General features: G+C 49.4%; 5 protein-coding genes across 10 annotated transcripts; 4 read left to right on the forward strand and 1 right to left on the reverse strand.

Annotated features, from left to right (window-relative positions):
• The first annotated feature begins 29,398 nt into the window (after positions 1 to 29,398).
• Positions 29,399 to 54,076, forward strand: Eif4b (eukaryotic translation initiation factor 4B). Of its 2 annotated transcripts, none has more exons than XM_036207902.1 (15): positions 29,399 to 29,482; positions 37,516 to 37,653; positions 39,528 to 39,736; positions 40,013 to 40,129; positions 41,262 to 41,316; positions 41,983 to 42,117; positions 44,621 to 44,758; positions 44,853 to 45,026; positions 47,546 to 47,774; positions 49,064 to 49,176; positions 50,186 to 50,399; positions 50,895 to 50,950; positions 51,446 to 51,551; positions 51,751 to 51,823; positions 52,194 to 54,076. In XM_036207902.1, exons 1-15 carry the CDS (start codon positions 29,470 to 29,472, stop codon positions 52,272 to 52,274), a joined length of 1,851 nt encoding a protein of 616 aa, XP_036063795.1. In that variant the 5' UTR covers positions 29,399 to 29,469; the 3' UTR covers positions 52,275 to 54,076. The 2 variants fall into 2 exon arrangements, with proteins under 2 accessions (XP_036063795.1, XP_036063796.1); XM_036207903.1 differs by having other exon boundaries at positions 29,404 to 29,482; positions 49,064 to 49,161.
• A 3,273-nt stretch (positions 54,077 to 57,349) lies between these two features.
• On the forward strand, positions 57,350 to 73,181 carry Tns2 (tensin 2). 4 transcript variants are annotated; one of them, XM_036207899.1, is made up of 29 exons: positions 57,350 to 57,495; positions 61,366 to 61,474; positions 61,865 to 61,902; positions 63,034 to 63,072; positions 63,380 to 63,418; positions 63,554 to 63,603; positions 63,799 to 63,970; positions 64,245 to 64,295; positions 64,557 to 64,679; positions 64,770 to 64,834; positions 65,618 to 65,701; positions 66,074 to 66,186; positions 66,275 to 66,335; positions 66,510 to 66,585; positions 66,834 to 66,963; positions 67,052 to 67,117; positions 67,197 to 67,310; positions 67,413 to 68,624; positions 68,747 to 68,894; positions 68,984 to 69,537; positions 69,639 to 69,728; positions 69,986 to 70,111; positions 70,312 to 70,404; positions 70,521 to 70,598; positions 70,723 to 70,800; positions 71,206 to 71,374; positions 72,308 to 72,376; positions 72,495 to 72,524; positions 72,621 to 73,181. In XM_036207899.1, exons 1-29 carry the CDS (start codon positions 57,421 to 57,423, stop codon positions 72,757 to 72,759), a joined length of 4,191 nt encoding a protein of 1,396 aa, XP_036063792.1. In that variant the 5' UTR covers positions 57,350 to 57,420; the 3' UTR covers positions 72,760 to 73,181. The 4 variants fall into 4 exon arrangements, with proteins under 4 accessions (XP_036063792.1, XP_036063793.1, XP_036063791.1 ...); XM_036207900.1 differs by lacking the exon at positions 57,350 to 57,495 and adding an exon at positions 58,611 to 59,149; XM_036207898.1 differs by lacking the exon at positions 57,350 to 57,495 and adding an exon at positions 59,218 to 60,044.
• A 162-nt stretch (positions 73,182 to 73,343) lies between these two features.
• Positions 73,344 to 91,220, reverse strand: Spryd3 (SPRY domain containing 3). Its single transcript, XM_036207904.1, has 11 exons — positions 91,104 to 91,220; positions 88,232 to 88,378; positions 86,869 to 86,944; positions 85,455 to 85,579; positions 85,076 to 85,211; positions 84,246 to 84,431; positions 76,033 to 76,182; positions 75,632 to 75,689; positions 75,044 to 75,163; positions 74,792 to 74,961; positions 73,344 to 74,531 (listed from the first exon to the last, which is right to left on the reverse strand). The coding sequence occupies exons 1-11, from the start codon at positions 91,124 to 91,126 to the stop codon at positions 74,397 to 74,399; spliced, it is 1,326 nt and encodes a 441-aa protein (XP_036063797.1). The 5' UTR covers positions 91,127 to 91,220; the 3' UTR covers positions 73,344 to 74,396.
• Positions 91,221 to 100,451: 9,231 nt separating this feature from the next.
• On the forward strand, positions 100,452 to 104,812 carry Igfbp6 (insulin like growth factor binding protein 6). Of its 2 annotated transcripts, none has more exons than XM_036208601.1 (4): positions 100,452 to 101,032; positions 103,478 to 103,578; positions 103,752 to 103,874; positions 104,496 to 104,812. In XM_036208601.1, exons 1-4 carry the CDS (start codon positions 100,717 to 100,719, stop codon positions 104,616 to 104,618), a joined length of 663 nt encoding a protein of 220 aa, XP_036064494.1. In that variant the 5' UTR covers positions 100,452 to 100,716; the 3' UTR covers positions 104,619 to 104,812. The 2 variants fall into 2 exon arrangements, with proteins under 2 accessions (XP_036064494.1, XP_036064493.1); XM_036208600.1 differs by having other exon boundaries at positions 100,455 to 101,032; positions 103,478 to 103,617.
• Positions 104,813 to 105,981: 1,169 nt separating this feature from the next.
• Positions 105,982 to 118,801, forward strand: Soat2 (sterol O-acyltransferase 2). Its single transcript, XM_036209071.1, has 15 exons — positions 105,982 to 106,057; positions 106,484 to 106,539; positions 108,107 to 108,243; positions 108,487 to 108,546; positions 108,833 to 108,940; positions 112,529 to 112,805; positions 113,397 to 113,468; positions 113,868 to 113,971; positions 114,380 to 114,425; positions 114,536 to 114,665; positions 116,533 to 116,630; positions 117,018 to 117,116; positions 117,874 to 118,009; positions 118,422 to 118,567; positions 118,751 to 118,801. Exons 1-15 carry the CDS (start codon positions 105,982 to 105,984, stop codon positions 118,799 to 118,801), a joined length of 1,596 nt encoding a protein of 531 aa, XP_036064964.1.
• The last annotated feature ends 3,095 nt before the right edge of the window (positions 118,802 to 121,896 follow it).

Consider the following 121,896-nt stretch of genomic DNA (forward strand, 5'->3'; position numbering starts at 1 on the left):
CTCCAGTTCCAGGGGATCTGGACTATGTATACACTACATGCACACACTACATAGGCAAAACACCATCCACATACAATAAAAATAAATAATTTTAAAATATCCAATCTCTTTAAAAATTCAAAATCTCTTGTAAAAGTTCAAAGTCTTTCAGATGTAGGATTCTATAAAAATAAAAATCAAGTTAAATACTTTCTTCAAGAGGGAAGAACCAGGGCACAGTTACAAAGCAAAACCAAACTCTAACAGCGTTAATAACTCAATGTCCAATTGTCTGGGATCCACTAGTGATGTTCTGGGCTCCTCCAAGGGGCTTGGGTCACTTCTCCAGCTCTGCCCTCTGCAGCACACACAGCTTGTCTTCTAGGCTCCGGCAGACTCCATGGCTGCTGCTGTTTTTGGTGGTCATCCCACGGTACCAGGGTCTCCAAATTGCTGGGTCTTCTGCTGTAATGAGGCTGCACTTTCTCCAATCACCTCTCCTGGGCTCTCTTCTGGGACTCCGGCCCTGCCACACAGTGCCAAACCTCAGCTGCTCTCCATGACTCCTCCATGCCTTCAAAACCAGCACTACCAAGTTCAGCTACCAGCACAAGTTACAACCTCAGCCACTTCTGGAACAGAGCTTCTGTGTGCTGACCCTGAGGAAACACTTCCCAGAAGACTTCACCGCAGTGATTCCGGTCTCTTCTTAATCACCACTCATTTCTTAGCTCCAGCTAACCTGCATCCATTGTCCCAGTAACACAAAGGTTTCACTTCAATGGTGCTGGTCCCTTATTAAACATGACTGACTACTCTTCAGCCCCAGCAGACCAGAACGACAGAATCTTATAGCAAACAGCCCTAATAGAGTCTTTAGACCTGCCTCGGAAGCTTCACAAGCCTGGCCCGGTTGTCTGCACTGCTTATCTTCCAGGCTCCTACAGAAGAGGCCCCCTGAGCTCGCAATCGTCAATGGCTTTTCTAGCTCCAAGTTCCAAAGTCACAGACAGTCAGACCTGTCACAGCAATATCCTACTACGCTGGTCCCAATTTGTCCTAGTTAGGGTTTCTATTGCTGCGATGAAACACCATGACCAAAATCAACTTGGGGAGGAAAGGGTTTATTTCACTCACAGTTCCATGTAACAGTTCATCACCAGAAGCAGTCAGGGCAGGAACTCACACAGGGCAGGAACCTGGAAGCAGGAGCTAATGCAGAGGCCATGGAGGATGCCACTTATTGGCTTGCTGTGGATATCGCTCTGTGTAAATAAAGTTCTGATTGGCCAGTGGCCAGGCAGGAAGTATAGGTGGGACAAGAGAGAAGAGAATTCTGGGAAGTAGAAGACTGGAGAGAGACACCGCCAGCCGCTGCCAAGAGAAGCAACATGTAAAGACACTGGTAAGCCACAAGCCATGTGGCAAAGTATAGACTAACAAAAATGGGTTAATTTAAGATAGAAGAAGTAGATAACAAGCAGCCTGCCACAGCCATACAGTTTCTAAACAATGTAAGTTTCTGTGTGCTTTCTTGGTTGGGTCTGAGCAATTGTGGGACTGGCGGGTAAGAGAGATTTGTCCTGACTGGGCCAGGCAGGAAAACTCCAACTACATTGGCTTGTTCCCCATGGCTTGCTTAGGCTGCTTTCTTATAGAACCCAGGACTACCAGCCCAGGGATGGCACCACACACAATGACCGGGCCCTCCCCCACTGATCACTAATTAAGAAAATGCCTTACAGCCCAATCTTATTGAGGCATTACTAGCCAGTACAAAAATATTCCCAGAGAATATAGAAATGACAAATAAATGTATAAGAAGATGCTTAGCATCATCAGTCACTAGGGAAATGTGTAATAAACTCACGAAGAGGTATCAGCATATGCCTATGAAAATGGTTATAATAGAAAACAGTGAAGGTCTAGAGATGGCTCATCAAGTTAAGAGCACTTGCTCCTGACACCCACATGGCAACTCATAGCCATCTGCAACTCCAGTTCCAGGGGATCCAATGTCCTCGTCTGGCCTCTGAGAACGTTGTACACACATGTAAAACACACATACATATAAAATAAAAATTAAGCCGGGCGGTGGTGGCACACACCTTTAATCCCAGCACTCGGGAGGCAGAGCCAGGCGGATCTCTGAGTTCGAGGCCAGCCTGGGCTACCAAGTGAGTTCCAGGAAAGGCGCAAAGCTACACAGAGAAACCCTGTCTTGAAAAACAAAACAAAACAAAAATAATAAAAATAAAAATAAAATAAAATAATTTTTTTAAAAAAATCACAGGTCAGAATGTAAAGTGTCACAGTCACCGTGGAAAATGGTTTGGCAGTTTCTTTAAAACCAAATATACAACACAACAATTGTGCTTCTGGGCATTTATCCTAGAAAAATAAAAACTTATACACACACACACACACACCACCTCTACAAGAATAGCAGCTTTATTCTAACTAAGTGAAAACCGGAACTAATCCAGATGTCCTTCACCGGATGAATGGTGAATGGTTAAACACTCTGGGGCCCAACCATCCCGTGGAGTACTCAACAGTGAGAAGAAGTGAACCGCTGGCATGCGCAAGAGCCTGGGAAAATCTCCAGAGAATTAGCTGATCGAGAAAAGCCAACCTCTACAGTCTGCATGCTGCATAATTCTGTTTAGGTAACATTCCCCAAACGGAAACAGCCTTGTGAATGTCAGGAGGCAGGGTCAGAGAAAGGTGCGGGCCATTATACAGGCGACAGTGAGGTCCTTGTGGCGGGTAATGGGAATGTTTGGGTCTTTTGTTGTTTTTGAGACAGGATCTCACTATGTAGCGTTGGAACTGCATGTGTAAACCAGGCTGGCCTTGAACTCATAGAGATCTACCTGCCTCTGCCTCCCAAGTGCTAAGATTATAGGCGTGTGCCACCACACCTGGCCTGAATATTAAGATCTTTATCCATGTCAATATCTTGTGATTTTTGTACTATAATTTTCCAGGATGTTAGCATCAGGTCTAGCATTCCAAAGATGGGGGCAGGAGGATTAGGAGTTCAAGGCCAGTCTAAGCCTCTGAAGGGAATTCAGGCACATCTTTTGGCTAAATCAAATCCTATTTACAAAAATACATACATAAAATTGGGGGAAGGGTACATGGATCTCTGTTTTACCTCTTACAACTGCATTTCTCTCTTTACAATAAAATTAAAATTTTAATTTTGAAAATACATTATCAAGGCTGGAGAGATGCCAAGTTAAGAGTACTTGCTGCTCTTCCAGAGGATCTGAGTTGGATTCCCAGCACCTGCTTCAGGTGGCTCACAACTGCCTGTAACTCCAGCTCCAGAGGATCCAAGATCCCCTTTTGGCTTCCATGGGGGAGGAGAGAGAGAGAGAGAGAGAGAGAGAGAATAAAATGTAATTTAAATTTTTAATAAAATTCAAATTAAAAAATGAAAGTGTATAAATATTTTGTGTTCATCCCATACCCCCAGCTTCTGGGACTCGAACTCACAGACCTTGCCCAACTAAAACAGAATTTGTTTTTGAGACAGGATTATCTTTTTGCCTAGGCTGGCCTTGAACTGGTTTCTAAAGCCACGATGACCCAGAACCTATCTCCAGGCTCCACGTGCTTAAGGGGCGGCTGGGATTTTCAGTCGTGTGCCACGAGATCGGTTTCTTTTTTTTTTTTTTAATATCCCTTACATGAGCCCACACTTCAAAAAATGTTTATTCCTTTTGAGAATCATGGAAAAAGAGTTCCCACGATCTTTTCATAGGAGATTGGATTGGGGTCGTGTGGGTGCAGGGTGTCGCCACGAACGTTCCCCGACGAGTCTGGAAACCAGGAGATCCTTCCAGCTAGGGGCTGCGGGGAAGCGAAGAAAGGAGAACTTGTATTCGGAGTCCCGGTAGGCTCCAGGGACCCGGAACCTCGGGTTGCTGAGCTGCGGCCGCCTTGGGACCGGAGGATGGAGCGTCCGGGCGCCACCTGCTGACTCAGCGCACGCGCGCAGGAGGCGCGCAGCAGCGGGTCCACCGTGCACTCGGTTGCCAGGGTCCGAGGACGCGGCGAGGAGAAAGGGGGCCACCGGCAGGGACGCGGCTTCCCCACGCGGTTCGCTGGGGCAGCGAGTCGGGTGGCGCCGAGCCCGGGCTGCTCCGTAAGCGGGTGCGGCCTCGCGGCCCGGCTGCCTCGCTCCAGTAGAGTCAGCTTGGGCTCAGCGCCCTCTCCTATCCTGTTTTAATCTTGGAAATGGCTCTAAGGAAGGGTCCCACGAGGACACACGTCGCTTTCTCTTCTAGTCCCCTTCCCCCAACCCAGCCCAGCCAAGGTTGAGGTTCCATCTGGTCAGGCCATGGTGACAACGAATTTCTTGTTTGCGTCATTCTCAGACGTGAGTCCATTTAGCGCAGATCTGCCACCTAGTAAACTGCCAAGACTATGTCCCAGATTAACGGATGCATGGTTCAAGTTTGGCCTCTCCACGTCTATACCCTCTTTGTGGCCCTTCCTGACATTCGTCCTCAATATGAGGTTCAGTAGGCAGCCCCTGTTGAACACTGCAGTTACCATAAAACGACCCCTCCTACTGGGCCGCAGTAGGTCTCCAACTAGATTCCTACTAGAACGGAGCAGAGTTCTCTCCCCCATAGATTTCCTTTAGGAGGGATTTCAAAGTCATGCCTAACCCGTGTGGAGGAAGCCCCAAGCATGTCCCAGGATTTAGCTCCACTTCTGGCATGGACTGCACCTGTGTGGGGACAAGTTCCTTGCAGGCCTGCGTGAGCCAGAAGAGCACGCTCTGCCCTGGAGCAGAGGGATTAGAACTATAGAACTTTCAGGTCTTGGGAGGACTGTTCCTACTGGGTAAACCACTGGGAGACAGAACCCATTACCAGGCCCTAGGCCTAAAGCACAGAACTTCTGGGCCAACAGAGCCAGGGTCAGAGGGACCCCTGCCAAACTGACAACCTTCCCCCATGGCCCACTTTCTGAAGACCTGAAGATCTCCCAGGCCCTTCCCACAGGTCTGTGGCTGAAGCCTGCTCTGTATTCCCTGTTAGAGATAATGATTTACACTCACGGCCATACTGAAGGGCTAGGGAGCCCAGGTAGGCGAGAAAGGGGGAAGGGGGAGATACAGAAACCACCAGGTACAGAGAGTAACCCCTGTGGTACACCCCCAGGTCGCACCCCCACCCCTCTAGCTCCCTTTCCCCACATCCTACACTTTCTTCCCCACCTACTCCTCCTGAATGCTACCCTCCTCCCCCAGGAAGCATTCTCTGTCCAGCCCCGCTTACATGTTTCTAAAACAATGTTGCATTTTGTTTTTTTCTTGATCTTCCTGCCTGCACACGCGGCGCGCGCACACACACAGACACACACAGACATACACACACACACACACACACACACACACACACACACACACACTTTAGTTTTTTTTTAGATTTAGAGCCTTTCCTGGAACTCACTCTGTAGACCAGGCTGGCCTCGAACTCACAGAGATCCGCCTGCCTCTGTCTCCCAAGTGCTGGGATTAAGGGCATGTGCTGCAGATGATGCAGCCAACCACCACCTCGTCACCACTGCCTGGCTCCTTTATCTTTTTTTTAGGCAGAATTTTTTTCAAACTGATGAGCATACCAGGAAAGTAGGCAGTATAAATGTGTTTTTCTGGACCTGCAAGATGGCTCAGTAGGGAAAGATACAGGCCCGGTAATATGTTTTCCAGGGCCTGGGGAGAAAGCTCAGCTGCTACACAGGCCTGACGTCCTGAGTTTGAGCCCAGAACCCAGGTAAAAAGCCAGCCATGGTAGCACTCACCTGTAATTCCAGGATTGTGGACAGAGACAAGTAAATCTCTAGGGCTGCCCGGCCAGCGGGCCTAGTCATTCAGTCATCCAGGCCAATGAGAGACCCTGTCTCAAAAATGACAAAATGACTCTGTGAGTTCGAGGCCAGACTGGGCTACAGAGTGAGTTCCAGGACTCCAAAGCTACACAGAGAAACCCTGTCTCAAAAACAAACAAACAAACAAAAGACAGAATGAATGGGGCTGGAAAGTCGGCTCTGTGGTTTAGACCACTTGTTGCTCTTGCAGAGAATCCAGGCTTTAGTTCCGGCACCCACGTGGGGGTTTACAAGCATCCATAACTCCAGTTCCAGGGGATCTGATGCCCTCACATACATACACGCACACAAAACATCCATACACACAAAACATCCATACACACAAAATAAACTAAGCAAAGAAAAGAAAGGGGTGGTGGCTCCTGGGGAATAAAATTTGAGATTGACCTCTGGCCTCCATACAAACATGAAAAAATGAATAAAAATTATGTTTTTGGTAAAAATGTATATAATAAAGTAAGATATACCAGAATACATCCTGTGTGACAAAATGAATATTGTTTTTCATAAAACAATAACAATATTCATATATGTATTTTTATGTGTATACATACATATATATTTTTATGTTTTTATACATATATTTTATGTGTATATACATACATTTATGTGTATTATATGTACATATGCTTGCGTATTTTATTTTACTTTATGAGTGTGAGTGTTTGCCTGCATGTATGTCTGTGTACCACATGAGTGTCTGGCTCCTGACATGAGTCAGAAGAGAATGTCAGTTCCCCCGAAACTGGAGTTACAGATAGTTGTAAACCACTGTGTGGGTGCTGGGAACCAAATCCAAGTCCTCTACAAAAACAAGTGCTCTTAACCATGGAGCCATCTCACCAGCCCCATATATGTGTATTTTATTTTTGTTTTGTTTTGTTTTTTGAGACAGGGTTTCTCTGTGTAGTCCTGGCTGTCCTGGAACTCGCTCTGTAGACCATGCTGGCTTTGAACCTTTAGAATCCTCAGTGAAGGGTAAAAGTGTAGCTCAGTGGCCAACTTGTGTTCAAGGCCCTGGGCTCCACCCCTGGCAGGTTAGTGGTGTGGAGCAGCAATCTATAGTACTCCAGTGTGCTAGGTCTGTTCTGGAGGGCACTCGACCCATCTGCCAAACCTGTTCTTCCTCTTCCTCATGTCCCTGGCTGCAGCGCCTCCCTGGAACGGTCTGTAATAATGGACTTTGTGCTGTTTAACAGTCCCTAACCATATTTGGTCTACAATGAGGCGTAGGAACGAGGAGAAGATTTTAGAATGACTTTTATTCTAAATCTTGAAACGCATGTCAGCAGTAGCTAGGAGCTAATAGTCACTATGAAGGAATTCAGTGCAGCCCCAGGCTGTAAGCTCCCATGAGCAGAGATGAGCTTGCTCAGTATCACATCCTGGACTTAACTTCGTTCCATACTGAGTTAAGTCACCAATAAGCAGTAAGTTTTTAGCACTTTAGTTTTGAGTGGTTTTAGCTTTTTGGTTGGTTTGTGTTTTGACTTTTTTGAGACAGTGTCTCCCTGTGTAAACCAGCCTTGAACTTGGGATGGTCCTCCTGTCCTACAGCTCCTCCGTTGCTAGGATTACAAGTGTCTCATTACACACCCTCCTTGATATGATTTCATTTTAAAAGAAAAAGAAAAAGGAAAAAAAATTGCCCTGGCTTGTAGTGTCTGCCAGTTCTATGGTACGAATATTCCCACTGTGGCCGATTCAATTTAATTCACTTGCTTTAATTACTGCACATTTCTGAATCTGACCGTCTTCTCCTGCCAACTTTGCACATGCGATTAAATGAATGAATGAGGAGCGAGGCAGATTGCCTGCTAGGCTGGGGCTCTGCCACCAAACATCCAAGGAGGCAGAACAAGATCAGAGGCTTGTTTAGGATGTTCATTGGGTATGGTGGTACATGCCTGCCACGCCAGCATGCAGGAGGCAGAGGCAGGAAGCCTCACCTATGAGTTTGCAATCAGCCTGGTATATACTGCAAGCTCCAGTCTGGCCAAGGCTATATAGTGAGACCCACCCCTATCCCCAAAACAAGAAAAAGAAAATAAACAATATTTAAACATCATAGGCAACTTTCTAATTTTGGTTTGTTGTTGTTGTTTGTGTTTTAAGTTTGAAAGGAAGACTTTTTTTTTACTACTTTTTAAATTTTTTATTTATTTCAAGTTCAATTTGATCCCAACCTGATCTGTGAGTTCCAGGACAGCCCAGGATACATAGCGACTGTCTCAAAACCACAAATTTTGTGTGCTTGTTTGCATGGAGTAAAAGCCAACCACAGCATGTGGGAGTTGGTTCTTTCCTTTTTCTTGCTTCCTTTCCCTTTGGTTTTGAAGACAGGCTTTCTCAGTGCAACAGCCCTGGCTGTCCTGGAACTCACTCTGTAGACCAGGCTGGCCTCAAACTCACAGAGTTTGCCACCACCGCCCGGCTTGGTTCTTTTCTTCCACCACACAGGTTCCAGAGATTGAGCTCAGGTGGGCAGGCTTGGCAGCAGGTGCCTTTACCATTGGAGGTATCTCCTCTATCTTGGCTTTTTCATTTTACTTTGTTTTGTTTATATGTGTGTGTGTGGGGGGGGGTGCTTTGCTTTCATGTATGCCTGTGATCCACGTGTGTGAAGTGCCCACGGAAGGTAGAAGATGTCATCGGATCACCTGGGACTGGAGTAACAGTCAGCTATGAGCCGCCATGTGGGAATAAAACCTGGGTCCCCTGGAAGGACAGCTAACATTCTCAGCCACTGAGCCATCTCTCCAGCCCTTTGTTTGGGTTTTCCGAGACAAGGTTTCTCTATGTCACCCTGGCTGTCCTGGAACTCATTCTGTAGACCAACTTGGCCTCAAATTCAGAGATCCATCTGCCTCTGCCTCCTGAGTGCTGGAACTAACAGTGTTTGCCATGATGTCTGGCTTGCTTTGTTTTGTTCTCTGAGATAGAACCTCACTATGTAGACCAGACGGGCTTTGAACTTTGACCAGTCTAACTGTCTCTGCCTTCTGAGTAGTACAGCTACGAGCGTGCTCCAAATGCCCACCCAGCTGCTTCCCACATCCGTAGCTCCTCTTTGTCCCAACAAGCAGAACCTAGCAAGAGAACGGTTGAGTTTCCTCAAGCTGTAACACCCTCCATCTATATACCCCAGCTTGTAGAAACCCCAAAAGCCTGAGAGCAGGCCTCAGCCTCTGTCATCACAGCCAGAGAAAAGATCCACATGCTATGGAAGCTGCTGAATGAGCATCAAAGCCTACACGGGTGTGTTGGGCACAGTGACTCATGCCTGTAATCCAAGCACTTAGGAGAGAGGGTGGTTTCTAGGTATGAATATCACTTGGTGTCTCTCAGTCATCCAAACAGCCTCTTAGTTGCTACAACTATAAATTTTACAGTCTTTTATTGGCTCAGTACAAATATTTATAGGCTCCAGGCACCACTTAACATCTCCTCTTTGCCCCTGGGGTCACTCCCACCTTCTCTACATGTTCAAGGAAGGAAAAGCTGGTGGTGCCTAGTAGAGGAACAGCTTGGCCCCAAGCTCAGTCTCTGGGTTTCAGCCCTTATTCAGAACACCGAGCCCTCAACCAAAAATTCAAGCGACAAGGTTGGGGATTTAGCTCAGTGGTAGAGTGCTTGCCTAGCAAGCGCAAGGCCCTGGGTTCGATCCTCAGCTCAAAAAAATAAAAAATAAAAATAAAAAAATAAAAAAAAATTCAAGCGACAAAACACAAGGCCAAGATATAACAAAGGCTGCGGGTTTAGCTCACAGCCAAGAGACAGCCCAGCCGCAAAGGCTGCTGGGAGATGTTCCCGGGGGAAGATGGTGATCATGATTCGTGGTAGAAGTAGAACCTGAGACTTGTTCAAGGACAGAGGTGCACACTCCAGGTGAGAAGAGGGAGCAGAACTCTTGAGATGCCTCTGCTTGTCTTGCACATCACAGGAACTCAATAAACACAAGCTTTCCCGAGCTGTGTGACTGGGGTCCCAGAAACTAAATCCTTGCTCTTGGCTGCAGCAGTAGCAAGAGATCATGGGCAGGCAAATGCCAAGGCCCTGGCAGTACATCACCGGGGAGATAACCTTGGCTGGCAGGAGCAGCCAGTCATACAGCTGAGCCAAGACCCTAACAAAGGGGTCTTGTCCCTGCCCCCGTTATCAGGCAGTGCTAGCCTTCCAGCGGCCCAGGCCTGGGCCTGGACAAGGGACAGCACCTAACTGAAGACCGTGGCTCTGCCTAGGTGAGCTCTCAGAACCCTGACGCCCGTGGAGCACTATCTTTAGACCCAATCATAGGGCACTCTTGAGGGCTTTGAAACTTGTCTTTTGGTTGGTCAATCCAACTCTGATCAAACTGAAGCCTTCCTGATTTTTTTCTGGAGCCAACTCTCACATGCCCCATTTCTGGGCATTTTTCACCCCACTCCAGGTTTTCCTAGCAAGTTCTCCAGCCATTCAAGTCCCTTCTAAGGAATATCAAACCGTGTTTAAACAGCATAATAAACTTAGTGATGGAGCTCAGAGCTCCTGCCTAGCATGCAGGAGGTTCTAGGTTCATTCTCCAGCACAACATGGAAGACATCACACTATTATCCAAGCTCTTTTTGGAAGATTTATTCTAGTTTTTAATTACTTGTGTAAGTGTGTGCCTTGTGTGTGTGAATTTGAACATGACTGGAGGTGCCCATGGAGACCATAAGGGGGGGTTGGGCCCCCTGGAGTGGAGTTATAGTAGTTCTAAGGTGGGTGGGTGCTAGGACTCAATTCTGGTCCCCTGCAAGAACGGGAAGATTTCTTAACTGAGAGCCATCTCTCCAGCCCCTATTCAATCTCTTAAGCAAACATTCTAGTTTCCAGAAAGCTCTTGGTAACTCACATGTAAAAGTTGTCTAGTGACTGTAGTTTATGCACATCCTGTGTATTGCAAACATTCCTGTGTCTAATCACAGAAATATTAAATGTAGTTAATTTTTGTGATTCTGAGTGTCACCTCAAAACTCCCTGTGGTTTTTCATTATAAAATGTTTTCTAAACCACATTTCCTTTCTAACATCAAGATAATTATGACTCCATGGGTTCCAGCGTTCCATTAAGGGATGGTGGACGTGTAACCGAGATCCAGGCTTAAGTTTAGAGCCTGGAACCTTACATGCCTTCTGGGCCTGGAGATGCTTTGGAGCTGATGAGGAGAAGGATGACGACAGAGGGAGAGGAAGGGTCAGGGACGTGGACAGCACAGGTCAGGGGCCATTGGCCAGCTGACACACAGGTACAGAATTGCCAGTGTCTGCGTGTTCTCCCCAGCATGCCCAGGAGCAGACCCTTACTCGTCAGCCACGGCCTGCCTATCTCTTGCTGTAGCTGTACCCGGAGCTCCGCACGCCTCCGGAGCCTCCTAGCCTAGCCTTTGAAGGACACCCCCTGCCCTCAGCATTGGTGCAGACGAAGGAACTACACATGGTACACACTTCAGGAACTCCACTTTCATTATTCCTTCACCCAGGAAGTAATTCTTGGCCATGTTGTAAGGCCCATGGGTGAGACAACACCCTGTGGGTGGTAGGCAACGTGAACGTCAGTCTCTGGGAAAGACTCAAAGAGGATAGCAGAGTGTGCACAGAGAACACACGTAACTCGGACTGAGAAGACTAGAGCAGTGTTTCTGAAGAGAGGTTAACCTGGAGGAAAACAGTCTGGGCAAAAGTAAGTGCCCTGGGCACAGCTGGAGGACTGGGTCCGAGTCAAGGGCACTTATTAGACAAGTAGGACAAGATGTTTCTCTCTCTCTCTCTCTCTCTCTCTCTCTCTCTCTCTCTCTCTCTCTCACACACACACACACACACACACACACACACACACACACACACACACACACCCCTCTTCTCTTTCGGATCCCTAACACATGCTCCCTTCCCTTTCCTATCATCAAAGCCCTATGGAGGAGGTACAACCTCTTAAGAGTGTAAAACTTGGCTTTGCAAACACCAGGCAGACTTGCCCACAGAAAACACCAAGAGACTGCAGTCCAGCTCTTCTCTGTCACCAGAGTCAAAGGGTTGTGCCCAGCATTGCAGAGATGGAGGGTCATTGGGAGAAGGGAGGGGAAGATGGTTTCCTGGAGGTGGTGGGCAACATGCTGATTGGTAAGAACAGCAGAGGGTGGGGACAAGGGACAAGGCCAGGTGCCCTGAGGGTCTCAGAGTCATCTGGCTGGGTCCAGGAAAAACTTCCTCTCTAGTCCTAAAGTGGAGCCATTTTTGGAGGGGGGCCGATGTTATGGAGTGGAGATGGTTTAAAAATATACAGTTTCCTCTTCCCACATGTAGAAGCATGACACACACACACAGTGATAATACGCAGGCATCTGGGCTGGCTCAGTGGATCAAAGCGCTTGCCACCAAGGCTGGTGACCTGAGTTCAGTCCCTGGGACCCACATGGTGGGAGGTAAGAGCTGACTTCTGCCATGTTTCCTCTCACTTCCACACGCACGCCCGAACTGGCCCTCCCACCCCCATCAAATGAATAATAATGTGAAAATTTTTTCAAGAAAAAGTAAACTTGTGGTTCAGGAGCCACAGACAGGTCAAATGACCAGCCCTGATACTGCATGATCTGCGGGTAAGTGTATTTATGGCTTCCTTGTCCTGTGTGTGCCTCACATCATACCCAGGTGAGCCAGCCTCAGAGTTGGCATCCCTCATTGCTCCAGTCCCATCCAACAGAAGAATTTGGGCATGTGGGGGTGTGAAGAGACGTTGCAATTAAAAGTCCTACCGCCTGCCCTGAGACAGAGGGTAGATGAGAACTCTGGAGTTGAGATTCCTGTATTTACACTCAATTTTATCTCTGTTCCTAAAACAATGGCTAAAACTGCCCGGTTGCAGCTTCTGGATCAATGTATCTCTCTCAAACAGTCACAGAAATGGCCATGAGAGTACACTGCAGCCATTCATGTCCCTGTCACCAAGATCCTTTGCACCCTTAAATCCTCTTCCTGCGGTCAGTTCCGTGTGAGCCTGCGCTCCTAGGTGCCTCTCCCCAGAACCTCACTTCCGGGGTTTGGGGTCAGAATTAGCAAGATCGTGGTGATCCGAGGGCCAGTCACATGACAGAAATGCAATACTGGGAGCCTCTGAGTGGACCCAGCCCTAGGATGTCCCCACACAGGCCAGACCGGGCTGGTGGGCTTGTTCCAAAGCACCCTCTTTGCTCAAGTGTCCGCCCTCCAGCTTTTGTGTTTTCTACTCCCACCAGCCTTGAGAAGCTAAGGTGAGAATACACAGAAACCAGGCGGCATCTAGTGAAGAGAAGCCGAGCCTGGACGGTGCCAAGCCCTCCAGCCCCGAACAGTTCATTCTGTCCTGTGCTATCTGAGAGGTAGGAAGGGCTTTAGGACCCAGCTCCAGTGTGGGAAGAACCCTTAGTCAAGAGTGGAAACGTGGCCTAGGCTGGTCCCACGACTGAGAGAAGGAGGAGGGAGTATCATCCTGGTCCTCGCTCAAGGCACCCGGGAGCTCTGTGGGGGCAAGGGGACAACTGAGAGGGAGGAGGAGGAGTGGGGAGGTCAGTGGATGACCCTTCTCCTCTGCTGTGCTGATTGCAGTCCACAATGCTCTCCCGGGGTTATCTTTAAACACCAGCACCTCTGTCTGTGCTCCTCCCAGCTCTGTAAACATCACTATAGCTTTGCAGTTAAAGACAGAAAAATCTAATCTTATCCCACATTCCATCTCCCCTGCCCCCATTTTTGGCTCCTTCCTTAATTCTTCCAGTCCCCTTGAGTCCGGGACCCCCAGACGGTGCACCTCCTGCCAGGACTTCTTCCCGTTCCTTTTCCACAGCCACACTCTCCTCCTCCTGGCCTCTCTCCTCCTCCTGGCCTCTCTCCTCCTCCTGGCCTCTCTCCTCCTCTGGACACACTCCAGACCCACTCAGGGAGATTGTTCTGTCACTTGGGGAGCCTGGCCTCACAGCTGGCAGGTGCCCACGACCCTTAGCTTGTTAATCAGGGGCATCAATTATTTGAATGAACCCTGTACTGGTGCCATGAGGTGCCTGCTCTCTCTTCCCAAAAGAGCAGGAAGAGAGAATCCCACAATGAGAGGGGCCAAAACCTCCTGGCCAGAGCTCGAGAGCTATCTACACACTGATCTAAATGCAAGGCCCCTCCAAGTCCAGATGCTCAGGTTGTGTACAAAGGAGACCATAAGGGAAGTAAGGTGAGGCCCAAAGAGGGAAACAGAGGCAGAGGAAGGGACGGTGTGTATGTGTGTGTCTGTGTGTGGGAATTTTACTTGAGCAAAGGGGCCTCAGAGACACGAGGTCCCCCAGACCCGGAGTGGCAGGCAGTTGTGAGCTGTCTGCAGGCCATGGAACTCGGAAAGAGCAGCAAGTGCTCTTAACTCACTGCTCTCTCCTGCCCTGACTTCCAAGAGCTATCTGGGACCTGATTACAGAGACTAAAGCAGACAGAAACCAAACCATGGGAAAGAACATGGTGTCCATTCAGATTAAAGAAAATGCAAGTTTACTTGGAGGGGGGCAGCCTTATCTGATGTTTACATTCCGGAGAGCCCTGCAGCTTCTCATCTCCGTGAGAAAATACCTGCAGGGTGTTCCTCCTATACCAGGCAGAGATGCAGGCGCCTCCCTCAGCCTGCTCCCCTTCACACCCGCCCACACACACACACACACACACACACACACACACACACACACCCCCGCTGGGCCTCCTGTCTGGCTGTGTGGGGGGGACTGGCCAAGCTAGGAATCCCACCTTCACGTTCTCTTGTCTAACTCTAAAGTCGGGCCTTGAAATGCACTGCCTGAGATAACATGAGAGCGGCTGGAAATATGAGGGCCCTGAAAGGACACACGTGCACGCACACACACACACACACACACACACACACACACGCGAACACACACGCGAACACACACATGAACACTCACACACAAAATCTCAGAGATAGCCCCTGAGGGAAATAGCCTGCCACCCCTCTTTGCACCCTACACCACGGTGAGCTCTTGGAAGTCAGGGCAGGAGAGAGCAGTGAGTTAAGGGCGCTTGCTGCTCTTTCCGAGTTCCATGGCCTGCAGACAGCTCACAACTGCCTGCCACTCCGGGTCTGGGGGACCTCGTGTCTCTGAGGCCCCTTTGCTCAAGTAAAATTCCCACACACAGACACACACATACACACCATCTAAAACACAATAAATCTCCTTTGCAAAGAAAGGTGAGGCCGGGCGGTGGTGGCGCATGCCTTTAATCCCAGCACTCGGGAGGCAGAGCCAGGCGGATCTCTGAGAGTTCGAGGCCAGCCCGGTCTACAGAGTGAGTTCCAGGACACCTAGGGCTACACAGAGAAACTCTGTGTGAAAAAACCAAAACCAAAAAAAAAAAAAATTTTTTTTTTTTAAAGAAACAAAAGTAAGATGAAGGAAATCAACACTTCGTCCATTAGCCGACCTGTGTCTGTCTGATCGTGCCCAGGCCAGACACCATGCTGGGTGCAGACACTGCTGTGACTTGTCTATACTCAGTCGCCGGTTATACAAACTATGATGCAGCTATTAAAACAACAGGAGAGACAAAGTTGCCTTGGGGAATTAGGAAAGGTCATAAGAAAGCGGTGACCTTTCAGTTGGCCCTTGAGGGACCCATTGGATATGAGAGGGCATGATACCGTGCAAGTGAATCCTGGGCAGAGGGGAAGACCTGGGCAAGGTCGGGACCCGCCTCCTCTTCTCCCCGACAGCTGTTCTTCCTACTGCCCCTCTACATCCCTTCCATCAGCTCTCAGACATGTTCTAGGGTTGCCCACCTTGAACGTGCTCCCTAGACGTGCCATGCTTGTTGTTATATTAACGACACAGCTAGAGTCACCTCAACTGAGGCAATGCCTCCCCAAGATCAGGCTCTAAGGCATTTTCCCAATTAGTGATTGTTGGGGGAGGGCCCAGCCCATGGTGGGTGGGGCATTCCTAGGCTGGTGGTCCTGGGTTCCTTGAGAAAGCAGGTTGAGGTTGAGCTAACCATGGGAAGCAAGCCTGTAAGCAGCTCCCCCATGGCCTCTGCATCAGCTCCTGCCTCCAGGTGTCTGCCCTGTTTGAGTTCCTGCCCTGACTTCCTTCAGTGATGAACTGTTAGCTGAAAGTGTAAGCTGAAATAAACCCTCTCCTCCCCAACTTGCTTTTTGATCATGGTGTCTCATTGCAGCATCAGAAACCCTAACGAAGACACATGTCCCTCTCCAGATGCTTCCTCGGCTCTCTGACAATTCTCATAGCTAAGTGTTATGCCAGAGGGAGGTCTACACACAGCTTCTCTCCTGCTCACCCTCCCATTTCCCCTCAGAAGCTGTGTTAGCCAGAGGCCTCCACATCAGCAGCCACTGGCCATCCCTGTTCCTGGACTCCAGCTTCCAGCCGCTGAATTCTCCCTCTATCCTCCTGAAAATGGTCCCCTAGTCTCTTTGATGCTCCATGCCCATGAAGCTGTGGTCCCTGGTCTCCATGATTTCTCCATCTCCAGCCAGCTGACCCTCTTCTACTTGGACTATAAATATTGATTTGATTTTATTGTGGTTTTTTTGAGATAGTGTGTGTGTGTGTGTGTGTGTGTGTGTGTGTGTGTGTGTGTGTGTGTAGTCCTGGCTGTGGCTGTCCTGGAATTTGCTCTGTAGACCAGGCTGGCCTCAAACTCACATACCTGCCTCTGCCTTCCATTGAGTGCTAAGACTGAAGGTGTGTGGCCTGGCCAAATATTGAGGTTCTTAGCAGCTGGTCCTAGATTCTCTTCTGTCCTGTACCATTTCTGTGAGCATATAAATGTGTGTTTGTGTGTGTGTGTGTGTGTGTGTGTGTGTGTGTGTGTGTGTGTGACAGAGAGAGAGAAAGTAGAGTGCATCAAGAAAGTGGCTGTTTTATGTAAGTTCTGGAAATAAAATTCAGACTCTCACACTCGGGCAGCTAGGACTTTACTCCCTGAGCTGTCATCTTCCTGGACTCTCGTACACTGTTTCTTTCTCTGAGTCTCTGCATCTAGTGCTAGGAGCTTAGTGTCTTGCATATTTTTTTCTAAAGGCTTCCACCTTTAGATGTTCACCCGATCTTCTGAGCTGAGCTCCCAAGCAGACGGTACTAACTGTGTAGCTCTGGCTGGCCTGGAACTTACTATGTAGACTAAGCTGGCCTTGACCTTGAGGTGATCCTCCTGTGTTGAATATTACTTTAACTATGTAAAGATGTGTTACATTTGTTTACACTTCATTTGCTTAACTATGTAAAAGTGTGCTACATTTGTTTATGCTGCATTTGTTTAACTATGTAAAGGTGTGTTACATTTGTTTACACTCCATTTGTTTATGCTGCATTTGTTTAACTATGTAAAGATGTGTTGCTGTTTCACCTTGCCTGCCTAAGGCACCTGATTGGTCTAATAAAAAGTTGAATGGCAGGCTGGAGAGATGGCTCAGAGGTTAAGAGCACTGACTGCTCTTCTAGAGGTCCTGAGTTCAATTCCCAGAAACCACATGGTGGCTCACAACCATCTGTAATGAGATCTAGCGCCCTCTTCTGGCCTGCAGTCATACATATTGTATACATAATAATAATTAAATAAATAAATCTTTTTTTAAAAAAAAGCTGATTGGCCAATAGCTAGGCAGTAGAGGCATAGGCCAGCAGAGAAAATAAGTAGGAAGAGGAATCTAGAGAGAAAGAGAGGGAGGCCCCAGGGGCCAGCCAGCCAGGTAGCCGCCAGACAGACAGACATACAGTAGGACATACAGAATGAAATAAAGGTAAAAAGCCCTGAGGCAAAATGTAGATGAAGAGAAACAGGTTAAAATAAGTTATAAGAGCTCTCGGGAGAAGTGTAAGATAAGGCATTGATAACTAATAAATCTCTGTGTCACGATCTGGTTGGTGGCCCAAAAGAAAGTCTGCTACACCCCTGCCTCTCTCAAGTTTCAGGAATGTAGGCATGCAACACCATCCCTGGCCCTCGCCCCTTCTAGAGTCTCTGGTCATTTTAAAGTTAGCCTGCTCAAACTAAATCACTGATTTTAGCCTCCACAGCTCCTTAATCATTGCTCACTTAGAAAAATGACAAACCATCTGTCCAATTGTTCATACTGGAAACCCGGGAATATTATTTCACACCTCCATCTCTCTTACCTGACTTTCATGTAACAAATTACTACTTCCAAAGTGTGTTCTAATCTCTCCATCTGCCCACTGTGTCCAGGTTGCCCCCACCTGTCCTCAGTATTACCACCACATCCAGCGTCTTCTTGTGGGCCCTAGTGGACTTTCTGATTTTCTCCACACACTAGCCAGCAGAATCTTCTTTAAAAAAATTTCTTAGAGTGTCCATCATCCACTTAGAATCCCTCAGTGGTCCAGGAAGTATCCAAACAAGGTAGTCAGTCCCCTAGCTCCCTCCAGCCCTGCCACTTTGTCTCCCCGTGTTGATCAGCCTTCAGTCACAAAGGGGTGCTGGGTTCTGAACAGCCACACTTTTCCCACTCAGAGACCTTGAACTTGGTCCTCTCGGCTCGTTGCTCAACACAAATCTAATATATACCCATACACACACCATTTTATCCCTCCTACCCCATCCTCATGGGAGTCTCCGTAGGCCCTGGTGACCGGAGGTGTGTTCGGGATTAAGAAAGAAAGAAAGGGAGACAGACAGAAGGATGGGAGGACATGGGAAGGGAGCAAGATCTGCAATAAGAACGTGTGTGGGACAGAAAGTCTGAAGCTTGACTTTGAACCGCCATTCGAACTCTCTTCAGACATTTCATTCCAAACTCTGCACCTGTTTGTTCTGTTTTGTCCTGGTACGTCTTCATTATCACCTTCCTTTTTATTGAATGACCGCTAAGGGCCTGTGATTCCAGCAGACCCAGACATAGCAGCCCTTACCTCGCTCTGCCCCCTGGTGGCCTTTACCTGCAAACACAGCTGCTTCCTTCTAACCAGTAGCCGCGGCGCAGCACTCTGATTTCCTGGCTTAGCGCGCCACCGTGTGGACAGTTCTACTAACAGGCGGCTGCTCCGTCCCACATTCATTTCCAATGTTCCGCTGGTGGAGTACGCTCAGTATGGGCAACATCAGTGGCTCTTAATCCCCCTCCAGAGCTTCATCCCTGCTGGTCTACCGTGAAAGGCCATGCTAGAGGTGTGGAGAGCACACAAGAGACTGGGAGTCCGGGAACTGGCAATGATTCTCAATCTCTGTCATCTCACTTGTGCCCGCTCCAACACCTCCACACTCCAGCATGGGGCACAACATCCCTCTGTACTCCTTACCGCTTCCCACCACCTCAGTCCTCCTACCTTCTGATCTCTGCCCATCCATCACCACACAAACAATGAAGCCATTTTTAAAGATTTATCTTAGTTTACATGTGCATGAGTGTTTGCCTGCGTGGTCTTTGTGTGAACCAAGTGTGTGTCTGATGTCCACAGAGGCCAGAGGAGGGCATGACAGACAGTTGGGAGCTGCCGTGTGGGTGCTGGTCAAACCCAGGTCCTCTGCAAGAGCAGAAAATTCTCTTAACAGCTGAGCCATCTCTCCAAGCCCTTAGTTGTTCTTTGTTACAAAAGCAGGGGCCTGGACTGGACGTGGTGACGTGCACCTTTAACCCAACACTCCGGAGGCAGAGGCAGGAGGATCTCTGAGTTCAAGACCAGCCTGGGCTACAGAGTGAGTTCCAGCACAGCCAGGGCTACACAGAGAGATGAGCGATGCTGTTTCAAACAAAAACAAAGCAAAGCAGAAAGCAGGGGCCCGGGAGACGGCTCTCCTGGTGAAGGCGTCTGCCGCCGAGTCTGATGACCTAAGTCCGATCCGGAGGATTTACACCAACTCCTGAAAGCTGCTCTCTGACTTTCACACGTGTGCTGCAGTGCACGCATGTGTATGGACACAGAAAAAATAAATGTTTTTAGGACAGGGTTTCTCAGTGCAGCCCTGGCTGACCGACCTGGAACTCGCTTTGTAGACCAGGCTGGCCTCAGCCTCACAGAGCTTCACCTGCCCCTGCCCTCAGATGTAATTTAATTTAGTTTTTATTTATTTATTCCTATGTATGACTGTTTTGCCTGCGTGTATGTCTGTGCACCATGTTTGTGCCTTGTGTGCTGGCTGGTTTGTGTGTCAACTTGACACAAGCTGGAGTCATCAGAGGAAGGAGCCTCAGCTGAGGAAATGCCTCCTTGAGATCCAGCTGTAAGGCACTTTCTCAATCAGTGATCAATGGGGGGGGGGGGGCAGCCCATGGTGGGTGGTGTCATCCCTGGGCTGCTGGTCCTGGGTTCTATAAGAAAACAGGCTGAGCAAGCCATGGGGAACAAGCCAATAAGTAGCACCCCTCCATGGTCTCTGCATCAGCTTCTGCCTCAGGGATCCTGCCCTGACTTCCTTCAGTGATGAACAGCAATGCTGAAGTGTGAGCTGAATAAACCCTTTCCTCCCCAACTTGCTTTTTGGTCATGGTGTTTAATTGCAGCAATAGAAACCCTGACTAGATACCTGGTGTCCAAAGTGGGCAGAAGAGAGCATTAGATCCTCTGGAACTGGAGTTACAGACAGTTGCGAGCTGCCATGTTCCATGTGGGTGCTGGGAATTAAACCCAGGTCCTGTGGAAGGGCAGCCAGTGCTCTTAAATCACTGGGTCATTGTGGTGGTATTGTGTTCCCCGAAATATTGTGCACGCTAATAAACTTATCTGGGATCAGAGAACAGGATGGCCACAATATTAAACATAGAGGTTAGGTAGTGGTAGCACACACCTTTAATCCCAGCACTCGGGAGGTAGAGCCAGGTGGATCTCTGTGAGTTCAAGGTCACATTGGAAATAGCCAGGCATGGTGACACACATCTTTAATCTCAGAAAGTGAGTCTTTTATGCCTGGGAGTGATGGCAGAAAGTAGAAAGACATATAAGGCGTGAAGACCAGAAACTAAAAGCTTTTGGCTGGTTAAGCTTTTAGGCTTCTAGCAACAGTTCAGCTGAGATTCATTCAGATGAGGACTCAGAAGCTTACAGTCTGAGGAAACAGGATCAGCTGAGGAACTGGCCAGGTGAGGTGGCTGTGGCTTGTTCTGCTTCTCTGATCTTCCAGCATTCACCCCAATAACTGGCCTCGGGTTTGATTTTTTTGTTTTGTTTTTCAAGACAGGGTTTCTCTGTCACTTTGGAACCTGTCCTGGACTAGCTCTGTAGACCAGGCTGGCCTTGAACTCACAGAGATTCACATGCCTCTGCCTCCCCAGTGCTGGGATTACAGGCGTGTGCCACCACCACCAGGCCCTTCTGGATTTTTTTAACACAGGGTCCCTGTAACCAGGCTGGCAACCAAGCAATTCTCCTGCATCAGATGCTCAGGATTACTGGCAAGAGCCAACATGTTCTTTAAAAAGTTTTTTAAACTATGTGCATATTATGTCTGTGTGTGGGTTTGTGCTCAGGAGTACAATGGCTGCAGAAGCCAAAGAGGAATGTGAGCCCCTGGAGCAGGAGTTACAGGCAGCTGGCAGCTGCCAGATGTGGGTGCTGGGAACCAAAAGGTCCTCTGGAAGAGCAGTGTGTACTGTTAACAGCAGAGCCATCTGTCTTAGTTAGGGTCTCTATTGCTGCAACGAAACACCATGACCAAAAAGCAAGTTGGGGAGAAAAGGGTTTATTCAGCTCACACTTCAGCATTGCTGTTCATCACTGAAGGAAGTCAGGACAGGATCCCTGAGGCAGGGGCTGATGCAGAGGCCATAGAGGGGTGCTCCTCATGGCTTGCTCAGCCTGCTTTCTTGTAGAACCCAGGACCAGCAGCCCAGGCATGGCACCATCCCCCATTGATGACTAAATGAGAAAGTGCCTTACCGCTGGATCTCATGGAGGCATTCCTCAACTGAGGCTCCTTCCTGACGACTCTAGCTTGTGTCAAGTTGACACACAAAACCAGCCAGTGCACCATCTTTCCAGCCTCCATGTTTAAATCTTTTACAGACAAGATCTTTAACCTTTACCATACGCTTTGTGGTTATTTCAAAATGGTAAAGTTGACTTGGCTCCACTATGTTGTCTGTCCAGATTCCACTTGTATGTGGAACATGAGCATCCTTTCATGTTGAGTCTCACCTAACGGGATCCTATCGATACATTCTTGTTTTCAGGATTGAACACTATTCCCGCAATGAATTTCACATAATTTTACTTAACTAGTCCCTATTTTTGCACATTTATATTGCTTTTAATTTACTGCCATCATAAACTGAATTCCAACGAGCATTTCTCTGGCTGTGTGTATGCATGGATGCACATATTTGTACCTGGAGTTTGAGCCAAAGACCTTCCTATGCTAGGCAAGCACTGTACTACTGAGCTACATCCCCAGCTGGGCCTGACAACTTAAAAGTCGTTTTGCATTGCAAATATCCCTGTGGAAGGCACGCTTGCCCATTCAAGTGTGATGGCCTGATACAAACTGTGAGGCTATTCTTCCCCTTCCTGCAAAGCCACACTTTCAGACTGGGTCATTTCAGGTCAGTGGGCTCACACCAGGAAGCACTTGGGAGTCACTTCTCATTTGCAGCCCATCTACTCCCGTTCTCCATCTTCCAGGACTCTCAAGTTACTTGCTGTCTTCTCAGCTGGCACAGAAATCAGTCTCCATCTGACTTCACCCACTGGGTTAGTGTAAAGGAAGGCACTTTTTAACTCCTCTGTGTTGTCATTTCCAAATCATACTTAAAGCCTTTGTATCATGTCTTGCATTTTATCACGTGTTCTATTTTGTGAGAGTCTCGTGTAGTCCAGGCTGGTCTCAAACTTATGATGTAGCCAAGGATGGCCCCGAACTTGTGGGACTCCAACTCAGGCCCTTGTGCATGCTAGTCAAGCACCCTATCAGCTGAGCTAAACTCCCAGCTATGACTTATGTGATACAGAGCCGCTCCTCGAGTGCTTACTGTGTGCCGGTGCTGCGCTGTGAATTTGTTCTAAGTTGTCCTTAAGCATGTGTGGACAGGTAATAGTGATCACAAAAGATAAAACTGAAGTTCCAGGCCCAGCAGAAAGGGTTCCGGAGTCTTCGACCTGTAGGTTGGTTGGTAGTGTCACAAACTGTTAGATAACTCAGTAGACAGATGTCAAACCGGAAGATTAATGTGAGCATCCGCCTTCAAGCCATCTTGTATTCTTCTGGAGTCTGCACACAGCTCCACACACTTGCCTACGGATACTTGACAGTATTTGAACTTGAGATCCCTGAAAAAAAAGTCACCGTCTGACTTTTAACAAGGCAAGCAGTGTCGGTCCAGGATGGTCAGAGTCCATCTTGACTTGGAGAATATAGGATTGCTCTATCTGTAGTCGATTTTAAAATAGTAAAAGTGACTAAAAGTCAAGCAGTCTTTTAGTATCACCATGTGGGCCATTCTAAATAAGGCCAGAGATAAAATACTCCTGGGGAGGAGGGGCAAGGGGGAGATTCCTTCCTTTCTTTTGAAACAGGATGTTAACAGAGAGATATGCAACCAGGCTAGCCTGAAACCCACGATTCTGCCTCAGCCCACCCCCACCCCCACTCCCACCCCCACCCCCACACAGTGTTGGGATCACAGGTAGCTCATGCCCAGCTAGTGTAGTGTTAACAATAAATTCAAAGCCCAGTGAGCATGCTTTGATTACTTACCTTTTAGAAAACGTTGTAGTCCATATGGGAGGCAATTCAGAGGCCACCCAAAGTTTTTCTACATCTATTCATTTTTAAAAATAGTTTATTATGTATATATTTGTTCATGAGTAGATGCTTGCCATGGCATGTGGAGGCCAGAAGAAAACGTTCAAGTGTCTGTTCTCTCCTTGCTCTACATGAGCTCAAGAGGTCAAACTCGGGCGGTCAGTCTTGGTGGCAGGTGCCTCTGCTGAGCCACCAGCACCTACCTGCACCTGTACATCTGAGACTACACCTTTACACTTCAGAGTACTCTTGCAGCCATAGCTTAGAACAAGATGGGTTTATTTATTATTTATTTAGAGACAAGGTTTCTCTGTGTAGCTTTGGGGCCTTTCCTGGAACTCACTCTGTAGCCCAGGCTGGCCTTGAACTCACAGAGATCCACCTGCCTCTGCTGGGATTAAAGGCATGAACCACCACCGCCTGGCCATTTATATTTTTTAATGATTGCTTTTTAAAATTGCTTTATCTATATAAAAATTTACTTTTAGTTAGTGTGTGTATGTGCATGTGCGTACGTGCTTCGCCCCCCCCCCACCCACACACACACTTTTTCCCACATGCATGTCTATGGCATGCACATGAATGCTTGTACCCTCAGAGGCCACAAAAAGGCATCAGATCACCTGGAGCTAGAATTCCAGGAGGTTGTGAACTGTCTGATGTGGTTCCTGAGAACTGAACTTAGGTCCTTTGTAAGATCAGTAAGGTCTCTTAACAGCTGAGCCATGTCTGCAGCCCCAGATCTTATTCAAGTAAGAATTACAGTTACAGTATCCAGTCTATCTGTACTTGGCAAAATTAGAGAACAAACTCTATTATCTATCTTATCTTTGTGAGTCCAGTTTTGTACCTAATTTATCTTTATCATAACTAAAGAAAACTATAATTATTACTATCTAGTCTTCAGCTCCATCAAAGACCCCCAGAAGGGTGAAATGTTACCTAATGACAGAGATATCAAGGTGCCTGGACAGTCACTCAAAGTTTCTCTGTAACATTGGAGCATCCAACTCTGGCCTACAGGCTTAGCACATCTGACAGACTTTTCTGTGAAGCAGGAATTCTGAAGGACTGTTTTACCTTGTCTTGGCAAAGTTTGGCAGTCATCTTTCTTGTCCCCTGATGGTCCAGTTTGAACAGTAACTGTCAGCAATTAAGACAAGGGCAGTTGCTCCCTTTTCTCTTTCTGCTCTCTTCCCTCCGCGAGGTCTGTTTCCCTCTCTCCCTCTCTCCCTCTCTCCCTCCCCTCCCCTCCCTCCCTCCCTCCCTCTCTCTCTCAATAAAGCTCTAGAAAGGTCTATGTAGTAAGGTCCAGGACATCCAAAGATACAAAATAGAGAGACCTTGTCTCTGTCTCTGTCTCTAAAAAAAAAAAAAAAAAAAAAAAAAAGTCTATTAGGCAGTGGCGCACGCCTTTAATCCCAGCACTCCGGAGGCAGAGCCAGGCGGATCTCTGTGAGTTCGAGGCCAGCCTTGTCTACAGAGCAAGATCCAGGACAGGCACCAAAACAACACAGAGAAACCCTGTCTCGAAAAACCAAAAACAAAACAAAACAAAACAAAAAAAAAAACAAAAACAAAAAAAACAAACAAAACAAAGTCTATTTAGGTCATGTCACATTTTGGCATATTTCTCAGCAACTGTTCAGATCTCTGCTTTAGGAAAACGTGTGGCGCCATGTGCTACATGCATTGCAGTAGATAAAGCCTGCAGGCAAGGAGCCTGGTTAGGAAGCTAATACAGTGGTCAGCATGAGAAACACCAAGGAAAAGAGCAGACTATTAGAGAAGAGTGTGGGGCACTGTGAATAACAAGTCTTGAGAAGTGATTTTGTTCTCTCCTGCACTAATATGGAGCAAATACACAATATACTCAGGCACACACACACATCTAAATATTTAAAAGCTTTAGATTTTATGTCTGACATGTATGATGTGTATGAATACATGTGTACCATGTGCACGTCTGGTGCCCTCACAGGTCAGATGGCATTGGATCTCCTGGGACTGGAGTTTCTGATTGTTGGAAACTGCCAGGTGGGTGCAAATCTGACTCTTCACCAAGAGCAGCAATGCTTCTCAGATTTCCTTTCTTCTGTGTTTATAGATCACCTGGGAAATTTGTAGGAAATCACCTTGACTAGTAGGACTGGAGTGATACTTGAGATCCTTTTTTTTTTTTTTTTTTTTTTCTGTTGTGGACCAATAAAATGTAATGATCCTAGAGTTAAGGTGACCATTGAAATTAACCACAGCACTTGGGAGGCAGAGGCAGGGGGATCGTTTGGAGATTAGTCTGGTCTACAGAGCTAGTTCCAGAATAGCCAGAGTTTCACAGAGATACTGTGTTGGGGGAAGGACACCCCCCCAAAAACCCCAAAACAAAACAACAAAATAACTTTTTAAAAAAATTATTTTTCTATTATCAGCTTGATACAGTATAAATAAATTCTTATCTTAATAGTGAAATGTTTCATTGAGGCTTGCCCAGTAATTGAGTAAAACCAAAACTTATTATAAGCCACAGTCATCCTAGGGTCCCCCCTGCTATATAGCCTCCCAGGTTCTGTGGGTTGCAGTCTGATTGTTCTTTGCTTTATATCTAGTATCCACTTATGAGTGAGTACATGTTTGTCCTTCTGGGTAAAATAACTTAAATTGAATTGAGAGTGAAATTGTCCATTGGAGGCAGTGAATTTCAGGAAGGTCAGAGACACACCAAGTAAGATTGCGATGCGTGGGGTAGGGAGACGTGCAGTTACTAAGCACCTATAATATCCCAGTTAGGCCACTAAACATAGCTCATTTAGTACTAGCAGTGGTCCACAATGTTGATTATTGGTGACCTCATTTTTCAGGTATGACCCCAAACTCAGAAACAGTAATTACTTCACTCAGGCACACAACCAGCAAGGCAGCAGGACCTCTCCTTGTCAGCTCAGGGTTCTTTACAAGTTTTCACAGGCTTTCTTTTTTTTTTTTCAAAGAAAGAAAACTAGGGCTGGAGAGATGGCTTGGGGGTTTTTTAATTGAGCTTTTTGTAGTCTAGGCAAAAGTATCTAGAGCTCACAGTGAGTCATTATGTAGCCTTGGCAGTGATCTTCAGTTGACCTTTACCATTACTGTACACATATAGTTCACTCTCCTACCCGACAGCCTGTGTAACCTGCGTGTGTTGTGGGGGGAGACATGAGTGAGTGTAGGCATGCCTGTACCACAGGACACTTCTGGAGGTCCAAAGACAACTTACAGGAGTCAGCGCTCTCCCTCTGCCAGGTGGGCTCCAGGGATGAGCTCGGGTCCTCAGGCCTGGTGATAAACACCTTCACCTGCTGAGCGTTTCAGGGGTCCTGAGTAATCTTATTTCTGATTAAACTGTGGCTTATATAGAGAGAACAGATCCGAAACGTGTAACCTGCTGTTGCTGTAGTCCTAGACACTGAACCCGGAGCTTCTTGCATTTTAGGCTGTGTTCTACCACTAAGCCTAAATCCTTTCTATCCTGTTTTCTAAAGGTATTATGAAGACATTTTCCGGGGCCCACAGCTTTTTTGTTTCTGTTTTGTTTTGTGGGAGGCATACCTGTGTGGGTGCCCATCCATGTAGGTGCTGATGATGCCCACCTCGGCAGTCCAGGAGACTATGCCAGGTATCCTGTCTCATTCCCTTAAAACAATCTCTCACTGAACCTGGTGTTAGGCAGCTGGCCAATAAGCTCCGCAACTCCATTGTCTCTGCCTTCCACAATGCTAGAGTTACAGGCTAACCCTCCTCCAGCCATGGATCACCTTTTAAAAAACAAAACATGTGGATATAGGGGACTAAGGCCCTTATTTATGCTTGAGCAGCAAGCCCTCTGGCTGAGCTCGACAGATACCCAGCTCCCGTTTGTTAATAGCCATTATGTAGTTCAGAAAGGCCTCCAGCTCTCAGCAACCCTCCTGCCTTAGCCTCAAGAGGCACACACCACCATGTTCATTCTAAACGTCATTTCCTCAGAGAGCTTCCCTAAGCAGGGAATCTAGAGTTGCACCCAACCACCTTTTACTCTTTTAATTAAAAAAAAAAAAAAAAATGTATTTATCATGTACACAGTGTTCTGTCTTTATGTCTTCCTGTAGGCCAGAAGAGGGCGCCAGATCTCATTACAGATGGTTGTGAGCCACCATGTGGTGCTGGGAATTGAACTCAGGACCTCTGGAAGAACAGTCAGTGCTCTTCACCTCTGAGCCATCTCTCCAGCCCCTCTTATCTCACTTACCTATAATGTTTATCATTTGTAATAATTTTTTTTTGAGCTGAGGAGTGAACCCAGGGCCTTGCGCTTTACCACTGAGTTAAATCCCCAACCCCATTTGTAATATTTTATTCAAAATAGTTTTGTTCTGTTATATCCACAAATCTCTGTTAAACACTGCCTGACACATGGTTGGTGCTCAACAGTTTTTACTTAGTGAAGTATAATAAAAACGGAGCATTGGCTGGAAGAATGTGGTTAGTTAGCACTTGGCGATGTACCTTGTGGGTAAATTGGAGGGTTCCAGGAGGAGCTAAAGTCCATGGCCATAGCACGTTCAAATGTTACCTTCTTTTTCTTTCTAAGCACGCTTAATTGAAACCATTTACAGAACGTTGCATTCGCTTTACCTTTACAAAAAGTGACTTAAAAAGAAACTCAGAGCCGGGTGGTGGCGGCGGCGGCGCCCGCCTTTAATCCCAGCACTTAGGAGGCAGATGTCTGTGAGTTCGAGGCCAGCCTGGGCTACAGAGCGAAATCCAGGAGAGGCACCAAAGCTACACAGAAACCCTGTCTCAAAAAACCAAAAACGGGGTTAGGAATTTAGCTCAGTGGGAGAGTGCTTGCCTAGCAAGCACAAGACCCTGAGTTCGATCCTCAGCTCCACAAAAAAAAGAAAGAAAGAAAGAAACTCAGATGTGGTGATATATTGTGTTTCCCAACATATTGTGTACCCTAATAAAACTTATCTGGGGTCAGAGAACAGAACAACCACTAGATTAAACATAGAGGCCAGACGGTGGTGGCACACACCCTGAATCCTTGCATTCCAGAGGCAGAGATCCATCTGGACCTCTGTGAGTTCAAGGCCACCCTGGAAACAGAGGCAGGCATGGTGGCACACGCCTTTAACCTCAGGAAGTGATGGCAGGAAGCAGGTCTATAAGGCGCGAGGACCGGGAACTACAGGCTTTATGTTTTTAGCAGCAGTTCAGCTGGGATCCACTGGGGTGAGGACTCAGCTTTCAGTCTGGGGATTCCTGGGAACAGGATCGGATGAGGAGCTGTCGAGGCGAGGTTGGCTAGGGCGGGTTCTGCTTCTCTGACCCCAGATAAGTTTATTAGGGTACACAATACATCAACCACACTCAGAATCCTCCCTTTGGGAAAAAAACAATCGTGGCACACCCATTCGAGGTTCCAAGCCCACTGGGTTCCATGGAACCAGCAAGTGCGGCCCCGCCCTTCGCAGGGACCTACCACCCAGAAGTCTGTGCGCCGGGAGACCCCGCCCCCGCGGCGCCCCATCCGACCCGACGGCCCGGCCGGGCCCAACGTAAAGCGTCGGGTTTCGCGACAGCTCAGACTCCACCCCTTCGGCCACATGTCGCGCAGGTCTTCCGGCCGGACGCCGCGCCACCGCCTCGCGCTGCTTTACGAACCTAGCGCGGCGGCGCCCCGCCTCCTGCCTCCGTCCTCACTTCCCCGCCCCCTCCTGGTTTCGCGTCTCCAAGCCCGTCGCGCCCGCTATAATCACGTGATTGCCTCATCCGGGTCCTTTGCGTTCTCTCTCCCTCTCCCAACATGGCGGCCTCAGGTGAGTGAGCGGCCGAGCGTGGCCAAGGACCAGGCTCCGAAACAGCCTCCGGGCTTGATCCGCTCCTTGCTGGAGTTGGGGGGCAGGTGGCACTGGCACCTTTCGGGCGTGGGAGCTGCGGCAGGCCGGCGGCACGGTCGCTGTAGGTTCCTGCCTCGGGATGTTCAGGGGGAGGGGAAGCAGGCCTTCCCCTCCCCCTCACACCCTTTTCACCCCGTTGCGCGAGGGTGGAGTAGGCAGTAATGGTGGGCTTCGGCTTCCACTGGAGGAGGTAGCGCAGGAAGGTGTGCGGGAGGCGCGAGGCCCTCCCGTAGACGCGAAGCCCTGCGCCCGCGCCGAGGCGCGGAGGCCGGGAGGAGGCGGTTGGCGCGCGGACCGGAGCGCAGGAGGCCGGGTCTCCCGAGGCGCGAGGCCGTTGCGGACCCCGGTGGGGGCAGGGGGTGGGGGGGCAGTTGGAGCGCGTGTCGGTGGAGGGGCGGAGGAGGAAAGCCGCGCTGCGGGTGCGCTTGCGCGGCGAGGGAGCCCAGGCGAGGTGGAGAAGGCGCGCCTCGGAAGCAGGCGCTCGAGTCCAGATGGGAAGCTGAGATGGGCCTGGGGTTTGCTCGTTTAGGACCTTGTACTTTATGCTTTAGTTGGCTTTGGAGTGTGACCCAGCCTCCGTACTCCAAGAGGACGCATATTAGGTTTGGATGTTGGTGATACTATATAGTTGGGGGTAGGGAGCCTAGTGTGCGCCCACGTGTTAGGGAGGAGCTGTTGGGACGGACACCTATCTCCTATGCGGTTTTCTTTCCAACTCTAATTCAACAGTATTTACTGAATGCAGACTATGCCAGGCACGGGTGGGGAACATGATCAGCTTCCATCTTGGTTGACTTTTTGGTAGTTCGAGTGTCAGGATTCAGCTTGCTTTTTGTCATATTCCTAGATAATTGGGAAATTTCCAAAAGGTGCTATTAAAATAATAGCTAGAGGTTCTGAGGTTTTCTAGCTATTTTTTTAAAGTGGGGTGTGTATGTCACTGCATTGCAAGTGGTTTGGTTTGGTTTGGTTTGGTTTTTGCATTTGCAATGGACCTGTAAGAATGTCAGTGGCTTTTAAACACCTAGCTTTAGTTTGGGAAGTACAGCTTATTTTCTCTAGAATAACCCTCTAATCTATAAATTGCTTTGTGGATTGCTACCTCTAAACTTTAAGAAAAGGTCTCTATTATTTAGCTTTGACTGTCCTGGAACTAAGTAGATCAGGCTGGCCTTGAACTCACGGAGATCCGCTTCCTCCAGAGTGTTAGGATCTCTGTGAGTTCAAATCCAGCCTGGCCTACAGAATGAGTTCCAGGATAAGCTCCAAAAGCTACACAGAGAAGCCCTGTCTTGAAAAAGAAAAGAAAAGAAAAGAAATCCCATCTTTTCTATTCTTACAGGGGAACTTAGACATGGTAAGCAAGGGTGTTTCCCCCCCCCCCTTAATTTTTGGGTTTTGGAGATAGGATTTCTCTGCATAGTCCTGGTTGGATCCTCCTGCCTCTGCCTCAAACACTGGGATCAAAGGTATGCACCCCACCCATTCAGGCAAGAACTCAACACTAAGCGAGTGTATCCCCAACCCTGGATAGAACAGCTTTCGTTAGTATAGCACTTAATTGAAGAAGCCTGTGAGATAATGTCAAGAATTGGTGGTTTCTCACAGCTGAAGAAAAACCCTTAAAGATTTGTTTAAGGCCACATTGCTTGCAGGTAGCAGAGCAGGGTCAAAATCCTGGGGACTCCAGGTTCTTGGGCTCATTAAGATGAGAAGTACTAAATGTCATACCAAGTTGAAGTTGCTATATCAAAAAACATCATCTCAAACTTACAAAACTTTTAATCGGTGAAAAATACTCACTGTCCTAGATTTACTACCTGGTCAGTTTAGTTTCTTAACGAGGTGAGATGTCTAGATGGATTTCCCTTTTATGAAGTTCCTAGTTGTGGATGATATAGCAGAATGAGGACATGGCGCAGAGGCTAGAGGCGCTAGCCAAGGCTGACAGGTTGAGTTTAGTCCCCAGAACCCACATGGTGGAGGCGGGAGCAGACTGGTGCCCCTTGTCCTCTGGCCTGTGTGCCGTCAAACAGTAGTCAGAAGTCAGAGGACGACGTCACCGTGAGCTGTCTTTCGGTTTACCCTGTGTGATTCGAACTCTTTAAAAGGTTTGCCTAGTAATATCTCTGCCCCTTTTTTCCCGTATCTATGTTACCCTCCCAGGAAGACCCCCTCTTTTAAATCAGCTCAGGAAATGTAACTTGATTAGTTAGCTCAGCACAAGTTTACCTCTAACTTGGCCTTTCAAGAATTTGGGATTGACCACATTTCTTCCAGTTACACCAACATTGAGTGGCCAGTATACCCAGAGCTGGAAATGGGTCAAGATCCAAGTTCTCTGAAAATACCAGATACAACTTAATCAGTTAGGTAAGACCAAAAGTTTCTGAGGCAATACCAGTTTCCATGTGACACCTTGCTGACCTTCAGTATCTTAGTGTCTCAGAGCTGACTGACAAATGAGACTGTTAAGTTTCTAGGAAACTTGAGCCAAGGTGAGGATGTCTTTAAAAAAAAAAAAAATACTTAAATCTGTGAGGTTTTAGTTGAATATAGTATAGTGGCTTACCTTTGTCATCCCAGCACTCAGGAGGTTGAGATTGGAGGATTGCCATCAGCTCCAGACTAGCCTGAATACAGTGAGATTCTGCCTCAGAGAAAAGGACTTTTTTTTTTTTTTAAGTTTTTATTGTGGCTATTTGAGTTACTAAAGTGGGCTGCCTCTTTACCTAGTGTGAGTTTCTTCATTTATAAATGGACATAGTTTATCTGCAGATCTCTTGGCAATAGGAATCATATTTTGATACTATAATTTGATGTAAGTTACATTAAAATTGTAGCTAGTGTATGTAAGGTGTGCTTAGGACTTTAACATAACACTCATTGTGCCGTGAGGTATTTCTTTGGATTTATAGTGAGAAAATGGTGTTAAATGGTTGCTTTTATAAAGTGCTGATCTTTATAGTTCAACAATTTCAAAGGCTGTGGTTACATGTATATAAATCACCTTTGCAAATCCCATCCTCTACAGAGTATTGCTGCATTGCAAGGATACTTAGATTTAGATGGCCAAGATGAAAAGCACTAATAAAGCCGGGTGGTGGTGGGGCACGCCTGTAATCCCAGTACTCAGGAGGGAGGCAGAGGCTGGTGGATCTCTGTAAGTTCGAGGCCAGCCTGGTCTACAAAGCTAGTCCAGGACAGGCTCCAAAGCTACAGAGAAACCCTGTCTCGAAAAACAAAAAATAAAAAACACTAATAAAGTCAAATTGTGAGTATTGTCAGTTGAAGGAAAAGTTTTGTATTGAAAAGGTATGTGTGCTTACTTTGATAATAGCTTTGAGATGTAGTTCACAAGGAAACTTTGTGTTTTAAGGCTTGCCTTTAAGTCTAGCATCTAGCACTTGGAAGGCAGAGGCAGGCAGATTTTCATGAATTTCATTCAGGCCAGCAAAGGGCTACATAGTGAGCCTCTGCCTCTCCTACCCCACCCCACAAAAAAAGGTTGCTATATACAAATAAGCTTAGTTGCATATACTTGGGGAGGGTGCGGGGGTGTTCAGCTATGTAGCTCAGTCTGGTAATTTATTTTGCCTGAGCCTCCCAAGTTTTAGGATTTACCTTTTACACACACACCCTGGGGTGGATTCTCTCTGTGGCCCAGGCTGGCCTTCAGCGGCCTTCCTGCCTCTGCCTCTCCTGAGACTTTTATTTATTGAAGTGAAAATGTCACCTGAGCAGTGTTTCTCAGACTAGAGATAGGTGGAGCTCAGCGGTGAGTGCTTGTCTAGCATGCATGAAACCAGAAAACAACAAAGTGACCTGTTCGGTAGCAAATGCCTGTCATCTCAGTGCTTGGGAGGGAGGGGCAGGATTGCTGTGAATTCCTAGACAGCCAGGGCTACACAGTGAGAATCCGCCTCAAAGGGGTGGAGGTCAGAGGAGAGAAAAGGAAAGTTGAGAAAGATCCTGATTAAAGAATTGAGCTGATCCCCCGGGCCTCCCTAATTTCAGGCACAATTGAATATGATACTTTGTTTTGTGGGTTTTTTGTTTGTTTGTTTTTCAACGTTTATTTATTTGGGTTATTTTGTTGGTTTGGTTCTTGTTCATCTTATTTATCTATTTCTAGGCAGGATTTCTCTGTGTAACAGTTCTGGCCATCCTGGAACTTGCTTTGTAGACCATGCTGGCCTCAGAACTCCGCCTCCCGAGTGCTGGGATTAAATCAAGATTTATTTTATGTGAATGGGTGTTTTTCTGTTTATCTTACATGTGCCTACAGTTCCTGGGGAGGTCAGAAGGAGGCATCAGATGACTTGGAGCTCAGTTATTGACTGCTGTTAGCTTCCATCTAGGTGCTGAGTATCAAACCAGGGTTCTCTGGAAGGACAGCCAGTACCTTCACCTCTGAACTATTCCCTTAGCTCCTTATGTTCTGTTGTGTCTTTTTGTAAGAACCTATTGGACCACAGCAGGTGCTGGCAGCAGTAGAGTGCTTGCTTACCTAGCATGTGCAAAGCCCTAGATTCAATCCACAGTACTTCACAGTAAAGCAAGATACAACAGGGTATAGTGCACACCTGTCTTGTACCTGGAAAGTTGAACCAGAAGAATCTTAAATTTCAGGTTAGCCTGAACCACTAGCCCCCCCCCCCCAATATATTGTCTCTAATAAGGTCTCTATGCTTTAAAACTAATTTGGGAGATGATTTTAAATTCTTATATTTAACTTTACCAAGTAGGTAAAGAGCTTCAGATGTATAATCCCTCTCTTTGGATTGGGCTTATATTGGTTTTTTGTTTTTGTTTTTTTTTCAAGACAGGGTTTCTCTGTGTAACCTTGGCTGATCTGGCACTCCCATTGTACAACAGGCTGGCATTGAACTCATAAAAATCATCCTGCCTTTGTATTTTGAGACAGTCTATCTTTGTGTAGTTCTGTCTGTCCTGGAGCTTTGTAGACCAGGCCAGCCTCAAACTCAGAGCTTTCTGCCTCTACCTCCTAGATGCTAGAAATAAAGATATGTGCAACCATACCCAGCCTTAAAATCTTTTTATTTTTGTGTATATGTGTCTAAATGTGGGTATATGCATATGAGTGCAGGTAGCCAGGCATCAGACTTCTTTGTAGCTGGAGTTACATGTTGTTGTGAGCTGCCTGAGCTGGGTGGTGGAGACTAAACTTGAGTCCCCTGCAAAAGTAGTCCACAATTTTAACCACTGACCCATCTTTCAAACCCTCCACAGTTGAAATCTTTTAAAGTATGCAGGGCCCTAGATTTTGGAAGAACAGAGGGCACTGGGGTATCTTTGATAACTTGTCAAAGTGGAGTAAAATAGAGTGGGACAAACATTGCTATCCCAGTTTATTTTCCTTTCAGGGTCTACTTAAAAAAAAAAAAAAAAACAGCTGCTTATGTATGAATTATTGTGGCAGCTACATTTAAGTAAGAGAGCTTTTAAGGAAATTTTAGCCTGTCTTTTGAAGCCTTTTACCTCATCTAAAAGTGATTTCTTGGCCAGATTTTTTTTGGGGGGGGGGCTTAAGGATCATAAAGGAAATAAGTGATTCAAATGTATTTTAAAGTGATTAGTTTTAATGTTTTATTAATGCTCTAGCTAATTTTGAAATATCAGGTAACGTTAGAGAAGACTGAGACTTGTTTAAACTTGAAACCAAAGGTTAGAGTTGAGAAGCCCTCATCTACAAAGTTGATTTAAGCCCTATCATTTCAGAGGGTAGATTAGTACCAAATTAATGCTGTGGTGGTATGTAAGATAGTGTATGCAGAACAATGGAGGGGGGAATACCTTAAATTCTTACTGTTCTGTTGAACTTGATTGCCTTGGCTTGACTACCACCAGTGTTTTCTCTCAGTGGCCAAAATAGACTAATGAATAGATATTTGCTAATGATATTAGTAGACAAATGAGGATTAGAATCTGACGGGCATCATTCTAACCCCATGTATTTTTTTTTTTTTTTTATTAAAAAGTATAAAATTGGGACTAAAATAATGTGGCTAGAGATGACAGAGTGGTTAACAGTACTTGCAGAGAACCCGTGTTCAATTCCCAGCTCCTACATGGTGGCTCTCTATCATCTGTGACTCTGGATTCAGGGGACCCAAGACTTTGTATTAGCTTCTGCATGAATCTATAGTGTTCTGTCTTGGATTGCATTCGGGTGATCTTATTGTTTGTTAGTTCTGGCCTAGCATGCACAAAGCTCCTTCCTGAGTTCAGTCACCAGACAACCTGGTGTGCATTCCCTTGTCACAGCAGTGAGGGAGGAGTTGGCTATATGGGGCCAGTTAGTGACCAACCTTGACTCAATGAGGGGGGCATATGGCAAACTTAAAGGTGCTGCATGTGAATTGGAGCGATGTGAGTGATTAGAACCTTCTGCTTAACTTAATTTCAAACAGTAGGAAAGTTCCCAGCTGTAGCTTGGTTTGTGGCCAGGCCTTGGCACTCTAGCTGTAGAGGAACAGAAGGGACTGAGAGAATCATGTGATCTGGCTGATAAATTGTCCATTGTAGGGCCATGTTAGTGTTAAGTTGCTTAAGAAACTACTGATTTATAGCCATCTTCTCTGTTTTTGTGGCATGTTCATTTGGTTTGAGCACTCAAATGGTTGATTTGAGGTGGTTGTTATGTCCACAATGTTTGTAGCATTCATAGCTGGCAGGGCACCTTTACTTTCTGACAGTTGAATTTGAGAAAGCAACTTTCTGTTAAGCATTGGTGTGTCAAGTTAGATTATTCCTCTTGAGTTGAAAATTAGCTGAGAATTGGAAGGTGGAGGAAGAATTCATGATTGCTGGGCATGGTGGCATATCCCTTTAATCCCAGCACTTAGAAGCCAGAAGTAAGTAAATCTCAACTAGCCTGGGCTGCATAGTGAGAGCCTCCAAAAAACAACTATGAAGCCGAGAGTTGATACAACAAAATTGCTAAACTTTTGGAGGAGGGGGAACAGTCACTGTTTACCAAGGCTGGCCTCAAACTTGTAATCATCCTGCTTCAGCCTCCATGATGCTACAATGACAGGCCAGTGCCAACCCAGCCATGTGGGATTTTGTTGGTTTGGTTTGGTGCTCCCACCCCCACTCCCTTTGCCTTACTTGTGTGTTAGGCCCTAGGTGAGTGAATAATATAGTAGAAGACATCTCACAACCATATTTCCTGGAGGGTATCACTTTCTATACCTTATTTCCCTTTCTGTACCTAAATATGCTCATATGCATAAACATTTATCTATCTCTTTGTTACATTAGTTTTGTGGGACAGGGTCTCATGTATCCCAGGCTAGCTTTAGACTCACTGTTTAGCTGAGGATAGCCTTCTTCCTGCCACTACCTACTGAGTCTAGCATTTGGAGTGTATCCTGCCACACCCGGTTTATATGGTGTTGAGGACTGAAGCCAGGACTTGGTACTAGCAAGCATTTTCAGAGGTTCTGTCCATCACTGTGAAGGGAAGCATGGCAGCATGCGGGCAGATGTGGTGCTGAAGCTGAGTGTCCATCTTGTGGGCAACAGGAAGTCAGTAACTGCCACATTGAGTGAAGCTTGAGAAAAGAGACCTCAAAGCCCACCCAGATAGTGACACTTCCTACAGCAAGGCCACACCTCCTAATAGTGCCACTCACTTTGGGGGTCTTTATAACATTGTTTCATGTCAGTTTCATAATCCGGTCATCTGACCAGTCTTCATTGATTTCTTAAAATGTCTTTAATGGTGCAAGATAAAAGTCTAAATATTTGCGGGGTGGTGGTGTCTACGCCTTAAGTCCTAGCACTTGGGAGACAGGCAGATCTCGGGGAGTTGGAGCAAGTTTCAGGACAGCCAAGGGCACACAGAGAAATCCTGTCTTGAAAGCCAAAAAAAAAAAAAAGTCTAAATACTTGACTGTCATTGAATATAATCTTTCTCTTTTCAGCAAAAAAGAAGAATAAGAAGGGGAAGACCATCTCCCTAACAGACTTTCTAGCTGAGGACGGGGGTTCTGGTGGAGGAAGCACCTATGTCCCCAAACCAGTCAGCTGGGCTGATGAAACAGACGATCTGGAAGGAGATGGTAATGTCCCTTTGTCCTGTCATTGTCCTTAGAACTATCATGCTTAAATTTTCACTGTTTCACAGTCATTTTCCATAATTTGCCTCATTTGTGATTGGAAAGGATCTTACTTTGTAGAGCTGAATTTTTTTGTGTGTTTTGGGATGTTGAGTTTATTCTGTGGTTGGCTCTCAAACTGAAAAAGAACTTTCAGAATACCTGCTGGCTGCTGCATTAAGATTAAGGGTGGTGGTAGCACATGCCCTTAATCCCAGCACTGGGGGGCAGAGGCAGGAGGATGTCTTGAGTTGAAAGCCCAGCCTGGTCTACAAGAGTAAGTTCCAGGACAGCAGCCAGGGCTACACAGAAACCTTGTCTTTAAAAAAAAAAAAAAAAAAAAAACATTGAGTGGTTAGGTGTAGTGATGCACACCTAGGTCCTGTCTGTTACTTGCTACTGTTTGAATGTACAAGGTATTCTGTATTTTCACACATAATTGGTTATAGTATACATAATTTAGCAGATCTCATTGCAGCATCACTTACAGGGATAATAAAATCCTCCACCTAAAAGAAACAAAACTTGTTGGTTTGTGTTGTTTTAATTGGTTGATTGGTGTGGAGAGTTTGTGTGATTTCTCTATGCAGCCTTAATTGACCTGGAATCCATAGAGATCCATCTGCCTTTGCCTCTGGAGTACTAGGATTAAAGGCCTGTGCTGCTATTATGCCTGGCTTTGTTTTTGGTTGGGGTACATGTATGTTTCTGTTATTTGTTACAAATTTATTTCAGACAGGTCTCTGTAGAACTGTCTGACCTGGCTTGCTATATATAGACTGACCTCAAGACCTCAAGCTTTCAGAGATCTGTTCATATCTACTCACCACCCCCAGTACTGGGATACAGGCGTGCACTACCACCTCAGAACTTCTTTGTAGTTATTTGGACATATCAGTCTAACCACCTTTCTTTCTTCCTCCTTTTTCCCTTAAAACTTATTACAAACTGATTGCTTTGTGTGTTGCCCATTTTTATAATAAAAATAGGAAATTTTGTATAGCTTATAGAATAGTTGGTTTTGTTTGGTTTGTTTGTGTTTGAGGGAAGGTAAACCTTGAAGAAAGCCTGGTGAGGTGGTACACACCTGTAATCCCTACAGTGGGTGGGGGAGACAGAAGGACCGAAAGCTTGGGCTACATAACAAAACACTACGTCTCAAAAGCAAAGGTGGAGGGGGCAGAAAACCCAAGGTCCAGCCCAGTAGTAGGCGTGGAAGAGCTGTCAGTCAGTAATGGTTAATGTACATCAAAACAGACATGAGTGCTCATTACTTCTGCTTTTCTCTAACTTATTGGATGCCCCAGAACTGGGATTACAGATGGTTATAAACCACCACATGGGTGCTGGGAATTAATTAAACCTGAGTCCTGCAAGAACAGCAAGTGCTCTTAACTCCTGAGCCATCTTCCCAGCCCCACTCTTGAGTATAACACCTCAGTGGCATCTTCTTTGTCTTTTTGCATTGCTAACGCACACCCATTATTGTCTTGTGCTTCAGTGGTGCAACCTTGTTGTGGCTTGGGCTGGTGTTGGCATGAATCTCTGGTTCTATGACACCAGTTATAAGGGAGTAGTTCTCTTGATTCTTTTTTTATTTGATTTGTTTTAATCTTGTATGGGTGCTTTTTGAGACAACATCACTTTATAGTTTTGACTGGCCCAGGCTGGTCTCAAACTTTGAGTCAGCCTCTCCCTCTATGTCTGCTAGGGTTTGGGTTGTTTGAGTGTCTCATTCTGTAGCCCAGGCTGGCCTTGCTCTCATTAGTCCTACTGTTCCATCCTTGAAAGTGCTCTGCCATGCTTCTTAATCCCTTCCGTCTGCTCTTCTGTCCTAGTGTCAACAACCTGGCACAGTAACGATGACGATGTGTACAGGGCACCTCCAATTGACCGATCCATCCTCCCCACTGCTCCACGGGCTGCTCGGGAACCCAATATCGACCGGAGCCGTCTTCCCAAGTCGCCACCCTACACTGCTTTCCTAGGGAACCTGCCCTATGATGTGACAGAAGACTCCATTAAGGAATTCTTTAGAGGACTGAATGTGAGTGTCTTAATGTTAGACTTTTATGTATGGGATGTTGAGAATAGTACCTGAAGTAAACTGATAGTGGAAGGCTGCAGAATCCAAGATGGAAAGAATACATTAATTTTTTAAGAATTAAATTGATAGCATTTGAACAGTAGATTATAGTTTGTTTTCTGGCCTTCTCTGTTTCCCCTGGAGATTTGCAGACACTTGGATGTTCCTCAGAGAAATTACATCTGAACTGACCACTGGTTTGCTGTTTCTCTGTCACTCCTTTCCTTGTCCTCTCAGATCAGCGCTGTGCGCTTACCACGTGAACCCAGCAACCCAGACAGGTTGAAAGGCTTTGGCTATGCGGAGTTTGAGGACCTGGATTCTCTGCTCAGTGCTCTGAGTCTCAATGAAGAGGTAAAGAGACATTGGGGGCAGGCCGGGGTAGAGGGTGAGCTTCACTTCCAGACAGACCAAGTCACACTCTGTCGTTTGGAGTACAGTGGTTTCCATTAATTAGGGAAGCACTTTGATGGAATTTTAGGGAAGAAGAAATGTATCATGTGCCAGGTTCCTAAAACCTGCTTAATACTTTGTCTCAGCTCATAAAATTTTACTTTTTCAAGTAAATTGCCCTAATAAAGGCAGAAAAGTAAACCAGTTTATATTAAAGGAAATTTTTTTCAAGGCTGGGGTTGTTTTACCCTAGAAACCCCTGATGACTTCTGAGAAACCCATTTCCTCTGCCACATTCCATAGTCTAACCACTACATTTGGTATAATTGTAAATAAACAGCTCTTAGAAATACTTTGACTGACTAGTGATTGGATGTCATAATCTGTATCAGATAGTGGTAAAAATTCATGGGTACAGCCAGACACACTGGTTCATACCTGTAATCTCAGCTTTTGGTCAGTATTTCAAAGGCACTTTAGAGAAGGGAAGTCGGGACATACAGAAACACTGAGTGAAAACGCTGAGGTGTAGACGACATCCTGGCTGCTGTGCCATTGTCCTGTTTGAATCAAATGCTTTGCTAGAGTAGTTGTGATTTTGTTTGTTTGTTTTTTGTTTTGGTTTAGTTTTGTTTGGTTTGGTTTTCCAAGACAGGGTTTCTCTGTAGTTCTGGCCGTCCTGGAACTCACTCTGTTGCCTGGCTCTGCCTCCGGAGTGCTGGGATTAAAAGTGTGTGTCATTACCACCTTTCAATTGGTTGTATTTTAGTTGTCTCCTCCGCCATTTTTGAAGCTGTGTCTCTTCCTGTATATTCTGGGCTGGAACCTGGAGTGACCCTTTGGCCTCTGCCTCCTGAGGGCTGTAATTATCATCAGCATGTTAACTGATTGACAATTGCTTTCAGCATGGTTAACAAACGGCTAGAGTTAATTCCATTATATGAAATTGGGCTTTGGGAAAACAAAAGGATTGGTTTTGTATTCATTTAAGGCCAACTTTGTTAATTCTTCTAAGTTTATTTTAATCTTTCAAATCTTTATAAGGGATTTTTTAAGTCAACTAGGGTTGGTTAACAGGGTCCTGCGCTCTCAGTCTCTAGGTAACAGGAGGATTCGAGTGGATGTTGCTGATCAAGCACAGGACAAAGGTGAGAAAACTGGGGGAACATTCCAAGTTGGCAGTGGTCCAGGGAAGTGGTGAATCCTATAATAAGAGTTCTCAACTAGTTTTGCTCCATGTGGGGCACTGTTAAAGGAGATTTGCCACAGATGAAGGGACTATGGCTGGTAACCAATAGATACAATCCAGAGAGTCATCCTGTCTGCACCCCCAAAGAATTCCCAGCCCAAAATATTAGTAGGTTGAGATTTCAAAGCACGGGCTGGAGAGAGCTCAGTGGTTAAGAGCTCTGGCTGCTCTTCCAGATGACCTGTGTTCAATTCCCAGGACCCATGACAGCACACACCCGTCTGTAACTCCAGTTCCACGGCTTCTGGCATCCTCACACAGACAAGCAGGCAAAACACCATAAACATAAAATAAAAATAAATTATATATTTAAAAATTTTCAAAGCACTAACTAGCCTAATTGGACCTTAAATCTATAATTAGAATTGCTCAAGCTGTACTATGAAACAGATAAATATTAAATTAATAAAAACACATTTGAAGAAAAGAATCAATCAGTTACTTTAGAGAGGGCAACTGCAAGACCTGGGCCACTAAATGATGCTAGTGCAGTAGAAAATAGAAACCAATGAGATGTGGTGCGAGAGGCTCTGTGAGAAGTGAGCTAACTCGTCTTTCTCTGCAGACCGGGATGATCGTTCTTTTGGTCGAGATAGAAATCGGGATTCTGACAAAACAGACACAGACTGGAGGGCCCGCCCCGCCACCGACAGCTTTGATGACTACCCGCCTAGAAGAGGTGACGATAGCTTTGGGGACAGTAAGTTCGGTTTTCTGAATTCATTCTGGGTGTGTTTGTAATAGAACATTTGGGGTGTGACTTAGAGTGTCTTTTGTTTCTGGTTGTGTAGAAGGTGTTTAGTTTCTGTTTGTTTGTTTTGTCTTGTTAAAAATACAGAGTGTTGACAAATTCGAAGAAGGATTTATTAAGCTCCTAGTAAAGAAAAACTTAGCAGAACATGATTTTTTATAAAGAATCATAACTGGGGCGAGAGATGTAGCTGGATCAATTAAGTGCCGAAGTAATTACCACACCAGGGGGAGAGCCCAAGGTGGACTCCTAGTCCATCTCCCCCACCTTTTTTTGTTTGTTTGTGTTTTGGGTTTTTTTGTTTGTTTTTTGAGACAGGGTTTCTCTGTGCAGTTTTGGTGCCTGTGCCTGTCCTAGAACTCACTCTGTAGTCCAGACTGGCCTCAAACTCAGAGTTCCGCCTGGCTCTGCCTTCCAAGTACTAGATTTAAAGGCACGCGCTGCCATCGCCCAGCCTGCCCCTGTAAAAAGCCAGGTGTGGGGAGGTAAAAATAGGCAGATCACTGGAAGCTGTCCAGGCTCTTAGTGGGTATGCGACAGGTCAGTGAGAGGGACCCTGTCTCCAAAAACCAAGATGGACAGTATCTGAGGGACAAACCCAAGGATGACTTTCAGAGAACTTGAAATTTGTTCACTCAAAACGTATAGTGGCTGCACTTTGTGCTGAAGGCAGTGTGCAAAGAATCTGGTCTTCACCAGACGCTGGTGACAGTGGAAAAGAGATTTGGGAGTGTGGTGTGAGAGGGCAGAGGAAACAATGCCCCGTATTTGCCACCTAAATCCAGGGAGAAACACTATGGATAAAGTGATTCACCTTTCTTACATATATGAAAAAGGATCAACACTTTATAAAGATTTGAAGATAATAGACTTCTTCATATTATAACATGTATGTAATAACAAGAATAAAATTTAAAACTCAAGGAAAAAACAAATTTGAAAGCAGCACTGTGCTGTGTTAAGTTTGTGGTTTCACTGTGGTCCTGGCTGGCCCGAGTCTGGGTCTACATCTCCCTCCTGTGTGCTGAGACTGTGACAGTTTTATTTCTGTCAGGTGTGGTGACCCACGCCTCTAATCCCAGCACTTGGGAGGCAGAAGCAGGTGGATCTCTGAGTTTAAACGAAGACAGCCTAGTCTACACCAAAACACTGTCTTTTAAAAAAAAAATTTATTTTTAATTGGGTGTGCGCACTTTTTAATGGAGTTTGCACGCAAGTGTAATGTCTGCAGAGACGGTGAAACATTAGACAGTGAGCTGCAGTTAAAGAGACAGTTGTCACCCATCTGGTGTAGGAACCAAACTCGGGTCCTCTGGAAGAGCCTTAAGGAGCACTCCTACACAGGGCCACTCTCCAACCACCACAGCTTGTTAAGATTTATTTATTATGAACACAGTATCCTGCCTGCATGTGTCCCTGCAGGTCAGAAGAGGGCACCAGATCTCATTACAGATGGTTGTGAGCCACCGTGTGGTTGCTGGGAATTGAACTCAGGACCTCTGGAAGAGCAGCTAGTGCTCTTAACCTCTGAGCCATCTCTCCAACCCAGTACCCACCCCCTTTTTCTTTTTTCTTTTTTTGTATGATTTATTTTATGTGCATTCGTGATTTGTCTGCATATATGTCTTTGTGGGGGTCTCAGGTCCCCTGGAACTAGAGATGAAGGCCAATGTGAACTGTCATTTGGACACTGGGAATTGAACTTGGGTCCTCTGCAAGAGCAGTCTGTACCCTTAATGCTGAGCCATCTCTCCAGCCCCTCCCCCCCTTTAAACATTTACCTCAGCATAAGTTGGGGAGGTCAGACAGCAACTTTTGAGAGTCTGTTATCCATCCTCTGAATGGATCCTAGGAACAGGATTCAGGTGGTTGGTTAGAGCCCTTATATGCTGAGCCATCTGGCTTCCCTGGTCCTCACACTAAACTTTTTGAACCAGTCTTTGGTGGTTTTGTTTGAGCATAGAAAATCCCAGCTGTATTCTGTTTTATGCTTACATGTATTTAAACATCATATTCTAGAATTTGTTATGGAATACATATTTTTATCATCACCCAAGAAAAAAAAAACTTTAACCCAGCAAAATTTCATCATGGGAACATCCTAGAGCTGTCATTTTGTGGATGTGTTTTGTTTGGTTTTGACAGGAAGATAACCTTGAACTCAGTCCTCCTGCTTATACCTCTCAAGTGGTGTTCCTAGGGCAAGCATTCTGCCATGAGCTCCATTCTTAAAACCCATCAGGGTTTTGGTCTTTTGTTTGTTTTTGTTTTGTTTTTATGAAATAATTAACTACTACGAATTCAATGCAAATGGTTCTCATTTGAAGGTGTGATTGAACTATGAAAACTGAATCAGTGAATAGAACTCATTAAACCAAGTTGATCGAGTGAGCTACCACATTCTATTAACTGTGGGAGGGAAGTGTTGTTACGTATATTCTTTTCTTTCTAGAGTATCGAGATCGTTACGATTCAGACCGGTACCGGGACGGATACCGAGATGGGTACCGGGACGGCCCACGCCGAGATATGGACCGCTATGGGGGCCGGGATCGATATGATGACCGAGGCAGCAGAGACTATGACCGAGGTAGTCACAGTAACATTCCGTGAAAGCTCTTCAAGAATTTGCTTTTTGCTTTGTTTCCCTTTCTTTGTGACCACAATTTGAGATCTGTTTACAGGCTATGACTCCAGGATAGGCAGTGGCAGAAGAGCATTTGGTAGTGGGTACCGTAGGGATGATGACTACAGAGGAGGTGGGGACCGCTATGAAGACCGGTATGACAGACGGGACGATCGATCCTGGAGCTCCAGGGATGATTACTCTCGGGACGACTATAGGCGTGATGACAGAGGTACTCGCTTCCTATCCTTTCATTGTGGGGCGGAAAGTTAGAAAATTGCAAATACCTTACCCACCTCAGCTTTGACACAGTTGTCGGATGTAAAGGAGGTAGCAGGGCACAGTGGACAGTTGGATGTGGGTGACATGGTGAAATGCACAGAATCTGCTCATCTTAAAAGCCTTCAAGGGGCTGGAATAGCTCAGAAGTTAAGAGCACCGTCTGCTCTTCCAGAGGTCCTGAGTTCAGTTCCCAGCAACCACATGGTGGCTCACAACCATCTATAATGAGATCTGGTGCCCTCTTCTGCGTACTAGATAGATAGATAGATAGATAGAGAGAGAGATAGATAGATAGCCAGCCAGCCAGCCAGCCAGCCTGCCAGCCTGCCTTTGCATATAGTAGATACTTCAGTTACAATGTAAAAAACAGCCGGGTGGGTGGTGCTTTGTGCACACCTTTAATCCCAGCACTGGGATCTGTGTGAGTTCAAAGCCAGCCTGGATGGCCAGAGCTGTACAGAAAAATGCTGTCTCCCAAAAAAAAGCCAAAAAATTTTTATAAGCAGTAGAAAAGTAAGCATCCTGTCTTTCAAATGAAGAAAATGAAAGTCCCAGCCAGTAATTGGTGTAATAATGTTAAACGAGTATTACTGATTTTATTAGTGTGCTTAAATAACAACCACTTATATTCTTAAGTCTGATGATGCTATCTGAAGGCTAGTTTATCTGGCCTAGAAAGAAACTGCTCTGTCTATAATTTTTTGACATCTTGTAATAGTTCTGAATGTTTTGTCATTTAATCCAGGTTTGAGAAAGAAATTTACTTAAGTGAGCAAAATTATAGTCTCGGTTGTCCTTGAGTCCTGATGTTCTCTTTTACATGGTCCCTTCCCTGCCCTGGTGTCTCCCCGCTGTCTTCCATATCTTCTCTCTTGGGTGCATGCTCATTCTTCATGATCCTTTAACTGTTATTGAACAAAGTCTTAATATGGTATCTTTTAAAAGCTGTTGTTACTGGTAGTGCATATATTTAATCCCAGTACTCGGGAGTCCAAGACAGGCAGTAGATCTATATGCTTTCCAGGCCAGCCATGTCTGGCTCTTTTCTATATCTATAAAATCTGATTTTCCTACCAATTTTGGCTTATTGTACACAGAGACCATCACCTATCCTTGTAGCTTTTTGCATACTATCTAAACATAAATTTGCTCAGCTGTTGAGTTTGTTGATACATGGAAACTTTGAAGGAAAAGGAAATGCTATAATGGGAGGAGCAATGGAGGTCAGTAAATCGTAGTCATTCCATTGTCTATTATGCCAAGTATTGGCTGTATATTTTGTGAGCCTGTTTTATCTTGAATGTAAAGATAATTGCTCCTTAACTAGTTTGAGCAGTTGTAGAAACTGTGGCCTTAACATCCCTCATAGAAGGTCTGGAGATGGTTCATGGGACAGTGTTGCTATGCAAGCAAGAGGAACTGAGTTCTGTCCCAGCACCACATAAAAAACTGGGCAAGAGGCTGGAAGTGCTGGCTGAGCAGTTAAGAGCACGTTTGTTCAGTTCTTAGCACCCACATGGTGACTCACAACTACCAAAACTAAAGTTCCAGGGGATCTGTTGCCTCTGGGACCTAAGAAGTCACCAGACACACATGTGCTACACACACATGCAGGCAAAACACTACACATGAAAAGAAAAAAGCCAGGCAGATTCCTAGAGCTCACTGGATGGCCATCCTACCTTAATTAATAAGTTCTAGGTCAATCAGAGACCCTGTTCAGAAAAGAAGGTGGACAGTGCTTAAGAAATGAGTATCCTAAGGTCAACTCTGGCTTCTACACAAAAGCTAAATAGTACATTATTTCAGTACATGAGCATGTGTAATAAAGGTATAAAGACAAATTTTAGCGTTTATTGTGAGAAGGCAGTGCGGGTGGGCGTGTATTGATTGATTGCTTAAACCGGATAGTCGCGCTCCCTGGCTTGCTTTCTAGTCACTGTACCTTTCGTGTCAGTTTCTGAACTAAGGGTGTAACCAATTTTAGGTTTATTCTGAAAGTACTCTTGACAATGTGGAAAGAAAGGGTATCGGACTATTTAGAATTTCCTACAAAAGTCTAAGAACTAGATAGAATCTCTTTGGCTGGGAAAAATAGCTTATCTGTATGTAAAGTGCCTGCTGTGAAGGTGATAAGAGTCTTGAGTTCAGACCTCATTTTAAAAATGGTGAACTGGGTATGTTCACCTGCATATATAATAGGGTGGTTGAATTGTATAGGTAGATCCTTGGATTTCTCTGGCCTTGACATTCATGTTCTCTCCCATACACACACAATGGTGCATACACATGCACACTCCTAGAATCTTCCCTGTCGTATTGCTACAAGGTCTTTCTCGCCTGTTGAAGACACTCATCTTCCAGACCAGATCCTTGAATAAGATCACGAAAGCTGTGTCTGGAGTCTGGCTTCTAGCATTCACCTTCTGATTATTTGGAAACTGTTACTTAGAGTTTCATTTAACTTAGGTCCCCCTCAAAGACCCAAACTGAATCTAAAGCCTCGGAGTACTCCTAAGGAAGATGATTCCTCTGCTAGCACCTCCCAGTCCAGTCGAGCGGCTTCTATCTTTGGAGGGGCGAAACCTGTGGACACAGCTGCTAGAGAACGAGAAGTAGAGGAACGGCTACAGAAGGAACAGGAGAAGTTGCAGCGGCAGCTGGATGAGCCGAAACTAGACCGCCGGCCACGGGAGAGGTGAGGCTGTCTCTGATTAGGGGTTTCCTTCCTGCTGCTGAGAGGGGGCATTTGGGGGACGGGGGTGATTGCTGTTGTCACTGAGCAGTGTTTATTGGGCAGAGTGAGAGAGTGGTACACACTAGAGACTTGGAGACCTGTGCTACACAATAGATTTATCCAGTTCCTTCTTACTGTATTTGTGTGGATGCCCATATAGAGATCAGAAGGCAGTTGTGTGGGCCTGGGGCACAAAAGTCAGATCCTCAGACTTGGCTGGAAGTGCCCCTAGCCACCAAGTCATCTCACCATCCTACATAATCCTTCACAAATAAGATTACAGGCTGGGTGTAGTGGTATGCTCCTTTGGGAGACAGGCAGGCTGATTTCTCAAGACCAACCTGGTCTGTGTGACTCCTTAAAAACACACAGAAAAAGACATTTTCTGTCTTTTAGGAAGGGTATCAATGTCAGTTAAAACCCCACTAGAGTGGGGTAAGTGGAAACCAGAAAGTGCTGATCGTAGTAACTCATGCCTGAAATAATTCCAGCACTCAAGCTGCGGCAGAATCGCCATGAGTTTCCTTGTCTACAAAACAGCAGCAGCAAAAAAAAATTATATGTACTTGTGGCTTGGGCTTGGTTTGGGGGGTTTTTGTTTTTTGAGACAGGGTTTCTTTGTGCATCTTTGCGCCTTTCCTGGAACTCACTCTGTAGACCAGGCTGGCCTCGAACTCACAGAGATCTGCCTGGCTCTGCCTTCCAGCACTGGGATTAAAGGCATACGCCACCACCACACAGCGGCATACTTTTGGTTTTTGAAAGTGTCTCACAGGCCAGGCCAGAAATCACTAAGTGAGACAAGCCTTGTGCTCCTTCCCGCCTCTGCTGCCCAGGTGTGGAGCTGCAGCACCAGCCTCTGCAGCCACTTAACCTTCATTGTTTCTGTTACTGGGGGAATGAGGGAAGGAACCTAGGATTACTTTGCCTTTCTTTTTGTGTGCTTGTGTGTTACTTGTTTGTTTCAGGGATGATAAGAATTAAAGTGTTTTTGTTTGTTTGTTTGTTGTTTGAGATAGAGTCTATGTAGCCCTGGCTGTCCTGGAACTTGTTTTGAAGACCAGACTGGCCTCAAAGAGAGATCCTCTGCCTCCTGAGTGCTGGGATTAAAGACGTGCGCCACTACCCAGCTTATAGCCGTTATTTTCTATAAACAGTTTGTGTTGGGTTCATGGTGGCCTTAAGTGAACTACACACCATTTTTCTCTGCCTTTTTTTTTTTTTTTTTTTTTTAAATCTCCATTGTGCAGACACCCAAGTTGGCGAAGTGAAGAAACTCAGGAAAGAGAACGGTCGAGGACAGGAAGTGAGTCATCGCAGACTGGGGCCTCGGCCACATCTGGCAGAAGTAAGTCAGACCAGGGTGGGTATCAGTATTGCTGTTTCCACAATCAGAGTATGGAGGGACTTTGCTGTGTTGTGTTCAGACAAGACCTCTACATAGCCTTAGGTATCCTGAAACTTTATAGACTAGACTGGCCTTGAACCAGTGGTGGTAAGCAAGGGCTGGAGGGTTTTCACATAGTACCTTCAAAAGCCTGAGGAACAGGCACCAGAATAGACTTAAATGATCTGTTGACTACCTGTCCCTAAAGATAATACTTGACTATAGATTTGTCTTGTTTTTTAACATTTATTTTGTGGAAGAGTGGGGATTCATGTCATACCTTGAGGTTAGAGGGAATTTTGCAGAAGTCTGTTTCTCCTCCACCATGAGTGTTCTTGACACTGATTGAATTCATTTATTAGCGGGTCTTGGTAAGAAGTGCCCATACCTGCTGAGCCATCTTGCCAGCCCCTGTTCTGTCTCACTAGTGGATGTTGTTTTTTCAGAACCACTCACAAGTATACTAGTGTTTCAGTACAGCTCCCCGCCCTTCCCATGCTGTGACCCAGTGTTGCCTAAGCTCTCCTACCTCCAAGTTTACTTGTACTTGACATTTTAAAAGAGCTCAAGGCCAAAGCGATTTGTAAATTGAGCCAAATGTTGTAAGAGTTTTCTGGAGATGTTTCACGTTTGGAGTAGCCCAGTAACATAATGTAGTGGTCCTTGTGGCTAGGTTAAGTGTGGTGTTGGTTTGTGTAGCCCCTTTGATGGCGTTTGTACTTCAAATGTAGGAGGCTCCTGGCGAATCAGGCCCCACAGTTCCAGAAAACTTTATGCAGCAAGCACAAGTGTATCTGGCTTTTGTCCTGTGAAGGCAGTTGTCTCCTTGACAGATTTTCCCTTTCTGTATCCATAAAGCATCTTTCTCCGAATGACTTTAAAGCCATCGGTTTTTGTGTAATTATCACTGTTAGTCAGACCAGTCTCTACTGATGGGACGGGAGTGCTATACAGTGTGTAGACAGCGAGTCTCCCCTCTCCCCAGATACACGGAGGAGAGAGAGTGAGAAGTCTCTAGAAAATGAAACCCTCAATAAAGAAGACGACTGCCACTCTCCGCCCTCCAAACCCCCTAACCCTGACCAGCCTCTGAAGGTGATGCCGGCCCCTCCACCAAAGGAGAATGCGTGGGTGAAGCGGAGCTCTAACCCTCCTGCTCGATCTCAGAGCTCAGACACAGAGCAGCAGTCCCCTACAAGGTGAGTAGGCCTGCAACAGCAGCTGCTTAGCTAGCTGGAAGGTGCCCTGAGGGGCTGGCCTTTGTAGTGTCACAGACGAGGTTGCCTCCTGTATAATTCATATCAGGTGTCTCATAACAGGGTCTGTTTTCTTGGTTTTTGTTAGCTAGTTGGCATCATTTTGATGGATCGAAATCAGCTGTGGTGGGAGTATTTATACGACAGATCTGTAGACATGTATATTGGGCTTTGCCCTGAGACTACTGTTAGTGTAACCCTAAAAGGTCATGTCACTTATGTGACTTAAGGTTCTCTTAAATTTTCTCAATATTTACAAAGAGAAGACTGCTGCTAACCTTGCTGGGTTGTAAATTCCAAAGAATATGGCACTTGAGTGTGGAAATGACTGCGGCTGTTGTCTTTCCTGTACTTAACTATTAGTGTTGGGTTTCTGTAAAGGGATGAGCTTGTGCTGCCTTTCTGTATGAACTGAGGGTTGACTGCTTGCTTCTCTAGTGCTGGAGGGAAGGTGACTCTGACTCAGCCCTCTGAGGACGGACCATCACGGAAAGGTGAGCCTTGAATACAAACACATTCAGGAGTTACAAGTTCAGCTCCCAGAACCCATATGGTGGTTCACAACCGGTCACATCTCCATATTCTTCCAGGGCATTTGATGCCCTCTTCTGTCCTCCACAAGCATCAGACATAGGTGGTGCACGTACATGGAGGTCGTACTCATGAAATAAAAATAACTTTAAAGAAAAATTCAAGAATTAAGCACCTTGCCCAAATTTTTGTTTTTCAAGACAAGGGTTTCTCTGTGTAGCCCTGGCACTCGCTGTTCTCACAGACCTGCCTGCTTCTGCTGGCATTCACTACAGTGGGGCTTTTGAATCGGCCTTGTTTGGTGTGCTTGCGTGTATTACAGGAACTTGGGGAGAGGGCCTTTGGAGTGGGGTGAGTTTCCCTTAGCACATGTTTTCTTTGGCTTAAAGGAAAGCTAGGACAGGGAGATAGGTTACTTGATACGACTTTAATTTGATTTTGTATTTCTGCTTAAACAGATGAAAATAAAATAGATGGGATGAGTGTCCCAAAGGGCCAAACTGGGAGCTCCAGTCGTGGTCCTGGAGAAGGAGGGAACAAAGACCACTGGAAGGAGTTGGATAGGTATGTATAGTTCCCTCTTACCCATTTAGAAATCTTGTGATGTTAGATGCAGGAGCTTTTGTAAAGAAGTTCTTGGCTTTCCCAGGTGTTACCAGGTCTACCACTGAACAAACTCCAGTCACAGTTTATTTGAGGTATCTGAAGTCTGCGCTGTCCCAGTAACACTGTTGAATAGGTGGTCTGTGCTTTGTCCCTGTAGGAAAGATGGCAAAAAAGATCAAGACTCCAGATCTGCACCTGAGCCAAAGAAATCTGAGGAGAATCCAGCCTCTGTAAGTGTCGTGCGCTTTCATCACTTCCAAGCTCAGGTCTGCAGCAGACTCCTGTTTTCTTGAGACTGGAGAAGCTGGAAATGAGGCAGTGGTATTTGTTCAAATTAGTGAAAAAAGCTAAGATGGGATTCTTGTTGATGAGCCAACCTTTCTGAGCCCTCATCCTTTTGGAAAATAGAAAGAGGATGTGTATGGCTGGTGGACTCACTTGTGACCCTGGCTCTCCATGATTGCTGCAGAGGAACATGCTACCCTTAGAGAATTCCTGAGCTCTGAACTCAGCTATGCCAAAACATTAACATTCTGCGTCTAGGTATTTGGTAGGAGAATCTCAGCAGGCCCTCCATTACCTTGTCCCCTTCTGTTACAGAAGTTCAGTTCTGCAAGCAAGTATGCTGCTCTCTCCGTGGATGGTGAAGAAGAGAATGAGGGAGACGACCACACTGAGTAGACCGACCTCCACATGCTGTGCTTTCTTCTAGTCTCTACCCCGGAACACTCAAGAGCAAATCAAACCTCTATCCAGACAGAAAAAATAAAACTCACCATCTCCTGAAGACCTTTCTTAACTTTTTTTTAATGAAATGAAATTGTTTGCATGCTGCTGCAGCCTTTTAAAGTATTGAAGTAACTGGAGAATCACCATTGTAGCCAGAGATGTGGCCACCACTTTTGAATGGGGAAGTTGTGATGTGTTCTGATAATACCAGCGGCTACCTGTGTGACTAGTTCCTGGGGCTCCGTTCAGCAGAACTGTAGTGACAGTGAGGCAGTAGAGAAGGGACAAGGAAGAGTGAGATGTCTACCTTTTAATTCTTATCCTGGGGTGGTACCTATGAATTCCCGAACATCATCTGAATAAACTTCCCATCCTTGGAAAGGTAGATTTAGTCTCTCAAGTTGTTTGAGTCTCCAGGCGGGTGCCAGTCCTTCTGCTTTAATTCTGACTTAACTGGGGCCAGCCTAGGGGGCATTGTTTCTTGTTTTTTACCCCCCAAGGGGGTAATTGGGAGTGAGTCTATAGGCCACTAACAAGTAGTACCGCTTGGGGACCAAAATGAATGGGAAACTCAATCGTGGTTTGAAAAGCTTTGAGGGAGTGATCAGTTATTTTATACCAGGTAGTAAGGGAAATGGCATGACCTCCGATAAACACATGAATAGAAGGATGGTTTCCTGGATGAGGAAGCATGTAGCGGGCGTGGGAAATTCGTCTTCTAAAATCTGTCCTTTCTAAAGGTTCGAATATATCCACATTGTTTCAAAGCCTTGTCACTCTGGGCATCTCATGGTCTAGATGACACTGTCAGCCTTCCAAAAGCAGCCCCTGCTCTCACGGGCGTTTTATCTTGGTCACCAGAAGCTGTGGCCTGAGGCTCTGTGGTATATCGTTGATTCCTGCCCCTGTCTTCTGCTGCTTTTGCCCCGTTGGGGGTCAGAGTATTTCAGTTGATGGACTTAGGTGGTGAATAGGGGTATGAAAATGGGGGAGTTGAGTTAAAGGTCTTCAGCCTGGATGGGTGTTTCTATACTTTTCTTTCCCTGGAACCCCACACTAGTGCTTGGGTTTGTAATGTGACCTAGACTGTGGTTTTCTGCTTAGAGGAGGTTGGTTTCTTGACTTCCCTCAAGAATAAAAGAATGCAAAGAACTATTGAATAAGGTCCTGGCTTCTCTTGCACAGTAGCTTGACCTGTCTGCGTTGATCTGCACCTTTGTGTAGGGGTCAGCTCCAAAGTCAGCAAGCTTCCCTGTTGTGGGACGGCAGGGTACCTGCAGGCAGATGAAACCTTGGTCTTAGTGTGCAAGCCCTAGGCCTGCTGAGCAGGAGCACTGGTTTAGTGTGCTGCAGCAGTGGGCATAGCAAGTTGCTTACCCAGTGGACCTGATTGGCTAGTAGCTAGAAAGGGGCTTTTAGAGAGAGACCCACGGTTGATTGGGTATTTAAAACCGTTGGTTGTAGACAGTGAAAAGGTAGTTCGCCCTCTTCATGTCTATTTCCCTTCAGATAGTTGCACCAGAAGAAAGCTGTTCTGTCCTACTCTCCTACTTTGCTCCTCTGTCAAAATAAAAGCAGGGGTTGACTTATGTCCCGCTCCTGAATACATGTAAAATTTGTACAAAAATATCTTCTATGAAAATGATTTGTAATCTGTAGACATTACTTGGGAGATGTCTTGAGATGTAAAATCCCATCCTTTGGGTTGAGGGTTTTTTGTTTTTCTCCAAATAAATCCAGTCTTTAAAGTTGAAGTTACTGCTGCAGTTTTTGGATACCCCCCTGTGTTTAAACTGTCCTCACCTCTTCCACGTCTCCAGCCCTTGGGTTTATGTAGCAGTGGAGGTAGGCCTCATTACATAAAGCCCGAGGTTCGGTGCCATGGTTACTTCCTTCAGTCCCAGCCTTTGACTGGTGTTAACACCCAAGTGTGGATGTGACCTGTGCAGCCTCCTTAAACTGACTCAGCCACCCGTGAGGCCAAGTGGTGCCATCCACACCTACTAGAGTTGCACACAGCAAGTTGCTTGGGGCACCAATGCAGAAACCACTGTTCTTCTAGATAACTCAAAGTTAAAGATTTCCTGACAGATCTGGTTGTTACTGGAAAGCAGGAAACAAGGTTAGGACAGAGACAGAACCTCTGGAGTCAAAAGGAATTGGAACACATTTGAGGGAGCTGCTGGCCATTAAGGGCAGGTGTGTGGGGGGGGTGATTTTGTTTTCTCTGTGTAGCCCTGGCTGTCCTGGAACTTGCTCTGTAGACCAGGCTGCCTCAAACTCCTATAGCTCACCTGCCTCTGCCTCCTGAGTACTAGGACTAAAGGTGTGCAACTCCACCACCTGTTTCTCTTTTCTAAGTCCAAAACTGGCAGGGTTGGGTAGGGATCCATGAGTGGCTGTGCTGTGAGAGCTTTTCAGTGTGACTAGATAGAGGGTTTCCTAGGCTTCACCCCAGAAGCTGGTCTCCATAGACCTAATAGCTATCCAACTGGGAGAGACCAAGGTCTGAGAGGAGACTCAGAAACCAAGTTGCAGGGACAGGGCTAATCAGTCCTCACTGCCTGTCAGCCAGCGGCATGCAAAGCAAACAGGATGCTTAGACTCTAACCTAGAGTCTAGGCTGGGTATACTCCAGGCGCGCACACTTGCTTCCTCCTATTGGAGCGGGCACTGTGCTCTGGAACCCAAGGTAGTGAAGGCCCAAGTTCATGCTAAGAATCACCCCAAGCGCTTCACTAGCTCACAGCAAATATTCTCAGGAACTGAGCTTCACATCTGCTTCTGGGAAGCAACATTTGACAAACAAGCTTCGTTTCTCAGCAACTATTATAGCCCCCAGGGCTACAAGTGAAGGGGGACTTGCTTTCCCACCTCCACAAAAAGTTTGGAAGAGAATGCTGTCCCCCGCCCAGCTGCAGCAACCTGGTTAGACAATGCTTGCTCTGTCCTCCCAGGAGGTCCGCCTCTGGAGTTGGTTCTGCCCCTTAACCCCACACTGCTCTTCCTGGTTCTTAGAGCCCAGACTGAAGTTCTCCTGACCCAGTGCTCTTCAGCCAGGACAGCCCCTGACTCTCAAGACCTGAGAGAAACTGAGTGCATCAGTCATGGGCATGAGGTCTCAGGCTGTGGAAGAGGGAGTTCTTCCTTCAGTGCCAAGATGGACGTCTTTCTGTATAGTCAGGGTAAGAATATTTGTGTGGAGGGAAGGTAAGTGGGTGAACACCTTTATACATAGTGGCCTGGCTCTCTCCTCCCCTCCCCTCCCTGCTGCTCTGAGCTGGCAATCACAATGCCTGGCTGGCCACTCACTTTTACCCTGTCCCCACCAGGTAGCTTACTTGAGATTCCTTTCCCTCAATTGGTACCTGGAGAGTAGTTATCAAGCTTGAGCTGAGAATCCAGCTACCCATCTTGTGACTCCTCTCTTCCCCCTCCCAATTCCTAGAAACCTTTCAAGTTCCTCTTGGTGGCTGCTTAGACAGGGTAGGATACCAGCCTGGTGTGAAGTTCTAGTCCAGTCAATCTAGCTCACTCACTGGTGACTTTATTGATTAAAACCTATGTCCACCCCTCGGAGGTGGTCCCTGCCTTTGATCCCAGCACTCAGGAGGCAGAGGCAGTTGGATCTCTGTAAGTTCAAGGCCGGCCTGGTCTACAAGGCAGGTTCCAGCTAAAGCCCAGGACATTCTGGAAAAGTCTGGATGTTAAAAGAGCTAGCTGCGGGCATCAAGTAAGTATATTTTCATATTCCAGGTTAGTTGCGTAATCTAATCTCGCCACAGCATGACCGTCAGCCTCCAGTCCCTGCCACTGTCTTTTAACCTCTGCTTCTCTCTTCACCGCCAGTGCGGCCACCACCTCCCACCTCCCAGCTCTTCCTCTGGTCCCCTAGGAGTCCAGCTACTGGACAGTAAGATGTGTAGCCTTGCTTCCAGCCTCTTACCCAGCTGCCAGATTAGAATCAGGTGCTCCATCCCCCAGTAATCAGAACCAGTCCGCCAAACACAGCCTTTGCCAGAGACAGGATGAGCCCGGGACTCTGCTGAGATGGGGCAGGCAGGCAGACCCAGAGGGCTTGAGCAGGGAGTGCTGGGTTGCTTTGGGCAACTACCCTAGCCTTGAACTCCAGGCACTTCCCACTTCTCAGCGTGGAGACCCTCTGGCTCCGCCAATTTCCATTATGGAAATTCCAGTGGGGAGGGAGAAGAGTTTAGGATCTGCTAAAGAATGCTGGGGTGGTAGGGACAGCAGTAGGTTCAAATTCTCTAGGACCACATACATCCCTACCCACCTCCCCTCCGAGTGTCACAACTCCAACTAGCACCATGGCCCATTAAATTCCAGACGTTCCTATCCAACATCAGACTTTTAAAAGAAGGGAACGGGATAACACCATCAGAAGAACTTGCACTGGGAAAACCCAGAACACCGGGGCGATGACTGAAGCCGTCGAGGGGTGGGAGTCTTGAACCTTCTGTAGGTTCTCAGCTCTGGGTAAGATGACACAAATAGCTCCCGCGGGGCAGAGCACCAGCTAGCGGTGTCCTAAGACCGGGGACACCAGTCACATTAGGTGTCTAAGTCTGGCGCCCCCACCAGGTCAGGCCTGGTTCGGACTAGACCCCACATCCGGCTCGGGCGTGAAAGAGGCGGCGGAGATGCCAAGGCCTCACCGCTGTTCTCTGTACCCTTCTGCATCTGTGTCCACCTTGTTTTAGGCGTCTGTGCGGCTCACGCGGCTCTCTCCGCCCGCGTCCCTCTGCAGCCTCTCGGCCTTAGACTTCCCGGGAATCTGGCTGCCAGTCCCTCCCCGGCTCTGGCTGCCAGCTCCGTCCGTCTGCGAGTCTGGAGCCTGCCTCCAAGAGCCGAGCCGTTCGCGGGAAGGACAGTGGGAGGAAAGGAGGGAGCAAGGAGGCGGCGCGGGCGGGGAGCGGGTGGAAGGTGGCGATTGGAGCCCGGGAAGAAGGAGGGAGCCAGAGGGCGGGAGGAGGTGGCGGGCGCAGGGCGTGGAGGGAGGGAGGGAGCCAGCTGAGTGCCCGTCCCGCTGCCGCTGCCGCCGCCGCCGCCTGCGCGTGTCGCGGCGCGGCTGGCCGGGATGGGCTGGCCCGGGGGCGCCCCCTGCTGCTGCCCCGGCCCGCCGCGCCCCCGGCCCTCCGGGCGCCCCCCACAGGTGAGTGGCCGCGCCACGCCAGCGGGAACGCGGGCGGCGGCGCTCTGCGTCACAGCGAGCGGACCGAGCCAGGGGCGGGCGCCAGAGGGCGCGGAGCCACCGGGGGTCCGGGAACACCGGGCGCGGCAGCAGCCCGAGGCTGGGACTCCGGCCAGCGCCCTCCCGGGCGCGGTGAGCTAGGGGGCAGTTGGAGATCCTAGAGGCGACCAGGGGGCGGGGCACGGCTGTGGTCCTAGCTCGGGCCGCCACGCCTTCCCGCGACTCACTGCGCACATCCCCAGGTCAGACAAGCGCACCTCGAGCACTAGATGCCCGTGGCAGCTGGCAGCTGTGTTCCGGCCCTGGCCTGGCAGAGGGCATGCAAGCATTTTCTTCTCGTGTTCCCTATCTGGGACATTGAGGCACAATGCAGGCACAGATGAAGCTGATCCCCCGCCCCCCCGTGCCCTCTTCTACTTCTGCCCTGCCTAGACACCCCCTAGGTCCCTTTGGATACGCCCTTGAATCCTACCTCCATTCCCCTCCCGTCTTTCCTGGGCCTCACTCCTCTGTGGCCCAGTTCCCAGCTTCTCATCCAACCACAGCTATTTCCAGGAAGGAGGGGTGTGTGGGTGGGTGGAGGGGTTTCTCCAAACAAACCCAAGGCTTCAGAGTAAGAGGGGGCCCTGCTGAGGAGAAGCAAAGAAAAGCTCTGGAATATTCCAGGCAGGAGGTGGGAAGTGAGGATCCCCAGGCTCTGGTAATGCTATCCCAGCCATCCCTCGGGCATAGATTGCCCCATCCCCTTCCAGAAGTACTCCACTTGCCGCAGGGCTCTTGACCAGTCAACATAGCCCACAGCCCTGCTGCCGACGTCATTGAATGGACACTTTTCTAGCTTTGGGTGGGCAGTGAAAGTTCAGTGAGGCTGGAGGATGTTTGGGGACCTTTCCCAGAGAAGGAAAAATACTGGATAGGAGAAGCCACACTCCCCCAGGCACTACAGTGACCCATCTCCCCCAGCAGGGCCGGGTGCTGAATCAGGCCAGGCCGAGCTGCCCACCTGGCCATCAGCCTGGAATGTTCTGGGACACAGCCAGGACTCGGGTAGGGATTACAGAGGCGATGGTGCTCTCCAGTTACAGGATGGGGGCACACACCTTGCCACTCAGGTGCCACCTGCTAGCCAGGGTACCTAGGTGACAGGCTTCCTAGAGAATTGGAGCATGTAAGAAGAGGCTTCCCAGACTGATAGGTCTTCTGAGGTGTCCCAGGAAGCATGAGGCAGAGGAGGATAGGACTCCTGTGGGACCCTGCATAGCCAGAACTGGAGGAGTTTCACTGGGGCATTCAGTAAATACCATGCAAATGAGGATGACGAGGTTGTGCATTCTTTCAAGTGACAGCTCCAGCATTCCAAAGGCTGCTGTCCAGGGCTCGGGCTGAGAACCCCCAGGCCATTGACCCTTGTTTAGGAAGATTGTTCCATCCTTTCCAAGGCCCCATCCACCTCCTTCCCTTGACTCCTGGGACAGGAAGTTGGCCCTATTCCCAGGAGGGAAGCAGGAGGCCCTAGAGGGGGTGGAGTGTGTGTTGGGAGGGGGCCTCCTGTCCAGTCCTCAGGCCCAGTGACAGCCACAGAGGAAGGAGAGCCAGGCCCAGAAGAGCCATGAAGGTAGTGCTCAGGTGTGGGTGGGTGGGTGGGAGGGTGGGAGGGGTCCTGGGTGCAGGGGACTAAGTCAGAAGCTGTGAGTTTTATCTGGAGCACAGTAGCTGGGGTCTTCAGGGGGTGCCTTCCACTGCTTTGGGCAGCAGCAAAATGGACCACTACTGTGGGCAGCTGAGCCTTCTGGCTGGAACTTGGCCTTGAGGAGGGCGCTGCATGATCCTTTCCCAACTAACAAGGAAATTGGCCTTTGTCGTTCCTACTTTCTTTCATCCTGAGGATTCTGAATCCTGGGCTGCCAGGGGTACTGGTTCCCAGCTCCACTCCCTTCCCGCAGGAAGTCCCAAGGGAGCATAAGAGTCCAGGCTAGAGACTAGCTAGGGACACAGTGTTCTCCTCAGGCCCTCGAGCCCTGCCCTGAGACCTGAATTCCCACCCTGCCCCACTGGCTGATTCCAGGGCTGGATCTCAGGACCACAGACCCCTACACAGGCTGGCCCACCGGGTGAGAGGCAGTTCCAGAGGAGATGCGGGGAGCCAAAGATCTTGGGCTGACACTCCCAGCAGGGTAGATCCTGGGAATCTGATCTCCTGGCCTCCCCCACATCCTCCCCCACCCCACTTCCTGGAGCAGCGACCTGCCCCCTTCCCGCCTGCACTTCCCTCCACTTCCAGGGCCAGGCTTCTCCACACACCAGCCAGACAGCCTCCCCTCCACCCAAGGGAAGCGGCTGCCTCGGCCAGGCTGCTTCCAGGAAGCCCCAGGCCAGGCCCCAGCATTGTTCAGGCCCTGCAGCCAAGAGCACAGCCAGCCAGCCAGCCAGACACCATGAAGTCCAGCGGGCCTGTGGAAAGGTTGCTCAGAGCCCTGGGGAGGAGGGACAGCAGCCGGGCCACCAGCAGGGTAGGAGTGCCCACCAGCTGGGCGAAGGTGGGGAGGGTGGAGGTGCGGACAAGGGGGAAGGGTCAGGATTCAGGCCAGACCCTCTTGCTAGTCTCAGTCTCTTCTCCTGCTCCTTACCCTGTCTCTGTATGCCCCTCACTCTTCTGGCCCCCTGAGGTGGCCAAGGTGGCAGTCTGATCCTGCCTCAGTGTATTTCCCGGCTTGAGCTTGAGTAAGCCAGGGGGCAGGGGGAGGGGGGGGTGTCAGCTAAGGATGTAAGCCCTGACCTCCCTGGGAAGCTTGAGAGTAAAGGGTTGGGGAGAAGGCAGTGAAAGGTGGAGGACGCCAGGTCTCCAGGCACTCTAACTGGGAGGTTGCCTTCCACTGACGTCATCTGCACGTGACGTTATCAACAAGTGAGCCCCAGTGTCCTAGTGGGTCCCACCTCCAGTCCAGAGGCGTTCTGAACAGTCGAGGGACCAAAGCTGCCCCATGTCACCATCCTCGCCCTTTGCCTTTCGAAGGCGTTAACGCTGTGGTGGGCAGATCCAGGGGGAGGAGGGAACAGCGGGAGCTTGAAAACCAGAGGTGGAAAAACTACTTGGAGGGAGGGAGGGAGCCACAGACACAGGGTGGGAGGGACTGAAGTAGACCTGGGCTGCTGGCCTTGCTACCACTGGGTGGGGAGGGGACGGGACGTACAGAAGCGGCAAGACAGCTGCCTGTCTGTCCCCACTGTCAACCCTCCTTCCAACATGGCCACCCCCCCACCCCTGTCTTATACAACTGCTGCCTGCCGCCTCGAAGCACAAAGAGTAAACATGTTGTTCTGACCATGGGGGAGGGAGGGCATGTCAGCTGCCTGGAGCGTGGGGACACTGAGAGCCAGGGGCTCAGGACTGGCTGAAGCCAGTCCGGGTGTTATGTGACAGTGTGCATGTGTGTCTGGGCTGTCAGCTCACAGCATACAAGCCTCATCTGGGGAGGGCAGGATGGGTCAGACCCCCCCCCCCCCCCCCATTCGGCCAAGATTTGGAAAGCCCTCACATTTGAAGTGGCAGTGACCGGGACATCACATAGCAGCGCCACGTGAGGGGCCCAAGTGATCCCTAGGGAGGAGTTGACCCAGCCAAGGTGACGCAAGGGGTCACATTCCAAGCCCTGTAGAGGACAGGCCCCATGACTACCCTGAAACAGCTGTGGCCAAGCGCGCCTGAGAGTTCAGAGGCTTTGAGCTAGAAGAGAGGGAGACAGCGTTGTCCTAAGGCAAGGTTCCTACCCAGCCTTGGAGATGGGCCCACTAGAAACGTATACCTCTATGTGTCTGTCATCCCACCCGCAGCCTAGGAAAGCAGAACCACACAGCTTCCGGGAGAAGGTTTTCCGGAAGAAAGCTCCGGTGTGTGCAGTGTGTAAAGTGACCATCGATGGGACCGGTGTCTCGTGCCGAGGTGAGGTGCTCTTCCCGTGTACTCTGAGCCCTCCACTGTGCTGTGCGGCTCCAGGAGCAGGCAGATTCACAGAGCAGAAACAATGCCCTCTCTCACCCAAACATCCACCTTGCCACAGCTCAGGAGATTTGTGACTCTGCCACCTTCCCATCCTCACCTGTGACTAGGGGCTTTCCTCCCTCCTCACCTCCATTTGTCCTAGGCCACAACCTCTGGCCCTCTTCCCTGACTCTGGAGCAGAACCTGTTGATACACTGCCCTGCTCACAACTCTGGCAATCTAGTGTTGCCCCAGGGTTGGCTTTCAGGACCTGGGGAAGTGGAGGATGGCCCTTTCCCTGCTCCCATAAGCCTCTGCTGACCTCTTTCCTCCCTCCCCTTCCCTCTCTAGTCTGCAAGGTGGCCACACACAGAAAATGCGAAGCAAAGGTGGGTACCTGGTCCTAGCTGAGGGGATGGAGTCCTTCCACTGCCCAGACACTAGCTGGGGGGGGGGGGGATGGAGTCCTTCCACTGCCCAGACACTAGCTGGGGGGGATAGAGTCCTTCCACTGCCCAGACCCTAGCTGGGGGGGGCGGGGGATGGAGTCCTTCCACTGCCCAGACCCTAGCTGGGGGGGGCGGGGGATGGAGTCCTTCCACTGCCCAGACACTAGCTGGGGGGGATAGAGTCCTTCCACTGCCCGGACACTAGCTGGGGGGATGGAGTCCTTCCACTGCCCGGACACTAGCTGGGGGGATGGAGTCCTTCCACTGCCCACACATACAGTCTTCTTTAGCCACACTGGCATGGTTCTTTCACCCAGTCCCATGTCATTCCTAGAGACCCCTCCTGGGTGGCAGGAGTGTTGTGCTGGGCCCTTTAAGAACCACCCTACTCCACCCCTGGAGGGTTGGCCTAGGAGGGTGGACAGTGAGACAGCGTTTGTCTTGGTGCTGTGCCCAGGCTGCAGCTGGCGAGAGGATGGGTGGGGGGGGAGGAAGGGTGGGGTGGATAGAGAAGGAGCAGGATTTCAGAGACCAGGCACTGGGATAGGCTGTACCTTTCCTCTGGGGAAGGGTCCTCAGGATGCCTGAGTTGATCTTATCCTGGGTGCCAGAAGGGCTGAGCCTCTTCAGGTACATACATACTGTAGGTGGTACCCACTGCCCACTAAGGCAGCCCCATCTCTGAGGAACATCCCTGGTTCTCCTCTTTCAGTGCAGGGGGTAGTCCCAGGGCCTCAAGTTAGCTTGGGGGAGTATGTGCCCATGGGTGGGGTCTCAGTGGTGAAAGAAGCTAGTGTCCACCCCTGGCCATTGCCTGCCTGCCTACCTCTATATATAACTCCTGTCCTGCAGCTGGATGAATGGGGGTCTGTTTGGGCAGGGGGCTGAGAGCCAAGAGCAACAAGCAGGGGGCCTGAGAGGTGGGGGACCGGGAGGCCAGAAGCAAGGCCCCCTTAAATAGCGGAACCTCAGCTGGAGCCTGTACTCATCAGTTGACAGCCCCTCCACCTTCCTGCTGAAGCTGGGCACCCCATTTCACCAGCTCAGTCCCTAACTCCCATCTCCTTTCAGGTGACTTCACCCTGTCAGGCCTTGCCCCCTGCGGAGCTGGTGAGTGTGCTCTAGGATGGGGCAGGGAGGGCAGGAACCTGACTAGCGACCAGAGGTCTGGTGGTCTCAGAGCGGGTCTCCAGGAGGTTACCTAGAACTGAGCCCTATGGTTATTGGTCAGTCATCCCAACAGATGACTTCCAGCTCTTGGCTGTCATTGTCTTCTAGGGCCTGCTGGGGGGCTGGAGTCCTCTCTTTTACCAGGGAGTAGATGCAGACATGCCCTCCCACCCTCACCCCCAGGTCCAGACTAGTCATTGCCCTGGCCCTAACCACTCCCATTTCCTCCCCAACCTCCCCCCTCCAGCGGAGAAACACTGCCCCAGTGCGGCGCATAGAACACCTGGTAAGATGCTCGAGGCCTGAGCGGGGAGGGGCGCGTGGGTAGCTTTTGGGAGACCATGGTTTGTGGAACTTTGGACTGGGAAGCCGAGAAGAGATACATCCGAAGAGATGTCTACTACAGTTTCTCATCCACCAGGGGTCCACCAAGTCCCTGGACCACTCAAAGCAGCGCTGCACTCTACCCAGGTGAGTGAGGGCGCCCTGCGACCCCACGGGGGCACTTTCCGCCGGAGCCCCACTCAGCTCATGGCAGTGCTCCCCCCCCAACCACGCACCCTCAGGACTTAGGCCGCCCAGCGCTCCCCAACACCCTTCTCATTATACTAGCCCCATGGGGCGCCTCGCCTCTGTTCCCAAAGTCAGCTTTCCGACCTCTCCCAGGAGCTTCAGCCTGGACCCGCTCATGGAGCGTCGCTGGGACTTGGACCTCACCTATGTGACAGAGCGGATCTTGGCTGCGGCTTTTCCCGCACGGCCGGACGAGCAGCGACACCGGGGCCACCTGCGCGAGCTAGCCCATGTGCTGCAATCCAAGCACCGGGACAAGTACCTGGTGAGGAGCGGGTCGGCTAGATTCAACCAAGGAGAAGGCTGGGAGGTCCAAATAGGCAAGGCTACTGTTTGCCATCAATCCCTGAGATGGGACTGGCGGAGGGCGGTGTCAGTGTGCAGAGGCGGGGCGGGGCGGGCGGGGCGGAGCCTCAGCTCAGGCACCCAGCTGCAGCTCCAGAGGATTGCAATTTTAGAGAAAGAGTCTCACTGAAGGTCCACCTCCAGCACCTCTGTCTGAGGTTGCCTTTATTTATTAACTCTTCCCGTTATTTCAGCTCTTCAACCTTTCAGAGAAACGGCATGACCTGACCCGCCTGAATCCTAAGGTAGGAGGAAAATGGCCAACCCTGTGAGAAGACTCTGCCTCCTTGTGATTAGGAGCAGTTGACATCCACTTTACTCTTAAGCACTCTCCTAGATGACACACCATTTAAGATACCTGAAAACATGGTGTAGGGTGGCTGAAAAAGTGTCCAGGCTACTGGTGATGACTAGGAAGCCCCACCTGGCCTCAGGGCCGCTTGTTATCCCTCTCACCTCCTTGTCCCTGTCCCCGCACACACAGTTGTACCCTTGTACTTCCCCAGGTGCAGGACTTCGGCTGGCCTGAGCTGCATGCCCCGCCTCTGGACAAACTGTGTTCCATCTGCAAAGCCATGGAGACATGGCTCAGTGCTGACCCTCAGCACGTGGTCGTGTTGTACTGCAAGGTGGGCTGGGACCTTGGGGTCATAGAGCTGAGACAGCCTCAACCTAGAACTCACAGGTCCCACAACCCTCCCTCCCTCTCTCTCTCTCAGGGGAGCAAAGGCAAGCTTGGCGTCATTGTCTCTGCCTATATGCATTATAGCAGGATCTCCGCAGGGTGAGTTACCCTGGCCCGGTGGCCCTTCCTCATCTGGCTCTGTCGAGCTTCTCCCTGTGGTCAGAGTCCTACACTATAAACTTGGTGTGATACGGCCTGTCTCCACTTGGGTGCCCAGCCCTCTCCAACAGATGAGCTGGGCTAGTTTCCTAGGGCTGTCAGCAAAATGCCATAAACTCAAGATAACTCAACTGTCTCCCAATTTTTTTTTTTTTGGCCAGAGCTGAGGACCGAACCCAGGGTCAGCAAGTGCTCTGCCACTGAGCTAAATCCCCACCCCATCCTCCAATTCTAAGATGTTAAAACTCCAAAGTCAGGGTGTCAGCGGGGCTTTGCTCTCTGTGACTCTAGGCAGACTCCTTCCTTGCCTCTTTCCAGCTTCTGGTGGTGGCTGGCGGTTCTTGGCGGTTCTTGGCGGTTCTTGGCGGTTTCTGTTTCTGTCTCTCCTCTTCTACAGTCCCCCTGATGCTCCCGCATGACCTCAGCTTAACCTGTCTAATCACGTCTGCAGAGACCCTCTTTCTAATAAGGTCCCATCCGAGGTACTTTTCTCTGGGGGAGGGACACCACTCAGCCCATTTTACAGATGAGGAAAGTCAGATTCGGGGAACAGTTGCCTGAGGCCCAACAACTGGGAGACTGTACTCCAGGGCTTCTAGCTCTCTTCACCACGGGGGTCCCCTCTACACTGAGGGCTCATGGTTCCTCCTTCCCTGGGGCTGAGGCGTGGAAGGCCAGAATGAGACCAATCCCTAGCACCCTCACCTGCCCTGCTCTCCCCAGGGCGGACCAGGCACTGGCAACTCTCACCATGAGGAAATTCTGTGAGGACAAGGTGGCCACCGAACTGCAGCCCTCCCAGCGCCGGTGAGCAGCCCAGTGGGGAAGGGCGGATACTCTGGCTCAGGCAGCACACCTGAATCCCACAGTGCAAGGGAGCCAGGCCCCGTGCCAAGTGGTGGGAACTCAGGACACACAGGGTCGGGCTCTCGTGGCATTCCTTTGCTAGTGGAGTGGAAGGAAGGCAAGCAGCCGTGCATAATCAGACTAGATCATTCTAGCCGATGATAAGGTCTGTGAAGAAAGTAAAGCAGAGGTTGTAAGAAGGGCGTCACGGGACGAGCAGAGCTTGCCTCCTTGAAGTGTAGAGCATTCTAGGTCTCCCAAGGTTGGGGGGGAGGGTCTGCACCGTTGAGCTGGTGAGAGGAAGGTGCTGATGTTTTCCTGGCATCTCTCCAGCTATGTCAGCTATTTCAGTGGGCTGCTGTCTGGCTCCATCAGAATGAACAGTAGCCCGCTCTTCCTGCACTATGTGTTTGTGCCCATGCTGCCAGCCTTTGAGCCCAACACAGGTGAGTCCACCTGAGATGTATCCCATGGGGACAGCACTTCCTGCCCCACTTCACCCCAAGCCCCTCATGTCCTCCTCCACCCCTCCAGGCTTCCAGCCCTTCCTCAAGATCTACCAATCTATGCAGCTGGTCTACACATCTGGAGTCTAGTGAGTGCTCTGTTCCCAGGCCCTGATACCTGCTATATCCATCCCCAGCCTCCCCAGATCTAGCCTTCTGGCTTCAGCCAGGGATGCTGAAGTACCCCCTGGGTGCTGATTCTGCAGAGCCACCTCTGTGCCCTCCCTGGATGCCTCTGACTGTTCTGCCTTCTCTCTGCCCAGTCGTATTGCAGGCTCAGGACCCCAGCAACTTTGCATCAGCCTAGAGCCAGCTCTCCTCCTCAAAGGCGATGTCATGGTAAGGGGAATCCTGAGGATGGGGTCTGCAATGCAGCGGGGGCTTCTAGCCATACAGTCAACTGACAAGTCATCAGTTCAAGCAGGACTGGAGGGCCCAAAGGGAATCCTACCCCTGCTATCCCAAGAGAGTTCACCTTGAGATTAGGATGCCACAGAAGCTGTGACCTGGCAGCCCTTGGGGTAAAGGCACAAATAAGGCAAAAATGGATGTGAAGGCCTGACCCCCAGCCTCCTGCCCTCCTTCAGGTAACCTGCTATCACAAGGGTGGCCAGGGGACAGACCGGACACTTGTGTTCCGGGTTCAGTTCCACACGTGCACCATCCATGGATCACGGCTCACCTTCCCCAAGGACCAGCTAGATGAGGCCTGGGCTGGTGAGTCAGAGGCTAGTGAAGGGGCAAGTGGGCAGGGAAGGAGACGCCAACAGGACCTGGCTCCTCACCACCACCACTACCTCCACAGACGAGCGGTTCCCTTTCCAAGCCTCAGTTGAGTTTGTCTTCTCCTCCAGCCCTGAGAAGGTCAAAGGTAAGAGTGGGAGCTGGGGGATCAGGTGCTGAAGGTGTCGGGGGTCCCCTGGTCCTCAGTGCCCAGTGGCTTTCCACAGGCAGTACCCCACGGAACGATCCCTCTGTCTCAGTGGACTACAACACAACAGAGCCTGCCGTGCACTGGGACTCTTATGAGAATTTCAACCAGCACCATGAGGACAGCGTGGATGGTGTGTGGGGTGGTGGGCAGGCGGGAGACACAGCTCTGTGGCTTGTGGGGGGCACACTAAGGCTGATGTGCTGTCCCCACTCACTAATTCTTCTCCACTCAGGCTCCTTGGCCCACACCAGGGGCCCCCTGGACGGCAGTCCTTATGCCCAGGTGCAGCGGGTCCCCCGCCAGACCCCACCAGCACCTTCTCCAGAGCTCCCCCCCCCCCCCATGCCCTCTGTGAGCACCGACTCTGGCTATTCATCCACACTCACCACAGAACCCGCAGCAGAATCCCCTGGCCGACCACCCCCAACCGCTGCTGAACGGCAGGAGCTGGGTCGTCTGCTGGGAGGCTGTGGAGTGGCCAGTGGGGGCCATGGAGCTGGACGCGAGACAGCCATCTTAGGTGATGAAGAGCAGCCCTCTGTAGGTGGGGGCTTGCACCTTGGGGTGTATCCGGGCCACAGGCCTGGCCTCAGCCGCCACTGTTCCTGCCGGCAAGGTTACCGGGAGCCTTGTGCAGTCCCCAATGGGGGCTACTACCGGCCTGAGGGAACCCTGGAGAGACGAAGACTGCCCTATGGAGGCTATGAGGGACACCCCCAGGGCTACACAGAAGCCTCTGTGGAGAAGAGGCGCCTCTGCAGGTCACTGTCAGAAGGGCCATACCCCTATGCATCTGAGCTAGGGAAACCAGCCAATGGGGACTTTGGCTACCGCTCAGCAGGCTACCGGGAGGTGGTGATCCTGGAGGACCCTGGAGCACCTGCTTTATGCTCATGCCCAGCCTGTGAGGAGAAGCTGGCACTGCCCACGGCAGCCCTGTATGGACTGCGACTAGAGAGGGAGGCTGGAGAGGGGTGGGCCAGCGATGCAGGCAAGCCTCTCCTGCACCCAGTGAGGCCTGGACACCCGTTGCCTCTGCTGGTGCCTACCTGTGGGCATCACCATGCCCCAATGCCTGACTACAGCTGCCTGAAACCACCCAAGGTGGGTGAAGAAGGGCATGATGGCTGTTCTTATGCCATATGCCCTGAAGGCAGGTATGGGCATCCAGGGTACCCTGCCCTGGTAACCTATGGCTATGGAGGAGCAGTTCCCAGTTACTGTCCAGCATATGGCCGGGCACCTCACAGCTGTGGATCCCCAAGCGAGGGCAGAGGGTACCCTAGCCCTGGTGCCCACTCACCACGGGCTGGTTCTGTGTCCCCGGGAAGTCCACCCTACCTGCAATCCAGGAAGCTGGGTTATGAGATTCCTGCAGAGGATGGAAGGGACAAGTACCCATTGCCTGGGCACCTGGCCTCAACGGGACCCTTGACATCTACAGGTGAGCATACTGTCCAGGGCAAAGGAGGATTCTAAACGTTACTGTGGATGCCAAGGGTGGGAAGGAACTGGGCCAGACAGAAAAGCAGGCTCCTGTTCACAGAGCCCCTCTCCCTATCTCAGAGTCACCTGAGCTATCCTGGAGGGATGGCTCCAGTGGGCACACCACACTGCCTCGGTCTCCCCGAGATGCCCAATGCAGTGCCTCTTCAGAGCTGTCTGGTCCCTCCACGCCCCTGCACACCAGCAGCCCAGTCCAGGGCAAAGAAAGGTACACAGAGGGCCAAGGCTACTGGGGCATGTTCTATGGGTGTCAGCGCCCCAAAGCAGGACTGTCTGATCTTCATTTCCCCCCTGCAGCACCCGCCGGCAAGACACCAGGTCTCCCTCCTTGGCACCAACTCAGAGACTGAGTCCTGGTGAGGCCTTGCTTCCTGTTGTCCAGGGAGGCACTGAAAAGGCCCCTGAGCTGCTGGCCAGCAGCAGGCCGGAGCCACCAGACCCTAGCCCTTTCTCCCAGACCTCCCCACCCAGCTCACCCAATGGCTGGCCTCAGGAAAGGAGCCCAGGGGGTCACTCCAACAGTGCCAGTCCTCGAGGTCCTGTGCCAACCACCTTGCCTGGACTCCGCCACGCCCCCTGGCGGGGCCCCCCAGACAGCCCAGATGGCTCCCCTCTTACTCCTGTGCCTACCCAGATGCCTTGGCTTGTGGCCAGCCCAGAACCACCCCAGAGCTCCCCCCCCCCCGCCTTCCCACTGGCTGCCTCCTATGATGCCAATGGTCCCACCCAGCCACCACTTCCTGAAAAACGACACCTGCCCGGGTCTGGGCAACAGCCATCACCACCAGCCAGGGGCGCCAATCAACATGTCACCTTTGCATCTCCTCTCCCAGATGTCACCCAACCCCCAGGTATAAGGGTGTAGGACATCAGGTGTCCTTTAAAGAACCTCACCTCCAGAGAGAGACTGTGGGGACCCCTGGGGTCTGAGCTCAATCCCTTCCTCTCCTAGAGCACCCTTTACAAGAGAACCAAAGCAATGTCAAGTTCGTCCAGGACACATCCAAGTTTTGGTACAAGCCGCACCTGTCCCGTGACCAAGGTATGAAGCCAGAAATGGTAGTGTGCCCACCCTGCCCCACCGCCAAGGCCCGTCTTGGCTATCCCATCCTGGTGAGGGCTTTGGTTCCTTCTGTCTCAGCTCTTGGCTGAGTTGCTCACCAGCAGCGATTCTAAGCTTTGGCCTCGGACTGGTTGTCCCAAAGTCCTGCCATCCACACAGCTGTCGGAGTGAGAGACTTGGGAACCTGCCAGTGGGACTGTGTGGGGTTGCAGCCATCTCTAACTCTTGCCCTGCAGCCATTGCCCTGCTGAAAGAAAAGGACCCTGGGGCCTTCCTGATCAGGGACAGCCATTCATTCCAAGGAGCCTATGGGCTAGCCCTCAAGGTGGCTACACCCCCACCCAGCGCCCAGCCCTGGAAAGGTACAGACTGCTCAAGCTGAGGGAGCAGGGGAGAAGCTTCAGAACCAAGAGCAGAGAGATGCACAGGACATCTCCATTAAGGGAAGGGGCAAGGAAAGCGCCCCCCACAGCCTAGGAAAGAGTCCCGGGGGACGGGAGAGGGCAGACTGAGATCTTGGAATCCAGGAAAGCTTTACTTTCTTCACCCCACCTCCTCTCAGGGGACCCCTCAGAACAGCTGGTTCGTCATTTCCTCATTGAGACTGGGCCCAAAGGCGTGAAGATCAAGGGCTGTCCTACTGAGCCCTATTTTGGTAAGAAGCAGGAGTCTGAGAGGGCTCTAGGGTGGGTCAAGGGAGAAGCCTCAAGAGGGCGGGAGAGAAGGCCCTGGTTATCCATGCATCCTTCAGGATCTTCCCTCCCCCTGCAGGCAGCCTCTCTGCCCTGGTCTCTCAACACTCCATCTCTCCCATCTCCCTGCCCTGCTGCCTGCAAATTCCCAGTAAAGGTGTGTAATGTCTCCTACACCTCCCCGCAACCCTTCCCACTTCCCTTGGGGTGGCTAAGGAAGTCCTCTAGCACCCAGGAAGCCTCCCCCTCTTGACCTTCCTTGGTGGCCCTCATCTCCTCAGATCCTCTGGAAGAAGCCCCAGAGGCCCCAGTGCCCACCAACATGAGCACAGCAGCAGACCTCCTGCGGCAGGGAGCAGGTAGAGACTCGCTTCCCCTCCCTCTCCTTGGTGGTCCAGAGGACCTTGTAGACTCCAGATACAGGGAGGGGAGGGCAGGCCTGTGGAGGTAGACCGAGAAGACAAGATACATTTAACCTGCAAAGGCAGAGGAGCCCCATCTTTTTAGGAGGCAGGGAAGCGGTCACAAGCTAAGTTCTCAGGGTTCACAATAAGGAGTCACAGCTGCAGCAGAGACAAGAGCTCCCATTTTTGCTGGCTGTAGACCCCCTTGGAGTCTGAGAGTTGCCTCTCTAACTTGCCAGGATGTGATGCTAGTTAGTGCATTCAGATAGCATGCATCAGAGAGATACACGGGATGATGGGGTGAGAAGCTCCTGGTCCTGGCAAAGCCACGCTAGCTCAATCTACTTCCTGTCTCTTTAGCCTGCAGTGTGCTCTACCTGACCTCCGTGGAGACAGAGTCACTGACCGGCCCTCAAGCTGTGGCCAGGGCCAGCTCTGCAGCTCTGAGCTGCAGCCCCAAGCCAGAGTCAGCCATTGTCCACTTCAAGGTTTCAGCTCAAGGCATCACACTGACAGACAACCAGAGGAAGTGAGACTGGGCACCAGCCTCCCGAAGTCCCAAGAAGGACCGGGGCCTGGGTTTTTTTTTCTTTTCGTGTGTGTGTGTGTGTGTGTGTGTGTGTTGTACATACATGTTAGCATTTATGTGTGAAGGCTCCAGTTTAATAATTAAGAGTCTTTCTGGTCCCAGATAGTGGTGTCACATGACTTTTATCCCAGTACTCAGGAAGCAGAGCCAGGCAAATCTGAGTTCGAGGCCAGCCTGGTCTACATAGTGAGTTCCAGGACAGCCAGGGCTACACAGAGAAACCTTGGAAAAAAGCCTTGAAAAATAAAACAAAAAAAAATCGTTCTGGGTCACTCTTCCACCTTACTGAGGCAGGCGGGGCCCCATCAAACCCAGAAGTCAGAGATGTGTCAGTCTTGCTGCCTAGCTCACTCCTAGGACTGTCTCTGCTTTCAGAAGCTGGAGTTACGGGTCTGGGCGTTCAAACTCTCCCTCTTGCTTGTATGGCTAGTACTTTAACCTCTGGGCCACCTCCCCAACCCAGAAACCTAGATTAATGTTTTTACTTTTATTTTACATGCACTGGTGTTTTGCCTGCAAGCGTGTCTGTGTGAGGGTGTTGTATCCCCTGAACTGGAGTTACAGACAGTTGTGAGCTCCCATGTGGGTGCTGGGAATTGAACCCAAGTCCTCTGGAAGAGCAGCCAGTGTTTCTAACCCTCTGAGCCATCTCTCTCTCTCCAGCTTCAAAACCTGGATTTTTCTTTTTTCCTTTTTTCCCTCTTGATTTTTCAAAACAGAACTCACTTTGTAGACCAGGCTGGCCTTGAACTCAGAGATCAGCCTGCCTCTGCCTCCTGAATGCTGGGATTAAAGGTGTGTGCCGCCGCCGCTGCCGCTGGCAAAACCTGGATTTCTAAGTGTGACATTCCTTCCCCAACCTACTCCTCACAGGCTCTTCTTTCGTCGCCATTACCCAGTGAACAGCGTTACCTTCTCTAGCACTGACCCCCAAGACCGCAGGTGAGTCCTCTTCAGAGCCCCTTCCCATCCTGTGGTGCTGCCAGCCTCAGCCAGCCCCAGCTCGCCCTTCAGGAGCGGTGCCCTGGGCTGTACTCCTTCAGGGTCTCTCTCTTTACAGATGGACCAACCCAGATGGAACCACCTCCAAGTAAGTCTCCCTGTCCTAGCACAAGCCACCCACATGGCCAGCAACATCCTCCTGCGCAAGGGATGCAAAGGCCCATACCTGGCTCTGTCCCTGTAGGATCTTTGGCTTTGTGGCCAAGAAGCCAGGAAGTCCCTGGGAAAACGTGTGTCACCTCTTTGCGGAGCTTGACCCAGACCAGCCAGCAAGTGCTATTGTCACCTTCATCACCAAAGTCCTCCTGGGCCAGAGAAAGTGAAGGGGAGCCGCAAGCTGAGTCCACATCAACACTGCACCCTCCCAGCACCCACAGCTCTCACTGCCTTGGCCTGGACCCAGAAGCCCTAAGAGCCAGTGCCCACCTACGAAAGTGGGAGTGGCACCAGCCCGGGCCACTGTTCTTTCCTGCCCTTGCCTGCTAAGCTAAGTGAGTGGGCCTATGAGATGAACTGGCATGTGAGCAGATGGCAGAGACAGGTGTGAGGCGTGAGGAGCAATCAGTAGAGACCTGGTGGGGAATGGTCCTGCCAGCTCCACCCAGCTGCAGGTCCCATCATGGTGAGGGAGGGGAGGGGCATGGGAGCTTTCTTCCTCCCCTCTGAACAGAGACCAGAGTGGGATCACACAAACAGAGGAAAAAAGAGAGTCTATTTTTGTGTAATAATAAAGAATTTATATAAACTTTTGAGTTGATTACTTGATAGGAAGAAATAGGCGCATCTCCCAGAGACATCCCCGTGCTGGCCTAACTGTGTCCCACAGCTGCCCTGGCGCCATGCACCCTCAGCTGTCTCTGCCTGCTCGCCCTGGCCCTCTGACTGGAAAGGATTCCCTTTCCTTCCGTCCTGATAAATATGGAAACTCCATCTTTATTGGGTGTATAAACATCTCTGGTCTGTACATACATTTCATACATCATAGTGCAGGCCTGGAAGGAGGGGCAAAGGAGCCCCAGCAGCACAGCCCGTCCCCAGTCCTACCCACTGTGCAAACTGAGACCAAGAGCCCCTGAAAAGGGAGGAGAAGATGGGGGGCTTGGTTGCAGGGGCGGGGGTCTATGTAGACGCTAGAATCAAACACTGGAGCAAAGATTGGCACACGCAGCAAGCTGGACACAGGGGCAGGGGCAGGCAGGAAAGGGGAGTGAGGGACCAAGCTGTGGCTCTGAGCGACAGCCACAACATAATACATGCCCTGGTGCCTTAGCCCCATCTCAGGGAGCCAGGGCTAGGGGCGCCTTGAAGAGTGCAGACGAGATGGGAGCAAAGGCCACAGTCCCATGCTAACACACACACACACACACACACACACACACACACACACACACACACACACACACGTACTGAGCAATCTGTACGTGGGTAGGTAGGGAGCCAGGCTCAGGCTTTCTGTGGTGCTTGAGTATGGGGGTAGGCTGTCTCTCAGAGGAAAGATTGGAGACCCTAGATGTGATTTAGGACAGCAGCCAGTCAAAGGAGAGATGGCCAAGACAGGCCCCCTAGCCCAGCCAGGGGGAGACAGCAGCATCTGGCTCCCAGGAGGGCAGGGAATGAAGAGGTTTCAGAGGAACTATGTGGTGAATAGGGACAGGCTGCCTATACTCTACCCTTGGCCCAAATAGCAGGTGGGCTTACACTTCTCAACTCTCACAGGATCCAGTGAGGTACAAGGAGGTCCGAGTGCCCCACTAACCAAAGCACAGGGACCCTCCCATATATCCACACTGTTCTCTGCCCATCACCCAAGGCCCAGGCCCAGGGACAGAAGGTCCAGCCTGACTGGGCCCTGAGCTGGTGGGGACAGGGTGAGATCTTCCCAGAGCCTGCTGGTGAGCAAACCCTGGGGGAAGACTCAGGGAGGCCGCGGAAGGAGCAGGGTGGATGTGCCAGGGAGCCTCTAGCCACTTAAGGGGTGCAGGTCTACTTTCACCTTCTCCCCACAACTGAGCATTCCAATGGTGGGAAAGAAGCCTCCAGAAGGCACAACAGCATCCTTCTTCCCAATGATCTTGCCATTCCGAGTGAAGAAAACCTGGGAGTGGAGGGGAGAGGGGAGAGTGGACTCTAGTCTCTTCCCTGGGGATACTAGAGTGTAGCCCAGCACCCTGACTCCCACCACAGACTTCAGGAGTCACTTGGGGTGATACGGGAAGCAGCCACCAGAGGGCGGTTTGAGGCTGGACAAAGGCGAGAACTGTAGCCTGGGCTCTAGATCTTCCCCTCACCCAACCCTCACCCCCACCCTCCTGTTGGCCCCAGGACCCCAGAATGAGCCCCTTCCTCCCTACTCACCACCACCTTCTTGCCCTCATGCTCCTGCTCTATCTCTTCCTCCTCTTCCTCCTCCTCTTCCTCCTCTTCCTCTTCACCTTCCTGGTGCAGGTACATGACGTTTCGGACATTCCGGACAGCCCGGGCAGTCGGGGACAAGATCACTGCGTCACAGCTGTCATCACTGTCCCCTAGAAGACAGGAAACATGAGCTCCTGTGGCACCTACCACCCGCTGCCCTGAGCAGTCTGGCTGCTGCCCAACCTCACTCACCCTCACTGTCCAGAATGTAGTCCCGGGGGAACATGATTCCACAGCCCATAATGTCTCCTTTGTAACAGCGTGGCCCAAAGGGGTCCCCCACACCACTGCCATGGAAGATCTTCCCATCATCTGTTGGAGAGAGGGAAGGACGTACTTAAAGGGACTGACTCTACAGTCTCCGGGAGGAGACAGGTGCAGGAAGGACACCAGGCTTTAAAAAGGAAAAGTGTCCATTGGACTGGGCTGGTCAGAAGAAAGGACAGGGTCCCTAGGGTGGATGAGCAAGCAGGGAAGGGAGGGAGGGGGGTCCAGGCACCAAGGCTCAGTATTCTCAGGAAGCCAGCCCTACAGGAAATCTGAGCAATCTTCAGGAAGGGCACGGGGGAGCCAAGTCAGAGGCCTGGAGTGTTCACTCTGAGCCCAGCTCTCCTGCCTTGTCCCATGCCTCCAGCTTTCAGGACTGAGAGAAAAAACAAGATGAAGAGAAAGCCTGAGCAGCCTGGAAAAAGGAAGGAGAGAGGCCACCTGTGAGTGAGTGGAGAATGGGTGACTCTGGCCCTGTCCCCCTCAGTTTCCACATCAGCAGGTCCCACTTACCTGCGTGGTATGCCACAGACCCTCTGCTCCAGCCAGGGTGCCTGTTCTTGGGATAGTCCTACAGGACGACAAAAGGAAATCTATGACATCACACATGACGAAAGAGGAAAGAAGAGAAGGCATCTGACTGACAACCCAGATGGCTGGCAGTCCCCAGCCAGGAACCGGGGGCTACAGGAACAAGGAGAACAGGAAGGGGCTCAGGACCAGACAAGGTGACACACTAGAACACTGTCTCACGTCACAAGGCCTGTCCTCTACATGGACACTTAGAACCATGCTCTGCCTCAGCTCACAACTTTCCTCTACGGCTCCTTGCCCAGGTTTTCCCAGCACTTCCTGGCCCCATCCCAACAGCCCCAAACTGACGCCACAGGGACAAAGACAGTACTCGCACCCACCTTTCTGGCCAGCCCCAAGGCGATATAGCATTTCTCTCCAGGGTCCACGATCTCCACCTCGAAGTAATGGCTACGGGTGCTGAGAGGGTGCCGAGCCTGAGCCAGCCCCACATCCACAATACTCTTGCCCTTCCCCAAATATTCCAGCAGCTGTAGAGTAAGAGCCAGAGGTCAGGGGTCAGGTGGACACTTCCTTGGACACAGGGCAGTTTTCTGAGTCTGACAGAATCCCCTGGCTGAATGGAAAGGGATTCTAAAGGCACAGTGGACTCCAAGTTCTAGGCAGGCAGAGGACAAGGATAGCAGAAACAAGGTGGTTAGTGTGAGATGTCTCACACATTCCTACAGAGCCACTGTCTGGGATGCCCCCTGGGTGTCTTTAGGCTGGAATCCCATCCCTAGGACAACCCCAAGCCTGCCTGCCTTCCTGGAAGAGGGAAGAGCAAGGGGTATGCAGAAGTTAGGAGCCAACCACAGATACAGGAGGGAAGGGACAGGCGCAGGAGTCAATTCTGCACAGGTGTGACTGGCATAGTTCTCAAGATCTGCTCTCCTTGGCCTGAACTGAGCCATCATTGCTGGGTCAGGGAGGAGCTCGGGGAGCCAGGAACCTGGAGACAGCAACTCCACCCTTCACTTTACACAGGGCAAAGGTCAAATAAAGACAAATGGCAGGTCCTCCAGTTCCCAGTCCTCACTCAGGCCGGAGTTGGGTGTATGTCAGGGTAACAACCCAGATCTGGGAGCTTTACCTATCAGATGTCACAGTAATAGCAGGGCTAAACTCAGCTCCAGCTCTTCTTTCAAACACCTAGCATCACCTAGGACTCCTTAACTCCCTTTTAATTAACCTAACTGCCCCTCAAGACATTTCTTCTACTCTCTAAGCCCTGTAGCCCTACAAAAAAACACGTTCCGTGGGATCTCCTCCACTAATCCCTAGCAAACCTTAAGACAGTGGCCTCACCCCACTAACATTCCTGCCTGAACCGGCCTACAAAGCATGAAGGCCTGGGGGCATCTCCTGAAGCCAGCCCTCCTCATCTCCCTTCAGAGTGGACAAGATCTCACTCTGCTCAGCTCCAGAACCTCCTAGGCTATGCTCCTGTACTCTAAAGACAAGTGGGGACAGACGCAGAAAGGCCAGAGGTACATGGGAGCCACCAGGTCCACACCCAGCCCACCATGTACTCTGTCTGTAGCCCTTAGAGTGCTCCCCAGCCTGGCTCTGCTCAGCATCGCTCCTCAGTCAGGAGAAGGGTCAATTGGTGTTTACTAACCTCATCTATTTAGCAGCCTATGATCCACTCTCTCCACCCAGTACTGCAGAGCTGGATCAGGGACCCCACAGCTGCCCTTGACCCATCCTATCCAACTGGCCTCTATGCTGGAAACAGGGTGTTCTCTAGTTCCGTGGCCAAAGGCAACCGATCCAGATCCTCATCCTTGGGAAAAACCCGCCCAACCATTCCCTCTGCCTCAGCCCACAGAAGACAGCGGCTGCAGTTCTACTGACAGGGTGGGGATACTTCCTAAGGGCAAGAGGTCATGGGGATGACCTGCCCTGACATGGAACTTCAACCCACACCCACAGGCTCCTGAAAAGCACTGAGGCAGTCTGCTGACATTCTGGCCCTGAGCAAGTGGCCCTCTTCAAGAGTGGAACATCCCATCTCAGGGTAGCCACCCAAAGCCACAGGCTGCTCTCCTGCTCCCAGCAAGCCTCCTGAGCCTTCGGCATTCACAGGCCAGAGCAAGGACTCACTTCTCTGGCAGATCCTTTCTGGGTACTACTGTTGGGAACCTGGAGGTTTGGCTTCTAGAGCCTCAGGTGTCAGGATCTGTAGGTCTGGTCCTTCAGTCTATGCCTTGGTTGCCTCTTAGTTTGAAAGACCAAGTTCAAACCCTAACTAGTGTTGCTTGATTGCCACTAAGCTCGAACATCATACATTCATGTAAGAAAAAAGCCTTAATGTCTTCATCAGTAAAATGGGGACAATACTACTTGTAGCTTCAAAACTATTAAAAAGATAAGATAAAGTGAGATCAGGCCATCAGTGGAGCCTGCCATACCCAGGTGATGAAAACACACATTCTGTCAGGAAATGGGGACTGACCAATCACAATGGCCACGACCTTCCAGCCTGTACCTCCCACTAGAGCAACAAACCACCCTTAGGCCAACCAGGACGGGTATTTGCGGTGCTGGGTATCAAGCCCAGGGACTGTGCGCCATAGCTGAGAGTTCTACTGAGATAGATACAGTCCCCCTCCCACCCTGTGGGTCTCAGCTGAGGGTAGAGGGGCCCTGTCCACGGAAGCCAAGTCCGCCACCGCCACCGCCGCCACCCATCACACTTGAGCACTTGGTCTACACTCCAAGCCCTCCTCACTCTCTCATTGCTGGCCAGAATAGACTAAGTCTTCTCCACTGGAGCAAGCCTGGAGGGCACAGAGTAGCTGACACAAGAATCAAGTACAAGCTCCCAGCTCAGGCCTCAACACAGACTCTTCTTGAGTCGAATCTAGGGAGGGCCTTCTCCTTTTGTGTACCAAAGCTGCCACTGTAAGGAGTGTCAAGAGCCATGAACAGTGAGCAAAGACAAGATTAGTCTAAAGCAAAGACAGACAGCTAGCTCCCTGAACCCTCTCCCCACATGACCTCACTGTGCAGGCCCAGGGGCGGCGGCCGTTCTTCAACATGGGGTGGGGGGGACCTAGGGCTTCCTCTAAAGGAGGGAAACTGAGGCTGCAGACAGCAGGGGAAGAACTCACTCACAGTGAGCTACAACTGGGGTTGAAGAGATGGCTCAGTGGTTACACGCACCTACTGCTCTTCCAGAAGATGATGGTTCAGTTCCCAGCAACCACATGTTGGCTCACAACCATCTGTAACTATAGTTCCAGGGAATCCATTGTCCTCTTATGACCTCCAAGAGCAGCAGGCACACACAAAGATACACTCCCAGGCAAAACACCAAGGCAGGCAGGCAGGCTGGAACTGTAGCTCAGGGGGCAGTATCTGCCTAGCATTCATGAAGTCCTAGGTTCAATCCCTGACCATCATAGAAAGCAGGTGTGCTGAAGATAATCCCAGCACTTAGGTGGAGGCAGGAGTGTGGTGATACTATATTTGTAAAATGTGATTTTATTTGTATATTAATAAAGTTGCCTTGGGGTCAGAGCAAGCCATAGCAGAAGCTGGGCGGTGGTGGCACACGCCTTTAATCCCAGCACTTGGGAGGCAGAGCTAGGCGGATCTCTGTGTGTTCAAGGATACAGCCAGCATGGTGACACACGCCTTTAATCTCAATACCAACCATAGAATACCTGGAGGTCTATACAGACAGGCAGTGACAAGGAGGTCATGTGGCTGCATTTACAACCAATGAGAAAGCAGAACAGAAAGTCTATAAAGAAAAAACACACAGAAGTAGCTCTCTTGCGGAGAGGAAAGACAGCAGAAGCAGTGAAGGGTAAGGTTTTCAGCTCTTGCTCTGACCTCGTGGTTTTTAACTCTGCAACTGGCTCTGTGTTTCTTATTTAACAAGACGGTTACATCTACACAGGAGGATTAGGTCAAGGCCAGCCTTGGTTACATGAGACACCGCCTCCAGAAAAGAAGAAAAAGAAAGAGCACCACGTGCAGCATGCTGCAGCGTTTCGGCTGACTCCTCTCGTGTAGGCACTGACCAGAAGCTGGAGCTTGCTGTCAATGCCCAATACCATTGACTGGCCAAGATCAAAATTCAAAATCTACTTTTTCCCCCTTGTAGTACTAGGAGTTAAATGAACTGAGGGCTTCATGCATGCAAGGCAAATGTTTGACCACTGACCTACCTCAAAATTCAAAATCTTCAGTACAGTCTGGCAGGGTTACACATGCCTTTAATCCCAGCATTCAGGAGACTGAAGCTGGAGGATCCTTGTGATTTCAAAGCCATCCTGGTCTACACAGAGAGTTCCAGGCCAGCCGGGGCTACAAAGTAAGACCCTGTCTAAATAATCATCATCATCATCATCATCTCTGAACTATGGCTTCTACGGAAAGCATACAGTTCTCATATCATCATAATTGGAGAATCTTAAGTCAAGGACCATGAGTATTAAACTGTCAAAAAGGCCACAGATAGGTCAAGGAATGACTACCTGGGCCTACTTTTCCCACTCATTGGCTCTTTGACAATTTGAGCAAGTCTCTTCACTCTTCTCTGGGACTGCTCTCTACAGAACATGCTTGAAATTGTGGGTGCTCAGGGCTGGAGAGATGGCTCAGAGGTTAAGAGCACTGATTGCTCTTCCAGAGGTCCTGAGTTCAATTCCCAGCAACCACATGGTGGCTCACAACCATCTGTATTGAGATCTGGTGCCCTCTTCTGTATACATAATAAATTAAAAAAACTTAAAAAAAAAACAAGAAAATGTGGGTGCTCATGTTGTACTATCATAATACTACCAATAACTTGTGTCTGCATGCTAAAGATGCTCACTGTCCTGCACATGAAAGAACTGTCCTGGGCTGGCAAGATGGCTCAGCAGGAAAAGACACTCACTGCCAAGCCTGATGACCTGAGTTGGACCCCCAGGACCCACATGGTAGTAGAAGGAAACGATTCCTGTAAATTAAGCTCTGATCTCCACATGCATGCTATATGTGTACATTTGCACACACACAAAAATGAATGAATGAATGAATGAATGAATGAATGTTTAAAAAAAAAAAAAAACTATCCCAACTGAAAAAACACTTATGTCCTTCTGAGAAACTTTAGGTCAGATTTGAGGCCTTCCCAAATCTCCATGGTTCTGGAACACCCTACTGATAGACTACCGTCCACTCAGGAAGAAGGCCTTGGGTCCAAGGGTGGGTCCCCAACCGTAAGGGATGTAGAAAACAAGGGCAAAGGATGAAAATGCTAGTCATCTTTAAAGGAACAAATTCTCCTTCCACGACAACACAGCTCTGATCAGAAATACTGTGGATTGTACAAAAGAACCGAAGATGGAAACCAGGCAAGTTATCCTCGTTTGAAAGATGGGACAGCTGGCAAACCTAAAAGGACATATGTTCTCCAAGAGACTCAACCTAGGGCTGGAGAGATGGCTAAAGGGGTAAGGGCTGCCAAGCCTAACCACCAAAGTTCAGTTCCTGGAACCCACATGATAGAGGGAGAATCAGTTCCCACATTTGTCTTCTGACCTCCACATGCACACACACCAACACACACACACAATAAATTAAACAAATAAATAAACAAAAGACACACCAGAAAACTGGAGAGAGAGAGAGACTGACTGCTAGCCAGGCATGGTGGCTCACAATAGTAACCTCAGGAGGCCGAGGTAGGAAGACTGCCAAGAATTCAAGGCCAGCCTGAGCTAAAGAGTGAGTTCCAGGGCAGACTGACGACGGTCTCAAAACACACAAACAGCTGCCCGACTCCACTGTGTTCATGGTGCAGTGGGCGTACCCTGCCAGCAGTCCTGAGCTGAGGTGAGGGTTTAAAAACAGGCAAACAAACTCTACAGCTATGCTTAAAGGGAAAAATTCCTAAATGAGTGGACTAAGGATGCTGAGGAGAGGGAGGGAAGGAAGGCTATTTATAATGTCGACAGGACTCCACCTCAGTTAGAAAGATGCCTGGGAGAGCTGGGAGGAGAGCAGGGACAGGTCCAGGCAGGGAAAGGATGCCAGGAAAACATTTGAGGAGAGGTCAGAGACGAGACCTGGAACACAGCCATGGCTCAGGCCCAAGTGCAACTCTGTGGATGTTGTCAAAATGGTGGTAGAAGGAGAAAGAAGCCATGAATCAAGGCGCAAGCATCTGAGCCTTGGCTCACAACCACCTAGCCCTCACACCCCAGGGCCAGAGGGAAGTGGGGCATCAGAGCAGCAGGAGGGTGCAGTCTGCCATGCTCTCTGAGCTCAGTTTACCTTGAATTCCACAAGGAAAGGCCTTGCTCATAAGCCACTTCCACTCCCACTGCCTGTTTCCCTATCATAGGCGGATTTAAAAACAGCCTGTGTTGAGGTGAGAAGGTCAAAGGCCAGGCTGGGAGCAGGAAGAAGGCTGCAGAGAAGAATTAAGTGGGAGGACTGAGCATCTCATGAGATCAGAGTTAGAATCTGGACTTGCATCCATTCACTCCCAACCCAGCAAGAGGTACAGAGGATAGGCCCAAAGACTTCCTTCCTTCAAGCTTCCCAAGAAAGCTCACACCCCAAAGAGAGACTACTGCAGGTCTGAAGAGAAAGGCTTGAAAGCAAGTATGGAGGCTTCAGGTGCCCCCTGGCTTATCATTCATCTGCCTTGTCATCTTCTACAAAAAACACAGAAGAAATTTACACTGAAGTTTATTCATGATCCCCCAAACTGGGCCTGCATGCAGGCTTCTAACCCCTACCACTTGAAAGGCAGAGGCATGTGGATTCAAAGTTCAAGACCGGGGAGTTGGGGATTTAGCTCAGTAGTAGAGCGCTTGCCTAGCAAGTGCAAGGCCCTCAGTTCAGTCCTCAGCTCTGGCCAAAAAAAAGAAAAAAAAAAAAAAAAGTTTAAGACCGGACTGGATTAGAGACTGAGTTCAGATACCAGCCATGGCAACTTAGTTAAGACCCTATCTCAAAAAATAGTAAACGAGCTAGAGGTACATACAGCTTGGTGGAAGAGAACTTGTTCAGCATGTGCAATGTTCTATTTTAAATACCCAGCACCACACACACCACACCACACACCACACACACCACACCACATCACACACACCATACACCACACACACACACACACACACCACACACACACACACACACACACACACACACACACACCATACACCACACACACACACCACACCACACACCACACACACCACACCACACACACCACACCACACACCACACACACCACACACACCACACACACACCCACACACCACACCACACACCATACACCACACACACACACACACACACACACACACACACACCACACACCACACACCACACACACCACACCACACCACACACCACACACACACACACACACCATACACCACACACACCACACACACCACACCACACACCACACACACCACACCACACACCATACACCACACACACACACACACACACACACACCACACACCACATCACACCCCCCCCACACACACACCACACCACACACCCACACACACACACCACACCACACACACACACACACACCATACACCACACACACACACACACACACACACACACACACACGGACAACACCACACACACACTGTCTCTGCCAAGGCACCTTCTGGCTGGGTTAGTAAAGAGCTGAAAGGCCAATAGGAAAAGACAGGCGAGACTTCCGGGCAGAGATAGGAACTCTAGGAAGGAATCAGAGAAGCAGAAATTTGCCAGAGAGATGTGGACACACAGTATGGAGGAGGGGTAACAAGCCACATAGCAGAACATACATTAATATTAATGAGTTAATTTAAGTTTTAAGAGCTAGTTGGGAATACGCCTAAGCTAAGGCCAAACTTTCATAATTAATAAGTCTCCCTGTCATTATTTGGCAGAGAAAGTCTGACTACACCCAACTCCTAGAGTCTTTTTCCACATTTGTTCCTCAGTTCTATGACTAGAGAGCCCAGCTGAGTTGAATCCAGCCAAAGGGAAGCATAAGAAGTGGGCTTCCAAATCTGTTCCCCAGCACTGAAGAAAGAGAAGCCTGCAAACAACAGCTTCCGCTCACTTATTCTGGGAACCAACAACCAATCTGAGGTCCCAAGTGAAGGGAAACGGATTTATGCTCAAAACACAGGTTTGGACTCCAAGAACCACGCCGGGGCCTCAGGCTGCTCTACCCAAACTTCTACTTCCCCAAGGCACAGAAAAGCCTCTCTACGGGTGCAGCAGCACAGGACTGATACTCCAGACGACAAGGTGGGCAGAATGCAAAGTCAAGGCCAAGCAAGATAAAGAAAGAGCCAGGCAGGCTGACTTGTCTGTAATCCCAGCACTCAGGAGGCCCAGGCAGGTGGATCTCTGTGAGTTCCAGGCCAGCCAGGGCTACACAATGAGACCTTGTCTCAAAGAAAGAATGGTGGGGCAGGGGTGGGGAGGGCAACACTGTTCTTCCTCCTCACACTAAGCAATACCAAGGTGCTTAGACGCACGCCTGTGCTCTGCCCAGCCCATTTACCTTCGGTGCCTTACTTACAGTCCCACAGACTCTGACATCATGGAGCCGGCCCCATTCATCTTCGTAGCTGTCCACCATCATGACGCTGTCATCCTCACGGCCCAGCTCAGCATTGAGGTGCAGCCTCACCTCCTCACCCAGGGAATGCATACCAACTGCTGGAAAGAGCCCATCCGGAGACATGGGCATGATGGTGGAGCCCACCTGCAGCACAGGGAGAGAGGAGGGAGCTGCCATGTGGGTCACTTTCCCATAGCTCATCCAGTTCTCAAAAGGGCATTTCCAAGATGATGCAACCAACAATGATCATATACACATTCACAGGAAAACAGAGGCCCTGGAGAGTTCTGACAATTGGTAAGTACTCCAAGTACTGCCAAGCAAGTTAATGGAGCTAGAAGTCAAGCCCCAGGCTCTGCAAACACCTTCGTGAGCCCCACAGCAGCACCAATGCACGTCTGCCAAGGCTGCAAGGGAGCTGACCTCTTGCCTGGCTTGAGAAGCAATCTTCCCCCAGCAGAGTGGGAGGAGGAAAGAAGGGGAAGAGAGTCGCATGTCTTTCTCTCTCACCAAAACTACCATCTCTGAAAAGAAAAGGATTCTTGGAGTGAAAGAAAGAAAGCAAAACCAAAGAACATATTGCCCCAAATATTCAAACCAACCCAAAACCCTGCAGCTGACACAGCATAGATCCTCTGGAACTGGAGGGGTTAGAGACACTTGTGAGCTGTCATGTGGGTGCTGGGAATTGAACCTGGGTCCTCTGGAAAAGTAGTCAGTGCTCTCAACCACTGAGCCATCTCTTCAGACTCTCCACTGAAACCTCTCAGGCAGGGTTTCCCACTCACCCGTTTCCCATTTTTGGTGAAGAAGATCTGGGCAGTCTGAACATCAAAAGACACAGGCTCAATGCCACAGCCAATCCGGTCCCCAGAATTGCACTTTGAGCCAAACTGGCGCCCCTTGGCACGGCCATTGTACAGCCTATGGAGAGAATGGCACAGGACACAGGATGATGGCACCCGCTCCTCTACAGCATCTTCTCAGTAGCCTCACTCTCCATGGCGTCCACCTGTGTCCTGGTGTTCCTGTCACCCTGACACCCACACCTTACCTAATTAAGTTTATGAAAAAAAAAACCAAGATAGGAAGTAGTGAAGGAAAGCGCTCAGAGGTAGTTTACCCTTCATATCTAGACTTCCACTCCACAGCAAAGGACCCACTCACTTGCCATCATCAGCATGGTAGGCTACGGAGTCAGGCAACCAGCCAGGCTGGTGATCCAAGCTGTAGTACTGAGGGACCAGCCCCACAGCAATGGTGCCCCGGACGCCACTGTCCACAATGGATACCTGGAAGGAAGAGAGCAGGATACAGTTCACAGGGACAGAAAACTGAATGAACTTCTGGAGTGATCAAAGGGAGGTTTATGCTCAAAGAGACCTGGGGGTGAGAGGATAGGCCCTGCCAGTGAGAACAGGGGAGAGGGCAGGGGCCTCTTTCCTATGGTTATCGAGGTAATCATTTTTTTAAAGGTGATTTCTTTTTTAATTTATTTATTTTTATCTTGTGTACATTGGTGTTTTGCCTGCATATATGTCTGTGTGAGGGGTTGGATCCTGGAGTTACAGACAGTTGTGAGCTGCCATATATATGGGTGCTGGGAACTGAACCCAGGTCCTCTGGAAAAGCAGTCAGTGTTCTTAACCACTAAGCCATCTTCCAGCCCTAGACAATCATTCTTGAGCCTTAATTGGGCATCATGGCTCACATCCTTAATCCCAGCACTCCAGAAGCAGAGACAGGCGAAAGTTCCAGGCCAGTCTGGTATACATAGACACGGAGAGTTCCAGGCCAACTAGGGCTACCTACCTAGGGAGATCCTGTCTCAAAAGAAAAGTAGGGGTGGGGAGCTGGAGAGCTGGCTCAGTAGTTAAGAGAAATACTGACCTAAGTTTGGTCCCCATGACCCACATCAGGTAGTTCACAACCACCAGTAACCCCAGCTCCTTGGGGATCTGACACTTCTAACTTCCAGCCTCTGTGGGTACTACCCTCACATGCACATACCCACACACAGCATTTATAATAATAACAACAGTAAGTTAGGCACACAATCAATTCTGGGCTTCTATTAGGGCAGCAGTTTTCAACCTGTGGGTCTTGACCCCTAGGGGTCGTGACCCTTTCACAGGGGTCACCTAAGATCATTGGAAGACACAGATATTTACATTACAATTTATAACAGCAAAATGACAGATATGAAGTAGCAATGAAAATAATTTTATGGTTGGGAGTCATCACATGAGGAACTGTACTAAAGGGTCGCAACATTAGAAGGTTGAGGACCACCATATTAGGAGCTAGGAAAGTGAGACATGGGTCAAAGTCACCCTAGGCAAGGGGACAGCAGAGCAGAAGTGCAAAGGGTGGGAGACTCCAAGGTATCTGTCTCTCAGATCAAGAGTCAGGCTGCTCTGCACCCTAATCCCAAAAGAACACCACTGATGGAAAACTTAAAAGGCCAGGTCATAAATCCAGGAAAAGAGCTCCTCACCACAACCCCATCACCACACCCCTGCTCCCCCAACCCCCTCACCACACCCAGCTCCCCAGCTCTGCCCGACTACTGCTTGATCACCTCAAAATAATTGCTGTCCTTGGTCAGGGGTCGAGAGGCCACATAGCAGCCGACTTCACCAGAATTTCCATGGTAACTAATGGAACACAGAAACATTCTGTGAGCAGGCAAGCCCAGGGATTAGGAGGAAGTCCCAATACTCCGAACCCCGATCTTGTGAGGGCTAGCACAGAGAACATCAAGGCACGCTTCAGAAAATCGGCACATAGCCAGGCATGGTGGCACGCACCTTTAGTCCCAGCACTCGGGAGGCAGAGCCAGGCGGATCTCTGAGTTCGAGGCCAGCCTGGTCTACAGAGCGAGTTCCAGGACAGCCAGGGCTATCCAGAGAAAATTAATTAATCTGTGTGGATGCATACACACATGAGGTACTTAACCACTCACCCTTCCCACTGCTTCTAGCCAGGGCCCAACCACACTAGATGAACCCAGTCTAGTTTCTTCATTTTCAGGAGGTAAATGTACAGCCTTCCTTAATTGTGTCTTAGGGGTCCCATAGTCTTGTGTAACCTCAATCCCTCCCTCACATTGCAACTTTGGCCCTTCCCTTCAGCCCTGTCCTCAGTAGAGCTAGATAAGTAGCCTTCAGACTGGTAGTCACTCAGTTCCCATAATTCAGCTTTCTTCCCTCAGGCTAAATAATGCCACTTCCTTCTCCTTTTAGATGATATCTAGTAGGTAGGAAGGAGTCAGGGAAGATTCCAGACAAAAGAGAGAAACACACAAACCAAAGGGCTAGAAAGACACAGGGTGGGTGATTATGTACTATAGGACTGCCACTCCCCTGCCACTCCCTGCTGAACCCCATCTTTGAAATGTCGGCAGAGGGGGCTCAGACCACACAGATCCACCGTCCTGGCAGGTCTTGGCAGCCTCCTACACATGCCATGGGAACTTCCAAATCAGAACATGGCCTTCCTGGATCCTTTCCTTGCCCGACCAGAAGACAGCAAGCCAAGATGGCTGAGGTGGTACGTGCCTGTAATCCCAGCTTTTGGGAAGCTGAGGAGAAGGGCTGCAAGTTTTAGGACAACCTGCCTGTCTCAAAAACAAAACAAAACATAGAGCGCTGAGGTGGCTCCTTATAAAGCACTTGCCTAATAACCAGTTGGATCCTTGGGTCCCACCTGACCTAAGACAAACCTCCTCAAGCTGTCCTGGAGCAGCCATCCCCCAGGACACACACCAAATACACAAAAACAAAGGACAACCCAAGTGACTGACCAAGTGACCAGAGGCAGGAAGGAATGCACAGAGGCCACGGGGTTGGGGGGGGGGGGGGGGGGTGTGGGGGAGTGCCCTCCCTCTAAAACACCTGGAAAAATCACTGAAAGGGCAAGGCGGAACCGTACCCTACACTCACCTCAAAGTGTCACCATCCACAAGGATATGTTTGAACCTCTCCTGATAGCGGAAAGCCCGGACCTCTCGAATCTCCCGAATCCTCCTCCGCCAATTCAGAAACCGGTAGTGCAAGTTGAGGTCATCCATCTTGTTCATGAGAACAAACCTATGAGAAGAGAATTGGCTGAGGAGGAACTGGGGCTCGCCACCTCAGCCTGCTCAGTCCTGAACATGCAGAGTGCCTCAGACTTGTAGCAGGAATCTTAGAGGTACTTATTAAAAAGATCAAGCCTGAGGACAGGTAGTGGGGTGAATGCTGGAAGATCAGAGAAGCAGAACAAGCCACAGTTTCCTCACCTCACCATTTCCTCAGACTGGATACCTCTCAGCTGAACTGCTGCTCCAAAGCCTAAAAGCTTAACCAGCCAAATGCTTCTAGTTTCTGGTCTTCACGCCTTATATATCTTTCTCTTCCTGTCACCACTCCCTGGGATTAAAGGCTCATTTCTTGGGATTAAAGATGTGTGTCACCACGCCTGGCTGTTTCCAATGTGGCCTTGAACTCACAGAGATCCAGAGGGATTTCTGTCTCTGAAATGCTAAGATTAAGGGCGTGTGCTACCACTGCCTATCCTCCGTTTAATATTGTGGCTGGCTGGGTGGTGGTGGCACACACCTTTAATCCCAGCACTTGGGAGGCAGAGCCAGGTGGATCTCTGTGAGTTCAAGGCCAGCTTGGGCTACCAAGTGAGTTCCAGGAAAAGGTGCAAAGCTACACAGAGAAACCCTGTCTCGAAAAACAAACGAACAAAAAAAATATTGTGGCTGTCTGTTCTCTCACCCCAGATAAGTTTATTAGGGTGCACAATATTTTGGGGAACACAATACCACCACATTTGAGGCAGGATGCCCAAATGCATCTCAATACCTCCAGCCTCAGCCACTCACTCAGTCAATAGATATTTATTGGGCTTTTTCCATGTGCACGGTCATGGAGGCTAGGAACAAAGCTGTGAGCAAGACAGATGGGATTCATGTTCTCGTAGTTTCCAATCTCGTGGGCATGAGGAAGCATAGCAGATAATAAGCACAAATGGCCACTTTAGCCAGTGGAAGAAAAAAACCACAGAGATGTAACAGACACTGGACGAAGGCAGTCTCGGAGGGGCTGCCTGTGAGCTGAAAGGCAGCAGGCAGCATGACAGTACAACAAAAAGCATCCCAGGCAGAGGAACAGTCAAGGCACAGGGCCTTGGGTAGAAGACAGCCGGCCAGAGCTGCTGTTACATGGGGAAGGTGAACAAGAATAGGATAAGGCAGCCGGGTGCTGGTGGCACACGTCTTTAATCCCGGCACTCAGGAGGCAGAGCCAGGCGGATCTCTGTGAGTTTGAGGCCAGCCTGGTCTCCAAAGCAAGTTCCAGGAAAGGCACAAAGCTACACAGAGAAACCCTGTCTCAAAAAACCAAAAAAAAAAAAAAAAAAAAAAAAAGAATAGGATAGGAGAGGATAGGATAGGATAAGGCAAGAGACTACCCAGTCAGGAAATTTTATTTCAAGGGTAGTAAGAAACTGGAATTGTAAACAAGAAATGGTATGATTTTAAAACATATCAAATCTTGCTGGGTATGGTGATACTCATCTTTAATCCTAGCAATTTTTAAATTTTGTATTATTTTTACGTGTATGGGTGTTTTCCTGTATGTATGTCTGAGCATACTGTATATGCCTGGTGTCTTCAGAGACCAGAAGATGGCATCAGAGCCCCTGGAACTGGAGTTACAGTTATGAGCTGCCTGCCATGTGGGTGCTGGGAATTGAACCCTAGTTCCTCTGGGAGAGAAGCCGGTACTCTTTTTGTCAGGGTGGGACTTGAGATTGGGTTTCTCTGAATAGCCCTTCCTGTCCCGGAACTCACAGCATAGCCCAGGCTGGCCTCGAACTCGCAGAGAACCGCCTGCCTCTGCCTCCCGAGTGCTGGGATTAAAGTCATGCACCACCACTGCCTGGAATCATTCTAGCACTTTTAATCCCAGGCAGAGGCAAGTGGATCTGAGTTCTAGAACAGCCTGGTCTACATAGCGTGTGCCAGGCCAGCCAAGGCTACGTAGTGAGCCCTCGTCTCAAACAAAAGAAAAAGAATTCATCAGATCGTAACTCTCATTCCCAGCTACAGTAGTGACGGCAGTTCACGGGGTGGCAACCACCAGAAGGGAAGCAGCGGAGGAGAAAAGGAATGGGACTCTCTTGGCATTTAGACAACCCTCAAGACCAACAAATGAATGAATGAATAAAATTTTCCGGAGGGCCAAACGTGGGGAAATGATGAAGAAATATGTTCTTCCCATTCCCCAAACACCTGGCACAGTGCCCCCCACCCCCCACCCCACCCACACACAGTAGGTGCTTAGCAAACCTAGGCTAAGCGGAGTTCGATTCCAGCGTGCACATCGGGACTCTTCTGAAGGAGCTACACATCAGCACACGCTCCAGACGAGCAGACACCTGTGGCACAGCACTGGGTTGCCTCTCCTGGGCCCTGGGCCGGGGCTTGAACCCAGGGAGAAGCTGGAGCCCGGGACTTGAAGACACCTGATCCCCGAGAACCCGACGGCCTCGGCACCAACCAGCAGCGGCGGCGCTGGGGCCTGGTGCTGCCTCAGCAAGGTCGGGGCACTCCGGGGAGACCCAGGGGCCAGCCGGCCTTCACCTGTCAAGGCGGCTACGCCCGGTCTCCGCAGGCCCTGCACTGGGGAGGCTGCGCGGCCGGAGGACCGCCAGGGACCTGAGCCCCTGGCCCCGCCCCCGAGCCCGGAGCCGTCTTCCAGGACCCCCGCCTGGAGATCTGCAGAGACCGAGGCCTCCGGGACCCCGCCCCCGATCCCCGCCTACCGGGGCCGCCGCGTCCTCCTCATCCATAGGCCTCTCAGCTCCGTACTGTAGCTCTTGGGCCGCCGCCGCCGCCACCACACACATCCGGGTCCCCGCCCTTCCTATGCTCCGCGAGGCCCGCCCCCCACGCCGAATCCGACCAATCTGCGGCGGTCTCTGTAGACGGGCACCCACAGCAGCCAATCGCAGGGCTCAGGCGGTACGGGGCGCGGCCCGGTGAGCCGGGTACCTAGCTCTCGGCTGCGTCTGAGAAACCCCGGTGTCGGCAGGGTGGGGGAGGCGACGTGGCTACACGGTGGCCACCGTGGGCGCCGGGAGCTGGGGGAGGCGGTCAAGGGGCGGCTCCCTTGGGGCGGAGCGGGTCACTGTGCCCGCGCGTGCGAGCGTCACGTTACTAGCGCAAGAAGCGATGCTAAAAGCGGTCCTGGAATGTCTTTTTGATCCACGTAACAGCCTTGGGTAGGGGGGATTTCTTAAAATTATCTCCTTTTTACGCGTGAGGAGCCAGAGGCCGCCCTCAGCTGATACCTTTTTTGCTTCTCTCCAGAGCACCACTTTGCATCCCGCGCCTTCATTCCAGGAAGGGCGTTCCAGAACAGGAGAGAACTTCAGATGCAAAAAGCACAGTGAGATGAAGCCCAGTGCTGTTTGGGAACAGAGGGCTTGCTAGGAAAGTTAGGCCAGGTCAGAATAGGCTGCAAAGGACACTAACATTTATCATGCATCTCCTGTAAAGGGTGTTTGCCCTTGGGAGGAATTGGGATCCTTGGATGGCTTCCATGTTTTGCTCCCAAGAATGAATAGCCTCTCCAGAGAGACTCACCCTCTGTCTTGAGTACCCTGTGTCAGAAACATGAACGAATATATTTGTGTCCACATCTGAATTTAGTGACTACCATTCAATTAACAGGCTATGTCGTTCCACTGGCCGCAATTTGCTAATTAGTCCTGATTGACCTGAATAATGGGCTAAAAAGCAAGCGCAGTTTCTTTTTCTTTAATATTAATCACTAACTCTTGGGTCACACATTACACACCACGTGTAGACATATGTAGGTTATACTGTGGCTACAAAAAGGTTCAAGAAGCCACAGCATAATTCAAGACAGCTGATAGGTTATGGCAAAGTTACCAGGTACTGCAGCCAGAGAACAAACCCAGCTAGAGAGCTGCTGGAGATGCAGCCTCGAAGGCAGCCACAGCCGCTGCTGATTTACAGCCAAGCAGCAGGTCACAGGGCTGAGCCCAGCCTCAGAGGCCAAATGCAGGACTGGGTTTTCTGGATAATCTAAGTAGTTTTCATCTACAGTGGACCTGAGCTGAGTGAGCTGAAGCCCCAAAAACAGTGAGGATTTCTCTGTTGTCCTTTGAGCCACGCATGCACACACACACACACACACACACACACACACACACACACACACACGGTGGTCAGTAGGGTGGAGACCATTGTCATCACTGTTAGATGTCCTCCTCATTATGGGGTCCCACTGAGGGTATTGCACCCTTTCTAGGTCTGATTATGAGCATATGTTCTCTATCCATTATACTTGGATACATTAATAGGTGGTACCTTTTCACTTTTTTAAAATTATTTTTTATGTGCTTTGCCTGCAAATATGCACCATATGTGAGAGTTCCAGACAGCTGTGAGCTGCCATGTGGACCCTGACAATTGAAACTTGGACCTCTGGAAGAGCAGCCAGTGCTCTTAACCGCTGAGTCATCTCTCTGGAGAAGCCTTTTCACTTAGGAATAAGTTATCAGTCTCATGGGTGGTGCTGGTGGTATGTATGTGCAGAGTCATCCTGCATCTGCACTCAAACTGGAGCCAAATGCTGCTCATAGGAGTTGTGCAAGACAAAGCCTGAAAGCCACCCTTTACACACTGTAGAATAACTTCAAAGCAAGCACAGCCTGATCCCAATGCCCTCTTCTGCAGCCCTTGGGCTTTATTTTTTTATTTTTTATTTTTTAATGTCAGATGTGGTGAAATGCACCCTTTTCTGTTAAACATTTGTTTATTGGAGGTGGGGTGGGAATGCATGCCCACATGGCCCAAAGTGTACAGCCTTTACCCTCTGAGCCATCTCGCCAGACCCAGCACCTCATTGATTAAAGTCAATTGTGTGTGTTGCTGTGTTTCATTTCCTTTACTCCTCGGACTAATCCCATCTTATTCTAACTAGATACTCTAAAGTGCTGGGTGGGCAGAGGATTAGGGTTGTGGCTCAGTTGGTACAGAACTTACCAGGCAAGGGCAAGGTCCTAGGTTCATTCCCCACACTGACAAAAAAAAAAAAAAAAAAAAAGCTAATCATTGCAGTTAGAGATCTAGCTTACTAGTAGAGTGCTCTTGTCTACTAAGTTCAAAGTTCAAGCTCAAGGCTCTGGGTTCAATTCCATGCACAAAAGAAAATAAAATTGAGACCAGTCCTCACTGTATATTCCTGGCTGTCCTTGAACTATGTAGACCAGGATGGCCTGGAACTCAGAGATCTGTCTTACCCTCCCTCCCAAGAGCTGAGTTTGAGGTTGTACACCACCACCCCTGTTTAATTCTTTCATTATCCCTAGAGACCCTCACAGAGACTAACTAGCCCACCTTCTGGTTCAGCTGTAAACCTGGAAGAAAGAGAGGGGAGTTTAGGGATGGGTTTGATCAGTGTATGTATGTTTATAAAAAACTGTCCAAAATTAAAGGGGCTGGAGAGATGGCTCAGAGGTTAAGAGCACTGACTTCCTCAAGAGTCCCCTGGTTCAATTCCCAGCAACCACATGGAGTTCACAACTGTCTGTAACTCCAGTTCCAGGGCACATCACACACACACACACACACACACACACACACAACCAAAGCACCAATGCACATAAAATAAATAAATCTTAAAAAAAATTAAGGATCCCATCATTGGTCCGGTCTATATGTTTTTAGCTCTCTGAATAGTTTTTTAAAGAAAAGAAAAAACAAAATGTTGGCACAATCATGATGGCAACCATGTCATCAGTCCCAAAGATCTCCTTGTGCTCCTTTGTAATCACTCCCTTCCATCACCACCCCTTCCTCAGGATACCTACCACTCATCTGCCTAAAAAATCACTATATTCATTCATCCATCCATCCATTCATTCATTCTGTACATGTGTTTATGTGCATGTGCACACACACACACACACAAGTGCATGTGGAACATGTGTGGAGGTCAGAGGACAGCTTGCAGGAGTTGATCACCCCTTCAAACATTGGGTCCCAGCGGTGGAACACAGGCCATCAGGATTGGCAGCAAGTGCCACTGCTGAGCTATCTCCTTGGCCCTCATTTTTCTAAAATTCCATGTAAGAGAAATCAAACACTAAGTGCTATTTTGGGTGGGCTGGGTCTGCTTTCTTTCAGCACAGTTATTGTGAGATTTATCCATGTTGTACAAGTCTGTGTACTCACACAGTTTCAATTACTGTAACAAATGACAGGGGGCCCACAGGACGGCTCAGTGGGTAAAGATACTCGCAGCCAAGGCTGTTGATCTGAGTTTCCGACTCCCACAAGTTGTTCTCATACTGCCTCGCACATTAGCATACATGTGCACGTGTACACACACAAACACACTAAATAAATGTAATTGCTTACATATTTTTAATTTTTATTTGTTTACTTTGTGTGTATGGGTGTTTTGTCTACGTATGTGTATCACATGCATGCATGCCTGATGCCCTGGGAGAGCCTGGGACTGGAACTATAGATGATTGTGAACCATCACAAGCTTTAATTTGGGAGCCCATCATGGCAGGGAGGACTTGGCACCAGGAATGGCTCTGCTGGTGGGAGTGTGAGGCAGTGTCTCTCACACCTTGGAGATGAGGAAGCAAAGAGCTTGGTTGGGCTCGCACCAGAATCAGATAACAGTTTTAGGAACTGTGCCTGCCCAATAACCCACTCCTGATAGGTAGAACCTAAGAGTTCTTCGACCTCCCAAAACAACACCACCTGGGGAATCACATGTGTTGTGGAATATTATTTTAACTAGGCAAAGATGTGCTACATTTGTTTATGCTGAGGAATAAGACTTGAACTGTGTAAAGGTGTGTTGCTTTTGTTTATGTACATTTGTTATGAAAAGATGTGTTGCATCTGTTTCTCCTTGACTGCCTAAGGCACCTTAGGTCTAATAAAGAGCTGAATGGCCAATAGCTAGGCAGAGAAAGGATAGGCCGGGCTGGCAGGCAGAGAATAAATAGGAGAAGAAATCTAGGCTCAGAAGAGAAAGGAAGAATGAGAGAAGACGAGGAGGAGAGATGAGGGACAAGAAGCCGGGCTGACACCAGCCAGACAGGAGAAGCAGTGAAAGTGAGGCATCCAGAAGTAAGAAAGGGAACAAGCCCCAAGACCAAAGAGATAAAGAGAAACGGGTTCCTTTAAGTTAAAAGAGCTGGCCAGAAGCATGCCTGAGCTAGGCTGAGCATTTAACTAATAAGTCTCTATGTCATGGTTTGGGAGCTGGTTGGTGGCCCAAAGGAAAAAGCCTGGTCTGCAGGAAGCTGTGGGAGACACTTCACATTCAAACCATAACAATATGTAAGGCATGCAAAGTGCTTTCTAAAAGTTAACCCAAGACTTTAACCCAGGACTAACCCAGTGGTTAAGAGCGCTGACTTCTCTTCCAGAGGACCTAGATTGAATTCTCAGCACCCACATGGCGGCTCACAACCATCTGTAACACCAGGCTCAGGGGATCTGATGCCCTCCTCTGGCTTCCAGGGGTACCAGGCATGTGCATGGTCTCACACATATGCAGGCACACACACACACACACACACACACACACACACACACACACACACAAGTAAATAAATACATTTAACCCAGAAACCAGGGGTGGTGGTGCACACCTTTAATCCCAGCACTTGGGAGGCAGAGGCAGGCGGATCTCTGTTGAGTTTGAGACCAGCCTGGTCTACAGAGCGAGATCCAGGAAAGGCGCAAAGCTACACAGAGAAACTCTGTCTCGAAAAACCAAACCAAACCAACAAACAAAAAAGCATTCCTGCCTGACAGTTTCCAGTAAGAACAATTCTCACCCCTGCAGTGTGTTTATGTCATAAATATATGATACGGTTAGATTAATTTGTCACTTTTTACATTCTATCCCAGAATATTCTGGCATCTCAGAAAGATGATTTTTCAGTCCTGGGGCTCAAGCACAGGGCCTCATACATGTCAGGTGAGTGCTTTTTCACTGAGCTACATCCCCAGTGTCACCAGCTGAGTTTTAAGCTGTTTATCCCATGTGGATGAGTATAGCTTGTATACTACATCTCCACAAGCTAAAAGAAATTATTTAAACATCTATGTCCTAAGGAAGTGATAAATGTCTGAAGAGATTTCTCTAGCAAAATAGCACAGTGTGTGCATGCAATAAATCTCACATGGTGCTCCATTAATAGGTACAGCATATTAATCAATTAAGTCAATGTCTGTTTTTTAAGTATGCAATGGATGGACAAATGTGTAGCATGAATCTTAAAAGGTCTTCTTAATAAAAACAAACCTGAGGCCAGTTATTGGGGTGAACGCTGGAAGATCAGAGAAACAAAACAAGCCACAGCCACCTCACCTCACCAGTTCCTCAGCTGATCCTGTTTCCTCAGACTGGAAGTCTCTGTGTCCTCATCTGAATGGGTCTCAGCTCAAAAGCCTAAAAGCTTAACTGGCCCTAGTTCCTGGTCCTCACGTCTTATATACCTTTCTGCTTTCTGCCATCACTTCTTGGGATTAAAGGCATGAGTCACCATGCCTGGCTGTTTCTAGTGTGGCCTTGAATTCACAGAGATCCAGATGGATCTCTGCCTCCTAAGTGATAGGATTAAAGGCGTGTGCGCCACCATTTTCTGGCCTCTATGTCTATCTAGTGGCTGTTCTGTTCACTGACCCCAGATAAATTTATTAGGGTGCACAATATTTTGGGGAACATAATATCACCACACAAATGTCAACACTAAATTCCTTGGGAGCACAAATCTATTGTGCCCGCATCTCCCAGTTACAGTCACATAAACAGGTGTTCTATAGATGGATGTATTTTTAATAATTACATTTTAAAATAATCACATCTGCTTTTATTCATTTAACTACACAAAAAGGAAGTTCCAGATCCCCACAAGCTACTTTTTGTTCACTAATCATTCCCAACTCCAAACTGCTTGACTCTGCTCCATTCTCAGAGCTCCTCTCTCTGAAGTTCTCGAGGCCCTGGAAACCTAGAACATGTTAAAAGCACACGCATGTATTACATATGCACTTCCCTGTTTCCCTGTCCTCTACCTTTGTGTCTTCCTCCTTGGACTCTCTGCCTATGTTCCCTTCCAGCCCTTCCAGCCCTTGTTGGGATAATCTTTTTATATGCTGTGTGAAGATGCATCTCTGTTTAATCTCACCTGCTAAGGCACCTTCTGGTTGGTTTAATAAAGAGCTGAATGGCCAATAGCTAGGCAGGAGAGCATAGGCAGGACTTTCAGGGAGAGATAGGAACTCTGGAAAAGAATCTCAGACATGAGATTCACCAGCCAGTTGTGGAGGAAGTCAGACGTATGGTGCTGAGAAGAGGTAATGAGCCAGGTGGCAAAACGTAGATTAGCCGGGCGGTGGTGGCACACACCTTTAATCCCAGCACTCGGGAGGCAGAGCCAGGTGGATCTCTGTGAGTTCGAGGCCAGCCTGGGCTACCAAGTGAGTTCCAGGAAAGGCGCAAAGCTACACAGAGAAACCCTGTCTCAAAAAACCAATCAATCAATCAATCAATAAATAAATAAATAATAAATTAATTAATGTAAAAGAGTTAATTTAAGTTTTAAGAGCTGGTTGGGAATAAGCCTAAGCTAAGGCCAAGCTTTCATAATTAATAAAAACTCTCTGTGTCATTATTCGAGAACTAATGATATATATAAAAAAAGACCTGTTACAAGCCCTGCCCATCTTTTCTCATGACTTCATTAAAAAGCCCTGTTCTAGCCAGGTGGTGGCGGTGCACACCTTTAATCCCAGCACTCGGGAGGCAGAGCCAGATGGATCTCTGAGTTTGAGGCTAGTCTGGTCTACAGAGTGAGTTCCAGGACAGCCAAGACTACACAGAGAAACCTTGTCTCAAAAACCAAAGGAAAAAAAAAAAGATATAAAGATATAAAATGGCCACACAGATGGGCAAGAGGTGGCAGAATCCAGAAAGGGTTTAGTTCTCTTGAGCCTAAAGCTTGGAGACATGGGAAAGAAATTACCTCTGAAAAACCAATTACACCTCACCTTCACTTCCCCTTGTTTCAATTCAAGAACTAAGATGAGAAACTGTCAAACGGAGAAGGTGGCCCAGGTAGCTGGTCGAATTGGTGTGTAATTACAGAGAGTTCGGCCCTCAGGGTTAAGAATGCCAAAAACGAGAGCTGAGCTCTGTGGTGAGGGGATCTGTATGGAGTACCCCTCAAGGCTTTTGAGGGGGAGACCGTTACTTAGCCAAGAGAGCACTTCAGCAGAGCAGGCTGAGGGTTGTGGGAGGCCAGATGGCAGGAAACAGGCTGGACGTCAGCTATGGTTATCATAGTATTCCAGCCAGACCTATGTTCGCTCCCTGCACTTACTCTCTGGGTCTTCCTAGCCCAGGTATGCAGCCTTCTTGGCAAACTTAAAGCTGAAAATAATCCAGGCAGTCCTCTCTTCATGCCTCATGTTATTAAGAAGAAGTCAGTGTCTGAGGATGCATGGAACATTTGAGATTCCAGCTTCAGTGATTAGAAGTGTGTGATGTGTGACAGGAGTCCCTACCAAGTTTAGGGACAAACCTACATCATAGCCCAAGGCTAATCTATGTGAGCCCTGGGAGGGGAAATGGGAAGCGCCAGGATGGAGTGGTGTTAGGCATTAGCGGAATGCTAGGGTTTCTCTACAAAGGTGGAGTAGAGCTTCTTCAAAAGACCCACTGAGGAGACCCCAAGAAGGAGTCACCTTCCTCCTTCCCCACTTGCCATAGGCTTTTCCATCGTATTCAGAGGCAGCAAACACGAGTCCATAAGAAAGGCCCTAGCCAGAAGCATTTGCAGTGAAAAAAAGTTAATAAATAATAGGGATAAAGGTTTGGACAGGAACCACGCTCCCTACTCTGGGGTCAGAACACAGAGGCAGCGGCGGCGCTCCAGGGCCTTGGTGGAAGATAGTAGTCACTTTTTCCTGCCTGTTCAATCTGTATCCGTATCTCAAGGCAACGGGAAATCATCACTTTCCAAACGCGGCTAGTCCTAAAATCTCAGAGGAGCCACGGGCGGTTCTTTTTATTTTGTATTTGCTTAAAAGCTCAGGAAGCCCTTGCTGACATTCTTGCTTGGGGGCCCAGAACTTAAACTTAGTCACTGTCCGGAGCCCTTGTTTTAGGAAAGAATGAGATTGCTGTTGCATAACTCAGAATTGTGCTGGGGGTGGGGGCGGACCAAGGCAGCCATCCCACTTCTTCCTTGAGACTTCGCTCACCCCTGCCTAGGGCGGAACTATGCCTTGGGATGAGCAGGCACTGCCTTTGGATGGACCCACTGGAGAGGGCCAGCGTAGAGGGACTGAAATTCTCAGGCCAGTCCCTTCCCAAACCCTGTGGACACAGAACAGTCTGAGAAATCCAGAAGACCCAAGGAATGACCAGAGACAGGAGAAAGCTGAGGGAGAGCGAGTGATGGAGGGACAAGGTAGCTTGCAGGGCAGAGCGGAGGATGACGCCCGGTGTGCGGCCAGATGACTGTCCCTGAAAGCATCTAGCATATAATCCACTTCTTTTACCCACACCCTGCAGGCGTTCAGGACCCCCTTTCCCTGAACTTTGCGCTCAGCAGCTCTCAGGCAGTGCTAGGTTTGCTACAATGTACTCAAGGTGATTCATCATCTGACTGCTGCTCCGGCAACCTTTTGAATCATCTTCGCAGACCAGATTCTCTGGTTTTATTTTGTTTTCTCCACAGACACAGGCCTGGAGACTTTATTTTGCCCCTTCCCCATTTTACCCTCTCTCTCCTCTCTCTGGGTCTACTTCTTGCCCCTTGCCCGTGGTAGGAACGTCTGCCCAGATGCCAATTACGTGTCTTCTAGCGCTTACCGCCCCGCCCCATCACCATCTCTTCTCGGTTCACATTTACCCCCCCCACCAGTCCCCCATCTTCTCATCTGCGGGAGTACCTACTGGTCTTTTGTCTTCCAGTACGTACACGCGTGCTAACTGGATTTTAGGGTTCACTACCCTCCCCTTCGCTCCTCCCTATCCCTTTAGCCAGTCCCTTTAGCCAGATGTACAGCTCCCAAATTCCGGGCGAGATTCCCAGGAACAAAGCAAGAAGGAGAGAAAAAAAAAAAATCAGAACAATTTGGGAAGTAAACAGCAGCTGAGGAGAAGGAGGGAGGGAGAAGCCGAGTGGATCCAGGTGGGTGGCCCTCCAGTCCCTCCAGTTTAGGGTATGCCCCTGCCCTCTTCCCCTCCCCTTTCACCTGGCTTTTAAGGGCAGACCCGGCCCGCTGCTTCTCAAAGCAGAGGAGCAGCGGCTTGCTGCCTTACACTCTCTGGAAGGAGCGCACTGGGCAAAAACTCTGACCATGACCCGGGACAGGCTGCCCCCTCAGCCGCTGCTGCTGCTAACTCTGTTGCTGGCTGCGGGCTCAGGGTCCGCCTTAACGCGCGGGGTGCAGACCAGCTGTCGCGGGGGCTGCGCGGAGGAGGAAGACGCAGGGTCGCCTGCAGAGGGCTGTGCAGAAGCCGGGGGCTGTCTCAGGAGAGAGGGGCAACCGTGTGGGGTCTACATCCCTAAGTGTGCCCCAGGACTGCAGTGCCAACCGCGAGAGAACGAAGAGACACCTTTGCGGGCGTTGCTGATGGGCCAGGGTCGCTGTCACCGCCCCAGGGTGCCGTCGGGTGAGTTCATGTCCACCCGCCTTCCACCTGCCCACCTCAGATAGGAGAAGTTAGTCTTTCCTGGTAGGAATCTGGATCGACGCAGAAGGGCAGCTTATTTGAGCTTCTGAGACCGGCCTATTGGTTCCTCCCAGGCCTTGAGTGGAACGCGAAGCGGAAAGATCAGGGGAAAATTATGAGGCTGCATGTGGCGAGGGGCACCTGAGAATAAAGGAGGGCGATGTCCAGACTCTCCATTCTCCCTTCCCCCTATTTATTTTCTCCTGAGGGAAAGGGGCCTCTGTAGGAAGAGGATGGAGATTTTAGTTTTAGCTATCCCTCGTACCCACAGGCTCATCTCCATCACTCTAATGGCTCAGGCTGGAGAGAGGACGTGGGTTCCATTCGGAGGAGGAGGGAACGGAACCTCAGACTCCAGTTCCCCACACTGAGAAATGTCCCCTGCTCCTCTTTTAGTGCCAATGTTGGAAACACCTGATCCCCGAAGTCTAGAAGAAAAGATACTGAGTAGTAACAGACTAGCCCAGGGACAGTGGGCAGGCCCTGGAGGGCCCGGGGAGAGCCAGGTGGGCAAAAGAAGGAATCTGCCAAATCAGGCTTATTATTTAAACCTGGTCAGAACTGTGTGCCCTCCCTGCCCCACCCTACTACCCCCAGGGATGAGCACAGGAGACTGAGTCATTGGGTGGGTGGGACCAGAGTGAGTCAGCACCCAAAAGATGGGGGTGAGGAGGCGACTGGACGCTGGAAGGTAGTAAAAGCCCTTGGTTTTTCCATAGAAATCGACGAGAAATGAATTTGGATCCCTGGGCATGGTGCTGCATGCTTGTAATTCCAGCACTTAGGAGGTGGAGGCAGGAAGGTCGTCAGTTCAGCATCATCCTTGGCTACAAATATCAGGCCAGCCCAAACTACTTAAGACCCTGTCTCAATAGTATACACACACACACACACACACACACACACACACACACACACACACACACGGTGGGAGGTGGGAGGGGGTTGGAGTCCCATTCCTTGGTGTCAGAGCCCAGGTTTCTAGGGCTCCTCTTAGAAGGTGTGTTTTGGTTGGGAAAGGCAGTTTGAAGCATCATTGCAGTTTGGCACCAAATGCAGGGAGTAAGGTCCAAGTCTGAGGAACATGTGGTACCCAGGGAATAAGGGTTAAGAAGACTACAGAGGAAGTGGAGTTTTAAAAAAGTATGAAAGTTTATCTTTTGGCATGTTGCCATACTTTCCCTAGCTGCTTCTAGGCCTGGGACCAGGTGCAACCTGCAGGTTGGAGCCTGCTCCTTTGCAGCCTCCAAGGCATCCTGGTTAAGGGTTGAATCCAGAGGCTCCTGGACCAGAGTTGAACAGGGACAAAGAGAAAGAGGTCTGGATGCAAGGCCCTCAAAGTAACATCTCAGGCCTGGGAGGGGCGGACTGAGTCATTGGAGGGGTCACTACAGGGTCACACATTCCATTGGGTCCCTATTGACTCCCCCCACCCCACCATCCACTGTTTTCTCTCCACCTCCCTGGCTTGGTGTGCCCTCTTCTGGCCCCTAGTGGAATAAGCAAGTCTTTTCACAGGAAGCCTAAAGGCTGGAAATAACTAATAGTGTGCTCCATGTTCACTCCGAGTTTTTGCTTTCCAAAATGTCCCTTATAAGACTTAAAAAAATGTTCTTGGAGGCTGGGCAGTGGTAGCTCATGCCTTTAATCCCAGCACTCGGGAAGCAGAAGCTGGTGGATCTCTGTGAGTTCGAGGCCAGCCTGGGCTACAGAGCTAGATCCAGGACAGCTAAGGCTACACAGAAAAACCGTGTGTGTGTGTGTGTGTGTGTGTGTGTGTGTGTGTGTGTGTGTGTGTGTGTGTGTCTCTCGGGGTGGGGGGGGGGGGGGGGGGGGGGGGGTAGAGGGAGTGAGAGTAGGGGGAGGCGGTTGCTTTGGGAAATATTATCAGGAGCAGTAACATAACTGTTGTAGGATTTTTTTTATTTCACACGTGTGGGTGTTTTGCCTGCTCATATGTCCGTTTACCACATGGGTGCCAAAAGGGGGTTTGGATCCCCTGCAGCTAGTCACAGACAGCTGTTTAGAGACACCATGAGGGTGCTGAGAGTTGAACTCTGACCTCTGGAAGAGTAGCCAGTGCTCTTAACTGCTGAGCAGTCTCTCTCCAGCCCCTGCTGAGTAGACCAGACCAGTCTTGTGACAGTCCTCTTCCCTAAGCCTCCCAAGTGCTGGGGTTGTAGGCACACACCACTATACCCAACAGTGTAATTATTTTTCAGAGGAAGAAACAGCAGCCAGGATAAGGCGAGGAGAAAACCTGTCTACTTTTACTTCCTAAAGCCGCCAGTTGCTCTCATGAGAGATGCACCAGGGCTCCTGTGGAACTGGCCTTTGGCCTTGACTGAGTTCTGCTTTCTTCTCCCATTCTCCTTGTGACCACAGAAGAGACTACAAAGGAAAGCAAGCCTCACGGAGGTGCCTCCCGCCAACGTGATGCAAGCCACAGAGACCGGCAGAAGAACCCAGGGTCCTCCACCACCGCTGTAAGGCCCAATCCAGCGGGTGTTCAAGACACTGAGATGGTTCGTGCAGGGCTGGCAGGGGTTCAGAGGACTGGAGATTCTCACTGGGGACTGCTCCACAGACTTAAGGAAGTCTGGACCAGGCAGCTCCCGGAATTCTGAGCACCCCCACCCCCACCCCTGTTCCTTTCCAGGGCCCTTGTCGCAGACACTTGGATTCAGTTCTGCAGCAGCTCCAGACTGAGGTCTTCCGAGGCGGGGCACAGGGGATCTATGTGCCAAATTGTGACCTCAGGGGCTTCTACAGAAAGCAGCAGGTGAGACGAGGTCAGGAAGAGAGAAAGAGAACTTACCAAGCTGCAAAAAAAAGATACAAAAAGGATATTGGATGTGCTGGGGCATGCTAGGTAGATAGGAGCTCGACCCTGTCTCAGAAACAAACCAACCAGGACACACACACAAACTTCTTCCCCTGCCTCTCAGGATCTTCCAACTTTAAGACCCATAGAGGCATGAAAAGAGTCAGGGAGATTGTAAGTTCAAGGCCTGCCTGGCTTACAAACAGTGAGCCTCTGCCTCACAATAAACAGTAAAACAAAAAGAAGTATGATTTGAAAGGGGGGGGGGGGAGCCAACCATTTCAATAGAGGACTTAGAAGTCACCTTTAGGCAGAGGCTGTCAAAGGCAGGGTCCTGGGAATCCTCTGGAGGGGCATGAGCTGGTAGAGCCCAATTGGCATCTTCTAACTCAGCCTTCTGGGGTAGGCTGAGAACACCCATTTCTAACACAAAAGTGATGCAGGTGCTGTTGATTTGGGGACTATTGTTCTGGCCTAGCAGGGTGGGCCCTGTTCACCAGGTGAAGGGACTAAACAATCTCAGATGTTTCTCCTGCTGGAAGCCTTGGGCCTCAGCCTGATCTGTGCCTCTCTCTCCAGTGCCGTTCCTCTCAGGGGAATCGCCGGGGTCCCTGCTGGTGTGTGGATCCGATGGGCCGACCCTTGCCTGTGTCTCCAGATGGCCATGGGAGCTCTCAGTGCTCTGCCAAGAGCACTGGCTAAAGCAGGGCGGGAGCCTCCAGGATACTGTCCAGAGCCCAGGCTGTCTTCTGAACTATGCGTGGGGTGATGAGTAACTCAAGGGCTTTGTGCCCCAAGACCTGCCTTCAGGCCTGTGCCATTGTTCCCTTCACCCTTGGGCCTTTTACATCTAGTTAGAAAAATTGTTGTTGGCTTGGGACACTAATAAAGCTGTGTTGGGGGCTCCTCTGGTCTACGTCTTTGTGTTCATGCTTCCCTTACAGCTCTGGAGCCCCAGGCTCTCTACCATCACCCACAGTACTTCTACCTTCCCAGTAGACCACTGCCAGTCTCTTCTACTGTCCTAGGAATGCAGTAGACTGCCACTGGCATAGGCCTCAAGTCCTCTAGTCTCATCCAGATACCCACCTGGAATTCCCTCGTGGGGACTGACTCACATCATGGCCTGCATGCAAATCAGTACTGCTGCACTTGATCACTGTTGAGATTATGGTGATTGCAGCCTTGTTTCCATTGCTGATCTTTGGACTGATGGAGGTGAAGGATTAATGGTTAATCCCAGCAGGAACTTGCCAAAAGGGAAGTCCCAAAGGGCTCACCTGCCCTACTTCCTACCAAAAAGGAAGAAACGTATTATTCAGACTCTATGTGGTTTACCCAGGCTACTTATTTATTTTGGCACTCACCTGATGAGGTAGGGACTTTTTGCCCCATTGTTCCCCCAAGAAACTTAAAAAATTTGGACCACTTTCCTGCAGTTACATAGGTAGGCAATGGCAAAGGGAGGCATGGCCACCCCTGGCACCTCTTAGTGTTGAGTAAGTGTACATCTAACCTTTCTGCTTACGTGGTAACCCAAAGTGTAGAGAAGAACTGACATTCAGGGGCCTTAGGGTACCTCAACGCCACATGAGTTACAAATGCAGCCCCCAGCAAAATATCGTAGCACACATGTAACTACAGTCCTCAATGTGTACCCTCAGAAAGCTGAATACAAGGTGCATGAAGATGTTTCTGGCCCCTCCCTGACCTTCAGCTTTCATGGAGAGAGTCAGGAGGCACCCTGCTACATGATAAGCCTCAGGGAGGCAAAGTCTCCCTGCCACCCAGATTCACATTAGGCACAGATTCACCCCTGAAAGTGAGATAGTGAGCATGAGCCTGGCCGTTGGTTGGGGGCAGAGGGGCTGTGACATGCAGCAGACAGAGCAGAGCCAGGATTTGAGAAGCGCTGCCTTCCGATAACCTATCTAACCCCCAGCCCCCTCCAGAAAGGACTTTAGTCTCTGGAGCTGTCAGCTCTCCGAGTGGGATAAGAGCTCCGTAGGTAGGTTGAGAAGGGAAGAAGACAACAGCTGCCCGCCGCCCACTCCAGACTGCCACCATGGAGCCAAAGGGGTCCCAACTGCGGCGCAGAGAAGGGCTGGGAGAGGAGCAGCAGAAGGGGGTCTGTGGAGAAGGTGAGCTGCCCCACCCCGCACCGGCCTGAGGTGGCTATGTCAGAGTTGACTCTGCTGCCGGGAACTCCTTCCTTGCTGTCCTGGGAAGCCAGAGAAGGCGGGTTTTGCACTGTTCCCCACACTACTAGGACTGGCAATGGAGGAAAGAGATGTTCAGAGCGTGGCCTTGCCTTCGCTAAGGGTGAATGGAGTACTCACCTGTGTTCTGGGTCCCCTGTTTCCAGCAACTGCGTCAGGCTCTTTCTTGCCAATGGCCTCATTTTACCGCACATATCACTCCCCCTTTTAATGACTCTACTCACAATTCTAAATATTGACTGAGAACAGAGGCTGGTGAACACACTGCACATTTTCCAGGTCAAGGTCAGCTGTGACTAGAGCCCTAATTCCTCCCTCTCGGGTGTCCCTTTTGCTTCTTCCTCCTAGGAAACATTAAGACACACAGAACCCCAGACTTGGTGCAATGGACCCGACATATGGAGGTGAGGGGGTCACAGAGGATGGGCTGGGCTGGGGTTGGAGCTCAACTGGTAGGGTGCTATCATACATGAACCTATCATAATGAAGACTGGGATGGGTCCTAGCACCACAGAAACCTGATGTGACAGCATACAACTATAATCCCAGCTCCTGGGAAGCAGAGACGGGAGGATCAGAAGTTTGGGGTCATCCTTGGCTACACTTCCAAACCAGCCTGGGCTACCTGAAACCCTAGGTAAACTGGGTATGGTGGTGCACACCTTTGATCCCAGCACTTGGGAGACAGAGGCAGGTGGATCTCTGAGTTGGAGTTCCCGACTACCCTGGTCTATAGAACAAGTTCAAGGACAGCCAGGGCTACACAGAAAAACCCTGTCTCAAAAGAAAAAAAAAAAAAGTTTTCAAACTCACAGTTTGAATTAAGGTTAACCGGAGGGCAGTGTTGAAGTCTAAATCACCAGTTATTGCTTAGCTTTTTTTTTCATTAATCTCTAGTAATAATCAGAGATAAGATCTCTCTTTTAAAATTAGTAGTAGTAGTAGTAGTAGTGGTGTATGTGTGTGTGTGTGTCCATGTCCGTGTGTGTCAGTGTGTCCGTGTGTCCGTGTGTGTGTGTGTGTGTGTGTGTGTGTGTGTGAGTGAGAGAGAGAGAGAGAGAGAGAGAGAGAGAGAGAGAGAGAGAGAGAGAGAGAGAGAGAGAGAGAGAGATTTTCAGAAGTCAGTTCTCTCGACTGTGAGTTTGGGATCAAAATCAAGTCACAAGGCTTGCACAATAAATGCTCTAAATGTTTTTACCTTCTGGGCCATCTCACCAGCCCCAGTTTTTGTTATAAATACTTTAAAACATCAGTTAAACTGTCTGGTAACATTGTTCAGATAATGCCAACCTAGATCCCACCCACCCCCAACTTAAAATAAATAACCTGTTAGGTTTGTTTACATCTTATAAATTAAAAAGAACCAGGCTAGCAAGGTGGTGGTAGCACATGCTTTTAATCCCAATATTCAGGAAGCAGAGTTCAAGGCCAGCCTGGTCTGTGGAGTGAGTTCCAGGGCAGCCAGGGCTACACAGAAAAAAAAAACAAAACAAAACAAAACACAAAAACAAAAAAGAGAGAGAGAAAATAATTGGACTAGGACAGAGTTGCTTAAAACATCAGTCTTTGGGCAAGCACCAAGAGTCCGCTGGTGAGGTCTTACTGTTGGAGTGGGCTACAGTTCAGAGGTTAGGGAGGGAGATGATCTGTCTCAAATTCTGACTCAATGAGTGGCAGCCTCACACCTACTGACATTCTTTTCTTTTCTTTTCTTTTTTGCTTTGAGATGAGTCACTCACTCAAGATGATCAAAAACTCATCACCCTCCTGCCTCCCGTAGCAGCAGGGATTACAGGTGTATGCTACCATATTCAGCCTCTGCTAAGGCTCTTTGTCCTCACTGCTGCCTCAAAGGTTGGGGAAGCTCTGGGGTCATGCTCTTCCTGGTTCAGAGCAGCTCCGTAAATGCATGTCAAGGGAAGAATGGCTGGCGGGAGGGACAACGGGCTCTAACCCGGCTTTATCCTGTAGGCTGTGAAGACCCAGTTTCTGGAGCAAGCCCAGAGACAGTTGGCAGAGCTGCTGGATCGGGCCATGTGGGAGGCTATGCAAGCTTACCCGCAACAAGTCAGACCTGTTCCCTCCACTGCCCCAGATACCACAAGCGAGTGAGTCTGAGGGTCCCACACAGGTGCCCTTCCAGCCGTATGCCTGCCGCTTGGCCAGCCTTGGCGTGACCCTGGCTTCAGGGTTCCCTCGCTCTCCACAGCACTGGCTTCCATCTTTCAGCTCTTGCTCTGCCCCAACCCTGACCTTCTCCTGCTACCTCTACTGCTCTTATTGCCGTCCACAAGGCACTGCCCTCCACCCTCTTTCTTTGGGGCCTAGTTCTGAACACTGTCTCCATTTAGGACCCGGGAATTACCCCATGCGAAACGGAAAGTTTTCATCACCCGAAAGTCACTGCTTGAGTAAGTTGTGGGGAGGAAAAAAGACAAGAAAAGGTTTAACTAGGGGCCCACAGACATCACAGTTCTCATGCCTGGGCTTCCGTGGTCTGCTGGGAGGGTCTGGAGAGGTCTCTGCCTCTGTGTTATCGAAGGGGACAAATCAGCAGGATAGATGCCCCAGCCACAGGCTTGCCCTCGGCTGGGAGTTCTGGATTCTGGGGCCCCACACCCCTCAGTGTACAGTCCTGAGCTCCCTGCAGGCTACTGAAGACCCTTCCACCCTGACCCTCGGACTCCTTCCTTCCAGTGAGCTGATGGAGGTACAGCATTTCCGAACCATCTACCACATGTTCATCGCAGGTTTATGTGTCTTGATCATCAGTACCCTGGCCATTGACTTCATTGATGAGGGCAGGTAGGTCCCTCCCACAGACACAGTGACCTGATCAGATGCCCACCCTACCTCCCATACCTGTCTTGAACCTTCTTTGCCTACCCTGGAATGGCCTACACCCTCTCAAATGCTTCTCCATGATAATCTTGCCTTAAAACAGACACACACTTTCTCAAATACTCAATTCAGGTAACTTCCATTGACTTTGTACCAAGTACAAGCCAGGTCCAGAGGTCCAGATAGATGAGGGTGAAGTTCATCCCACCTTTGAACTACCTTCCATCTGTTGGAGAGGATTGACAGACATAGACCTCAGAGGAAGACCCTCCCTTGGAGGTCTGTATTTTGGTGTTCCCAACCTATCCCAAAGACAGGCTTAAGAAGTTAGTTGTAAATGGGGCTGGAGAGATGGCTCAGAGGTTAAGAGCACTGTTTGCTCTTCCAGAGGTCCTGAGTTCAATTCCCAGCAATCACGTGGTGGCTCACAACCATCTGTAATGAGAGCTGGTGCCCTCTTCTGGCCTACAGGCAGAACACTCACTGTATACATAATAAATAAATCTTTAAAAAAAAGTTATAAATGGGATACAATGAAAGCCCTACAGGTTCAGCTACAGCCCTTACTCTGGTAAAATGTCTATTGTTAAATATAAAAGTAGTGCACACCTTTATGAGTTCAAGGCTAGCTTGGTCTATGTAGAAAGTTCCAGGCCAGCCAGGGCTATCTCAAACAAACAAACAAAACAAAAATAAAAGAATAAGAGCATTATTATAGGGACCAAATCTCAGTAAAATGTCAAATCAGGCTGAAGGTATTTTGTTTGTTTTTTGTTGTTTGAGACAGGGTTTCTCTGTGTAGCTCGCTGTCCTGGACTGGCTCTGTAGACCAGGCTGGCCTGGAACGCAGAGATCCACCTGCCTCTGTCTTCTGAGTGCTGGGATCAAAGGTGTGCACCACCACACCCCTCTCAGGCTGAAGATATTGTTCAATAATAGACCTCTTGACTAATGAGTACGAGGCCCAGGGTTCCACCTCCAACATCACCTCTAAAGTGTAAATAGACATTTTACCACAAATATACAGTCCTTGGCCACTTTCAGCAATCCCAGTTTGCTCCCCAGAACTAACGGGTCTTAACTTTTCTGTGCACTGAGGATTAAACCTGGAAGATCACGGTGGTAGGTAAACACTGCACCACTGAGCTACACACCCCAGCCTAGGTTGGCCTAGAACTTTTGATCCTTCTGTCTCTGCCTTCCGCCAAGTAACTAAGATTATAGGTGAGAGCCACCAGGCCTGGCCTGTTTTTGTTTTGTTTTAAGACAGGGTTTCCATGTGTAGCCCTGGCTGTTTTAGAACTTACTCTGTAGACCTGGCTGGCCTTGAACTCACAGAGATCTGCCTCCCCTACCTCCCAAGTGCTGGGATTAAAGGTGTGCGCCACCACAGACCAGCAAGCCTGGATTTTTTTTGTTTGTTTGTTTAATAGTTTGAGTTTGCCATATAGTGTTTTCTGTGCATTTACATTCATATGTCCATAAGCACCAATGAGATTCATGTGGAGGTGTTCAGAAGCAAGATACCGTATCTGTGATCTTTTTACAACCAATTCTTATCATCTGTCTATGTCAACCTATTGGTTTTCCTGACTACAGAAAGTGGAAGTATCATATTTTGTTCATGCAGTCCTTTATTAACAGCTACTGAGGTGGTTTTCAGTGTTTGTCTATTTGTTGGAGACAGGATCTCATAGCCCAGGCTGGACTTGAAGTTGATAGATAAGGATGACTGTGGACTTCTCTTCCTCTGTCTCCACATCTCAAGTAATGAGTTTTCAGGCATATAGTACCTGGCTTATGCCATGCTGGGGACTGAACCCAGAGCTTCATCCATCCTAGGCAAGCACTGTACCAACCGATCTATATCCCTAGGCCCTCATTTGCAATTTTTCACCTTTATAAGCCACACATTGTTTTTTTTAATTTTAATTTTATAAAATTAATTTTTTAAGGGCTGGAGAGATGGCTCAGAGGTTAAGAGCACTGATTGCTCTTCCAGAGGTCCTGAGTTCAATTCCCAGCAACCACATGGTGGCTCACAACCATCTGTAATGAGATCTGGTACCTTCTTCTGACCTGTAGTCATACATGCTGTATACAAAATAAATAAACCTTTTTAAAAAATTTAATTTCTTAAATTTAATTGTATGTGTGTGGATTTTTTTGCCTGAATGTCTATGCACCACTTGTGTCTGGTACCCAAAGAGGTCAGAAGAGGGTGTACATTGCATCTCCTGGAACTGGAGTTACAGATGGTGGTGAGCCACCATGTGAGCACTGGGAATTGAATCTGGAAGAGCAGTCAGTGCTCTTAACCCCTGAGCCCTCTCTCCATTCCAAAACAATACATTCTCTTTAAAAAGCTGTTTTTTCCATTGTTCTTGGTTTTGTTTTATTTTTGAGACAAGGCTTTTCTATGTAGGTCCTAGCTAGTCTAGGACTTTCCATCCTTCTGCTTCAGCCTCTGAGGTAGCTGAGAATTCAAGCAAGCGCCAATACACTCCACCCAGGCAAAACACTGAGCATGGCGCATTCTATTAGCCTGGGCCTACCACTAGACTCACTGGAGGAACTAAATTCATAATAGTAAAAGCAAAGCTCATCTCAACTCTTTAAACCCTAACGCTGGCAGTCCTGAGGCTTCTGCAACACTGGCACTGAACTGGGGCTCCGAAGATCACTCACATCAAGCCTGTCCCGTGACTGTGTCTCTGAGGCAAGGGCCTGCTCTGGAGGTCCCACACAACACTGGGGAAACTTGAACACTTTCACAAGCCTATCAAGGGTCTGGCCCAGCCCTGCATGAATTGAACATAGTGACTTATGCAGCAAGAAGATTAGACATTTGGGGTCATCCTTAGCTACATAAGTGATCTCATGGCCAGCCTGGGATACATGAGACCTGTCTTAAAAAAAAAAAAAAAAAAAAAAGTCTGTACTAGGCTTTTTCTTTTGGGCCACCAACCAGCTCCCAAATCATGACATAGAAACTTATTATTAGTTTTGAATGCTCGGCCTAGCTTAGGCACATTTCTGGCTAGTTCTTCTAACTTAAATGAACCTGCTTATCTACTTGTTGTCTTGGGCTTATCACCTTTCTTACTTCTGTATATCTTACTTTTGCTGCTTCTCTATGACTGCTGGCTGGCGTCTGCCTGGCTTCTTGCCCCATTCTCTTCTCTCTCTCTCTCTCTCTCTCTCTCTCTCTCTCTCTCTTCCTCTCTCTCTCTCTCTCCTTTCTTCTCTCTAGCCTAGATTTCTTCTATTTATTCTCTCTGCCCAGCTCTGCCTATCCTTTCTTCTGCCTAGCTATTGGCCATTCAGTTCTTTATTAGACCAATCAGTTGCCTTAGGCAGTCAAGGAGAAACAGATGCAACACATCTTTTCATAATTAAACAAATACAGCAGAAACAAATGTAACACATCCTTACACTGTTGAGCAAATGCAGCAGAAATAAACGTTAACATATCTTTGCCCAGTTAAAATAATATTCCACACCAGAAACCCCTCAGTGTGTCCAGTTACTGTCTTTTTTCCTCTCCCCTAGGCTGATGCTGGAGTTTGACCTACTTGTCTTCAGCTTTGGACAGCTGCCCTTGGCGCTGATGACGTGGGTTCCCATGTTCCTGTCCACTCTGCTAGTGCCCTACCAGACCCTGTGGCTCTGGGCCAGGCCGAGAGCCGGGGGCACCTGGATGCTGGGGGCCGGCCTGGGCTGTGTTCTGCTGGCTGGCCATGCAGCGATGCTCTGTGTCCTCCCAGTCCACATAGCAGTGAAGCATCAGCTCCCACCCGCCTCAAGATGCGTGCTGGTCTTTGAGCAGGTGAGGACATGGGGGTTGAGGGGGGGGGAGGGGGCCCAAGACCAGGTCTATACAGCCTTGGGTTTGGCGAACCTGAAATTCTGAGAAAAGTACACAAATGAGGTTGCTAGGTAACACTGGTCCTACAGAGAGCTGGTGGGATGAAGATTGCTCTCTCTCTCTTTACCCTTCATCCCAGAACTCTCTGTGTAAAGCTATAAAGTCACAGGACAAAAAATAGAAAATGTTAGCAGGGCAATGGTGGCGCATGTCTTTAATCCCAGCACTCAGGAGGCAGAGGCAGGCATATGTCTGTGAGTTTGAGGCCAGCCTGGTCTACAGAGTGAGTTCCAGGACAGCCAGGGCTACATAGAGAAACCCTGTCTCAATAAAAACTAAAAAAGGAAAGAGAGAGAGAGAGAGAGAGAGAGAGAGAGAGAGAGAAGGAAGAAGAGGAGGAGGAAGAGGGAAGGAAGGAAGAAACAAACAAATAAATAAATATGCCTGTCAGACATGTCTTGAATTGGCTTGCCTCTCTGTGATAAATCTGAGTACAGAGAGGTAAAGCGATTTTCTCAGAGCCACACAGCAATTGGCTCTCTTCCACTACAGGTCCGGTTCCTGATGAAAAGCTATTCCTTCTTGAGAGAGACTGTACCTCGGATCCTTTGTGTCAGAGGTGAGGTGTCCTGCTGACCCATTGTGAACTCCTGGATCCTCTTGGCTGCTTGGATGAAGCCAGAAGATACAAAGCTCTGCTTTCACAAGCGGGTTGCCCAGCAGACACAGATCTGACCCCGAGCTGGACTAAGTGGCCTTATTCTCGAGCGTGCTCAGGCCTCTTCTGAGAGAACCACTCGGTTTTCCAGACCTTCTGTCACTTTCCAGTTCCCAGGCCCAATCTGGAAAGGCAGGGATGTGAGAAAACCTCCGTAGAGGAAATCAGGCTAGAAGAGAGAGAGAATGGGCTGTGGCAGCCTAAGGAAGCTCTGGCCACAGCAGGTCTGCAGTGTGAGCAAGTTCAGTCCCTTCAAATGCATAGCCTGGACCCCTCCCCAGTCCACCTCCCCCATGCTAACACAGCCTTTTCATTCCTGCCCAGGTAAGGGTATCAGTGCACCTAGTTTCTCCAGCTACCTCTACTTCCTCTTCTGTCCTACCCTCATCTACAGAGAGACATACCCCAGGTAAGACCTTGCTGACCCTCCCCAAATACCTAGGCTTAGTGAGGATGGTGCCCTTCTCCCACAGGCACTGGCCCATTGCTCAGAAGGAAGCAAGGGGAAAACAGGCTACCTCTTCCGTTGCCCCGCACATTCCCATGATCCACTGTCCCGAGAGATCAACCCAGTTCTGTCCTCCACACCCCAAAAACGGTGTATGGTTGGGCACCTTCGGTGACACTCAAACTAAACGACCACTTACTGTGTTTGCTCTGGGAAATCCAAAGTGTTCTAGATCTCCCCATAGCCCTAGGGAATTCACTCAGGCCTGTGCAATGGAGTTAGCCTTGGAGAGAGGACTGAAGGCCTAAACCTTCAGTTTATGTGAATGACATAGTAGGATGATGCTCATGTTCTCCTGTCGTGCCACAGGACACCCAGCATCAGGTGGAACTATGTGGCCAAGAACTTCACCCAGGTCAGAAGATGGGGTAGAAGGCCAGCTTGGACTTATGGTGGCTTAGAAGTGGGGGAGGCTGGGAAGGAAGCAGTACCCCTTGCCAAAGGCATGTGTCCTACTGTCTGCAGGCCCTGGCCTGCATCCTCTACGCCTGCTTCATCCTGGGCCGCCTCTGTGTCCCCGTCTTTGCCAATATGAGCCGGGAACCCTTCAGCACCCGTGCCCTGCTGCTCTCAGTCCTCCATGCCACAGGCCCAGGTAAGACCTTCATCACAGTGGGCAAAGGCTGTGCACTTTCCTGGGGAATGCTGGTCAGGGCAAGCTTCCCTGTCTGTCTGTGAATCCCTTACATACCTGCCCCGTCCTGTCCATGTTCATTGCCACCATCTTCGTGTAGCCTGGTGGCCTAGCTCCCCACCACTCACTTCCCTCCCCCCGTGGGCCTGGCTTTGCTAACCAGTCCCTCCTGCAAATGAATTGCCCATGGCCCTGCTTCAAAAGCCCTTACTGCCTTCCTGCTTGCCCACCTTCCTTTCCCCGCCCTTCTTTCTATACTGGGAAGTGAACCTAAGGCCTCATACATGCCAGATAAAAGCTTTACCATTGAGCTACATCCCTGCCCTCTTTTCAGTTCTTACTTTGAGACAGGGTCTCACTAAGTTGCTCAGGCAGGACTTGAACTCGGTTGTTTGTTTGTTGGTTGGTTGGTGGTTGGTTTTTTAATGTGTACGGATATTGTGTCTACCTGAATGTCTGTGCACCACATGCATGCCTGGTGCATACAGAGGCCAGAAAAGGACATCAGATCCCCTGAGACTAGAGAGAAAGACAGTTGTAAGCTATTGTGTGGATGCTTGGAATTGAACCTGGGTCCTCTGGAGAAGTAGCCAGTGCTCTTAACCGCTGAGCCAGCTCTGCAGCCTTTTGATTTTCTCTTTTCCTTCCTTTTTTTAAATGTTTGTGTTTGCTTGTTTTTGAGACCGCCTCTACCCAGGCTGTCCTTAAACTCGGTCCTCCTGCCTCGTTATCCCAGCAGCTAGGATTGCAGGCTTGCTGTGCCAGGCTTTGCTTGGAATGCCTCTTCTCTGCCTTGCAGCGATGGAGTCGGGTCCCTTCCGGAGGCCCCTGGCTGAGATGCTCCCCTCTCTGGGAAGCTTCTCTCTTCCCTTTACCTTTTCTAATTTTTGTGGGGTTTTTTTTCCCCAGAGCTGAGGACCAACCCAGGGCCTTGTGCTTGCTAGGCAAGCACTCTACCACTGAGCTAAATTCCCAACCCCTCTAATTTTTATTTTATTGCATATACTTATTTTTATTTTATTTATTTATTTTATTATTATTTTTTTCGAGACAGGGTTTCTCTGTGTAGCTTTGAGCCTTTTTCCTGGAACTCACTTGGTAGCCCAGGTTGGCCTTGAACTCACAGAGATCCGCCTGGCTCTGCCTCCCAAGTGCTGGGATTAAAGGCACGCGCCACCACCGCCCGGCTATTTTTATTTATTTATTTTTGATAGGGCCTTGCTATGTTGCTCAGGCTACCCTTAGTCCCTTGGCTCATGTGATCCGCCTGTCTCAGCATCTCTAGTAGTTGGGACTACAGGGGTGCCGCCTCACAGCTGGGACTACAGGGGTGCCGCCTCACAGCTGGGACTACTCTTTTTAGCTCACTCCACTCCTTGTTCTGTTTTTTTGAGACAGGGTTTCTCTGTGTAATTTTTTTTTTTTTTTAAGCTGAGGATCGAACCCAGGGCTTTGTGCTTGCTAGGCAGGCGCTCTACCACAAGCTAAATCCCCAACCCTTCACTCCTTGTTCTGTATTGTATCCTCCGGAGCATCCCTGGTCGTCACGATCATTTAGTTCCCATTACGCCTGACCTTGATCCATGCGTGGGTCCCAGCCTCTGTGTCAGTCTCCATATTATGAATTTCCAAAGGTCAGGGACGTTGTGAGTCTGTACTCCTGATTTTCAGGCATAGAGTAGATATCAAGCACACCAGCAAATGTGTAAATTAAGGAATGCATGAATGATGAGTGAACGCATGCTTGCTAAGTGTTGGGGCCCTGATGGCTGGGCAAAGGCTCTAGAGAGCCCGGGCTGCGGGCTGCACCTCTTGTCCTGCCCGCCAGGCATCTTCATGCTGCTCCTCATCTTCTTCGCCTTCCTGCACTGTTGGCTCAACGCCTTCGCCGAGATGCTGCGATTTGGAGACAGGATGTTCTACCGGGTGCGGCCTGGACCGGGGCCCACTGAGAGCAGTAGTCGGGGAGGTTGACCAGGGGCCCAGGGAAGAGGGTAGCGGTGGTGGGTGTCGCCTCCCGGTGCTTTTGGTCTCCTGTAATGAGGACTGTGGGCCTCGGGGCGTGGGGAATGATGCCACTCCCACACCTCTAAGCAGCGAGGCTGACTGCTTTTGTGTGGATGGTGCGCCAAGATCTTTTCTCTTGAGTGGATAGGCAAGGGGTGGGGCCCAAGGCTGAGAGAATGTTGCTGTCTCTGCTCAGCCCAGAGCTAGCCCTTCTAAGAGGATACAGGTAGGGGTGGGTGTGGGGAGCAGCCTTAGCTGGGGCCTGAGATCTCACCTCCGTTCCTCCCCAATCCACACCCTCCCTAGGACTGGTGGAACTCTACTTCCTTCTCCAACTACTACCGCACCTGGAACGTGGTGGTCCATGACTGGCTGTACAGCTACGTGTATCAAGATTGGCTGTGGGTACGAGCCGTGCACACTCCTCAGTTCTCACGGTCCCAGCGAGGGGGCTTCCTCGGGTACCCATCCTCCTTTTACTCTGCCCCACTAACGTTGTTCAGATCAAAGGACAGATAGGTATCTGGGGGTTGCTGGCCAGCCATCCTGGCCTACTTAATGAGTTTCAGATGCATGAGACCCTGTCTCAAAAAAACAACAAAAGGGACCTAAGTAACAACATTGTCCTCTGGCCTGCACACTCACACACATGTGCACTCGTACACAAAACATAAACATGCACACACAAAAAATAAGGTTGGGGGCCAGGTATGATGGCACACACCTTAATCCCAGCACTCGGGAGACAGAGGCAGGCAGATAGCTATGAGCTCAAGGCCAGCCTGGTCTACATATGGAGCTTCAGGACAGCCAGGACTACAAAGAGAGACTCTGTCTCAAAAAAACAAATAATAATAGTAGTACTAGTAGTAATAATAATAATAATAAGGCTGGGGACATATCTTAATAGTAGAACACCTTCCTAGCATGCATAAGGCCCTTGTCGCCAATACGGTCAAAACATATAACAAAACAAAATAAAATAGAATCTAAGGTCCAATAGGTTAGAACAATGCCCTTAAACAAGACTGGTGTGACCCCTTCTGACCCCAAATCCCACATTTTTTCCATTGAATCCCACTCCTTCCTGGCTTCTTGAAGAGGGAGGGACTCTCCGTGAAGGTGCTATGGGGGACATGCTCATTCTCTTTCTGCCCACCAGCTCTTGGGCAGGCGGGCCCGTGGGGCGGCCATGCTGGCAGTGTTCCTGGTGTCTGCAGTTGTGCATGAGTACATCTTCTGCTTCGTCCTGGGGTTCTTCTACCCAGTCATGCTGATGCTCTTCCTTGTGGTCGGGGGTGAGCTTAACCTCTGACCCAGAGAGGGGAGGCAGCTGGTGGGTGGGAGGAGGCCTGGCTGCCCTGAGATTCGAGTCTGCTGGGTCTGGGAGGCCTTGGGGAGGCAACAGGCATATCCTGAGGGACTTAGGGGAAAGGCTTCTGGTTACAGAGAAGCATTTGATCGAAGGGTGGAGAAGGAAGGGGGAGACTTTGGTGTGGCTAGGAGATACGGCATAAAATTGAGGAAGTGAGGGGCAAAGGGAGCTTCCCCCAGTCACTTGAGACCTTCAAGAATTTCTGCAGCTCGGTCCAAGATCTTGTCTGGGGAGGGAGGATATCACTTCTAGTAGGTCACTCCCCTAGCACGGGAGGCAAAAGGAGACAAGGCACAGGGATGATGAGCTGGAATGATAACCCGTCTCCCGTCTAGGGTTGCTGAACTTCACCATGAATGACAGGCACACAGGTCCAGCCTGGAACATCCTGATGTGGACCTTGCTCTTTCTGGGCCAGGGCATCCAGGTCAGCCTATACTGCCAGGAGTGGTATGCTCGGCGACACTGTCCCTTGCCCCAGGTAAGGCAATGACCTCTCCCAGTTCCTCATCCAAGACGGCATCCAGCAGCCAGCCCTTTTGGGCTCTGATTCATCAGCTATGGTCAGAGACAGCATGTATGGGGGAGGGGGACTCAGGTATTAGATTCATAATGTGTGTCATCAGCAGTGACCTCACTCACAATCTACTCTTCCGTACCACAGACAACATTCTGGGGGCTGGTGACACCTCGATCTTGGTCCTGCCATCCCTAGAAGTCAAGGCACCATACTGCCCGGATAACGGCAGTGTTGATTCTTCTCTATCTGCAAAGCCCAAGGCCAGGGCTCCTCACCACACTCCCTACCCCATTTGGAGTCAGGGATTTGCACACAGGACCTGCCAGGCCGCTACAGGGACTCAGGTACACACCTCTGCCAGCAGCTGACCACGGACTCAGCATGGGGTGATTTGAGCCCTGCTCTCTGTGGACTTGGCAGAGGTTACCTTCTTACCCAGGGCTCTCCAGATGTGAGGAGACCCAGAGGAACAAAGGCCACCGAAGTCTGAGAACTGTCTGGTTCTTCCTACTCCTCCCCATGCAACAATAAAATCCTTGTCTCCCTTCTCATTCATGCAGCATTTGTTAAAAACCCACCTCATGCTGGGTGGTGGCTGCGCACGCCTTTAATCCCAGCATTCGGGAGGCAGAGGCAGGCGGATCTCTGTGAGTTAGAGGCCAGCCTGGTCTACAGAGTGAGATCCAGGACAGACTCCAAAGCTACAGAGAAACCCTGTCTTCAAAAACAAAAAAGAATACATTTTGGGGCTGCCAAGATGGCTCAGCTGGTAAATATGACATCTCAAGTTCAATGCTGAGGAAATCACATGATGGAAAGAGCAAAGAGGCTCTCACAAGTTGCCCTCTGACCTACACAGGTACACCCTGGTCATGCACGCATTCGCTCTCCCATACATATACACTCTTACAATATACATTTTAAAAAAGACTAGTCAAGGGGGCTGGAGAGATGACTCAGCTTTTCCAGAGGACCAGGGTTCAATTCCCAGCACCCACATGGCAGCTCACAACTGTCTCTAACTCCAGTTCCAGAGGACCCAACACCACCCTTACACAGACATACATGCAGGCAAAACAGCAATGCACATAAAAATTAAATTATTTTTAAAAATAGTCAAAATAGCCAAGCAGTGGTGGTTCAAACCTTTTATCCCAGCACTCGGGAAATAGAGGTAGTTGGATCTCTGTGAGTTGGAGGCCAGCCTGGTCTACACAGTGAGTTCCAGGACAGGCTCCAAAGCTACACAGAGAAACCCTGTCTCAAAAAAAAAAAAAAAAAAAGGTCAAAATAAACATAAAATATTAAGAAAATGTTGTCTTAGTTTCTTTTCCTGTTGTTGTGGTAAAATCCTCTAATGAAAGAGACTTAAAGGAGAGAGAGGGAGGGTTTACTCTGGTCCACAGTACGTCCATGATGGTGAGGAAGTCAAGATGAAGGAGCTGAGGCTGGTACATGCAGAGTCAGGAGACTGAGAGCGATGAGTCACACCATCTTGCCAGCCCTTACTTACTTTTTGAGTCAGGATCTTGATCTTTCAATCCTGCTTCAGGCTGGGCGGTGGTGGCGCACGCCTGTAATCCCAGCACTCAGGAGGCAGAGGCAGGATCTCTGTGAGTTCGAGGCCAGCCTGGTCTACATAGTGAGATCCAGGACAGACTCCAAAGCTACAGAGAAACCCTGTCTTCAAAAACAAAACAAAACAAAAAATCCTGCTTCAGTCTTCCCACTGTGGGGATTATAGGAACATAGAGCTCTGCTTGGCTTCCCATTTTGTTTGTTTTGGTTTTTTTGTTTGTTTTTTTTTGTTTGTTTGTTTGTTTTTTGGAGCTGAAGATTGAACCCAGAGCTTTGCACTTGCTAGGCAAGCGCTCTACCACTAAGCTAAATGCCCAACCCCTTGGTTTGGCTTTTTGAGACAGGGTTTCTCTATGTGGCCCAGGCTGTTCTGAAACTCACTCTGTAGACCAGGCTGGCCTTGAACTCAGAGATCTGTCTGCCTTTGCCTCCTGAGTGCTGGGGATTAAAGGCACCACCACCACCTGGCTCTAAAAATGTATTTCTTTTTTTTTTTCTTCTTCTTCTTCTTTTTTTTTTTTTAAATGCTGCCTGATTGGAATTGGATGTTCAAGGGTTTCCTTTTGCTTTATGATTCAGGAGACTTGTGACAAGCAGCTCTGGATGTTGCTATTTAAGATTTATTTATTGTGTTGGGGATTTAGCTCAGTGGTAGAGCGCTTGCCTAGCAAGCACAAGGCCCTGGGTTTGATCCTCAGCTCAAAAAAAAGATTATTTATTTATTATATGTACAGTGTTCTGCCTGCATGTATGCCTGCAGGCTAGACAAGGGCACCAGATCTCATTACAGATGGTTGTGAACCACCATGTGGGTGCTAGGAATTGAACTCAGGACCTCTGGAAGAGCAGCCAGTGCTCAGAACACCTGAGCTATCTCTCCAACCCTAAAAATGTATTTCTTATATGTAGAATATATCTGAATCTTGCTTTTTAAAAATTCATCTTATTTAATACCTGCCCCCCCCCCCACCTTAAACCAGCATAGATGTACTGGCTACTTTTTTGTTACTTGACACAGCTAGAGTGGTTTGGGAAGAGAGAACCTCACCTGAGAAAATACCCCCACCAGACTGGCCTGTCAGCAAGCCTGTGGAGGGCCAGCCCGCTGTGCTTGGTGACAGGATGCTATAAACAAGCAGGCTAAAGCCAGCTGCAGTGTCTCACGCCTTTAGTCCCAGCACTTGGGAGGCAGAGGAAAAGTAGATTCTTCGAGTTCAAGGCCAGCCTGGTCTATGTAGAGAATTACAGGACAGCCAGGGCTACAGAGACCCTGTCTGAAAAAAAATTAAAAACAAAACAAAAACACCAAAATCAGGCTAAGCAAAAACCACAAGGAGCTAGCCAGTAAAGGAGCACTTCTCAAAGGCTTCTGCTTTGCTTCCCGCTTGAGTTTCTGCCCTGACTTCCCTCAGTGTTGGACTGTGACGTGGAAGTGGAAGCCAAAGGAGCCCTTTTCTCCCCCAAGCTGCTTTTGATGATGATGTTTTATCACAACAAGAGAAACGTAAGTCGGAGCAGAGCGTGGTTTGCCCAAGGATGGAGCCATGAGCAGAGCTAAGAGTGAGAAAGAAAGAGGTACTGCCACCCAAGAGAGAGACACCACACATCAAATAAATATATCTGAAAGATTTTTAAAGAGGTGGGGGAGGGGAGCAGCCAGGGAGACTGCAAAGGGGGTAGAGGTTCTAGCATGGCAGGCATGCAGGGCTAAC

Source organism: Onychomys torridus, chromosome 16, assembly GCF_903995425.1.
Source record: "Onychomys torridus chromosome 16, mOncTor1.1, whole genome shotgun sequence".
In the NCBI taxonomy this organism is placed as follows: Eukaryota; Metazoa; Chordata; class Mammalia; order Rodentia; family Cricetidae; genus Onychomys; species Onychomys torridus.

Coding starts and splice junctions, on each gene's coding strand:
- Eif4b (XM_036207902.1), top strand. Junction 40,130..41,261: donor CTCTGAGTCTCAATGAAGAG/GTAAAGAGACAT, acceptor CTGCGCTCTCAG/TCTCTAGGTAACAGGAGGAT. Junction 45,027..47,545: donor CTATAGGCGTGATGACAGAG/GTACTCGCTTCC, acceptor CATTTAACTTAG/GTCCCCCTCAAAGACCCAAA.
- Tns2 (XM_036207899.1), top strand. CDS start 57,421: ATGGGCTGGCCCGGGGGCGCCCCCTGCTGCTGCCCCGGCCCGCCGCGC. Junction 67,118..67,196: donor CAGCCCTGAGAAGGTCAAAG/GTAAGAGTGGGA, acceptor GGCTTTCCACAG/GCAGTACCCCACGGAACGAT. Junction 71,375..72,307: donor CTGACAGACAACCAGAGGAA/GTGAGACTGGGC, acceptor TACTCCTCACAG/GCTCTTCTTTCGTCGCCATT.
- Spryd3 (XM_036207904.1), bottom strand. CDS start 91,126: ATGAGGAGGACGCGGCGGCCCCG. Junction 88,379..91,103: donor AGGAGGACGCGGCGGCCCCG/GTAGGCGGGGAT, acceptor CTCTTCTCATAG/GTTTGTTCTCATGAACAAGA. Junction 84,432..85,075: donor TCACCAAAAATGGGAAACGG/GTGAGTGGGAAA, acceptor CCTGTGCTGCAG/GTGGGCTCCACCATCATGCC.
- Igfbp6 (XM_036208600.1), top strand. CDS start 100,717: ATGACCCGGGACAGGCTGCCCCCTCAGCCGCTGCTGCTGCTAACTCTG. Junction 101,033..103,477: donor CCGCCCCAGGGTGCCGTCGG/GTGAGTTCATGT, acceptor TTGTGACCACAG/AAGAGACTACAAAGGAAAGC. Junction 103,618..103,751: donor GTGTTCAAGACACTGAGATG/GTTCGTGCAGGG, acceptor GTTCCTTTCCAG/GGCCCTTGTCGCAGACACTT.
- Soat2 (XM_036209071.1), top strand. CDS start 105,982: ATGGAGCCAAAGGGGTCCCAACTGCGGCGCAGAGAAGGGCTGGGAGAG. Junction 113,972..114,379: donor TACAGAGAGACATACCCCAG/GTAAGACCTTGC, acceptor GTCGTGCCACAG/GACACCCAGCATCAGGTGGA. Junction 116,631..117,017: donor GAGACAGGATGTTCTACCGG/GTGCGGCCTGGA, acceptor CACCCTCCCTAG/GACTGGTGGAACTCTACTTC.